This window comes from Haemaphysalis longicornis, unplaced genomic scaffold, assembly GCF_048455015.1.
Source record: "Haemaphysalis longicornis isolate Haplotype H1 unplaced genomic scaffold, Haemaphysalis longicornis Haplotype H1 scaffold_14, whole genome shotgun sequence".
Classification (NCBI taxonomy): domain Eukaryota; kingdom Metazoa; phylum Arthropoda; class Arachnida; order Ixodida; family Ixodidae; genus Haemaphysalis; species Haemaphysalis longicornis.
Genome location: NW_027526245.1, coordinates 30761959 through 30906137, shown reverse-complemented (window position 1 = coordinate 30906137; position 144179 = coordinate 30761959). Strand labels below are relative to the sequence as shown.

General features: G+C 47.5%; 2 protein-coding genes across 2 annotated transcripts in view; one reads left to right on the top strand and one right to left on the bottom strand.

Moving 5' to 3' along the window:
* The window catches only part of LOC144164828 (uncharacterized), a 59550-nt gene extending 18787 nt beyond the window's left edge, over positions 1–40763 (bottom strand). Inside the window, exons 1-4 of the mRNA XM_077695090.1 lie at positions 40643–40763; positions 28531–28640; positions 10748–10813; positions 9184–9225 (exon numbers count right to left, since the gene is read on the bottom strand). Coding sequence (XP_077551216.1) covers positions 9184–9225; positions 10748–10813; positions 28531–28640; positions 40643–40727 — 303 coding nt within the window. The 5' untranslated portion in view covers positions 40728–40763. The remainder of the gene's footprint in view (positions 1–9183; positions 9226–10747; positions 10814–28530; positions 28641–40642) is intronic.
* Positions 40764–63973: 23210 nt separating this feature from the next.
* Positions 63974–116594, top strand: LOC144164827 (carbonic anhydrase 12-like). Its single transcript, XM_077695089.1, has 6 exons — positions 63974–64154; positions 77189–77347; positions 87268–87419; positions 97838–97927; positions 100690–100911; positions 116370–116594. The coding sequence occupies exons 2-6, from the start codon at positions 77257–77259 to the stop codon at positions 116592–116594; spliced, it is 780 nt and encodes a 259-aa protein (XP_077551215.1). The 5' UTR covers positions 63974–64154; positions 77189–77256.
* The last annotated feature ends 27585 nt before the right edge of the window (positions 116595–144179 follow it).

Below are 144179 nucleotides of genomic sequence, written 5' to 3'. Positions count from 1 at the left end.
CGCATATCATTATTTTATCCGAAACTTGGCTCCACCACGACATCAGCGATGCGGAAGTAACACCCCCAGGCTACAACATTTTTCGAAGCGACAGAGGCGCTTGCGGAGGGGGTGTTGAAATATTTTTGAGAGATTCACTCCAGCTATCTAGTTTACCAAACGTGGAAGGCTTTTTACCGCCATGCAATTAGCGACGACATGTTTCTAGACAAATTTAATGAAGTTTTGTGTTGTTATCGTTCATGTAATCTTCTACTCACTGGTGATTGCAATGTACCCTCTGTAAACTGGAAGAGTGATTTTCCTGAAACTCTGACTACTGCTGCTGAGGCCTTTGTTGATCTAGTTCGACTACATGAGCTAAAGCAATTAGTAAAACTGCCAACACGCATGCAAAATGGAGTAGAGTCAATTCTAGATCTTTTTCTCGTAAGCAATAGACTTCAACAGCGAAAATTGAATATCGAAGTCGTTAAAGGTATAACAGACCATAAGAAGGTAAATTTGACCATGCAATGGAATTGCGGTCCTAAAGTCGGGCAGGTCAAACGCACTTTCCCAGTGTTATCCCGTGCCAGTGATGTAGATATACTGGACGCATTTGATAGTTTGTTTCCGTCTTTTGCGGTTCAATTTCAATCGGACAGGTACTCTGTTAAACACGTGTGGTGCTCATTAACAAACCTGGTTCGTGAGTGCATACGTAGCTTCGTTCCCACCAGGAATAAAATATTGCGGATGACTAACCCTTGGAAGAATAAAGAAATTTTGCACCTCGAACAAAAATTAAAAAAGGCAAGAAAGCAACATAAAATCCTCCACCTCGGCTAACAAGGCAAAAATAAGTGAACTACGCATCCTCCTAAGCGATAAAATAAGGAAAGTCAAAGGAATTTTATCAGACAGTGACATTACAAAACTTTATGCTTTCTTCACCAAACAAGTTTTGGCGTCAATTCTCTCCCAAAAAACTTCAAACTTTGAGGTTTGAAGTTTTCAGGTTAACAATGCTAGTATTCGTGACAAACCAGAAATTGCAGAAGCTTTAAACGAATGCCTCTGTTCTGTCTTTACAAAAAACGATGGTACCGCGCCAAGTTTTAGTTCCTATGAGAATTTATCACCCATAGGGAACGTGGGCATCACTTAGGAAGGTGTGTTTTCACTTTTACTGAAGCTGGATGTTAAAAAAATCATCCGGCGTGGATGAAATGTCTTACGCATTTTTTGTCCGCTACGCAGAATGGTCTGCTAAATATTAAAATCTTATATTTCACGAATCACTTGCTTCCGGTGAACTTCCTGAGGACTAGAAGTACTCTAAAATATCTTCCATACCGAAAGGAACTGAAAATCGCTGTATGATATCGTCATACCGACCCATTTCTTTACTCGGTGTATGTGTAAAAGCATTCAAGCACGTGATATTCAAACATATTTCCCAATTCGTCGACCAGAGCAATATTATAGACAATCGGCAACACGGGTTTCGTCAGGGGCTGTCAACTATCACGCAGTTATTAGGGACCGTTCACGATTTCAGTACAATACTAGATGAACAAGGTCAAGACGATGTATTCTTTTCAGACTTCGAAAAGGCGTTTGATCACGTGTCACACTCAAAGTTACTTGCCAAGCTCAGAGCAATACACAAAAACGAATCTTTGCTGACCTGGATTACATCGTATCTTTCCTTCGGGCGTCACACTGTAACCGGGGATGGCGTAGCGTCAAGCTCTGCCACAGCAGAGTCAGACATTCCACAAGGTTCCGTTAACGGGCCCCTTCTCTTTTTACTTTTTAATAATGATATAGCTCGCGATATCTCCGTTAAGATAAAACTGTTTGCAGAAAACTGCATTATTTATCATGCAATCCGTAGCCATAGCGATCCGGCCCTTGTTAATGAAGCTCTAGGTTAACTACAAAATTAAAACACCACGTGGTAGATGATTGTTAACGCAAATAAAATGGTATCCCTGACAATCACACGCAAGAAAACTCCGTTGTCATTCATATATAGCATAAACAACCCTGTAGTCTCGGCAGTTACAAGCTATAAATACTTAGGTATCATGATAACACCGGATCTCAAAGGGAATCAGCATATTATTTACATTCAGAAAAAGGCAATGCCGAAGCTAGGTTATTTAAGGAGAACTCTGGGAAAATCCACTTATGATATAAAACTTCTAGCTTTTAAAACTTACATCAGGCCTCTACAGGAGTACTCCTCAGTCATATAGGACCCACACAGTGTAACCAACACTTCCAAATCAGAGAACGTTCAGAGAAAGGTTGCAAGAGTTAGTTTTAATTCCTGCAGTATACTGTAGGAATTAAAACTGTACACTGTAGGAATTAAATGCAAAAGCGCTGTACTACAGTACAGCGCTTTTGCATGCGCGAATTAGAAAGCCTCGCAGCTAGACGCTACCGTGAAAGATTAAAAACATTTTGTTTGCTTTATCACCACAAATTTCGAATAGACACCAGCGCATACATCACCACGTTCATTCGCAGTCAGACTCGCTCGCACCACCAGAAAAAAGTCAGCGATTACGCATGCAGAACTAAATCTTACCAAAATTCTTTTTTTCTCCAAACGGCACGTGAATGCAGCCTGTTGCTTGCTGATGTACAATGCGCGGATGATTTACCATTTATGCGTGAGCTCCCAGAGCCCCCGAAATGTATTTGATTTGTGCTTGAATGATGTGCTTTTTTTTTGGCGTATTCATGGGAGGTTGTGGCCGTTACTACACCAGGGTGGCCAGTCCTGCTCTGGTGAGGGAGTGCATTACCGGCAATGGTCGCCGGGGTCAGGCCGCACCCCAAGCCCCTTTGTGCAATTCCATCATTACGGGGATTTTTTTTTTAATCCGGTGGGAATTGTCCGGAACCGGGATTCGAACCACGGTCCTTCTGCACGCGAGGCGGGTGTTCTACCTCTGCGCCATTGCTGCTTCCCCTTTGCTGCTTCCCTTTTGTTTTTTCTTTGTTGCGTAGCGATGGCATAGACGTAGAACACCCGCCTCGCGTGCTGAAGGACCATGATTCGAATCCCGGTGCCGGACAATTCCCACCGGATTAAAAAAAAACACATCCGCGTATTGATGGAATTGCACAAAGGGGCTTGGGGTGCGGCCTGACCCCGGCGACCTTTGCCGGTAATGCACTCCCTCACCACAGCAAGATTGGCCACCCTGGTGTAGTAACGGCCACAACCTCCCATGAATACGCCAATTAACCCTCGGCCCTCGGTCCCCAGCGGCTGCGAAGCAACTGACCACGGCGGCGGTCAGACCTGCGACGCAGCAGAGGGTGCTAAGAATCCCTGGATCCGGACAGGCCGCCAATGGAATCTGAACCTGGCAACGTTTAACGCGCGAACCTTATCTAGCGAAGCAAGTCTCGAGGTGTTGTTCGAGGAATTAGAGGGCATTAAATGGGATGTAATAGGGCTTAGCGAGGTTAGGAGGGCAGGCGAAGCCTTTACGGTGCTGAAGAATGGACACGTCCTATGTTACCGTGGTCTAGAGGACAGAAGAGAACTGGAAGTGGGATTTCTAGTCAATAAACGCATAGCTGGCAGCATAGACGAATACTATAGCATTAACGAAAGGGCAGCAGGTCTTGTAATTACGCTCAATAAGAGGTACAAGCTCAAGGTGGTGCAGGGCTACGCGCCCACATCCAGCCATGACGACCAAGTAGTGGAACGCTTCTATGAAGATGTGGAATCGGCAATGGCTAAAGTAAAAACACAGTATACCGTAGTTATGGGGGACTTCAATGCTAAAGTAGGCAAGAATCAGGCTGGAGACAAGGCAGTTGGGAACTATGGTCTGGGCTGTAGAAATAGCAGGGGGGACCTAACAGTTGAGTTTGCAGAACGGAATAACCTACGCATAATGAATCCCTTCTTCTGTAAACGGGAGAGTCGGAAGTGGACCTGGAGGAGCCCGAATGGGGAGCACAAAAATGAAATAGACTTCATATTATGCGATAACCCTGGCGTCGTGCAGGATGTGGAAGTGCTTGGAAGGGTAAGGTGTAGTGACCACCGCATGGTAAGATCTCGAATTAGGCTAGATTTGAGGAGGGACCGCAACAGGCTAGTACGAAAGAAGCAGATAAATGAGCTAAGAGTAAGACGTAAAGTAGAAGAATTAAGAATCGCGCTGCAGAACCGATATTCCACCCTTAACGAGGAAGCCGAGCTTACGACAAAGGAAGCCAGCGACAACCTTACACGCATTATCACGGAGTGTGCAGTAGAAGTTGGGGGCACTATGGCTAGACAGGATACTGGTAAACTTTCACAGGAGACGAAAGATCTAATCAGGAAACGGAAAACCATGGGAATCTATACCGCAGCTGACAGAATAGAACTAGCCGAGCTCTCGAAGTTAATCAATAAGCGTAAGACAGCTGACATACGGCAGTATAATATGGAGAGGATCGAATACGCTGTAAAGAACGGAGGTAGCCTGAAAGCAGTGAAGAGACGTCTTGGCGTGGGGAAAAATCAGATGTATGCACTTAAGGATAAGCAAGACAATGTCGTCACAAATAGGGATAAAATAGTCACAGTGGCCGAGGAGTTCTATAGGGATCTGTACAGCAGCCGGGACATACAGGATAATGCCGAACGAGACAGTAATTCATAGGAGACAGACATCCCACCAGTAACGACCGAAGAAGTAAGAAAGGTTTGAAAGAAATGAAAGGGGGAAAAGCACCTCGTAAGGATCAGATAACAGGAGACCTCTTGAAGGATGGCGGAGAAATTGTACTTGAAAAACTGGAAAACCTGTATACGCAATGCCGGATGACCGCAATGGTACCGGAATCTTGGAAGAACACGAACATCATCCTAATCCATAAGAAAGGCGACATGAAGGACTTGAAAAATTACAGGCCGATCAGCTTACTGTCAGTCGTCTACAAGGTATTTACCAAGGTAATCGCTAACCGAATCTCTGAAACCTTAGATTTCAGTCAACCTAAAGAACAAGCAGAGTTCCGTAAAGGTTATTCAACAATGGACCATATTCACACGATCAATCAGGTGATAGAGAAGTGCGCTGAGTATACTGAACCCCTATATATGGCCTTCATAGATTATGAGAAAGCATTTGACTCGGTCGGAACCCTAGCAGTCATTCAGGCATTACGGAACCAGGGGGCAGATGAGCATTATGTAAGAATACTAGAGGATATCTACAATGGGTCTACAGCTACCATCATCTTCCATAGGGAGAGCAGTAAAATACCTATAAGGAAGGGTGTCAGACAAGGAGACACAATCTCTCCAATGTTATTCACAGCATGCCTACAAGAAGTATTCAGACCGTTGGATTGGGAACAGGTGGGAGGAAGGGTTAATGGAGAATACCTCAGTAACCTCAGATTTGCTGATGACGTTGCCTTGCTAAGTAACTCGGGGGACGAATTGCACAGCATGCTTTCCGCACTAGGCGAACAGAGTAGACCCGTGGGCCTGAAAATTAATATGCAGAAAACTAAAGTAATGATCAATCACCTCGGGACAGCACAGCAGTTTGAGATAGGTGGCGAGGCAGTGGAAGTGGTAAGCCAATATATCTACTTAGGCCAAGTTGTTACCCCAGATCGCAACCATGAGGCAGAGATAATTAGAAGGATCAGAATGGGCTGGGGTGCATATGGCAGACATTCTCAGATATTGAATAGCAGCATACCATTGTCGCTGAAGAAGAAAGTGTATGACAGCTGCATCTTACCGGTGCTCACCTACGGGGCAGAACCTTGGAGGGTCACTAAGAGGGTTCAACTTAAATTGAGAACTACTCAGCGGGCAATGGAGCGGAAAATGATAGGTGTAACATTAAGGGACAAGAGGAGAGCGGAGTGGGTCAGGGAACAAACGCGTGTTAAAGACATATTAGTAGAAATTAAGAAGAAATGGACGTGGGCAGGGCATGTAATGCGAAGGCAAGATAACCACTGGTCATTAAGGGTAACAGAGTGGATCCCTAGAGAACGCAAGCGTTGTAGGGGGCGGCCGAACGTTAGGTGGGCAGATGAGATCAAGAAGTTTGCGGGGATAAATTGGTCACAGTTGGCCCAGGACCGAGATAATTGGAGAATCATGGGAGAGGCGTTTGCCCTGCAGTGGGCGTAGATAGGGTGGTGATGATGATGATGATGATGTGCTTTTTTGTTGTGCTGTTTCCTTTCGTTGTACCGCCCACTCCTGCTTAAAGCCTTGCCCAAAGGTTAGCAGTACCCCTTTAAATAAAAAAATAATAAATAAATAAATAAATAAATAAATAAATAAATAAATAAATAAATAAATAAATAAATAAATAAATAAATAAATAAATAATAAAAATATATAAATAAAAAAACATAAATAAATAAATAAATAAATAAATAAATTGAGAATGTATGACACTTTTGTTGCATTTGCATTAAACAATATAGCTTTCTTAAAATATTAGTCAAAATTTAAAACTAAAAGAAATTACCTCCAATCCACTCCACGCTGTGAAGCTGGTTAGAAGGCAAAGCTTTAAACGACACCCGCCACAATTGCCTACGCGACGTCACTTGAATTCACATACCTGGCTCTACAAAGAGCGAAACCAGAGATTCTGCTACCCGTTACCCGGAATTCGCGGGGCGAAGTCTCCCAAACGCCGGAGCGTCGGCTATGGCCGGGCTAGAGCGTAGAGCGGCGGACGACGCCGGCGCTGCAGGCCTGCCGTCAGTCGGAAGTGAGACAAAACGGAGAGGAGTGTCTTTCGAAGGGTGAGACAGCGGAAGCTGGCCATCCTGATGTGCTAGCTGGAGCTACACCACCGCGCAGAACAAGCGTAAACACCGAAGCAATTCGGCATGTTAACTTAGTGATTCCCATTTACACCGATTTAAACTAGTTTGTTCGGCAGTTTGACTATTGCGAGAAAGCTGAGGGAACTTTTATAACCGCTATTGATTTATTGATTGATTGTAGGGTTTAACGCGCCGACGCAACGCGGGCGATGAGGCGCGCCGTAGTGGAGGGCTACGGATTAATTCTGACCACCTGGGGATCTTTAACGTGCGCCGAAATCTCGTACACACGGGTGTTTTTGCTTTTCGCCTTCATCAGAAAAGCCGCCGCCGCGGCCGGGAATCTAACCCGCGACCTCGTGCTCAGCTGCGCAGCGCCTTAGCCACTGAGCCACCGCGGCGGGTTATAACCGCTATTGGTCAGAATCAGTTTCCCCTTTCACCTTTTGTTATACTTGTTAAAACACAACCAATTTAGGAAACGTGGTCCCGTTTGTGGAAAGCAGTGCGCGAAAGGTAGCGTTTCTCTAGCGGCCAAACATCTGTATATGGTTTCTACATTTCATTTTCCCGCCCTGCAAACCAATCCTCAACGTATCGCTTCTGTACGACCACTTATTTCCGTCCGGCCCGGGTTACGCAGGAAGTGCTTTCGAACAAGCCATGCGAAGGAAGCGCGCAATGCACGCGAAGCCCGCCAGAATAGGCCAAGAACAAAAGTCGCTAAAGCAGACGACAAAACCGTCCCTTCAACGCAACCGCCGGTGAGAGCCGGCATCTGCGCTTGGGGAAACCTAGATAATACCGCGCTATCGCCGCGCCATATACAGTGTGTGAGAACCGGGAGTGAGAACCGCCCTACCCCATCCCATCCGCGTTCGGAGTTTCTTGTCCCGCACGCCACAAAGGAATCGTTGGCAGGTGTAGGTAGAAAGTTTGCTTTAAAAGCTTTCGCTTTGGTGGAGTGTATGCCGTCCCCATTCATAATGAGCTTTGATGAATAAGATTTTGAAAGAATGCCGTTTGGGTAGGTTTGAGGTTTTTAAAGAAACGGGCCTAGAATAACTTAACTTAAGTAACTTAAAGAATAGTTCGGGAGATGTACCATATTTATGCCCCGTGTATCTCACGTTTTCTTCATTCTCTCTCTCTACGTCTCCCACCCTTTGTTTCACTCATGTCTTCCTTTTCCCCTCTTCTTAGCCAAATTTGTCTCTTTTCCCGTCGGCGTTCTTACCGCTAGGTCTCGTGGCCCACCACTGGACCACGCTTCAGCTATTTGTTACCGAACTGGTGTGTCACTCTGAAAGTTGTCGGCCATGGACGCGTGAGCTATCTGTGCTCCCCAAGTGCCGTGGTTGATCATGCTGGGTAATGTACTGTACCAATGATTCGCGTGTCACTAGTGCGTTACCAGTAATTTGTAAGTCACTTGTGGTTTGTGATATCCATTTATGACTACTGCCGTTTTGACCTATCCGTGACAGTCAAGTACCACATGGGGGCGTTCCAAGTAAGTACCAGGACGTTTTGGGTCACCAGTGAAATTATTCAGATATGTGACTAGGTGTCATTGGTATTTTCAGGTTACTCGTACTTTGTGCTTTACAATAACTCAAAGAACCCACCGGCGACTCACGGCGTGGCAACGCTACTTCTCAAGACAGCAGTGCATGTTACTAGAGCTTCACTGGTTGGTCATTAGTCAATGGTTGGCCACGGGTGTCTAATGACCTATAGGAATGCTGTCTGACTGGCACTATAATGGTGGCCAGTCAAAGTGAGTCAAAGTAAGCCAGTCAAAGTCAAAGTAAGTCAAAGTAAGCCAGTCAAAGTAAGTGACGATATTCAGAAGTACGTTTCTGGGTAGATAATAATTTAGGGTAATTTTGGGTGATATGTCTCATGAATTGTTCATGTGACATGACAAAAGTTCACCCGCCGTTGTATATACCCAACCTTTAGCCTGTGTCATGGCTGTGTGCTGCTCAAGAAAATATCGTTTTAGTAAACCACACTCACCGGTGGTGCATTCATATTATCTAAGTAGCTAGAATGAACTAGAAATGTTTTTATTAGGTAACGTGAGTAACTTAACGTGTCACCCTTAATGGGCGGTACAACGTGAGATATTTTCAGAGAGCACCACAAGATGAGAAGGAAACAAAAGCAACAAAAGAAAAGCAGACAGAATTGTGCTTGTAGTTATAACAAGCCTTTAGGGAGTTTGCGAACTCGGGAGGCGAGGTTGGACAATCGGACAATTTCACTGAATAGCCCGTAGGCGATGTAAGTAATTTTAGATTTCAACAATGTTTGCATCAAAAGTGAAATCAAGTAGTATTGGTCAAAACAACTCACCCACTTTGCCCTTAGTTCGTCTTCAAGGCAGGGAACATTTTCCTAAAAAACGGTAGTAAGTATTAAAGGGGATAGCCTTTCTTGCATCACATAAAAGCTCACTTTTTTGTCTCTCTCTCTGTCCGTCGTTTCCACCGCCCGAATAAAGTTGAAAGAATTGTTCATCGAAACGTTTATGTAGTAAAACGTTTCCGAACTATAAATCTGGCGGCAGTGTCAGCATTGTTCAACAAAAAAAGTCATAAGCATATTTCAGGCGAGACATAAGCACATAAGTGACAGTTACATTGACCATTTCATAAAAAACGCGTTTGGTGGACCTTTTCGATAGCAAATAAAATAAAACGCCCTGAAAGAACCGTTTTGACTTAAAAATAAAGAAATCGCTTCTGGCACCACCGGTGGCAGTACCCTAAGTTCTACGGTAACAAATGGTTCCGGTAGTAGATGGCGCGGATAGTGGAACGCGGCAAAATTGAATTGACATGAGCAAGTGGGCAGGTGATATATGAGAAGTCAGGATAGCTGTTGGTCAACAAAGTGGATACCTGGAGAAGGCAAGCGTAGCTGAGGGCGGCAGAAAGTTTTGTGGGCAGATGACATGAAGAAGTTTGCGGGTAGAAATTGGCCGCAATTAGGACAGCATTGGGAGAAATGGAGATATATGGGAGAAGCCTTTGCGCTGCAGTGGTCGTAGACAGGCCGGTGTTGATGATGAGCAAACTTCTACTGTTTTCATTGCGGCAGGAACAAAAAAGGATGAGTGTGAGAGGTTGGCGGCAAAGAGGAGAGAGGCATTAACGTGGCAGGGTGGCACAAGACTATCGTCTTGCGACGACGTTTGCAGCGAACTGAGCAGATACGCGGGCAATTAATATGCTCTGCGTGCTGGCTTTATCATGCTGCAGGAAAAATCCAAAACATTGAAATACGCTTATATCCATCGAAATTTCATTCGAATACATGTGGATGAGGCAAGCGAGTAAATGTTTCTAAAATGTTGCCGATGAAGCAGTATACCTACCCCAAAAATAAAACCACTTCTTAAATATTTTTGCCGAAGTTCCTAGAGACCAAAGAAAGTCACTTTGGGGAAGCCCTGCATTCATTGACCCATTTTTTTGGTTCTTGTACCCATGTTCTTTACATACGCTGCTCACGGCTACAGCGCTAGGCAGACCTCACGGGAAGGTTGCATCATTCGGTTCGTTATGCCAGCACTGAATGAAAACGGCCTTGGTAGGGACGAAGGTTTCATCTGCTGCATTGTTCAGGCAGCCCAGTTTGCGCTGTCATTAGGTACATTAAGCCGGGTACGTTGAAATATCTATGGAACCAAATCAAAACTAATTATTTGTGCTTGTCGTGTGAAAGAACAGCCCTGAATAATGCGAAATGAGCAATAATTGTGTGCTGATTGCTGGTGCATTTTAAAAATTGACTTCAACCGACATTGACGCCGTCACTGCAGCATTCTCAATCCGCAAAGAACCATACTTTGTATTCGCCACGTTAGCCACTCGTTTCAAAACACGTTTTAAAACACTGCAGCATTCATACTAACCTGGAAACTCCTTTCTTGGAAGCGTTCACGACAAAGGTCAATTTTCTCGCACACGCTTCGCACGAACTGAAATGTTAAAAAAAATAAAAATAGGTTCTTGGTGAACTAGAGAAGAATTTAGAAGTCAACTGGTTGACATGCATCGCCATTTCGTTGTGTCTGTAAGATGTGCAAGACAACAACAAAAACTTGTGATTGATTCCTCTTTCATAGGAATCGGTAAAACACGTAAGTGAAAGGGCCTTCACAGGACCACTTGGATCTTAAAGGAACCTTCTTCATGTGCGAAGGGTTCGCGAGCCTGAACCCGCCAGATAAAGTGACGCCGACACTCAAGAAACAAAAAATAACCTGTTTATTTCGAGAAAACAAAACAAAAAATGACATTCCCAGAAACAGCAGCTTGAAACACGTAACGGTCAAGGGAACAACGCGACAGTGGAGGGTGCCTCAATTCACGCGCTCCCCCGCGCACACGAAGGCGCTGGCATCGAGGCGCCAATGGTCGGTGTTCATTATCGTCATGACGCGCTACTTCGCTTCCCCTCCTCTAGACGGGAGCGCCACCTTAATAAGGAAGGGCATAGGGAAGGGCAGAACGCGCGTTCGTAGAGCCGCTCACGCCTCCGTTCAGAGCACGACGTACCGCCCGTTGTGGCGGGAGGTGAGCGAGTTCGTGAGCTCGAATCCGGAAGTCGCCGCGACGTCACTTCCCTAACGGATATGATGTCAGTGAGATCTTGGTGTGCCAACGTGCCTTTGCTGTAAAACGATCCTACATTAAAAACTATTAGACATTAGCTAACCCTGTCCGCCACATACAGCGTTTATGATAACATTTCTTGTGATGCAAATATTGTGTAAAACACAATCGGCAGCCTGCACGAAAGGTTTTGAAGAACTGTTGAAACTTGACCAACGGGAAATTCTGCACAGATTTAGTATAAGTTCTACGGGCTCCTGAGATGTAGGTAGAGGGACAAATACCTTAAAATTCAGGACTGGTTACCGGGAATGCGACCGCGGGAATCAGGTCACCTATAGGGAGAGACTAGGAGGTACGCCTCAGCTAGTCCCACAGCCGCATCTCCAACGCAAGGAGGGCGCGTTTTACACTCACAGCACAGCATTGCCTTTGCTCAGGAATAAATATAAAGGAAGGAACCATTTAGACATAGTTACACCCGCCCCAACTAAAGCAATGACCTTGTTTCATTCACACATACTGACTCCTCCTACTGTGGCTATGCTGACCGAATACCCGATTCGTCAAGCTGACTGCCCATGACACACCCCTTTTGTTCGCACTGCTAGTTTCTCGGTGTAGCGGGGGACAGCACATACGTAGCTACTACCAGCGCGGTGGGAGTCACGAGGTTGGAGATAGGCTCCTTTCGGGGCTTCTGAATTGGTACAACGACCAGTCAACAGTGATAGTGGCAATGCTGAGGTTGGCTCCACATTCTTCGCGTGTTCCGCCAGTCTCGTGTGTCTGGACTATAGGAGCATATCGGCTGCTGTGCCACATTCAACAAATGCATAACAAATACATACGTGAGGGTATGTTGTTAGTCTGGATCCGGCGTCACAACTTGGCATATTCTTTCACCACTTCCACTAACTCGCCCCCTATCCCAAACTGCTGTGGTGTCCGGAGGATAGTGATCATTACTTTTGTTTTCTGCATATTAATTTTCAGGCCCACGGTTCTACTCTGTTCGTCTAGTGCGGAAAGCATGCTTTGCTATTCGTCTCCCGAGTTACTTAGCAAGGCAACGTCATCAGCAAATTTGAGGTTACTGAGGTATTCTCCGTTAACCCTTACTACCACTTGTTTTTACTCCAACGTTCTGAATATTTTTTTATAAACATGCTGTGAATAACATTGCAGAGATTGTGTCTCCTTGTCTGACGCCCTTCTTCATAGGTATTTTACTGCTCTCCTTATGGAGGATGATCGTAGCTGTGGACCCATTGTAGATATTCTCTAGTATTTTTACATAATGCCAATCTCCCCCCTGGTTCCGTAATGCCTGAATAACTGCTAGGATTTCGAGCGAGTCAAATGCTTTCTCATAATCTATGAAGGCTATATATGGGGGTTCAGAATAATCAGCGCACTTTTCTATCACCTCATTGATCGTGTGAATATGGTCTATTGTTGAATAACCTTTACGGAACCCTGCTTGTTTAGGTTGACTGAAATCTAACGTTGCAGAAATTCTGTTAGAGATTACCTTGGTAAGTACCTTGTAGACGACAGACAGTAAGCTGATCGGCCTGTAATTTTTCAAGTCCTTCATGTCACCTTTCTTATAGATTAGGATGATGTTCACGTTCTTCCAAGATTTCGGTACACTTGCGGTAATTAGGCATTGCGTATACAGGTTTGCCAGTTTTTCTAGTACAAGTTCTCCGCCATCCTTCAAGAGGTCTGCTGTTATCAGATCCTCGCCAGGTGCTTTGCCCCCTTTCATTTCTTTCAAAGCCCTCCTTACTTCTTCGGTCATTACTGGTGGGATGTCTATCTCCTCTAAACTACTTTGTCGTTCCGCATTATCCTGGATGTCCCGGCTACTGTGCAGATCCCTATAGAACTCCTGGGCCACTGTGATTATTTTATCCCTATTTGTGATGACATTGCCTTGGTTATCCTTAAGTGCATACATCTGATTTTTCCCCACGCCAAGACGTCTCTTCACTGCTTTCAGGCTACCTCCGTTCTTTACAGCGTATTCGATCCTCTCCATATTATACTGCCGTATGTCAGCTGTCTTACGCTTATTGATTAACTTCGAGAGTTCGGCTAGTTCTATTCTGTCAGCTGCGGTAGAGATTCTCATGGTTTGCCGTTTCCTGATTAGATCTTTCGTCTCCTGTGAAAGTTTACCAGTATCCTGTCTAGCCATAGTGCCACCGACTTCTACTGCACACTCCGTGATAATGCGTGTAAGGTTGTCGCTGGCTTCCTGTGTCGTAACCTCGGCTTCCTCGTTAAGGGCGGAATATCGGTTCTGCAGCGCGATCCTGAATTCTTCTACTTTACGTCTTACTGTTAGCTCATTTATCGGCTTCTTTCGTACTAGCTTGTTGCGGTCCCTCCTCAAATCTAGCCTAATTCGAGAGTTTACCATACGGTGGTCACTATACCTTACCCTTCCGAGCACTTCCACATCCTGCACGAGGCCAGGGTTATCGCATAATATGAGGTCTATTTCATTTTTGTGCTCCCAATTCGGGCTTCTCCAGGTCCATTTCCGACTCTCCCGTTTACAGATGAAGGTATTCATTATGCGTAGGTTATTCCGTTCTGCAAACTCAACTAGTAGGTCCCCCCTGCTATTTCTACAACCCAGACCAGAGTTCCCAACTGCCTTTTCTCCAGCCTGATTCTTGCCTACTTTAGCATTGAAGTCCCCCATAACTACGGTATACTGTGTTTTTACTTTAGTCATTGCCGATTCCACATATTCATATAAGCGTTCCACTACCTGGTCGTCATGGCTGGATGTGGGGGTATAGCTCTGTACCGCCTTGAGCTTGTTCCTCTGGTTGAGCCTAAGTAAAATACCTGGAGCCGTTTCGATAATGCTATAGTATTCTTCTATGTTGCCAGCTATGCTTTTATTGACTAGTAATCCCACAGCCAGTACTCTTCTGTCCTGAAGGCTACGGTAACATAGAACGTGTCCATTTTTCGCAACACTGTAAAGGCTTCACCTGTTCTCCTAACCACAGTAAGCCCTATGACATCCCATTTGATGCCCTTTAATTCCTCGAACAACACCTCTAGACTCGCTTCACCAGATAAGGTTCTCGTGTTAAACGTTCCCAGGTTGAGATTCCAATGGCGGCCGGTCGGGGTCCAGGTATTCTTAGCACCCACTGCTGCGTCACAGGTCTGACCGCCGCCGTGGTCAGTTGCTTCGCAGCCACTGGAGACAGAATGCCGTGGGTTAATTGTGGCCGTTATGGGCCGTGGCCGTTACTAGACCAGGGTGGCCAATTTTGCTCTGGTGAGGGAGTGTGTTACCGGCAATGGTCGCCGGGGTCAGGCCACACCCCAAGCCCCAACTGCAATTCCATAATTGCACGGTTTTTTTTTGTGTGGGAATTGTCCGGCACCGGGATTCGGTACCACGGTCTTTCTACACGCGAGGTGGGTGCTCTACCTCTAATCTCTTCCTCTACGCCACCGCTGCACTGCACGGCGGTGCAGCGGAAACTCAAAAGTTGCCCGGTGGCACATACCGTAACATTGTTCTCTAAACACGCAGCTTATTTTCCTCCCGCGGGGGAGACTGAGCTGGGTCCCGGGAGTCTTGCAAACGAGAATGCGTTCGTGCTTTCTGAGTTGGCTTTTAAATACACGTCAGGGTATTAACGCACTCTAGAAGTTTCGGAATTAGAATTACTTCGGGGCGGGGACAGTGGCCTGCTAAGAAAGAGAAAAATAAAAAAATTCCCCCGCACCTCCCCGAAGGGAATCGTGCAGAAATGCGAATGCATTGGGTGCACCGATGAGTGTGTTGCGAGTAATGGCGTAATTAATGACGAGAGTGTGAACGTAATCATTTATTCATCAGCACCTGTTTGTGTTATCGTTGTACCTGACGGCAACAATCACTGCCTTGTGATCGCTAAAGTGCACGGTCAAAGCGTCTTTGAGAAGCATACGCGCGTCACAGTTTCGCGTAAAGACCAGATCAATGCAACTCCCGTGAATGGTAGTTGGGCACGTGGCGAAGCCGGCAGAGAGACAATGCATAGAGTGCCTGGTCTGCATGTACTCGACCAGCCACTCGCCACTCTTCTTGCGCACGTCAACGTTGAAGTCGCCAACCAAGACTATGGGGTCAGAGGGTTTGGAGCGCACGCGCACACTTTCCATAGCCGCGTCCAGCTGCGCGGCAACGGCGTCTCGAGCCCCCGACTAAGAAATGCATTCGCATTTACGACGTCGACGACGACGAATGCAGAACTACGAGGCGCGCGCTCACGTGCGCTCGCGCTGGAGGAATGCAGGCGCACGCCGGCCAACGGAGCGAGACAACCCCCGGCTAATAAATGCATTCGCATTTAAAAGTTGCCCGGAGGCACATACCCTAACGTTGTTCTCCAGACACGCAGCTTATTTTCTTCCCGCGGCGGAGACTGAGCTGGGTCCTGGGAGTCTGTGCGAACGCGAAGGCTTTCGTGCTTTCTGAGTTGGCTTTTAGTTACACGTCAGGGGATAAACGCGCTCTAGAAGCTTTGGAATTAGAATTCCTTCGCGGCGGGGCCAGTGGCCTACTAAGAAAGAGAAAAATAAAAAATTGCCCGGGGGCGCATACCCTAACGTTGTTCTCTAGGCACGCAGCTTATTTTCTTCCCGCGGCGGAGACTGAGCTGTGTCCTGGGAGTCTGTGCGAACACGAATGCCAGGCTGCATTACCATAATTTTTTTATCAAACGGCTCGTAGCAAGACAAGTACCAAATATTGTTGCCCGCTTTGTAATCCAACAACGTTGAGAGGTGACATTTACTTGATAATGACCTCAGCTATTCACTTGTGGTCTTTGGTGCAGAGAAAGGGTAGCTTTATTCTGCCAAAGCTTATTTCTGAAGGTCTCCAGCACGTCTACCAAGTGTACCTGGTATTTTCAGCCAGTTTCCACCAGTTTCGGTTTCATTTTTGCGATTCGAAATTCGTATTTCAAGCTACTACGCAGTTAGCCAACTAGAAGCCGATTTGCCATGGCACCTCCGTTGCCCGCTACTGTTCCTCGAAACAAGTACACCGCTCGTGCTTCCAGTTTACTCACACATTGGTTCTGCGATAACTGCTTCAGCTGAAAGTCTAAAGATAACATCAAGTCATCGGATATCATTTCACACAAGGAGAATGTTTCCAATTGGCCTTGAACACCGGCAACTATTCGACGGCCATTTTTGTTTCTGTACGAGGGTACTTCCAGAGGTATAGGGTTGCTTCTCACTAGAACTGCCTATTCTAACAAAGTCTCAAACAGGCTTGCTATTGTTTCTTTTCGAACTTCTTAGGTAGCGCTGCAATGTAGTAGGCCGCTGCAAAGTAGTAGGCTCGTGATGCTGAACTCACTTCATAGCATCATGGCGGCTTCGGGAAAGCTTACTAGGCACACTTCTAGCACATGGCACCTTATTCCTACTAGCAGGGCTACCTTAGCGATTCAGAACATGATAATAAACAGCAAATGAAAGTTCCGACTTATAGGTGATGATCAGCCCTTCAACCAGCATCCACCACCAAGTTTGATTTTCCACTCCAAGTGGATTTCTTGGCATCGCTTGCTCGCCTTCAATATTGTGCTGGCCATAATCATTGACAAGGTGTTTTTACATCACATGGGAACTAATTGGGGCATTTAGTAATGTCAAACCACCAGATTTCTTCCAGAGAACCATCCAAAATAGCAAAATTTGAAATACAGGTTGGGCTTCACCACAAGGCACGGGCACCACACGTGCTAACCTTTTATTATATACCCCACAAACTGCAGCGCGCAACTCATATTTAGTAGGATGGGTTTTTGACATGTTTACATACAAAACGTGTATACCAAAGTTTTCCTTATACTGAAGGTTTAGTATACATTTCTTTCCTTCATTTTCTTTTACGCCTGGACAAAAATTTCGTATTTGATAATATTTTGCGATCATTATTTCTGAAAACATTATAAAAACTGGTGTCGTTGGAAAGCACGTGGAATCATCGGCGATTTATGTCACTGCAGTGTGTGCCTAACCACTTATAAAGCACAAAAAAAATGTTTTGTTAGACCCCTCAAAATCGGTCAATTCTCCGATAATGAATAGCAGCCTACCATTGTCCCTGAAGAAGAAAGTGTATGACAGGTGCATCTCACCGGTACTCACCTACGGGGCAGAAACTTGGAGGCTCACTAAGAAGGTTCAACTTAAATTGAGAACGACTCAGAGGGCAATGGAGCAGAAAATGATAGGTGTAACATTAAGGGACAGGAAGAGAGCGGAGTGGGTCAGGGAACAAACGCGTGTTAAGGACATATTAGTAGAAATTAAGAAGAAATGGACGTGGGCAGGGCATGTAATGCGCAGGCAAGATAACAGTTGGTAATTAAGGGTAACAGAGTGGATCCCTAGAGAAGGTAATCGTAGCAGTGGGTGGCAGAAAATTAGATTGGCGGAGGAGATCAAGATGTTTGCAGGAATAAATAAATTGGTCCCAGTTGGCACAGGACCGGGGTAATTGGAGAATGATGGGAGAGACCTTTGCCCTACAGTGGGCGTAGATGGGCTGGTGATGATGATGATGATGATGATGATGATGATGATGATGATGATGAAAATTTTAGTCTGGTCATCAATGCCTGTTCTAATAGTTTTGGTGCTCGCGGTATAAAAATTGGTCGCACATTTTGCATTAAGGTTGGGTTGTTTTTCAGGGAAATTGTTGTCACTGCAGCATGCTTATATGAAGGCGAATATTTTTTATTCTGTGCAGCACTTCTCGGTCTTATTGCTTCTGTATGTATGTGTGTTTGTATGTATTGGAGCAAGTGTAACTAAGACCAAAGGGTGCCAAAACTGTATTACGTGGTGGTTCGTAGTCAGGTCTGTGCTTAAAATATGCATGAAATGAGTATGATATATCCGAAAATATTGTACATATGGGTGTAAAGGCTCGTAGACTAAAATGTGGAGATGTTCATGATGGTGGATGAAGAGAACTTTGGATGGAACGCGACTGTAGCTTGAGCCGAAGAGCATGCTACGTGAGTGGGCCCCTCGTGCACACACAGAAAACATCAGGGCCTTGCTCAATGCTCGTAGGCTCTGAGGTCACGCACTGTACCAGATGAGCTTTAAAATCTTGATGTCTGGAAGATAACTTAGATATTTGGCTGCGAACCTAGGTTCATCTCCTAAAAACAGTGAAGGGTGTACTGGAATGTTGAAGGTATATATTTTAGGGAAATGTCGTTTTCTAGCCTCATTGCAGGATGTACAATTAATTACACATGGAGGACGGAGAGCCGGCCTCACACCTGTCACAAACTAGTGGGAGTACGCCATTAAATAGATATGCGTGTTGTAGGGATTCTTCCCTGTGAGCCATCGCGTCGCGGCATTAGAGTTACCGCGCGCCACCTCTCCTGCCATCTGTGAACGCACGGAGAAAAGACTGTGCGATGGAGGGGGGCGTGGCACGTATTGAGCCCGCTGGATAAGCGCAGTGGTGCTGCTTAGCGGGAGGAGTCGCCGCCAGGGAGTGCCGCCAGCCATAAGAGACAAGCCACCGCCAGCCACCTTCAAGGAGCCCGCGCGGCAGCCTGCGGTCGCCGTCCGTCCCGTCGTGCCGTAAGCCTCCGGACATTGAAGTGTTCTGGTGATGTGCTTTGGTGATTGTATTTTCTGTGCCGTTTATAATTCGTTTTCACTGCTTCAGAAAAGCCCGTTATTCCTCTCGCAATGTTTCTGTGCCATAATGTTTTGACGAAGCTGTTGCCTGAACCCTTTCGGTGGGCAGCATTACCTACAGTGCGTAGCGTGTGACCTCTGTGTAGCCTGAAAATCGATACTTCAATGAATCTGTTTAATTTTTCTGTAGTGTATCTCCCTAGGTGCAGTTTTACTGAGTGGAGTTTGTTGTCTGTGTGTGTGTCCCATGCGTTCTGCCAGCATTTACGGATTCCCCTTCGGATTACTGGCTTCAAATCGAGGTAAGGAACCTGCGCTACGTCAACACCACTAAAGAGGGCCACTAAAGTGGCGTTCTGGTCAGCAATTCCCATTGCCCAGAATGCCACGGCGCCCAGGAATCCAGCAAACAAATATTTTTACTTTTAATTTATAGGCAGTCACAAGAGCTTGCAAAGAGTGATTGAGGACAACATTTTTTATAATTTTAAAGGAATCTAGTGCTGTAACCACACTTAGGCAGTCCGTGTAGATAACTGATTCTTGTATTGATTGATTGTTGGGTTTAACGCGCCGACGCAACGCAGGCGATGAGGCGCGCCGTAGTGGAGGGCTCCGGATTAATTTTGACCACCTGGGGATTTTTATCGTGCGCCGAAATCTCGTACCCACGGGCGTTTTTGCTTTTCGCCTCCATCAGAAAAGCGGCCGCCGCGGCCGGGAATCGAACCCGCGACCTCGTGCTCAGCAGCGCAACGCCTTAGCCACTGAGCCACCGCGGCGGGTCACTGATTCTTGTATTTTGTTCTGTGTAATGTGCTCCACTGTGATTAAAATACCATATGCTTCTGCTGTAAGGAACTGGTATATTTGTTCAAGGTCCTTGTGCTGGCGAAATCCGGGTCATGTGCAGCACGCGACACAGCGGAAGCAGACTTCGAAGCATCCGTGTAAAATTAGGTGTATGGATATTCTGTTGTAAGCGTAAAAAATGGAGTAAGGTCAATTCACGAGATGCACGGCGCTTATCAATGAGTTTAAAGGATGTGTCGCAACGAGTCATTGACATTTCCAAAGGCGGGACTAGATCGACGATGGAGGTCTTCATGCCCTCATCAAAAGGTACTCCTATTTCCTCTGCAAGGCCTTTGACACGCAAGGACATAGGGCCAGGATAGAGGGGCGTGCTAGATACAAATGGGCAGACGAGGCGTCGTTCAGAATAGAACTGCACACGTTGATTCTTCATAGACATTGTTCTGGTAGCATAGAGCAGTGCTGTATAAGCACGCTGGTGCTCTAGGCACCAGTGGACACATTCTACATACAGACTTTGAATTGGACTTGTTCTGAATGCTCCCGAAGCAAGGCGAAGGCCCAAATGTAGCACTGGGTCATACATTTTAAGGCAGTTTTAGACGCGGACCCATAAATTACGCTTCCGTAGTCCATACGTGACCTAACTAAACTGACAAATAGGCGTAGAAGACAGTCTTTATCAGCACCATAAGACTGGTGCGACAACACTTTTAAAATTTTCATAGTGTTTAAGCATTTTTATTTGAGTGTCTTTGTGTGCGGTATGAATGTAAGCTTTTGGTCAAGTATAACACCAAAATTTTATGTTCTTTCTTGACAGGAATTTGTTCTCCGTTCAGTGTGATGTCGGGTTGTGGATGCATTCCACGCGGTTTGTGAATAAAACACGCGTAATTTTCTGAGGATTCAGTTTAAAACCATTTTCTTTTGTCCATTTCGCAAGCCTGTTTACGCCTAACGTATCTGCCTTTCACATATGGACAAGTTGCATTATCTAAAGCTAATATGGACGTCGTCAACATACATAGAGTAGGAGATTGGGGGTGGCAATGATTTCCCAAGTGAATTCATTTTAACTACAAACACAGTACAGCTTAATACTCCACCTTGAGGAACACCATTTCCTTGTATGTGCGTTCTGGATACCACTGTCGCTACTCTTACCCTAAATGTTCGTCGTGACAAATAACTTTCAATAGTGTTTAACGTGTGCCCAGACACACCGAAAGCCTTGAAGTCAAGCAGTATGCCGCGGCGCCAAGTTGTGTCATATGCTTTTTCCAAGTTAAAGAAAACAGAAAGACAGTGCTGTTTGTGGATGAAAGCGTCTTGGACATAAGACTCAAAGGCTAGTTGTGCTTTGAACTGATCGATAACCCGCCGTACAACTGTCCAGGATGCCGTTCTATTTAAGAAAATGCACCAGCCTCCTATTTACCATTTTTTCAAAACGCTTCCCCAGGCAACTTGTCAAAGCTATTGGTCGGTAACTGGCAGGCAGTGAGGCATCTTTCCCCTCTTTCAATACGGCAACTACCATAGCTTCTCTCCAAAATCTCGGAAAGTGTCCTACTGACCAAATTTTATTGAATAATTGCAAAAGTGTTAGAAGAGGTTCTGTGGGCAGATGTTGTATGATATCCTACATTACATATGATATCCTATCTGCCCCTGCTGCTAAAGCCTTACACGTTCCTAGGGCAACCAAAAGCTCTGTTAGAGAAAATTCAGAGTTCTATGGTTCGTCGGATGGTTTGTTATCTCTAATCGGTGTTTTCTCCATAGATGATTTGTGTCGTGAGAAAGTTTTCGTGTAGTGTGTAGAACTTGAAACATATTGAAAGTGTTTTGCAAGTGCGTTTGCCTGATCCTCCAGGGTGTCACCCGCACTGCTAACCAAGGGTAGGCTGTGTGTTTTACGTCCATTAAGCTTTTTAATTCTATTCCATAATTTGCCTGTATCTGTGTATGAATTGACAGAAGACACAAAAGAGCGCCAGGTCTCCTTTTTCGCTTGCTAGTGAATGCGCCTGCCTTGTGCTTTCGCACGTTTGAAGGAAATGAGGTTTTGGGAAGCGGGATACCTGGCAAGGACACCCCATGCCTTATTTTAAGCCTGCCGTGCATGCCGACACTCCTCATTCCACCACGGCCTCCTAGTGTTAGGTGTGGCACCAGATGTTTGCGGAATTGAGCACTCGGCGGCATGAAATATATGGGCCGTAATCAGTTCACAGGCTTCATCAATGCCCAAATGGCTTAAAGATGTCTATGAAAGCTGAGATAACTGTTTAAATTTGAGCCAATCGGCACCACATTCATTAAACCTTTTATGACAGATGGTACTGTTAGGGCTTTTGTCGATGCCTTTTAGAATGACTGGGAAGTGGTCGCTCCCACAAGGAATATCGTCCACTCCCCATTCAACAGACGGAAATAGGAAAAAAAAGCCAATTGCAAAGTCTATGTGTGAGTATGTGTTCTGTGTAGTGTTGTAGTATGTCGGCCGTTTTTTACAGCAAAGCTGTAAATGGCTAGGATCCAGCAGATCGTCTCCGGTCCCAGAGCGATGTAGACAGGAATCGCTAGCGACACTAGCGCGACGTTGCGGAGCCCACTCAAATCCGAGGAATCGTAAAACTGCGCGCCACACCCCCGGGGCATGGAAAAAATCATACAAAATTAAAAAGGTCCTAGGGCCTTCATAGAGCATGCCCCGTGATTACCATACCTGCGCTATAATAAATTTCTACCCACGATTCCTGTGTGTTTTGTAGCGTAAGCTACACTAGCCGAGGTTGAGCAGTTTCGCGTGTGCCGTTAAGGGCCGTTCTGCGCATGCGCGAGGGGCATTGGATTGGATTGGATTCAGGACGGAAAGTAGGGCTAGTTGGTTAGACGATAAGGGGTGCCTTTTACTAGCGCAAAAGACGGACCACACGTCTGTTCGTCATGTGTTCGTCCTGGCGTTCGTCCTGTGTTTTCAAAGCAAAGCTGTAAATGGCTAGAATCCAGCAGATCGTCTCCGGTCCCAGAGGGCATAGAGTTTCTTACAATATACACTAGAGAGGAACCTGGTGCTAGCGTCTATGCGGCTCACATCAAGGCCGTCTGTGTCGTCATGGACGGCCATTATACATCGCGCTCGCCTTAGTTTCATCATTGGCTTGGATTGAAACGTTTCAGTTACCGCAAATTTGAACAAAGTGCCACAGAAACGCTAAGAATAGTGTGCAATTATGCAAGTGGAAAATAAAAACAGTCTGTTTTAAAACTAAGGAAAAAGGAAGTAAAGCGTATTTTTGCCGGAACGGTTGTGCCTGCTATTCCGCAGGCCAAGGTTGTAGTTGCGAACAAGGTTAATACTTGGAGGGGGGGGGGGGATAACTCATTAGCGACTCTGATTTTATTAATTTTACCATTACTGCAAATAATAAGTTGCTTGGAGAGTTTGGAAAGTTTTTTGAGCGTGCCTTACAACGTTGCCTTCGCGGTCCACCGGTGCACCGACCGCCAACTAGTTTAACAGGAAAAAAGAAAACGTGGCGTTCAACACTCGTGCACGATGACAAGATAGGACGCATAAAAGCGCCCGTATCTGTCGTGTACCCGTGGTCGTGTCCTGTCTTGGTCGAAGTACGTTTTGTTTTTTCTTTTCGTCGGCTACAAATTTCGCGGCAGCATATTACCCGCTCACTCATGCGTCCTTCGACTGCTGCATGAGCAACGTCAGGTGCGATCACGCACTGCCTGCTGTTTCACCGAACACGGCCACCACAGAACAGGAAGGATTTCGGCTTCCTTGTAGCTCGTAGACGTGTTAATGCATAGTGAAGAAAGCAAATCCCAAAAACCGCTTAAGAATCCGATTGTCATGCCAAGCCCAAGACAAAAAGGGGGTGTTCCCATGAACTTCCACGACGACATGGCTTACAAGGCGCAGTTTCCTCTCTAGTACACTTACTAAGAAACTCTATGCCAGAGTAATGTAGACAGGAATCGCTAGCGAGCGTAGCGCCACGTTGCGGAGCCCACTCAAATCCCAGGAGTCGTAAAACTGCGCGCCACACCCCCGGGGCATGGAAAAAATCATACAAAATTAAAAAGGTCCTATGGCCTTCATAGAGCATGCGCTGTGATCACCATACCCACGCTATAATAAATTTCTACCCACGATTCCTGTGTGTTTTGTAGCGTAAGCTACACTGGCCGAGGTTGAGCAGTTTCGCGTGTGCCGTTAAGGGCCGTTCTGCGCATGCGCGAGGGGCATTAGATTGGATTGGATTCAGGAAGGAAAGTTGGGCTAGTTGGTTAGACGATAACGGCCTTTTATTTATGGCCTTATTTAAGGCCTTTTACTAGCGCAAAAGACGGACCACATATCTGTTCGTCCTGTGTTCGTCCTGGCGTTCGTCCTGTGTTTTTCTTACTCGTGTGGTCCGCCTTTTCCGCAGTAAAATGTCCCCCTTAGGATTCGATTCGATTCGATTGGCTTGGCTTGGCTTGGCTTGGCTTGGATTGGATTGGATTAGATTTGGCTTGGATTAAAGTGGATTGTGTTGGATTGTGTTGCGTCATAGACGCACTAGCAGACGCACTGGCAGACGCACTGGCGCCGGCGCGTGCCCAGGTGTGCGCCTCAATTGCGCAGTAGCCAAGTCTGACGCTGCGTCGGAGCCGTTTGATAGCCGTTTCGCGTGGCTCGTGAAGAGCCGTGCTGAGCATGCGCGAGGAGCAGTGACTGGACAGAACTGGACTTTCAGTTGATAACCAAGAACAATGCTCGATCGCAAATTATAAACAAACGTGTTTTGCTTCATGCACCCCTTGGACTACGACCCACTCAAACCTCACGTTGAGGCTCGGCACCGCAGCTTTGCTAGCCATCCCTCTTCACGGGGTGGAAGGGCTGTGAATTTTTATTGAGTAGACAAGCTCTGGAAGAAAATAAAAAGTTTTCTAGCAAGAGGCCCTGGACATCTGTCTGTTGAGACCCCCAGAGTTTACTGTGAGCATTAAAGTCGCCCATCAATAAGAAGGGTTCCGGGAGCTCATGTATGAGGGACTCGCATTCTGGGGTCGATAGACGGTAATCCGGCGGAATGTATAGAGAGCAAACTGTTATTTACCTTCGACAGACTCTGCCACAGCTTCAAGGGCAGTGGGCAACTGAAGAGGTTTGCAGGGGACAGACTTTTGCAAGACAATCGCTACACCACCAGGGCAGTAAGTGCAGCTGCCCCTGTCTCTCCTGAACACCGAGTATCGTTTGAGAAAGTTGGTTTGTGTAGATTTTAGGTGTGTTTCTTGTATGCATAGGATATTTGGATGGTACTTATGAAGGATTTCATAGATGTCATCGAGGTTTCTAATTTGTCCCCTACAGTTCGACTGGGTGATTTGAACTGCCATAAAAGATCAGAGCAAAGAGATGTTGAGCGTAGGTTTTTCTATGATGGAGATCCGTATGTCGCTGAGCCCGAATCAGGGCCAGTGACTCGAGGAGCTTGTGGTTTTTTGTCGCGGCCAAGACTACTGCGCTCTTCTTTGGATGACTGCGATGCAGGCCGAGATGGCGTGACATCCATGTCCTCGTCTAAGTTTTCGGCCGTTGACCGGAGGGACGTTTTACGGCACCCAACCCGCAACGCGTTTGATGTGATGGCAGAAGAATCAGCCACCACCTTTTTCGATGTGCTGGACATGGCTGCAGAAGAGGGGCTCATTTACCCACATCCATTGCTTCCGGAGTTTCGGCGGCCGGAGTCTGTCGAAGAGCGAGAGAAACGCCACTCCTAGTGCAATTCTGGTCAGGTGCAACGCCTGCGGCCACTGCTGGCGATGCGCGAGTTGTTTGGCCTGCCAAGGGCAGCACCTCAAGGGGTGGGTGTGCTGCCACTGACCTCAGTGGCAGCAGAAACCAGACGCCGCCCCACCCGCCGGCGGGCCGCGCTGGCGTAGCTCCCTGAAGGAAGCAGAGCATAACGCTTACGGGCTTCTGGAAATTAAAGATTTCGCGTCACTTTTAAGTTGAAGATTTCTTTTTCTTTCTTAAACTCCTGACAAGAGCGAGAGTAGGCTCTGTGGGGTCCTCCACAGTTGCTGCACTTAAGTTGTGCGCTTTTGCAGTCGTCTGCAGAGTGGTCCTGCTCAGAGCACTTCGCATATGTTTGTTTTCCTCGGCACGAGTTGCTGCCGTCCCTGACGGCAGAGCTCTGCCCAGAGCTCTGACAGATAAAACAACGTCGTAGGTTCGGGATGTATGCTCTGGTTTTACAGTGCAGAAATTCGTCATTTACGTACTCAGGCAAAGTGCAGCCATCAAAGGTCAATATTATGTGCTTTGTCTTAATTTAGTTTCCGTCCCGTCTTATGGTGATGCGTCGCACAACGGTTACCCCCTGCTCGCGCAAACCTTCAGGTAGGTCAGAGTCTGTTTCGTCAATCAGTTCTGATTCGGAGACGACACCTTGGCAGCTATTAGGGGTACGGTAGGGAGTCACAGTAATTTCAAGATCGGCTAGCTTCGTTTGCTTCAAAAGTGTATTGGACTGCTCTCTACTCTTGACTTCGATCAGCAGGTCCCCAGAAGTGAGCTTTTTCGCTTTGTAGTTTTCGCCTATCAAACTTTCAATGAACTTTGCAACTAAAACACAGATTTGCTGGTGACGGGGGTTGCCTTATCAGCTGACTGCATCATATAGAATGCGTGGGAAGTTGTCAGGGTTCTTGAAAACGAGGTTAGAAATCGGTTTGAACAGTTCTTTGGTGCGGCCTCGTTTCAGGGGCCGATCAGTTCTTTTGGGTGGAATGGAGAAGGAAGCTATCACACATAAAAAATATTCGACGACAAGGCCAGTCGCCCACCACCGAGCCCAAAAAGGGATCGTGGCTTGGCAGCGCACGCTAACTGTACGTTGTCGCTAGCTATAACCCTATGCTGGGAATGAAGGGTGATATCTTCGTATAGAGGTAACCATCGCTGCTTGGAGAAAAAACGGAGAAATGAGGAAGAGAGAAGATGACAGGACAGCGTCTGGAAAGAGCATAGGAAAGGAAAAGTATGGAGAAGAGGACAGGAAGAGGCGACTGGCTGACTCCCCCCATATCGGGGTCAGACTGGGGGCACCGTCTACCAGAAGCGGGGGTCAAAGTGGCATGTTGCCTCTGACAGGGGGCCATGAAGGTCCAAAGAAACCCTGGCTTTGGGTCAACCACGAGGATGCTGTTTTCCCTGGACACGGCAAAGCCACGCACAGCCGAGGCCTTGGGTGGGTCCAACTTACACGGGATCGCGGTCCGCGGTGTCGCCACTACTGTCACCTTGACAAGCAAGGTGCCCCTGCGGGGTCTTATTGCTTCTCGGTCTCGGTCTTATTGCTGCGAAGTAGCGTACTGTATTCCTATTAATCTTACATTTTTCTGCGTGGGCTTTCTTGAGAGGCTGCTTCAGGCACTTTCTTTGTCTGCCACGGTAAAGGGTCTAAGTGTGCTGGAATCTGTTGGCAATCATACGTAACAGGTTTCAAGTCAACTGTGGTGACATTTTTACCATCTCGCAGTTAGTTTCGAAGGCAGCCCAACTCACAGCGGAGACTCCGGAAGTACACCCTCTGCATTTGCGCTAATGGGAGGCGCAAAGAATGTTGATGAAGACATGAGAACAGCAACGTACAACGGGAAGTTTACGAATTGATTAGCCCTTAAAGATCATTAACGTTTTAATTACCATAACACTTTATTACAAAGCAAAAATACCTACTTCGTCTTTGACAAGATCTTGCTGAATTTAGTGTCCATGGAAATATCGCTAGCGAGCGTTACAGCAGCAACATCACCGTTAAATGCCTACTTAACGTTTTAGTAATCGCGATGCAGGCGATGCTGTGACTCATTGGCCAAACTCTATTCGAGATGTCCGGGCACATCCATATTCTTCTATAAGACCTAGCCCAAAGGTACTACCATGGGTACAAAAAAAATTTTTTTTCAGAACATGGGGCATGCAATCACCCTTTATATATTTTACCGTGGAATGTACTGACAGCCAGAAATAATGAAGCTGCATATTCTCGCAAACTGAGCAGTTTAGGCTTCGAGAACATGTCATCAGGATTACGTTTCTGCTTATACGTCTGTTATAGGTTTTATTTTCAAACTTACAATTTATGTCTGAATATCTATGGTGTGGGCAACCATGCCATACCCTGGCGGGTTAGGCTCTTATACACAACCGCAAATGTGGCGGGGAAACACCTGCCTGAGCTGCTCATATAAATGCTGTCTATAAAGTAGGCTTTTACGAACAGTGCGTTGCGGGAAGTGAAAGAAATTCTTATGATTTGCGCTCTCACCAAAGCAGGGCGTCAGATATCCGAACAGTCTAGGTACTAGAAGGAATTTATTTCGGAAAGAAAAACAGTCGAATCATGTGCTCAAATTGTAAAAGTACAGTGCCTAAAATAGGGCAGATGTACGTGTATAATAAGGATGCACAAGTGTGTTATGCGTAGAGTAACTAGCAGAGTAGGCAAATCGGTACCTTGTAGACAAGCTCTATTGGTGGGTTTGGCTTCAGCTCTTTCAAGTAGTGGCTGCAGTTTTTGATAAAGAAATTTGTTGCTCGCCCCAGTTCTGATGCATAAAACATTGCTGCAAAGAGAAAAAGCCACGTTTTTAGCACACAAAGCGACGCCGAATTCGGCCGGAGTGCCAGACTGGGTAATGAAAAACAGGTGGAGTAATATTTTTCTGTGAGCGCTTTTATATCCTCTGGCATAATTCACTGAAGACGGGCGTGGTAAACATGAAAACGCTCACAAAATGGCCAGTGTGGAATAGGTTCAAACCAGTTTAGAGTTTTGAAAATTTTCTTTTGTGCAAGTACACACTTTCTAGCTTATATTTGTTTACACTGAAAGTTTTTCTTTCTCGAGCAGTTGATTCGTCTTCTGCAAAGGGATAACATACATTCCAATATTTTAATTCTTTAGTTGGCGCCCACTGCACTGCGTTAAACCTCTCACACAGCATCTCAACCCAAACATTTCTTTCCGCAAATTTTGTTGTTTACATCCGTGTAGTTACAACGCTTTGTATCCCCTCTTTCTGGCAGCTATTTCTTGACGATTGTGGTGTGCTGCTTCCGATGCCAACCTTCAATTAGATTGTTTTTTCTTTGTATTTGTTCCAATGTATGAAACAGAAATTCAGTGGGTCTCCTCTAAAGAATAAATTCCAAACCTTACGGCCTTACCCTCTTTCATGTTTTTTAGGAACCAACCTAGGTTTGCCGCCACCTTGTCATCGCGAGATCAAAAGGCTGACCCATACTTTATCCGCTCACATGTGTAAACAGTTTACGGTGTCCGCTCTAAAAAAAATCAAACTTCTTCACGGTGTCTCCAAGCCACAAATGATCTACATTCAGAATTTTTTCCAAATGCTCCCATCAGTATTGAAAATTCTGCGGCTAGCTATACTACTTCTCCCGATTTACTGTCATTGCTTCGTTGAGGAGGCTGGTTCTATGTTTTGTTTTGATATATTGTGGTGTTTAACCCGCCTAAGCTACACCCGGGCGTAAAATGCAGGTATCCAGTTTAATTTTAACCACCTAGGGATCTTTAGGTGCGCCTAAATGTCAACCCGCGGGCGCTTTTCCCTTTTCGCGTCCATCAAAAAAGCAGCCACCGCCGCCAAAATCGAACCAACGTCGTGTCCGTGTTTTCTTTAGGGATCCCTCAGAATGCATCATGATAAGCAGCGGCGGTGACGTTTCCTCAATGAACGAAAACTCATGTTTTCTAGCCAGAAAGTAGGCATTATGGAAAATAGCCATGAATAGGGCTAAGCAGGACCAAAACGGCTAATACAAAAAAGGGTTCGGTTTGTACTCGTTTCTATTCAATATTTGCAGCTTCAGCGAATAGAAAAAACACGGACAAAGAATACTAAGAATGCGGGGGGAAGCGCTAACTTCCAGCACACTTTTATTGAACTAGGGTGAAATATCTATACCTATAAAAAGAAGTGCCCGACTGACTGACTGACTGACTGACTCATCAACGCCCAGCCCAAACTGTTAGATCTAGAGACTTGAAATTTCACGAGTTTATTTGCGTCATTGAGTAGGTGATCACTAAGGCGCGTTTTTCAGAAATTGCCCCCCTAACCGAAGAAAAGGTCGAAATTGTGGTTTCGGGAATTTGCGATTTTCTCGGTCACCCATTCAAATATCGAAGCGCTTTTTGCTGATATAAGTAGCCCTTTAGAATACCTAAAAAGTAGTTTTTGGATATCGCCCTAACCTACACCAGCGAGGTGATTCCGCATTCCGGAACTAAAACGGTGTTCCTAAAGATTCTCAAATAAATCTTTCACCGATTCAGTAATCCAACTGATTTTTGCTAGAATATGTTACTCATACAAATGCACAGAACCATTTTTAAGGATTTCGCTCTGCGACGCCGCTAAAAAAGTCAAATTGTTTTTTTACAAATGACACGGCTGATGAGCCAAAAAGGCCGGACAGGTTATGTACACGTCTAGCCAAACTGCTCTTTCAAACGGCTACAGATTGCAAGGGCACATTCTAATTACGGTGTTGGAGATCAATAATTCTTAAAATTTTAAAAATTTCACCATGGAGAGAGGGAAAAGCGGCAAAATAATTTTTCACGTATTAATTTTTTTACCTCCCGCCAGCTGATATATCGAACTGGTTGTTGTTGAAATAGGCAACTTACTCACGTATCTCAACACTGTTATAGAACATTTTTCAATGACACCTCCCAATAGAGGCTAGCGGGATTTCGGGAAAACACTGTGTTTTTACACTTTCGTTAATAACCACCCAGCCAGTTGATATCTCCCATTCGTTTTTTCTTGAAAATGCCGCCCATTTAATTGCCCAAAAACCACTTTAACGATTTTGTCCTAACATGCGAATAAGAAGGCCAGCGAGATTTTTTATTCTGCATTCTTTTGGACGTAAAATACAGTTGAGTTTTCCCGCGTTCGCTAAGCGGTCGCCATCTGTTAACACCTCTGGCAACTACGCACCTCCCGTAGGAGCAGGTGTCATATATGATAAATGTAAAAGAGACGATGCACCCGTAAAAAGCGCAAATGTTAGCCCTCGGCATCTCCTGGGACTTCCTGCAACCTCGCGCCTCCCGTAGGGAGCCCATGTTAATTATGATAAAACTATACCGATGAGCATCGTTCATATCTTCTGAGATAGCACTTCCTACCAGGAAGAATACCCCTCACCCAGCCGGCCTCCATCATGTGTTCCCAGTGCAATCTCCTGCCGAATTCAATTTGTGGTTGCAACCTGGCACTCTTCCTCATATCTTATTAAGAGTGCAAGCACACCAAGCTCCTCCCTTCTTTCATCCACTTTTCCAAACCTTGAGCTGTGGGAAACCTGGTCACTAACAGCGATCTGGATGTGCAGACAATACTTCCTCCAGAGCGAAGGCTGCCCACTCATCACATGGCTTTCTGAAATTGGGAACCACTCCCACTTTGCCGGCTCAATAAAACCTTTTTCACTCACTGACTCATTCTCTCAAACGCGCCATCTTGGTGCAATTCGTTTAGCGAGAGTTGGAGTAAAACAGGAGTACCAGTCGTTTCACATTACCACGACGCGCCAGCAGTAGGAGGCTGTGTACTGACAGCAGGCAGGCGCTCCCGAGTGGGTACCACTTCCCAATGAAGTAGCCTAATATGGCGACTAACAAATGCCAATTGCTGTCCTTAATATAATGGCCCGCCCGGGCACCGCCGGGTACTACCGCTAGTATACTACAAAAGGGGAAGCAGTCAAGCAATACCCAAAGTATTTGGTTATTACAAAATATTACACGTTTAAGGCGGCACCAAGTTCGGCCGCCCTACACATGTAAGTTATTAGCACGACCAGTTCGTTTTTCAAAACGCTGCTTGTTTTTTTTGACAATGTTACCGCTGTCGCGTCGACACTCTAAACTCCCTAGTAGTATTACAGCCACCTCTGTGCGTTGATCAAATCGTGAAACAATATCGCCAAGTTTTCTCTTCCACCGGGGACAGACACACCGAAGCCCCGGCCCTGAAAAATACTCTGGGGGAAAAAGGAAGGTTTTAGAAGGCTCCCTTTATATCGAGTCCCTACTACTAATCCACCACTTTGTGCACGTTGTCATTCTCGTGAGTTCGGCGAACTCCTTTCCAGACGTTACGACTGATGCGTCCAGAACCGCACCCGAAAGTATCTAACTGTAGCTAACAGCCAGAATAGCGCTGCTAGCTTAAGCCTTACGGCATTTAATGGAACGAGAGCTTTAACGTCCGCGTTCATCCAATCACCATCGTGAGCTGGATGCACGCGTGATTCCAGTTCTTCGTTACTCCTGCTGGTGCCTTGGGGAAGAGCGGCAGCTTCCTTCCTTCAAGGAGCAGCGTCGTCATGTAGGGCGATTTAGCCAATGCGTACTTACCGCCTACAATGCACTGCTCATCGTATTGACGTAGATATTTATTCTCTAAAGATTGCTTCTTTCTCACTTTTTTCTCGATTTCAGCGTTTACACCCATTGGAAACATTTTTTGTCGCTGAGCCCACGGACGCGGGTTCAATTCAGGGCCGCGGCGGCCGCTTTTCTGATGGAGGTCAAAAGAGAAAACATCCGTGCGTACGACATTTCGGCCCACGTTAAAGATTTCCAGGGAGTCAATATTAATCCGGAGCAATCCCCTACGGCGCGCCTCATCACCTGCATTACGTTGGCGCGTGAAAACCTACAATCAATCAATCAAACACTTGGTGTCATTGCTTCAATCTAGGGACAATTGTGTGTGTAAGCAGCGTGGCTAATATGAGCGTGATCCATTTTGTCATCTTGTGCCTCTGCGTTTTCATGCTCCTCCTAATTTCTCGCAAGGGTGCACTTCTGCCTAATTCTCGCCAAGACTTCACGATACTAAAAACGGCACTCAATTGTCGACTCACTGCAACTATAACAGCAGTATCGCAGCAACTAAATATGCACTTCTTCGCTCGAAATTTCGGCATTCCGACTCATCATTTATTTATTTATTTATTTATTTATTTATTTATTTATTTATTTATTTATTTATTTATTTATTTATTTATTTATTTATTTGTTTGTTTGTTTGTTTGTTTGTTTGTTTGTTTGTTTGTTTGTTTGTTTGTTTGTTTGTTTGTTTGTTTGTTTGTTTCTTTGTTTGTTTATTTTTAATGAAATACTGCAGGCCATAAAAATGCCCCAAGCAGGTTCGACATTTCGGCAGCGCGCTCGTATCGTTTCGCTCGCTTTTTAAAAAAGCTTCGACACGCCAGCTTCGAATGTCCACGCCCGCGGAGCGGAATTTTCGTGTGCCACATTTCGGGAGATATTTACACTGGAACAACTCCTAACTGTTCACGCCGTTGCCACTGCGAAAAACAAAACGCTGAGTTTCAAATACAGCACTTATTAATTCTCACAGATCGCTCCTTCACTCACCCTGCTTCCCATCCAGTGTTTCAAATATTTGCGCAACCATAATTTAGACAAAATTGGTACTTCTGCTATACGTGTCATTGGCTTTACTAACATTTTTAATGCCCTCAAAACGAGAGAAAACGGGGTATCAATTACAGCTCTTCCAAATAAAACCTAGTTTTTTTTTTCTTATTTCTTAGCGCTCATCATATCCATCCACATGGAAACAAACCATCCTCATAAAGTATGGCGACGATGCTTCCGAGGTGTGACTTTTTAAAACTCTTTCCGTACAAACTCATTTTTCTGAATTCTCGCTAAAATGCGTGGATATTTTTATACATACTTACCAAAAATTCACAGTTAAAAATATAATTTTTAAGCGTTCTCTTCGGGGACTTGCACTTATGAAGACTTTGCAGATATGTTTTGTCAAGGAATAATTACTGATTTCTTTTTCACATCAACTTTGCGCACACAGTGTGTTTTTGTTTGTAAACTTTACTACTGCTGTTGCAATAATATTTGTCTGTTATAATTTTACTATAATGCTACAGTTATAAAATTGTCATGAAGCCAAGGACGACGCAGTTGTCTTGCAGGAGAAGCAAGTTTATTGGAGCGAACTTGTGCTCCCCTAACAACTAAAAATAATACAGAGGCGGCGAAGCAGCGGTCAACAAAGTGACTTGCGCAGGCGAGTGTCGTCTAATCGAATGCCGCGGCGTCTGCTCTGCAGGCTTTTACCTTTCGGTGCGAGTTTTCTAGAACCGTCATTTCACATCTAGAACATTGTAGATCATGGAATATTATTCTGGGCTAGCGACGTTATGGCGAAACAGTCTGCTTATCTGAATGTGATAGCCCGTGCGGCATAAAAATAAAGAATGCAAGACGCGCTGTGTTTGAAACGCAGATAACACAGCCGGGCGTGGCCCGGCAGTAAAAAGAAACAATAAATAAATAAACCCATACGTGGTTCACGGCATTATCCCCCTCTAAGAGGGCATCGACTCGATGCTAAAATAAAAGACCGTCCGAACAAACAACAAAAAAGCCCGTCATCTTGCAAAGTAAGGTTTCAAGCGAACCACGTGGACGACTTCGGGCCACGTGGGTCGTCGTGATGTACCGGAATCACCATCGGGGATCACTTTGTAAGTAAGTTGACCGACACGTCGTAGAATCTGGTAGGGTCCGAAATACCGTCGCACAAACTTCTCACTGAGTCCGCGTCGTCGGATGGGAGTCCAAACCCAAACACGGTCCCCTCGGTGGTACTCGATGTCTCGGCGTCGGAGGTTGTAGCGCCCGGCATCCACCAGCTGCTGGTCCGTTGTACGAACTCGAGCTAGCTGGCGGGCCTCCTCCGCACGCTGAAGGTATCCTTGGACGTCGGGGTTGAGGTCGTCGTCTTCTACATGCGGAAGCATGGCTTCAAGCATCGTAGTCGGCACTCTTCCGTAGACAAGCTCCTCGAACGACGTAATTTGCGTAGTTTCCTGGATAGCCGTGTTGTACGCAAACGTGACATACGGGAGCACGTCGTCCCAAGTCTTATGTTCAACGTCAACGTGCATTGACAGCACATCCGCGATCGTCTTGTTCAGGCGTTCCGTTAGTCCGTTCGTTTGGGGGTGGTATGGCGTCGTTCTTCGGTGACCCGTGTTGCTGTAGCCTAAGATTCCTTGCATAAGCTCTGCAGTGAAGGCCATTCCGCGGTCCGTGATTAGGACTTCAGGGGCTCCATAGTTATGAAGAACTTTGCGACTTCTTGTGCTGTCCCCCTCGGAAGAGCACCGGTCTCTGCGTAGCGCGTCATGTAGTCTGTAGCTACAACAATGCACTTGTCCTGTGATTGTGACGTAGGGAACGGGCCCTGAAGGTCTATACCAATCTTTTGAAAAGGCCTCGACAGGATGGCGATCGGTTGTAGAAAGCCGGCGGGTCTTGTCGGCGGCGTTTTTCGTCGCTGGCAGTCACGGCAGCTCCGGACGTAGTGGGTGACGTCGGATGCGAAGCGGGGCCAGTAGTACTTCATCTTGATTTTTCCAATAGTGCGAGCTGTGCCGAAATGTCTGGAAGACGGGTCGTCGTGGCATGCTTCCGAAATTTCGTTAGGAAGATCTGGTGGGATGACCAGAAGGTAAGTCGCTCTCGTTCCGGGGCAGAAATTCTTCTTCACGAGGATGGAGTTTTTCAGGCTTAATGCCGGCAAGTTGCGTTTAAAGGCCCTGGGCACGGCGACGTGGCATCCTTCCAGGTAGTCGGTAATGACGCGTAACTCGGGGTCGGCACGCTACTGGGCGGCTAGAATGCTCTCAGTCACGACTCTGGAGAGCGCGCTGTCTTCATCGGAGTGTTGTGGTACATGGTCGACGGGGCCGCGCGACCGGCAGTCGGCGTCGGAGTGTTTCCTCCCGGATTTATAGACTACTGTAACGTCGAATTCTTGCAGGCGCAAGCTCCACCTACCAAGACGACCAGAGGGGTCCTTCAAATATGCGAGCCAACACAGCTCATGGTGGTCTGTCAGAACCATGAACGGTCTTCCATGCACGTATGGGCGAAATTTCGAAATGGACCATATAATCGCGAGCCACTCTTTCTCAGAGGCTGAGTAATTTCTTTCTTTCTTGGACAGACCACGGCTGGCATAGGCGATTTCTTTTTCGCACCCGCTTTGCTTTTGTACGAGGATGGCACCCAAACCTATATCGCTGGCGTCGGTGTGCATTTCCGTTTCGCCGTTTTTGTCGAAATGCGCGAGCACAAGCGGGCTTTGCAGGCATTGTTGCTGATCGCAGAATGCTGTTTCTTGGGCATTTTCCAAGCTGAAATGGGTGCTATCTTTCGTCAACCGGGTGAGTGGCTCTGCAATGCCGGCGAAGTTTGCGACGAAGCGCCTGTAGTATGCGCATAGTCCGAGAAATCTCCGAACTGCATTCTTATCTTTCGGTCTTGGGATGTTCGCTATGGCGGAAGGTTTCGCCGGGTCAGGCCGGGCTCCCGCGGCGTTGACGACATGGCCCAAAATCGTGAGTTCCTCGTACGCAAAGCGGCCCTTTTCAGGCTTCAGCGTTAACCCCGACCTAAGAAAGGCGTCGAGTACAGAATGCAACCTTGCAAGGTGTTCGTCGAAAGTCCGGGAGAATACCACAACATCGTCGAGGTATACGAGGCAGGTGTGCCACTTTAGGCCAGCTAGCACCGTGTCCATGACTCGTTGAAACGTTGCTGGGACCGTGCACAACCCAAACAGCATCACCTTGACCTCTTATAGGCCGTCCGGGGTTATAAATGCAGTCTTCCATCGGTCTCTCTCGTCCACTTCAATTTGCCATCAGCCGGTCTTCAGATCCATCGATGAGAAGTACTTCGCGTAGCAGAGGTGGTCAAGGGCGTCGTCGATTCGGGGGGGGGGGGGGGGGGGTACATGTCCTTTTTGGTGATTTTGTTTAGTCGCCGGTAGTCAACACAAAACCTTAATGTGCTGTCTTTTTTCTTCACCAGTACGACCAGTGCAGCTTAGGGGTTTTTCGATGGCTGCATAATGTCGTCACTGAGCATTTCGTCGACTTGAGTCCGTATGGCTTCTGCTCCTGTGAAGACGCGCGGTACGATGACTGTCGGGTAGGTCGGGCTCCATCTTCGGTTAATATTCGGTGCTTCGCTAGAGGGGTCTGACGTAGTTTTGTGTTCGATGAAAAACACTCTCTGTTGCGACGCAGCAAATGCAATAATTTGCTCCGTTCTTCCTGCGGTAACGCCGGATTCACGTCGAAGCGATTCGGAAGCTTGAAGGTATCTTCGGGTGCGCGTTCAAAGTCGGCTACCGCAATCACGTCACTTTGCGTTTCTTCGAGGAACGCAATTGCAGCGCCCCTGTTCAAATGCTAGTATTCCTCGCTGAAATTATTGACCAAAACTTGGGATTGCCGTTGCGTAAAGCGCACAATGCCTCTTACGACGGAGACGCCGCGGTCGAGGAGCAACCTCTGGTCACTCTCTACGATAGCGTCGACGTCAGGAACAGCATCTTCGCCGTAGTCGGTGATCATCAAGCTTGCGCAAGGTGGTAGTCTGACATGATCATCGGCGATCCTTAAAGCAGCACGGTATTCGGGGTTCGGATCCGGCGTCATGAAGTGATCAGAGGAAAAAGTGATGGACTTGGTCTGTAGATAAATTATTGCACCGTTGTCCTTCAAAAAGTCCATTCGGAGAATTACGTCGCGGGAGCAGTTAGGCAAAACGACGTTCGCCGCAAAGTACATTGTGCCGTCTATGGTGACGTGCGATGTGCACGTTCGACTAGGCGTCACGACGTGGCCTCCTGCTGTGCGTACGTGCGCACCGTCCCATCTGGTCACAACTTTCTTCCGCTTAGACGGAAATTACCCGCTCAATACTGAGTAGTCGGCTCCCGTGTCAATGAGAGCGACTACATCGAAGCCGTCGATGGACAGGTGAACGTCGGACGCCGCCTTACTGGATTTATGGGTGCGCCGTGGCGTCGTATCTCTGCTTGTACGTGTTGACAGTCGGCCACTATGCGTCGTCGTCTTGGTCGTATTCTCAGCGGCAGGTTCGGTCATGTCGGGTACGCGTCGCGCCGTTTTGCTGTCGTCGTGTTCGGAAGTCACGTCAGGGTTAGATCGGGTTGTCGGGCTGAGGGCGTGTCGTAAATCATGGTCTTTAGCGAATCCTTGCATCGTTGGAGGGTTTTCATTTTTCCGCGGTCCTTCAACTTTACCTCCAGAAGTTGCTGCTTTTAGTTTCCCCCGTGTGGGCTGGGGACCTTCCACGTGAGAAGTCAGCAGTTCTGCGGCGGTTTGGCGACTGGTACGGGTAGGGCGACGGTGAACGGTTGAATCAGGCTGGTCCTCGGTTGGTGTTGGACAGGTAGTCTTTGATCTCAGTAGGGCGCTGGCCGGGTCGGGGTCGTGGTGCCTTGACTGAGAAGCCTCGGCCACCGAGCCTCTTGTAGGGGCAGCGACGATAGATGTGGTCGACCTCTCCGCAGTGATAGCACAGCGGTTGATTATCGGGCGTTCACCACACCTCGGTCTTCCTTGGGGCGGGTGGTTGCACCGCAGGAGGTCGGGCTGGCGACAGGGGGCGACGGTACGGAGTGTCGTGACGGTAGGGCGCAGTTGGGCGAGGCCGGCGAACAGCAGCCGCGTAGGACATGGCTTGCGGCTCGCGGGGTGCTTCTGACCTCGTTGAGGTTCCCAGCGCTTACTGCACTTCTTCCCTAATCACATCGGTAAGGGAAGCGACTTGCGGCTGTGGCGGCGTGGGGAGGAGTTTCCGCAGCTCCTCCCGCACTATTGCGGTGATAGTCTCTCGTAGGATGTCGGCCGGAATCCGCATGCTGCCGACGTAGTTCGCATTGGCCGCGCCAAAAAAGTTGCGGTCATACTGCTTAGTACGCATTTCAAGAGCCTTCTCAATTGTGCTCGCTTCGGTCACAAATTCGGCGACGATTTTGGGCGGGTTGCCGACAAGTCCAGCAAACAATACTTAACGTCTTTTCTTCCGCCATGCAAGGGTCAGCACGCCTGAAGAGCCTCTTCATCTCTTCCACGAACACAATAACACTTTCGTTAGGGTGTTGTGTCCGCGTCTGCAGCAAGACTTCGGCCCGCTCTTTTCCCACAACCATGGTGAACGTCGTTAAAAATTGCATTCGGAAATCGTTCAAAGACTCTAGGGAGCTCTCATGGTTTTCGAAAAAAGATCCTTGCTGAGTCCTCAAGGTAGAACAAAACTTGCCTCAGTGTCTCGTTGTCGTCCCATCGATTGAACAGCCTGACCCGTTCGACTTGCACCAACCAGTATTCGGGGTCCTCCGAAGGTGACCCATGGAATGATGGGGGCTCCCTGGGTTGCTGCAGAACGAGGGCAAGACTAGGGAGCGATGGTCATGGTGCCTGCGTTGGTCATACTGGTTTTCACGATGTCTCCTTTTTTCACTTTATCAGAAAGCCGTCTAAACTCTGGCTGAAGACCTTGCTGTCGGCGGCTGACACGAGTCGGGCTTGCTTCTCGGCTTGACGAGGGCTTAGGGTGCATGTACCCAGCACTTCCACTAGATGTCCCGAATCCAAGGACGACGCAGTTGTCTTGCAGGAGAAACAAGTTTATTGTAGCGAACTTGTGCTCACCTAACAACTCAAAAGAATACAGAGGCGGCGAAGCAGCGGTCAACAAAGTGACTTGCGCAGGCGAGTGTCGTCGAACCGTATGCCGCGGCGTCTGCACTACAGGCTTTTATCTTTCGCTGCGAGTGTTTCTAGAACCGTCGATTCACATCCAGAACATTGTAGATCACAGAAGATTATTCTCTGCTAGCGACTTTAGGGCGAAACAGTCTGCTTATCTGAATGTGATAGCCCGTGCGGCATAACAATAAAGAATGCAAGACCCGCTTTGCTTGAAACGCAGATAACTCAGCCGGGTGTGGCCCGGCAGTAAAATCAAACAATAAATAAACAAACCCATACATGGTCTCGGCAATATAAATAATAAGAAATAATAATAATACATGTACCATCCGCCGTGTTTTTTGGACAACGTAATGTGTGAAAATTACCCTTCCATTTTTCTGTCATATGAAACGGAAGATAGGAAGATATAAAATATTCCAGAGTACTGCTCGCCTAGTGAACGGGTTTTCAGAACCTGTCTCGTAAAGTTAACATGACCACGCGGACCAAGCGCCGTTGTCTTACAGCGCTTTCAGAAGACGAGGCAGCACTGTTTGAACACTCAGCAATCCCCTGATGAATTTACGTGCATGCTTTGTATACCTCTAGTAGTTCGTTAAAATAACGACGAGTAAAATATCTTTACGGCGTAAAGAACATACTATCCATTGCTGTACCAAAACAGACCTTCTAAAAATTTGTGAAGTATATACAACAAAATTGTGCTTTCGCTCTCGCAGCGGTCTGCTGTTCGTAGATTCTAAAGCAAATGGGCGGTACAAAGGAGCCATACCTCTGGAGGAAAATGTAGTTGACTACTGCGTAGCTGCTCATTTCATACACCGAAACGTCGGTAAGCGTAAAAATGAGACTGCTTTTTAAACCGGCATACTTGTATTCTAGTGTAAATAGGTTAAACAGACAGAAGGTGCTCTCAAACGCTTACCGTCGATTGGGTCGGACTCGCAAGTATTGGCTGTACGTACTGTAGTTAAAACTACAGCAACACCCGTATAGATAGGCCAAAGCATGTTCGACGTTTTGCGTACGTGGATACCGCCAGGAAACACCTCCGCAAAAGGCCTATGGCTTTAAACACGCATCAGTGAATGGAGGTCAACTGAAAAATATATTAAACTAATGGAGGCAAGAGCAGCTCTCGGACAATTAATCTCGTGCCCACCCTGTGTGCGAATCCTGCACCATTTGCACATTAGCCCCGTTGAAACACGCGTATGTGAAAAAGACTATTAATAACACTGCGAGACCTGCGCCCTTGCCAGGTGAAGCATATCGGCTAATAAATCCACCGTGGATCCGTAGCTTTCGGGCAAGGACCCTATTCGTGCAAGCAGAGGTTATATTTTCTCAAGAGCAGCTGCTACTAATGCACGCATCACGCGTTTAATGCCACTCCCCAACCACTGCAGCAGCGAAGAGATGTTATACGCATCGTGATGCTTTAGATGAAAATTTGCAGTAATGTTTCTTATCCTCATTCAGGGCATCCCATCTGGTAGACGCACCGCTAGAGTTTCGAACGCAAGCTCCGCAGTGGCGGCACGTGATCTGAGTGCCGCCAATCAGCGGCAGTCAAAAAGACAGCAGTTATTTAGGCGGCTATTTCCCACATTTACCAACAGAGAAACGACCGGCTGGCGATAGCACGGTACACACTGAAAGATTATACACTACCTGCGTACCACTTTTTATTACAAAATGCACGTTTTCTTTGGAATTTTTGCAAAACTGTTCGGCTACTGAAGGGACTGAGCTCTTAAGTAAACGAGAATGGACGAAAGCGATTGATATTTCCAGCCAAAGCTATAGGGCACTGCCGACAAAGCACTGACTGAGATAAGCAAAACCCAAGAACCCGACATCAACATCGGGGTTCCACATTTTCTGTTGTTGTAGACAGGCCACTGTATAGAACACACGTCCATGATTGCCAGCATCGCTTTGAGTCGTTACATTTAGAAGTACGTCCCCGCCGTTGGGCGCTCAGTTCGCCCGTTAAATTAAGACATTTAAATATCTCCGCCAAAAACTCCCCTAGAAAAAATAAATGAAAGCACAGGTGAAGTTGTTGAAGGCGTGAAGAACGGCCGCTGCGGACTCAATGTGCATGATGTCACCAAGTCGCCCAAGCAAGTGCTTCTGTGCTAATATCCCAAATTTATCAGTATACATCTAACGAATGCTGTTTGAGCACACAGCTCACGTCGACATACTGCCGGGGTGCACATTAAACTTCTTGTACACCCTTATCGCCCCAAAAGTATAGTGTAAATGGATTAGGGTGTTGGGAAGTCATATTACACACTTTTTTGTAGGTTCCAGCACCCTACTATGTAGCTCTAGACCCTTTCGGTGTAGTAAAAGAAGCTGTCGACCGGTTTCAACACCCTCGTTGCTTTAAAGGTACTCAAAGAGTCGGAAATGACAGATCATTTACAAAAGAAACAGCGGATCTGGGGATAAACCTGACTTCTTCCTATTTTGAAAGGTCCTGGTAGGTTTTTCTAGGCTTTGCTAAATTTTGTTAGGTTTTGCGATGTTCTTGTTAGCCGGGCTTGGTGTGGAGCGGTGCGGCCAATTTTAGCTGGATTTTGCACGGCCGTTCAGGTCTGTCCCCCTCGCTGACCGAGGGGAGACAGAGCAAAGTCGATCGCCAGCTCCGCCGCTTCTCCAGCCTTGGAGCACTCGCGGAATCTGGGCACTTTTTTGCTTTCTAGTAGCCCAGGAAACACCATCACACTTGAAATTGCATAGTGAGGGGTTCGCATAGGCATGTGCCCCTTGTACTCTCACCCGAGCAGGCGCGAAACCCGGTTTCACTGTTATAATACCCTCTTTGAGGTAGTGCACCGTTCAAAGCTGGCGCAGTTTTTTTTTAATTTCTCTTGCTGATGCCACCTGACCAAGCTCAAGCGTAAACAGCTCCGCTGTTAATATATTATGTCAATTCATATTGTTTTAAATTGCCCTAAGATACACAAAACCTCCGAGCTAGTAGGAAATGTTAAAGTCTACCCTATGTAAGGCTTCCCACACCCTAATTTGTAGCTTTACACCTATGCAGCGAAAATGGTGTTGAAATAATAAACGTCCTTCTTGGAGGGTGTTGGAAGGGCATGAAAAAGGTGTTTGGTATTTAACAGGCTTGTATAGCTTATTGACCAGAATAGGTATGGCCCTATCCCACCCCATCTCACGATTAGCATGTTTTTGCAAATCCGCATTCTTTCTGGTATGTACTGACATTAAAATGCATGTTTCCAAAGCGCTAAAATGTTTGATTTTTGTTACACGTCCGCCGACTCTGTCAGAAGATCTTCCTCTTTTGGCTATAAAACCAAGAAGAGCAGGTGCAGGTGTCAGGTTAGTAAGTATATACGCGCTCTCCCCATGCATCCCATTGGTTATCTCGCTCAGTTCATTTGCGGTCCAAGTGTGACTTATGCGCGCCTTGAGTGTGGCTGTATGTCGTGCTGCGCGCTCAGCCGATTCGCGTTTTCAGGCGCAGCTGCTCTGCTCACATCCGTATTTTAGGGTGTTACGCAGCATCGCTCCCTTATTTCAGGTTGTGCACCAGCACACCCCCTTTCTATTCTGACACCTTTTTTTTTTACTCGAAACATCTTTTCAAGATATGTGCCATGCGACAAGATTTTACACCATTTTCGCCCAAAAATGGTGTAAAAAAGGTTATTGTGTAGCATGGCATGCGACAAGACGTTGGCCTTGAAAGCAGCGAGAACTTGAAAAGGAGGGAAACATTCCTACTTTTCTGTACATACACGCAGGACCTGCTATCTTGAGGGCAGTCTGGGGGAAAGGAAGGCACAGAAATTAAATTCGGGGACGAGGACGCCGTCGGTAATTCTTCACCCGTGGGAGTGACGCCAACAAAGTTGAGACCATGTCGACAGAACCAGAAACCGTGCTGTTGTATAAACGGCGGCAATTCCCAGTCGACTAGTTTTCAACAAGAAGTAAAATAAAATTAAAAGTACAACGATAAGAGAATACTTTACCGCGGGGTCAGATTTGCATTCCATTCTTGGGATTACTACATGAACTCATTATAGGCAAAATTAAGTGCGCAAAACTTCAGAGAAACTTTGCGTTTCTAAGGAGTTGCGTGCTAAAGAATATGCACTATCGGGAAGTTGATGTCGCGCATGATGAGAAAGTTTGAATATGCCGTTCGTGTCTGTAGACATTTTTTTATCGTCACTCGCCAGCAGGGTGACCAGACGCTGCTGAGCTAACGAGCGAATAATCGGTTCAGAAGAGAAAAACGCGGCGCAGTTTTCTTGAACAAGCGCAAAACAAGCGGTCGTTTTATAAATGCTCACACTTTTCAAGCATTGTTCAGTAACTAAAAATGACAATAAACTCAGTCTCATAAGATGTGGATCTAAATAAGTAAAATTAAGCATTCTATACCGAGAAAATATTCGCAGCTGTGAAGATTATTCAATGTTGATACAGTCCATTCAGCCAATAACGAACATACCGGGAAGCGGAAATGAGTTTGTTATATCTGTTTCTCGGTATATCTGAACATAAATTATATGTATACAAATGGTAAGGGGAAACGAACATTTGTTATTTAAAGCTGAGATTTCTTTAAAACAGAGTTCACTATATACGAGGTATACTGTATAGTTACCTAATTTCCACCCTGTTACTGCACGTAAGCCAGTAATGTGAGTGGCGATCGACTTTATTTTCCACTCCCCAAGGTATGTTCCGTTTCAGACCTCCACTACACAGTCATCGTCGCATGTGTCCGATTCCCCTTAACATTCCCAGCGTCCACCTCGGCTGGATAATGCGTGTGTATTTTTTTGTGGTTGTTGTTGTTGGAAATACTGCACCATTCTTTTTGTTCGGTTAAGAGCCCAGGCATGGGACACATCTACAATGGAGGACATAAAGTAACTGTAGTACACCACTCTGCAATGAATTCACTCTGTTTCTATAACGCACTTTCATGACGTCTAAGAGCAAGCACACGCGCCAGACATCGCCATTGCTGATGGACTTTGCTACGGAGCGTGCATGACGCCCACCTCCCTGTCTGCCTAGGCACGGTCAGAAGCGACCGAGGGAATCCGTGAAATCTATCATTTCCATCAAGTATGAAGCGCCGCCTTGTTAGTTGCATTTTTAACACCTAAACTGTTCTTGGAGGGGCTTTTCATTATTGTAAACGTATTATTATTACTTCCACAACTACTTTTGTCAACTGTAAAAAAAAATTTAGAAGCTTCTCTTATATTCTTGGCGGTCTGTCTGCGTGCATTAGGATACTTTTCTCGGCTCTCAATTTGGCGCCATTTTCGACCATAGTGCCGAGCCTACAAGGTGCCTGCACAACGAGGGAAAGGTTGAAGAAACATTAGAAGGATGATGATGTTTTGAAGCAATATATTGCAAGAACGTATCGTAAAGGGGGGAATGGTTGTTAGAATAAATACTGCAGACACCATCGAGAAGAGGAGACATACACGGAGCTCAACTTGGGGATGTTACCGGTTACCTTTTCTCAAAGCTGTTTACATATACGTTAACATGATTTTCTTAAGTACGACAGCTTGATTAATGGAAGCACACCAATGTTCAGGGGTGACTGTCTGTTGGCGGTTGCGGTTGGGTCAAAGACGACGACGATGGTGATCGTGATGGTCATTGTTTAATTTTGCATCGGCATTCCTCCGAGAAGTGCAAACCCATTTCTCACTGGCAGGATGGCGATCCGTCCGGGTAAGCAGATCTTGTAACAACGACCCTTTATTTACATATATAATAGGATTACATGCTGCCGTATAAATGTGGACGATATTTTGGAAGTGGGTGGTTTGAAAGTATGTATTGGGCAAGGCTGGTTCGCGGCCAGTTTACAGAAGCTACCTTGTGTGCGGACGGCGGTCATTTTAATAACTTGGTGGTACACCTTCAGGTCTACTGCGTGAGTAAACCAGACGAGTAGTGGTGTTGTTTAGTCAATACCACGTCGGTCTCCGCGCATTTCATCGGATCTGGGCTACGTACGTTTTCTTTCAAGTGCCCCATAGGGGACTACTCAGCACCCGTCTATGTCGTTGTTTTGGTCATGCTACCAACGCGCAGCGCTAAGAAACTCTCGTAGCAGAAAAGCCAGTGTCGCTAACGGAGTCGAGGTTGAGGGATAACTTGGCCTGGGCAAACGATCCCCTTGCGCCACATTGGTGCGCCCACTGCAACCGCTCGGGTCGCACGGCGCTGCCGCAACAGGTGGCGTCCGAGCAGGAGCGGGAAGCTTCTCACTGTCCAGAAAATGTTCTCTTCCTGCGAACGCGGCCCGATTGCGGTCTCGCCTTCCACACCTATAGGGAAAAATTGAAGGTTGCGTCTAATCTCACGGCAAGCCGGACAATTAGCTCGGGGAAATTTTCACGGCACTTTCCATAAAATGATAAAATAAAGCTAGCCTAAAATTCCCTGAAAAATATCCGCTCCCAACGTAACCATACATAACCTGTCCTCACCCAACCCCTGAAATAATGCCCGTTAGGGCGATGTATGTACCAGTAAAAATAAATAAATAGCATACGCAACCTGACCTGGCGTGTGCTACAGAAAGTATTCTACTCTACCGAAGGTATCATAACGTGCCCTAATCCAGCCTAACTGCCATGATCCTAAACTAACCCACTCAAACGACACAACACAACCGATATTAAACTTAATCCACCCCATTCTAGAGGTCCTGTGCGCCGACCGCTTGATGTATTAATAACCAGAATGAAAAAAAAAGCTTTGACGATGTGACGATGCGCGACAATTTCGAAAATTCCGAAAGATATAGAAGAAAACACTTCCCCCTCGTAGACACGAACCCAGGCCTTCACGTTTCAAAGCAGTTGTTATAACACAGCACTACGGCAGCTGCTGGAGGAGCGAGTTTTGGGGGAATATTTGTCCCAGAGACCCTCCGTAGGGGCGGAGCGGGAGGGGCTTAGCGACTGCCTGTGAAGTTTGTGACGGTAATTGTCACGCTTGCTGCGGTATTAAACAATATCAACATTAAAGGAGAATTTTTACCCTCAGTCACAGAATATAATATTTGTCTTTCTAGAAAAGACGCATAGCCACTGCGCAAAACATATATGCTGGACACAATCCTTGGAGCCGCTCCTCTATGCGCTGAATTTGCATTGATAATTGGCATTCTTTGTCCACACGGCCTTTCACAATGTGTAAATGTAGTGTGTGCCCGAGATATGACTTGCAAACTAGGGGTATTCACTGGATATATCTAATGCACCGACTGTATAACCGACATCTGGCGTCGGAGAAGCGTTTAGATTGGTGGCAGACCCCTATACTCCGATACCGAGCACGCGAGTCTGCAACAGACGTTACGATGACGCAGGACTTTCGCAGAGTCAATAGATGACGTCCAGAAAAACTTGCAAAATTAACGTCGCATCTCCTCTATTTAATGCTTTAATTAAACCTCCCAGCAGGGGCACAAATGCACATCTGACTTCATCACGAAAATATGTCATAAATTTTCGTTTGGAATTTCTTAATCTCATTTCCTGTCCACGTTTCGCGTTTATCGATATTGTGGTGAATGTTGTGGTAGCCTAGCCGTGTTTTCTCACTTTGTTACTATGCCCAAATTATCCGGCACACATCCTGCACTCTTATTCATTCTGGCATACACCTTTTTAGTCACACAGAGAGGCTTCTGTTTTTCATAACAAGGGACCGCTGTCTTCGCTCGGATGTGGCCTCCCGCACTTGTTTCAGATGTGAAAGTTCGGCTGGGGGCGGCAGCGGCGACGACATTCAACACCTCATGCGCGTGGTCATGTTAAATCTCTTAGGCTTGGCTGGGATCACCTTCAGTCCCACGCAGCACTGATGAGGGTTAGGGCACAGCCGATAGAATTTACGGCGCCGCATGCGAGGTATGCAACTGGTGCCTCGATTCAAGACCCGCCGTACAGAGCGAAGACACCCTATCGCAGGTCCAACGCAGCCGATCTTTCCAAACGGCGTCAATTTGCGTCAAAGTGCTCAGACGTGGTTGGAGGCATCTTGGTGAGGGAAACCGCTATGGGACAGCATCGTGTAGGCTGTCCTTTCAAGATATACAAATACTTTTCTACGCGGAAGCGGCTGAGTGGGATCAAATAGCAGTGCTCTCTCGCAAAGCCTATGGTGCACTATACTGGCCAGAACGCAGTCCAAAGAACCGGGTAGATACGGGCTTGCAAGTGTTTGGCAGCTGCGCTATGCGGGCTAGTCTGTCGTTGCAGCCGGAACGCTAGCGTGGGCCGCGTAAGCCTTCATTCTCACAGCCGTCACCTTCTCCGTCACGGCACCGTCACGTCAACAAAAAGCGACGTTGACGGAACGGAGAAGTGTTCAGACTGGATCTACACGGGAGCTTTCCGTCAGATTACAGGGTCGTCTGCCTAGCCTAGAATTGATCGTTTTTAATCTGGAAAGTAAAGAAAATGGTTTGTGCTCACTTTTCGCTAAATTTAGCCGTAAACATGTGTTTTCTGATTAGCTTGTTTAGCGCGGGGCATGGTCCCATGACGTTGACGTGACGGAAACGTAGAGCTCGACCTCCCGTCACCGTCGCACCGTTTTCAGCGAGAAATCGGCCGGAAAACGGCGCCCATGACGGAAGACGGTGACATGACGGTGACGTGTCGGGGTGAAAAACGGCTGTGGGAATGAGGGCTTAGTGTCGCCGTCAGCGGCGTGTTTTTTCTAAGGCTATGAAGCTGATTTTATTGATAATCGTGGTGGCTTCGTCAAGTGGCTGGTCCTATGACCGATGAAAGTGAGCCAAGCACGTAGACAGGTGGTCAAATGTCAGCAGGATTCGACGCTAGGGTTGTCGCCGGTTATGTCGAAAAATGTTACCTCTGGTCAGCTTCAGAAGCCAGCAGTGCCTTCACTCGTCGATGCGGGACGACGACTGTCGCGATGCGCACGACCTCTGTGTCTTCGCTAGCAGCAGCGACGGCTCGGGGCTGTAGATGTCGCGTGTTTTAGCGAAGCGGGAGCCAATAGTGGGGGCAAATAGCTCGGGGTACGTTTCCGGTCATAAATATTCCGACTCACTCTTTGGCGGGTGAGCTTTGTGCGCGGACGACCGGAGGACGCCAGCCTTTGTACTATTAGAGTTTACAAAGCCACTGATTTTTTTGTTGGCGAGCATGTCAGGCGGAGAACAATTGTGTCGGCAGCGTTCTAGCTGTCGAAGTGGCCAGAACGATGAGGGTGCTGGTTTGGCTTCACCAAGAGGGGAGGCGAGCTTTCATGTCAGCAAATGTTAGTTGTGGCGTGAATCCTGCAGCAAAGACTAGCATTAAAGCGGTAGTGCATTGAAGCGCTGTGCAAGGCAGATGCTGGGGCAGAGAGAGCGTCTTCGATGAGGCCGGTAACAAGAGTTGTCGGTGGTCTCGCGGCTGCCGCAGTACCGCCCACGGCCAGCGGCCGTCTGCGGTACTGGGGCCACATATTTGTGGCTATGGACGATGCCATTCCGGATGGCACGGAAGGCTTACTGTGGGGCGGTGAAGCTTGTGTGGGCCGAATGGGTGCCTCTTGTAGTGCATGCGGAGAGGCGTGCTGCTCCTGAAGCAGGGGTGCGGATTATGGCATCGCATAGGTCGGCGTAGGGAGTCGCGCTGGGCGGTGGTGGAGCGAGGATGTAGCGGAGTTCGACTGCGACGATTTTCCCGAGTAAAGAGCTCTTGATGAGGGGCTCTATTGTGACATCATGGAGCCCGAAGATAGTCTGAAGCCGGAAAAGCCGTGCTCTGAGATAGCCAGCCTGTAGCTCTCGGATTGTTGGATCCTACTACACCGCAATGATGGGATTTTGGCCGCGTCTCAAGCGCCAAACGTCGGTGTCACCAACGGACGGGCCACGGAATGCTCAGTGTAGCCTCCCCTGCGTATTTTGCATATCAAGCATGGCCGGAGCTGAGAGCAGCGACGACGCGCAAACACCCTGGAGTGCGGTGATGACTGCGGTGACTGCGCGCGCCTCGCCTCACCCCCGTGGCCACGAACCACTGACGACGATTAGGCTGCCGATGAGGAGGAAGACGATTATGGATGATGATGTTGGGGGCGCTGCGCTTCAGAAATATGACCGCTGGAAATTCTTCACTTTCAGTTGAGATTACTCTCCGTTTATTCCATAAACAATAGGGCGCACTCGGTGGTTCCGCCGAAATGTTTGGTAGGTACAACTAGTTGTGAAGTATACAGCTACAGCTGGTTGACCAGGACGACAACTGGCGGAATCCTACTTGTCCCTATCTCCTTTCTACGCTCTCCTATCCTGCCCTCCCCACAATATACTTGCCAGTTCCACTCTAACATCCCTCGCGATGCACTCCTTGCTTCCCCAGTTAGATTTCGCCTCTCTATCTTTTTGGTGACTGATGAAGACGAAATAATGAGGTTCTTGAAGAAGCTCAAGCCGAGAGGACGATCTCGACTTGCTCCGATGACCGACGTCCGATGCTTGAAGCAGGTGAGGGATGAGGACTGCCTTTCTTTCGGATATTAGGTTTATTTAGACTATTTACATTACTCCAAGTATTAAAATCAGGACAGAATGATGGTTACATTGTCACTCTGCCCGCAGCAACCTGTTCGGCCAAGATCTATCCTTAACTAGAGCACTCTCGACCGACCCAACACTGCGGTTTTGATCCCAAAAATCACGCCTCCAAAGGGGGCGTTCCAGAAAGAGCGAAAACCCCTTTCAAAATATTTAATATGAACCATTCGTTGGCCACAATAACAAACCAATCCTACACATGTCCCCACCTGCGGTCACGTGACCCAACGCTTGCTCTCTCTCTCTCATGCACTCATCGTACGTTTCCCGCGCAGGTCATTGCAACCGACACGCAAATACAAGACATCTGCCACCTAAAGTCACTGACCGCGCGGAGTGGTCGAACCATTATGTTGAGCGGGCGGCATCTGCTCAAAAGCTAAAACCGAACGCTTAGAGCGGTTTTCGTGCGGCTAACATCTTACAGTGTCCACGCCTTTCCGCCCTGCCATGTGTCGCCGCGCGCGCCGGCACAATGAGAAAGTCGTGGCTAATCCCTTCCCAGACTAAGGGACGCCGCTGCCCGCCGCGCGACTGGTGGGAAGAGCTGCTTCAACACCTGGCGAGTATTCCCGAGGCGAATGACCCATCAACGAACAGAACCGACGCCGGCTTCGAAAATCCTCAAAAAGTACGCCGCGCGCGTTTTCGACACTAAGGGACGGCATCCTTTCGCTTCCCGTCAGCTCGCCCACCTGAGGCACTTCCCAATATCGGCGAGCTATAAAGCGCGAGACACATGGACGATTGGGGCACCCGAATCGCATGCGACTGATCTTTACTACTGTCGTCATGACTAGTCGTACGCGTGAATTTGAGACACATGGCCCAATGCGCGCGTGCGACGCGTCGTCGACGCCGCTCCGCCCACTGTTTTTGCTCCATCGTCAACTACGATAATAGCTGAGCAGAATTTATAGATTCCGCGTGTCGTTCGCAAGAAATGGATAAAGCAGGCAATCGTGAAACGTTTTCTGCCTTCGAAAACTGTCCGCGCACAGACCTGCCGCGCCTGCCAGCTCGGCACACTCAGCGGCTCGAACCGGCGCAGACCATGGTAGCGACCGCTTGTCCCTGCTCGTCCGATTCAATCTGATCGCTAAAAAGAAGTTCTACATGCGAGAAAGTAAGTGTTAGTGTGCTGAAAAAATGTGCTAGTGATTGTTGTCAGGGCTTATTTTAAAAGCGGCGATGAGATACCTGCCGCGACGCAAGCCTACACTGGCCGGCCGTGGAGGTTCGCCAATCCGACCGGTTGCCGCGGCGCGCGGTGCGCCGAGAGGGTGAGAGATTACGATACCTGCGCGGGACCATCGAAACAGGATACGCAGACGTCTTGGTCAGCGATCGCTCGAACGGCAGTTATAGCTTAAATAAAGTTCCACATCGGAGAAAGGGGATAAGAGTGTGGTGAAAAGTTATGTTACGGATTATCATTCGTAGTTCCACAGAAAGCGGTGATCAAATATACGCCAGGATGCTAAGCCTGAAGTTTCCATCACCCCGGCCGACCCGAGCAACGCAAGCCGGTTGCGCGGTCAGCGGGCTCTCAGTGGCTGTGGCCTCACGATGATGGCAACGTTGCCACGACTGCATCTGCTTGCCCGTCGCACGTTGGGAGCCTCCTCCGACCATCCAACGACGCCATAACCGGTCGTAACGATCAGTCGCATGCGATTCGCATGCCATTCGCGCGCACCAGTCGTCCATCTGTCTCGCGCCTAATAGTGACATGCGCGCTGTCCGAAAGGGAACCCCGCGCCTGAACTGTTTTCACTGCTGTGCACCCATCCGCTGTTCACTGAGACTACCCGGTCGAGCTGACCGCATACCAATGCAACAAAGGAACTCGGGCTAAGCACCCCCGTCTTCTACCACACAAAAGGAAGAAACACAAAGCATGCACTCAGCGGCCCCCAAGTTTGCGTCCCCGCGGTTGCATGAAAGGAACGCAGCATGAAAGCTACAAGCGGAGGCGACTCCGATATATGAGCCACCGGCGGCTTTCATTACTTAAATGAGGAGCCCAAAAGTAACATTCCCTCCTCACCTTCTCTTTGTCTCTGATCTCTCCCCATATGCTCGAGCTATCTCGGATCCTCCAGCCAAATCTGCCTTTCCCTCTGACCTTTATTTACTTCACCTTATTTCACCTGTACAATCATCCTGATCTTCCTTCCCCTCATCTTTCCCCTCGTAACCTACTTTTCTGCTTCTCCTGTGCTTCTCCTCGTCTCTCTCTTCCCTGATAGCCACTCCTTCCTCTGAATACCTCGCCACTTTTCATCATTCTCCGGCTTTTCCCTAATTCATTTCGCCCCCATATTTTGCGCTCCCACATTTCCAAGCGTCCGTCAACTCCCACTAGTCCCCAACTATTGCTGCTGCACCTTTTTTGTCCTTAGCTTCTCTTCTGCAGTCTCGGTGCACTGTTGCTTCTACCCTTCACCTTCCACTACACTCTTAATGCCCCCTCTGTTTACTTCCCGTAATCCAACCGCCATACACAATTCTCTAGCGAGCTTCTTCCCCTTCCCTCATTCTCATACACCCTGCTCCAGCCTTACTACACCCCTCCCTTTCACAAATCTGCCGACGTCCTACCAATGCCACCTATAGTATTGGTCCTACCCTTCATTCCCCCTTCTGGCTACCTCATCCTTTTCTCGCCTGTCTTCTCTTTTCCCATACCTCTATATTGCTTAACCTCTGTTTTTTTCCGCAACCTCAAATTTCCTTCCTTTTACTAATCACGCACGCGCGAAACCCTCCTGGCACCATTTTCTGAGGGGGCTCTGGCGAGAGGATGGGGAAGGCCACTCTGGAGAGCAGACAAACCCATCGACTCTGTGGAGCACCGGGGACTAGAGGGTGGCTGTCCGATGCGCGGCTTGCGCCGACAAGCGAGGAACTAATGAGACAATGCCTCGAATCGAAAAAGAAAGAGAGGTCCATATTTAAAACGCGAAGTATGGTGTAGGCTCGACAATATGAACATTGACGAGACGTAACAAAAAAGTGCAAATTCTGTACAATTAAACGTTACTGCAGTGATACCAACACCGAGAATGAAAAAAAAACGAACGTTACAGAGCAGAGAAGTTAACAAGAAACAGTTCGATAGCTATGTAATACACGAAGCCTCACGATATTCAGCCACCGGACCGAATGATGCACCCGCGTCCCGAGGCGAAATGCCTCCCTGTAAGCATTGCTTCGGTGTGGGCCAGGCCGTGCGATCTCAAAGACGGAGATTCAAGAACCCGGGAACATCTTGTAGTCTTCAAAGGCGCTGGTCGCCAATGGTGTTGCACATCCGGACAAAAGCTACCGTGTCACCACGGCATTCCAACGATACTGTTTTGCTTCCGTATGGGCTCTTCTTTTACAGCCACGCTAACGTGGAGTAGACAAAACGACGTACTGAACATCCACCCAGTCAGCTGCCTATTTTCCCTCTTTCCCCCTTTTGAGTGATCGTCGCGATTTGACACTGGCAACGCTACGCCGCCTCCGGTAACGCTACGCTACACCGGTAACGCTACGTGGCCTATGTTCACGCATGCGGTACATTGGTAAAGCTACACGGCCTATGTTCACGCATGCACGAAGTGGTGGCCGTTTATTTTGGCATTTACGTTGCGCGCTATCCTGTTTCAACGTGCTGCTTCTCTTATCTTGTGCACGATGGTGGCTGAGTGGTGAGTCATAGACGCACGGATAGATAACTTTCTGGGGCCTCTTGGAGGGAATAGCGAGTTTTAGCTGACTGTTTTTCTCTGATAGCAAGCGGGAGCGTCATTGGGCATGCGTGGCGCGCTTGGCCGCGAACGGCATTGGCTCCGGCTGCGCTGAGTGTGCCGCCGATACCGGAGCGGACCGTCGAACACGGTTAGCTAAAACTCTCTAATGTAAAGAAAACATGCAATGGTTCCAGCGGCTGTGCACCGTCAATAAAACGGTGTACAATAACATCAGACGCTGTATAGAAATATTAAAAAGTTTTGTAATAATATTAGACGTTGTAATCGGGAGTTTGTGACACTCAGGGACCTGGTAGCCAGCTGATGCGCATGTATGAGCCAGTAAGAATGGTGCCCGATTCGAGTGACACACAGAGTTTTCGCATCGAAGTAGACCAAGAAAAGCTATAGCCTTGAAAATGGCCTTGTAGTTAAGCATTCAACTCACGCATGCGCAGGACTCTTCTTGGCTTGTGTGATCTGTGCCTGCGGGTTCCGTGGAGCGGCGGCCAGGATGCGTGCTGAGCAGAAATTTGTTCTCAGCCGACACCTCAGCGATACAAAGCCTCTAGGATGTAAGTTTCCATAGAAATAACGGGTATATCATCGATACCGAAGTAGTAATAAGCGTCTGTTGCAGCTAGCATTACTTCACAAACCCCGTGCCTTTCCCACAAAATACCTTATTTCTCCTGCACATGCGCTTCCTTTTACGAGAACACGTAAGCATCACTCTTCGCTGACGTATGCCGCTAAATTGTGTCGCTAAGTTTTGTGCTGCCGAGCTTAGTGTATCTCCTTGTATGACATTGCGAAATAAGCAAAAGCGCAGTTTTTATTTCAGTCGTCTTGTAAAGCCAGCTTTAGAGCCTTCTACGTTTACTTCATCTCCCCCCGCACGGGGCACCTTGAGCACTCTTCGTGACGGTACTGGCGAAACCACGGACCCCGAGCCCACAAACATAAGCTGGAACCAACCGTGGCGATGGGTCGTAAGGTGAAGGGTAGAAACCACAAAAGGTGGCCGTCGGAGCCCAGGTCAAGCTCCGGCGGATGCGCTCCCTATCTGTTTACCAGGCAGGGAGTTCCGGGTCCTCTCTCGGTATCACGTAACCAGAGCGAAGGAAGTACCCCCGTATCCTGCTTCTAGGAAATAACATATGGTATTTTCTAGAACCCCCCTCCAATGATCGGCCTCCCAAAAGAGGCCTCACCGAAGTACTTGCTAAAGAGAAGGCACAACATTTCCATAAATATCTTGCAGTTCATTCCACAGGGGACACCACTGTTGCCAAGAAGTCAGTAATTTGTTTGGCCAAATCCATTGAGTCTGTTGTCGGCCGACAATGATGCTAAAAAGCTTTCATCCGGTGACCTACTTGTTCAAGTAAAAACCAAAAATAAAAGCGAAAACGTCCTGAAACAGACCACGTCCTGAAACAGACCACGTTGGCTGATGACCTGTCTGTTACTGTAACTCCACACAGAACCCTGGACTCTTCTCAAGGCGTCATCGCAGAAAAGGAATTACAGTCTGAGACGGAGGTGGAACTTTTTCAGGCGCTTGAACCTCAAGGAGTAACTTCTGTCAAACGAATTGTAACCCAGAGAGCAAATGAAGAAATCCCAACAAAGCATCTTGTCTTAACATTTGATTTCACAATCCCACCCGAAAAGGCAAAAGTGAGCTTCCTAAGCTGCAGTGTACCACCATATGTCCCTAATCCCAGGCGTTGCTTTAAGTGCCAACGATACGGCCATGGAACTGTATCGTGCCGAGGAAAGCTGACTTCTCCTAAATGTCCAGAGAATGACCATTCACCGGATGACTGCCCAAAAAGCGCAGTGAAATGCCCCAGTTGCAGTGGCCCACACGTTGCCTATTCGCAAACCTGCCCGAAATTGAAAGCAGAAAAAAATTCTACAGATGAAAGTAACAGAAAACATCACCTTTGCTGAGGCACGCCAAAAGCACGGGCTGCTTTCGGCCACATCCTATGCAGACGCTGCCCGCGGGGGGCTGGAGCGGCGTTTGGTCAGCACGGCGACACACTGCAGCCTTGTTGCTGATGTGTTGCTGCCCCATCCCTCGACTGAGCTGCCACCTGCTGCCTCTACAACACCTGTAGAGGCTGTGGAGGCCGCATCTCTTACCGGACTGCCTTCGGTAGTCCTGAGTTGTCAGGAATCGCCCAGTGTGGCGACTCCAGCAAATGTGCCGATTGCAATCGCCGCTGGGAGCTTTGCCGCTCTCACTGTTTCCTCTCCACCGACCCGAGGAACACCTGACGGCACGGAGGAGATGGAGACGGGAGGGCCCACAGCAGCGGCCATCCAAGCCCCACCGCCTGCCCCGTCCGCGGCACTGGTGGCTGGAACCAAAGGCACCCGAAAGGGTGGTAAGTTCATGGCGCGCGGTCCGCCGGACACCCCCCGAACATCTAAGGAGGAAATGGACGTCGGACCATTCCTGCCTCAATCGCAGCGCAAGGAACGGGCTGCGGCGTCCAAACCAACAGAAAAGCCAAAGAAACCCGCTCTAAGAATAGAAGCCCCGATAGACAAAACATAAACCCACACCCCCATTCGAGTAGCTCTTAAATGTACATAATGGGAAGAGAAAATATCAGCCAGTGGAACTGTAGAGACATCCTTAAAAATCTAGATGCTGTCTTCGAAATATTGCACTCCAATCAGGCAAGTGTGATATGTCTACAAGAAGCACAGTTAAACTCCAAATACACAAATCTCTTGAATAGTTACATGGTATTTAGGAAGGACAGGGATGGTGGGGGTACATCTTCAGGTGGCGTGGCCATCATTGCCCAAAAATAATTAGCATGTCACCCTATCCACTTACACACTGTCCTTGAGGCTATTGCCGTTAGAACCATAATTTTCAATAAGCTAATAACAGTGTGCGCAATCTACATCCCTCCTGATTTCCAGTTTTCAAGCTCCGATTTCGAGGGCCTTGTAGATCAGCTACCAGAACCTTTCATTCTTATAGGCGACCTCAATGCACACAACCCTCTTTGGGGCTCTCTTCGCACGGACGTCCAAGGTCGCCTAATCGAAAAATTTCTAATATATTCAGGAGCATGCCCATTTAACAAAAACAAGCCTACAAAGCATAATATAGGACACAACACTTATTCAAATCTTGACTTGGCTATTCGTTCTTCAATACTCTTTCCATCGCTTGACTGGGTTGTTGGTAATAAGAGCAAACTGGAACACATTCACAGAGACATCTCAACTACACTACACATACAAAACACACTTACCTGTAGAGAAGGCAACCCCGCTCGTCACGGCGCACATTCTCGCCGCCGCCAAGAAGTCAATTCCCCAGGCCTCTGGGGCCCTGCGCAAACCGAGAAGGCCTTGGTGAAATGACGACTGCAGGAGTGCATGGGAGGCCTAGAACAGGGCGAGGGGCATCCTCCGTAGATATCCCACAAGTTTTAACATTATTTCTTTCTAAAAAGCAAAGGAATTAGGTACGCGTGTGCGCCGTGAGGCAAAAACGGAGTGCTGGTGCCCCTTTCTCACATCCATAAATTCATACACACACACCCACAAGGTATGGACCCGAATACGTAAACTGAAAGGACAACACACACATAGCCTGCACCTGTTGGCACGACAGGGGACTTACTGGAAGATCAGGCTAACACACTTGTACAAGACTTCCAACACGTGTCTAGTTCTGCACACTACACACTTTCATGCAGCACAAAACATCTGCCGAAAACAAGCCTATACAACAAGTCACATTCTGCATACAACTCTGAATTCACACTCCCTGAGCTGAAGATTGCTCTCGCCACTTGTAAGGCTTTAGCTCCAGGTGCAGACAACATTACATACACTATGCAACACCTACTCGCAGATACTCGTGAGACACTCCTACACCTATACAACCAAATATGGCTATCGGGGCACCTTCCAAGGCCTTGGAGGGAGGCAATAGTTCTGGCTTTTCTGAAAGAAGGGAAGGACTTTTCTACTCCGTCAAGCTATAGTCCCATTGCCCTGACAGCTGCCTATGCAAGCTCTTCGATAAGATGATTAACCGGAGTCTCATGTACTTTCTTGGGTACAATGGCTTTCTCGAGAGCTGCAAGGCAGGCTTCCGGTCAGGGCGATCCACAAATTATCGGCTTGTTGCATTAGTATCATACAATAAAGATGCCTTTATACACATACATTACTGTATGACCGTATTTTTTACTTCAAAAAAAGCGTATGATACGGCATGGCGTTACAGCATTCTTGCAGACTTAAAATCCTATGATGTAACAGGTAATATGTTGAACACCCTTGATAGTTACTTGTCCAAACGAACATTTCATGTCAGAGTCGGGTCGGCACTGTCAAGAGTTCACATTCAAGAAAATGGCGTGCCTCAAGGCGGAGTTTTGATCTGCACGCTGTTTATCGTCAAGATGAATTCGCTTCGGAAAGCAATGCCTCCATAAATCTCCTGTTTAGTGCATGTGGATGATGTACAAATATCTTTTAAATCTTGTAACATATCCATATGTGAACGTCAAGTCCAGCTTGGAGCAAAGAAACTTTCTTGTTGGGCAGACGAAAATGGTTTCCAACTTAATGCCATTAAAAGTACCTGTGTCGTATTCTCAAGGAGACGCGGAGTAATGCCCCATCCTGAAATAAATCTCAATGGTGGCCCAATTGCTTTTACAAACGAACACACGTTTTTTGATGTGGTGATGGATGAAAAACTCATTCATATCTCACATCAAACAACTAAAAAAAATGTCTAAAACAATGAATATCTTGAAAGTCCTCTCTCACCAATCATACGGTGCAGATAAACAACTCCTGATGCACCTTTATACCGTTTTGGTAGGGTCTCGTTTGGATTACGGAAGTGTTGTTTACGGGTCGGCCACAAAAACAGCTCTAAAAATGCTCGACCCAGTGCGGCACCTGGGGCTTCGCTTCTCGTGTGGTGCTTTCCGTACGAGCCTGTATGCGGAATGTGACAAATTGTGCCTGGAGTACCAGCAAATATATGTTGATTTTTTATATGTTTGCAAAATATCATCAATCAACAACCATCCTTTTAAACCTGTTTTTATGGATACATCCACGTCACAGCTCTTCTTAAATCGCCCATCAGTTTCTGTTCCCTTCTCACAAAGAGGGAGACAGGAGGCGGCTTTACTTAATGTCTCCTTTTTAAACATCTTGAAATCATCTTGCATTGATTTTATAGCACCCTGGCATCTTCGCACTGTGTCGTGTGACTTATTTTTCATTCAACTCGATAAAAATAGGCTACCGAGAAATGCGATTCTACAACTCTTTCTTGCAGTGCAGAAGTACCAGTGTACAGAATTTTACAACGACGCCTCCAAAACTGCCACCGCCGTGTTATGAGCTGCGCACGGACCCAATTTTAGTTTTTGAGACCATGAATGTAACTTGTAGCATCTTCCCAGCAGAGGCTTGTGGAATCTTTCTTGCTGTGAATCACATTGTCAAATGTCATATTCCAAAATCTGTCAGTTACATTGATTCCCTAAGCGTTGTACAGGCATTGTCATCCCGAAAGAAATCCAGAAATTACGTCATCAATCTTGCTCCTAGGATAATTATGTCGGCATATGATGGACACCTTGAGGTGACTGTTTGTTGGATCTCGGGCCACTCGGAGATCGCTGGAAATGAGACAGCAGATGAAATGGCCGCTGCTGCACTCACACGCATGGTGCACATAAAAAGAGTACCCTATACTGACTTGAAACCACACACAAAATAACAACTACGTAAAACATGGCAAAGACATTGGAGTGAACAGAGACAACCAGCTCCACATTGTAAAATCACACTTGGGACGATACACAACCGATCAACACCACAGACACGCAGAATTTGCCTTGGCAAGGTTACGGATAGGCCACACACATGTAACACACTCCCACTAGCTCACGGGATCCCCAAGACCCATGTGCAGCGGGTGTGGATAGGGCCTATCCGTAATCCACATACTCATTCAATGCAAGGCACTTGACATAACACGACGCAGACACTGCCCACTACTATACACATGACTTATTCCACAACACCCGTCATACTTCTTAGGAGACGAGCCCATGTATTCAGTCAAACTGTTTTTTGAGTTTCTTACGGGCGTAAAGTTTTTCCATCTCATTTCTTATCATGCATCTTGACAACCTGGCCCTTTACGCCAGTCATCTTCATTACATTGTGTTTTACACTGTTTATTTTTACTTTTCGTGTCGCTCTCATTAAATGACTTTTGTTTGGCCCTATTTGTCTTAAGTTGGCGTTGCGCCAATATATCCAAACATCATCATCATCTTTACTTCATCTCCTTTCAAGCCGTCTTAAGAAGTGTACACAAAGACGTTGCCGTGGAGACCTTTCTTTGGGCAATACAACAGTCATGCCAAACCACGGGGAAAGATAAGTTTAATTTAGCTTAACACTGCCTCTCCTGGCAGGGCTGCTTTGGGAGTTCTGCGTTTCTATATTTATTCTTTTATCTTTGTTTTTCTGGGCGATTTTTTTTTTGCAATAGCTGTATGTTATGTTGTCACTTAGTAGTACTTTCTCCTTTGGTGTTTGTGTTAGCCAGCTAGTTTGATCTCCCGTCGTTGGTACCAGTGTTGTTGCCTTCCTTTATTTCTTCGTGACATGTTTTTTCTCGGCTCGAGAACTCCCATTGTTTTTCCATGGCGCCTGTCTAACTGGGGACTTCGACTGCGACCCGCTTCTGTTGCGCCCCTCCAGCCTTGGACAGTAGCAGCTGAACCGTGGCCGTACATAGTGTTTCGTTGTCACTGTCGTGCCTCGTACTCCGTTGGCTCCATTTGCCGGTGGCACGACAGCCTTCCCGAGTTTCTTTGTGCATTCTGCATACCGGGGATGTGCGCCTCAATGCACAGGGCGGAACGCTTCACTCGGCCATGTCCCTCGGTCGGGGTCTCTATACGGCACTCTGTACGGGCCGTGGGGAAAACCTAAGAGTGACGTCCCGGTTTCAGGCAGACGTGACACACCTGTCTCGTTGGTCGATAACCGATTTATGGCGTTTCCCCTCCGCCTGACCTTCGAAGGTGATCAACGCCGCTTTCGACTTCCCGAGGATTTTGGCTCAGATTATTTCTTATTGGGCTCTGATTCGCCGGCCGTCCAGTTGTTATTGCGATGTGATATCGCCTGGAAACCCATGAACGACTCGCCGTACTTCACATTCCAATTACAAAACGCCACATAGGCGATAACTTTGTTGGTAATACCCGTGAGGGTCATCCAAGAGAATTTTCTCAAAGCGTCAGCTGTGTCTATGTCTGACACTTGAGGTGCTGACGATTGAGGTATACTTAGCGTTTCTCATTCTTGCGACGTATGTGTGCAGTACTTGGCTGACGATGTCCTACTCCCTTCTCTTGAGTCCCCCGCTTGGTGCGATTATAATTTTGATTTTGCCTTTGCGTAGCAAGGGCGGGCGTCCGTGTGGCTTTGTAACTGAAAATACGCGTCGCATCCCGCCAAAAGGAATGCTAGCAACAATGACAGAGAGCTGTGCAGCAACGTACTTTTAACTGCACCTGAGATGAAAAGAAATGTTTAAAAACTTGTTCCCGGCCAAAGCAGCAGTAATGTGCAACCTTTCGCATTCCTTTACGCTGTTTTTGAATCACTTATTGAAATCGACGGAATTGTGTTGAGACGTAAGGTAGTGTCACATTTACATACCCAACGGCGCCACCATTCAGCTTAAAATTGTCATTGCAAAATTAAAAGTATTTCCGCTGCTTAAGAAATTTTTTGTGAACTTCGAAATTTCACTGCAAAATTAGTTATTTCCGCCTGCTTTAGAAATTCCTTGGAGTTAAAGCAGTACATGAAGTTATGGGGCTCATATAAACTATGGTTGATGACAGGGTAAGAGCGTAGCAAAAGCTCTGCCCACGAGCGTTCTGTGGCCACTACCTGACTCTCTATAATTAAAAGAAATAGTTCCTTGTATTGCAGCTGTTAATACCTATGATTACTAATATTAGTGGACGACAGTATAACTATTTGATTATGAAGTCGTATATATGTATATATATATATGTTTCATTCCTAATAATGAATGATTTTCAACCGAAAAAGAAACAGTCGTCCTCATTGAAAACATGCTCAGGAGAAAAAGTTATTCTTGATACAAACAGCTTGTAGACTATTTTATACTTAACTCAAGGCTATCTGAGATTGTTTTACTGTTAGACAACAGAAAGATGACACATAAACAACGCGCGTGCGATCTTTGGGTCTGAATGGTTCAAATTTCGATCGCAGCACGTTGCTTAGGCGTCGCGTTCTTGGAGAAAGATAATAGTCGTCCGTTATATTTGCACGGGCTCGTCGCAGTGCGATTTTTTCTTCTCTTTGCGTTTGCACTAATTATCAAGAAATGTAGTCGGTACAGCATCTTCCACAGCCATCATGAAATTCGAATCAAGCGTCGTAAATGCAAGGTGGAAGAAAGGAGCTGTTCATCACCGCAATCAGGGATTTGACATTCGCCTAATAACCCTCCGCCAGAAGTATTTGGACACACCCCAGAGGATTTCACCACTATGGGCACCCTGCCGAGGGATTTATAGACACCCCCAGGATGATACTGACAACCCCCCAAAATCGAAATTCTGGATAAACCCCTGGACCTAAGGACTCATTTATGTATCACGGGACCAGTAGTATTGGCTCATCCGGTTTGGAAGCTGGAGTTATCTTCGAGACCATGATCGCGACCGAGGCCCCAGCGCCACTTCTGCCGCCTTGTATTCTGGATACCGTGAAAAGCGGAGCAAGCTTATCAACTCGAAGCAACCACTTTGAAGCGTGAGCTGGCAGTTATGGTGAGACGAAAGATCACTCCGAATGCGAGCACAGAATAAATACAGTGATGCGTAACGCATAGCGCATTACTGAGGCCACTGTACGCTGCCGACTGCGTCTATAACAGTGTTCAAGGACGAAAACAGCCTCCGGAATGAAGCAGACCGCCTCACGGGTCAAGCTCACAAGCATGGTTCAATAACCCCGGTTATTAATGTTTCTTACATCGTCCGGCCCCGCCTGTGGTGGCTGTTAGCATCCTTGACTCGTCACGAGTACGATCGTTATCTGAAAGGCTGAGTAAGAGGCCCCGTTTCCTAACCCTCTACCGCGAAGTGGAAGAACTGGAGTCATTTCCGCCCCCGTTACCTCCGTAGCCTACTCCCCTGCTAGCGACCCTCACGTATGGAACCAGTTTAAAAAAAAAACCCGCCTGCATCTTCCCACGGGGGGAACTCGGGTAAATGCGTCGCAGAGTGGTGGGGGTATCGCGTGAATGTTGCGTAATTTGGTATGGTTTGGGAATGCTTAATTGTTATTTCGTCTTTATTATTCTTATTTATTGAATGAAGGAGAAGCGAAGGCAAGGAGTGTAAAGTTAAAGTCTGTCTTTTTTGCTTGGTGCCGTCAAGCATAGCGTCAAGTCAAGGGAAAGCCAAGCAAAGACGCCCTTGACTGAATTCCGAACGCGCGCTCCGCCGCTTATATACACACCGCCCGCGTTGGAGGGAGAGGAGTACGGGGGAGAGACGCGCATGCGCACACTTCCGTACACAAGCGCGCGAAGTTTCCACGCACCCACCACGCCGTTATCACGTGTACACGCCCTGCCGCCGTTACTGTTGAGCGCGATGCAGCGCACGGGTAGCTACGACGCCTGCGCGCACAGACGCGCTCCCCCCACACCGCCGCAGCTGTTGTTGAGAGCGAGGATGGTACGGGGGAGAGACGCGCACCTGCGCCTCGGCGCCGACAACATCGACGACTGACATCGCGAGCCTAAGAAATGCTCCGCATTTAAAAACAGGAACCCGTCAACGCCCATGTTCTCAGCCCACCCTGAACGCGGCTGCTTGCAGGGCGCGAGTACTGCGACGGAGGCAACTGGGTCTACTGGGAGGCCACGTGCCCCAATGCGACCAAGACGGACTCCAGCGGAGTTTCGGGTAAGCAGAGTTTTGAAAGGCGATAGTCATTCTTGGGCTAGTTCAACCAAGAAATTTGGGTCTGTCTGTATGTCCGTGACCCGATTCAGTCACCCGACCAAAGTAAAACAAAGTCTGCGCAATAGTTTTATATACTCACAGCGAAATCTAAACGTCTAAGTTCGCTCTATATGTTCATACTTATCAAAATTGTTGAACGAAAACAAGACATTACGCAAACACAAGGCAGGAATTCAATACATAAAGGATATTTGCAGTACTTCATTATTTAAAAAATTATAGATGCTTGGTTTTTCGAAGTGAAATACTACACTAAATGCAGAACGAAATTCACACTGTCGCCTGCTGTCGCTCGCACCAATATAGCTTCTGGTTGTATTTTAAGCATTCAAGCGGCAACAATTACGAAAGGTTCCAGTAGATAGGTTTTAAGTTCTGCTTGGAACGCATCTGGATTAAGGCAACGCAGTTCTATAAACGTTTAGGTAGGCCGCCTCGATTCATGCGCGTCTCCTGCGTACGGCAGCGCTGGCATTGAGTTACCCGGCCTGGAGCAGTGGAACGCGGTAAATTTTAATTGACCTCAGCAAACCTTTAGCGTGTTTACCTTAGGAAGGGTGAAACGCAGGAGAAACAGCATGAAAGGTGAGCGGAAAAGCGAAGGGAAGCATTCACTTGGCAAATGTCGAAAAATAATTCTTCGACATTTGCCTAGACTATCGTCTTTTGTCGATAATATGCAGACAACTGTCGCCTGCCGTGGCCCGCGCTCCTGGCGGCACTTGAGAAATCATACGACAACAGCAACGAAAGGTAGCACTAGATAAATTCCACGTTCCGTTCGGAACGCTCGTGGAGTCGGGCAACGTGACTCTACAAATGTTATAGTAGGGTGCCTCGACTAACGCGCGTATCCGTGGTACGGCAGCGCGGGCATCGGAGTAATCCACTTGGAGCAGTGGAACGCGGTAAAGCGGTAAATTTAAATTGATTTGAGCAGACCTCTAGCGTGTTATCTTGGCAGGAACGAGACGGGAGAGGAACGCCATGAGAGGTGAGCGGGAAAGAGAAGGAGGCACTTACTTGGCAGGGGCGCCAGTCGACTGTCGTGTTTTGTCGACATTTGCAACGACTGGAGCGGATGTGCGGACATTTTTGTTACGTATGCTTTGCGTATGTTGCGTATGCCCATGCTTTTCTGTTACATATTTTCCTGCCAAAACGGGACAACGTATAACCCGCAGCAGCGACGACCTTCCTGTAGATTCACGAAGTGGGAACCATCAAGGCGCTCAATCCTAGCGTGCGCGTCCTCACGGAGGCAGTGGATTCTACGCTATTTGAGGTAGAATAGTGCGAATGGCAATAACCGCAATAGTATTATAAAGGCCATTACCAACTCACACACACACATCGTGTGCAAAGTAAAACACGCAGAAATCTTTAATACAAAATTATCCGTAAGGCTAACTTGCATTTTTATTAAATCCTATTGACTGCATGAAAAAATCAATTTGTTCGTTGAACGGGATGCAATGAATGTTTGTTAAGTACCGCTTTCAAGTGACAAGGGTTACGGCCTGTTCTAGGGAACCACTAGCTAATTCAATGTAAGATTTGTAACATTCCACTATTTAAAAGACGTAGTGTAGCGTAGGGAATTGTGAACAAGCATAAAAATAAATATTCTGATTATATTCCCAAACCAAACATCAATCTGTATGCAAAATAGCCCTAAAGACTTTACATTTGCTTCGAACATATATGATCGAATGGGGTGTGGTTATTTCAAATTAGATTCAGAACTTGAACATAAAGCGGCGTAGTGCATGTTGACGGTAGGTAGGAGTACCAGGTGTTTGTTTTTTCGAAATGCCTGACTCAATGTGAAGTGGTTCGAAGTAATAAGCTGCCTTTGTATGACCAAAGGTACTTTAAGGCAGATTTTTGAAAGGGGAAAGTAATTCCGGACATAAAAGCATAAAGATGCAGCGCGAGTTGGAGTCACATTGGCAATTTTCATTCTTCCATCGCCTGTGTTGGTGAGAGCCCTTGAACATTCAAATATACTGCTTCAATACTCACGCAGCCGCCTTCGTTTCCAAACGCGAGTTGGTAAGGAGGGTTTTAAACGGTACGGGAGCTACATCAGGACTATATGAAGCGCAGCGTACTGAAGCGCTCCCCATTAGTTTCGACCATGGAGGAAAGAATACTCAGGAGAGGCCCTTAGCATCCTAGTGTGGAGGAAGCGACGTCATTTTTCGTGACCTCATAGACAGTGTTGCCTAGTTTCTTATGGCTGCGGCGGCTAAACCTGGCAAAATGCCACAGAAATTTTTTTATGGCGCTTTGACTGTGGCTTCCTCGCTACGTTGGCAACAAAGCGCGGCAGCCGCTGGGGCGTCGTCGTCGTCGTCTGCAATATAGTGTGCACTACAGCTGATTTCGCAGCGTTTCTTCTACTGCCAGTTTTTTGTCGCCTAATGTTCGATCGAAAACAGCACCCGATGGTTATTAATTGGACTGATCGATGAGCATAGTTGCCGTTATCTTGTGGCGATATCTCGTCGATTCGCGCAGTGGTTTTCCATCCTGATCGGTCTGCCGGTGAAAAGATGCGCGTTTGCAGCTTCGGCAGCGTCGACCCACTTTCTGCGGCGATTTGCTTCAGTTGGGAATCTATTCTCAACTAACACAAAACAAAGTGAGGCAGACACGTAGTGCCCTTTTGCTCGACAAATAGCGCATGGGCAAATATACGTACCTGTGAATCGCGAGTGCGACCTACAACCCGGTACGCAACAGTGAGCCATCTTGCAAACCATTGCAGCAACTTATTCAGGTGAAATAGAGATTACGACAGTTTTAGTTTCATGAGTGTACAGAGTTCATGTGCGGAAACGTGAAAAGCGTACGTAGTCTACGCGCGATGTAGTTTGCAATTCGTGCGCGACGCTCGCCTCGCGTAGGGTGCCTGGATTCTCAGCGCCATCTACGAACAGACACTGCAGTAGCCACTCGTGATCCCGCTAGCCTGTTGCTATGACGACGACAAAGGCTACTTTGCCAGGTTTAAGAGCTGAAAAATCGTCCTTCTATTTCAAAAACGAAGGCCGTTTTTCGATTGAACCTTTAGGTGAGGGTTAGAATGGGCAAATTGACGGCGAAATCTGCAGCTTATAACATGACATCGCACGGTGGAATTAGCGACGAAGCTGTTTCCGCTGCGAAGCGGGAGAGCAGGGCGATGCCATGTTAGTCAAATCAAACCGGAAGGAGCAGAGGATAGTGAGAACAAGGGCGGGGCTCAATGGGCTCCTGTCATGGCGGCTGTGGCTTCACAAACGTAACGTCAGGGCCTCTCCTAACCTTTTCTTTCCTTCATGGATTCGACCAACCGGGGTCAAGCTTTCCGAACCCGGATGGGGAGCGATCCGCGGCCGGCGGCTCGCGTCGGTGGGTCCCGTTGTTTGTATCTTCCTCCAGGTTGGCCTGAATGAATTACCGTGCCACTTGACCGCCTCAGTTAGTACATGTATGGCACATCGTGCATGCAGACAGCTTCGTGCGACCGTATAAACAGTGCGTACTGGCGTTAAAGGGGCCCTAAATGGGCTTCCTAAGATTTCGATTTCATGCGCGAAATACTTAGATTACGTGTTCATGATGACACATACCAAATACGTACCAGGGGCCTAGAAACGACCAAAAAAGGTCGTTCTTTCTTTTCTTGCTTACATGTGAGTCTTTGCCGCCCTTCAAGGAAGCACTGACGCAGCTTTTGCGAGGATGACGTAGCCTATATGACGCTGAAGACTACGGCTTCGCTGTAAGCGGGTTGCCTTTAATGCTGCAGCCAATCAGGGTTCCCGGCTGTGGAGGAAGCCGCTGGCGCACGTTTCGGCGGTTCGGGCGACCCCTTACGCGAGTGGCACTCAGGCCCGGCTTATATTTCTAGAGGCGAATGTCGATCACCGCCATCCGTCACATCAGCTTAGCTGAGTTGGTAGATATAGCGCGTTGTTTACATGATATGAAAACGACTGTGGCTTAGCTCCGCTAACCTTGGATAAGCAAAACAAAAGCTTCGCTTAGTCTGATTGAGTCTTGGTTTCGCTTGGTTAACCTTGCTTGGTTAACCTTGCTTTCGCTTGGTTAAATTTGCTCCCCCGAACTACGGTGTTATCCCAAAAGACAGACCATCTCGAGGCGGAGGCGTGGCATTGCTAATTCGACGTTCAATTTCTCATAGTTCAATGCCCCACGTTCCGGAAACTGAAGCGGTGTTCTGTAAAATATTGTGTAATGGTTCAAGCTTGGTGACAGGTTGCGTTTATCGGAGCCCATCTTGCGGTGGCGAGTGTTTAGTGGCCGTTCATGATTTTCTTCAGCAACTTGTTCGTAGATCTGGAGTCATGCTGATGGGTGATTTTACCTTCCAGACATAAACTGGACAAACATGCGTCACACCTCACCCAGTTCAGAGGCTTTAATCAATCTCATGCAAAACTTCAACCTCCGCCAAGTGCCCGACGCGTTGTCAAGTAACAGGTACCAGTAAACTGGATCTAGTACTTATAAGTTACCACCAAAACCCTGACCACGCTCACGTTGAAGTCGTCGAGGGTATATCTGACCACAGAGTACCAATCTGCCGAATAACACTTGGTCATGGCTTACGGTTCGAATCGACATTAACTCCTGTCGCAGACTTCAACAAAGCCGACGAAGCTAGTGTGTCAACTTTCTTGGCTCATGAATTTTATAACTTCATTGATTTGGCCCATAATCCCTCCACCACTGTGGACGTGCTTTGGCTACGATGCAAACACATTGTTTCTCATCGCACGAATAACTTCATTCCATTACGACTTACGCGCCCAAAGAAAAAGAATCACTGGATTACAAGAGAAGTTTTACGCGCAAAGCGAACGGTTAAACGTCTACAGAAGGCAGTAAAGCAAGACGGGGGGCAGACGAAAAACAAAATTACGATCTGCAATTGGAAGCTTCAAGAACACAACCAAAAAAGCAAAAAACATTAATGTCACGCACCGTCATTCATTACTGGTCACTCTCAAAATATTCCGGACACATGTCCGCCCTAGGAAGGTAGGCCATGGCTAGGTCAGCTCGTATACCCCCGGGTAACCGATAATTGCGCCACTAGCGCCAATTTGTCCCTGGTGTTTGGTAGGCCAAACTGTCGAAAAAAAAAACAACAAAAATATCACTGATGCTGCTATGGCAACGGTTTCATTGATGCGTGAGGAGAAAACGCCGTGCCACTTATCGTCTGCTATGGTCTGAACAAGCGTGACTGTCTTTGTGTGCCGCAAGCGTGCACAAACACCGCTTGCATTCTTCTTTTCAGATTGTGTTGCTGTTGCAAATCTTGCTTTCGACAGTTTGAAGTTGCTAATTTGCTTGGACTCTCAGCACGTGCACAAAACATTTGTTCAGTTATCTTGCTTAGTTTATTACGTGCGAGCGAGCACGCCTTGAAGCGTCACAATTTTGTTTGGGGCAAAAATAGTAGTAGGCGGATATGTGGTTTATTCACTGATTTTATTAGCAATGTATCGCAAGCAAAGTTCAATACATGGCACAATAGCACATAGCTGTGTATCTCGTATAGTAAGTACAAATGTCCGCATTCTGTGTCGGTTACACAAACATAAAAGACATCTTCGTACAATTCATCGTACACAGAAAATTGCTGCAGACGTCACCACGTTCATTTGCTGTACACAATACAATTCTACAGAAAAGATGTTTCATAAAAACCCGCGTTTGTGAATAAAATGATTATGAAGTGAGATGAGCAGCACTTTTCGCCACCATTACAACCACTGGATATTCTTATTTTCGTAAACTTGCTCGCCCAAAAAACCTTTTATAGCTAGTGAATTTTCTGCGTAATTTCACCATACGTCACACCTAGTAAACGAAAGAAATTCCACAATGGATATCAATAAACAACACGTAAAAGCGAAACAAATTTTGAGAGGGCGAACAAGGTACAAAAAAAATGTGTCCTAAGCGAAGCGCAGCTCGGCCGTCGCTCAGGTAACTCGATGTTATCGTAACACGGAATACAAGCGGTGAACTACCACGTAACTAATTTTGGGGGCTTCTTTCGTGTTAAGAAGCATTGAAAGGTGGTAATGTTGCGATTAGAAAGTGATGGTCGGAACGCACTAAAGACCCGCCGCGGTGGCTCAGTGGCTAAGGCGTTGCGCTGCTGAGCACGAGGTCGCGGGTTCGATTCCCGGCCGCGGCGGCCGCTTTTCTGATGGAGGCGAAAAGCAAAAACGCCCGTGTGTACGAGATTTCGGCGCACGTTAAAGATCCCCAGGTGGTCAAAATTAATCCGGAGCCCTCCACTACGGCGCGCCTCATCGCCTGCGTTGCGTCGGCGCGTTAAACCCCACAATCAATCAATCAACGCACTAAAGCCAAACCAGTTCATAGAAGAAGCACATTAGGCGAACATAAATTCTAACCTTTTCTATGGCAGAAAGAAAATGAAGAACAGCCGCTTACCAAACCGATACCGAAGCGACATTTTCGTCTGTGTGTCCGCTGGCATCACTCGGCTCATGAGATACTGTCGACAAGTATCTTCACATGCTTACAACAATACTGACAAATGCGTTGTACCAAAAAAAAAAAAGAAATTGACTGTAAAGCAACACCAGCCGATTTTTCGGTTCGCCTTGCTGCCCTTTTGATAAGGATACCGCTTGCGTCTTCATAACTTTGACTGAATAAAAATTGTGCTGACCTGCCGTCCGCTGGGAAGCGGAAAAACTTTGCTGTGCTATTCCTTCCCGAGTTGTCACACCGCACAGCATCGAAGCACGCGTAATGTCCTTTTCTCAGTTTCTCTGACATTTTGAGCCCGTTCGCACTCCAAGACACCAAAATTTTCACCTTCAAGGCATACTACAAATCTTCTACACGTGCATACAGTGAAACGTGGCAGGAGCAGACGGACAGGATTACACCAGAAGGGATAAGAGCGATAGTGCCGCCCGTCGGCGCAACAAATCAAGCGAATAAATAAATAAATAGGGTGGCAAGAAAGCAAACAGCCAAGGACACATTTTATTTCTACCCATAATAGAATAACTTTCCTTTATTGCTGCGTATGGTGAAAAGATAAAGCCAGATATGCAAAAGTTGCTGAATTTTCCCTTGCCTACCAGCGTCATGGCGGCACTTTATTTCGCGATACCGAAACTAGCCGAAATGTCCGACTCCTGAGCAGGCCGTCCCACACTATCATTAGGACAGAAAATAGATAAATCTAATGCTTACAACAACTTTTCCCACTGAGTACTCACAAAAGATAACGGGCAAATGCCTCAGCTTTCATTGCCTGAGAATGATCCAATCAACCCAATAAGTATAACTAACGAAGGAACCTGAAGCCTTTTGCTTGGGCTAGACCTAAAAAAAGCTTCGGTGCCCGATAACATTCAAAACGCATTTCTTTGGCGATATGCAGATTCTGTAGTAAATATCTTGGCTTGGTCTTCCGCCAATCTTTTTCGCTGTCACAGCTTCCACACGACTGGAAAAAGGCCAAAGTTATGCCAATTCCGAAGTCGGGAGATTGCGTTGACCCTTGTAACTTTAGACCAATTTCGTTAACCAGCACACCGTGTAAACTAGTTGAGCATATTATCCTAAAACACTCTACAGTTTTCTTGGAAACAAAAGGCACCCTGTCACCTTGCCAACATGGATTTCGCAGCAGATTATCAAGAATTACGCAACTAACAGAAGTTGTTCATGACCTAGCATTATCTATTAACAACTGTTTCCCCACTGATGTAATATTAATAGACTTTTAAAAGGTGTTTGATTGGTTATGCCATAATAAATAATTGCGAAGCTCCGACACACAATCGGGGACGGACCACTAACACGATGAATAAGAGAATTCATTACTGACCGTTCACATTTTGTCATGTTCGACCAAGTGGAATCTGAAACCGTTCCTGTTACATCTTGGGCACCACAATGCTCCATTCTTGGAGCACTGTTATTTCTCATTTTCATAAATGATATCACGAAGAACGTTTCCTGTAACATAAAGCTATCGGCCGACGACTGCATTGTTTATAAAGAAATTACCACTCATTCGGATCACCTAGAGCTTGCTGATTCATTAAACCATCTTGCCCAGTGGTGCGCAGATTGGCAAATGTCAATTAACCTTAATAAAACTGCGTGCATGAGTCTAACAAGAAAGAAAAATCCTATTAACTATGTTTGCAGTATTAACGGTGTGAGACTTGAAAGAGTATATCAACAAAAATACTTAGGTGTAACAATTACTTCACAACTTAGACGGGATGCAAACATTGACAAAATAATTTCAATTGGGCTGCGAAAGCTACCTAATTTTCGCAGATGTCTTCGAATGGCTCCACAATCTACCAAGCTTTTAGCCTACACTACCAGCGTGAGACCGGTACTAGAATATGCCAGTACAATACGGTTTCCCCAAACAGTCACTAGCGTAAATAAACTTGAAAAAGTACAAAGGAAGGCAGCGCGATTCATTTGCGATTGATATTGGCGTACTATTTTCCCGACAAATATATTATTCAAGCTGTGGCCTGTGGCCTTCTAACACACGCGGCTAGAGCGAAACAGGCGTGCCTCAAATTTCCTTTTCAGCAATTCACAAACATAACAAAATCGAGACATCCAGGTACATTCTCCTATCAAAATCCCGCACAACCCGGCTACACACCCCCATACTCTAAAAGAATATTCTTTCCAGAACGACACCTTCAAGAATTCTTTTCCCCCTAGCTATACGAAAATGGAATAGTTACCCCTCCGTTACTAACACAAATTCGCTAAAAGACTTTGCCTCAAAAATAGAAAATGCAACATGTTAGCCCACCGTGCCTCCGTGGGTAGATGCATTACAGCCTCCGGTTGAACCGCTTGGGCGGCCGAGGACTATACATGTGTGCTGTTATTTGTAGTGTTTTATGCCTTTTCATATAACACTCCTGATCTGGTAGCGTTACTCAGGTTTGAAATGTATTTTTATGTATTTCCGGCTACATATATGTGTTTTGAAATTATTAGTTCTTTTTGTGTTTATCGTTTGTTCTGTAAATATATTTATGTATAACTATACTGGAACATCTTTCGTACTCTGCTTTGTATACTTTGAGGACCATCGGCGTTAAGATTGCAGTTCTTTCTTTTTCTTACCGCATGTTTCTGCTGTTTGTGTAGACTACGTGTATGTAAAATCTGCAAGCCCACCTGCTATGGTCTCGGGAAAAGACTGGCACTATTGAATATAAACAAATAAATAAAATCGGAAGCTTTGGAAACATGTTTAAAGCCCCTTTCAGCAATGGGCATGCTGTATTACCAAAACAGTGGCAGTACGGTATTTTCAAGCATGAAGCAACACTGCAGATATGCAGAGTACACTTTGCGTGGTCCCCGAGCAGTGATATTTCGTACTCAGAAGAAAAAAAATACCATTTCTAGGTTCGAAAAGTCCCTATTTTACAGCACTTTTCCCCACATGTTTCTTTAAATACCCTGCAAATTTCATTGCATTCTCTTTTTCTAGCTGATCTTTACGTGATTTCTGTTCTGTTTTAGGCGTTAGCCAGCGCCACTTCGGTCGACTTTACGAAGCCTTGGAGACGCAGACGCCGTTCGGAGAATCAGAGTTTCAGTGTGAACCTAATTCGATTGATTTATTTTAAAGCGCCGATGCAACGCAGGCGATGAGGCGCGCCATAGTGGTGGGCTCTGGATAAAGTTTGACCACCTGGGAATCTTTAACGTGCGCCAAAATCTCGTACACACAAGCTTTTTTTTTCGCCTCCATCAATGAGTTAAATTCCACAACATAGGCCACTGAGCAGTGTTTGACTATGCATTGTAGGTTTTGTACCTATGCATTCCACGTTTTGAAACTTCCTTTGCATGCTCTAAGTTAAAACTCTTCATATGAAGAAAAATAAACATGGCGTTGCTGGGTAATTGAGGTAATTTCAGCTGAGTGCCGGGAATGCTGGTGCCGCCTCTCCTTGACAGCACGTGGACTTAAGTGCATTCGAAACAATATTTTTGTATACAGTTCAACATGGATGTATATAATTGACAAAAGCTTGCAATTTTTCGTTAAATCCAGGTTTTTGTTACATGCAAGTTTCAAGTTATGACTCGCGAAAATGAAGCAGAGGCGAAGCCAAAATGCTAGAAATGGGTGAAGGTGAACTCACCGCTCATAGAATTCACAGCGAAAAACTGCGTGAGTTGCGCGTCCTGCTTTCGCACGAGCTGAGGCACTACACGGCGCTGCACAGAAGCTAGGTCACTTACCCCCGTATTAACAAACGTTAATAAAGTGTCTCTTTGCCTTTTGACGCTTTCCGGCGCCTCAACGAGTTACCAGAAGCACACTTATACTTAAAGGGCGCCTTTTTGCGAACTGCTCTTTACCGCACTCAAGATCGTTGACACGGGGGCCAGCTGGGGTGCTATATCGCGCGGCAACATTCTTTTTTCTGGCCGGTGGGTGGAGAATGCATTTAAAATCGTGCGCTTCTCTTCAAAAGGCACAACTTTTCGTTTTCCAGCAGCAGCACTCATCACGGACGAACCGATATCACAGATAGAAGTGGAGACGCGCGACTACACGCCGACAGGACGGCCTCAGCTCAAAACCTCACTCTCCAACCGATGCCGCACTCACACGTGGAAACGCTTGGTAGATTGTGGTGCGGGCGAAAAAAAAAACGTGATGGGTAGGTTTTCTTGCTATAGCTGGTGTGGCGTCACGCTACAGAGGCAAAACCAGAACTGACTGCCACGTTAGCCATGGGATAGCGCTGGCCCCTCCATCGATCACCATCATCGACATGACGAATTTTGTTCTTAGGCGATTCCACACGTTTTGATTAATGCGGGCTTCTTGCGGTGGTTCTAGTATTCGCTAAATTGGTTTATTCCTCGGGTCGATTTTGAGAAAACTTTAAAAAATAACTGATCAGCTCGCCGACTTTGTTACATCAAGGTTAAACGCCGCGACATTTCGTTAAATAGAGGTCGCAAACACACGGGCTTCAATGGGGGTGGTAATGGGGAATTTAAAAACTTCGTTAAATCCAGGAATTTCTTACTTAGAGGTTCGTTACATCCAGGTTTAACTGTATTGGAGAAAAATACATGCGAACAGGCCTTCAGCCGCCGTCACTTCACTCTTTAGTAGCTTTTTCGCATAAGTATTCTTTTCTCTACGCTCTCTCTTTTTTTATAAACCGCATTAGAAGCTGTATACGATGTTTTGGCTGGCGCTAATACGACTGCGGATAGTTGATCCTGTATCTGGCGAAGTGTTAAGAGTACTTTTTAAATTAAATGCAAAGTAATAAATGAGACGAGGTACGCTTTACTGGAATAATTTTCCTTTTTACTCCACGACAAGCAAATTTCCTGCATCTACTAAAGGTTCCCTTTTTCCCTTATGAACAAAATTACAGCCGCCAATTCCTCCGCAAAGTAAAAAATTCCCCGCATGGAAGATCACTATCATCGAGGCGGAAAACTGGAGTGCCTCGTTACAAAGCCGCGGACCCGCTACGCAATTCTGTTTCCTTTCGTTGCCTGTTGTTGGCTGTTCTCAGTGGCGTGGGGTTTAGAGGAGGCTTCTCAACTTTTTTCGAAAGCTTGCGAGGCCGGGGGGGAAAAATGCAGAACGAATTCAGCTGAACTCCTTTACGGAGCTTTTGCGATGGACCTTGGGACGCAGGCAACGCTGGTCTGCTACGACCATGAATGGCAATGCAACCAATCGAGTAGCCCCACTCGAGGGCCAGTACCGTGCAGTGCAGGATTATATCAGAGGAAACTCGCCAAATATCGCGCCAGCTGCTAATGACAAACACTACTCAATAACAATCATACATATACAGCGCGCAACAGATCGAGCAGCCCGTAGAAACTAACGCGAGCCTGTAAGGTAGCGTCATACACAGGGCGGCCAGTAGCCGTGCTTTCGACTGTAGGCCCAGCGAGTCGCATTGGATAGAAAGGCGCCCGTCTTTTTTGGCAAAAAGGAGAAAAAATTGCCGGTAAGGATGCAGTGCGTAATTTATTTCCGGGAATAGATATTTTAAAGAGCATGTTTGATATCCTCAATTTTTGTTTCAAGTAAACCGTGATGCTTGTGGCGCGTCTTCCATTAGCACAAACTCAACTTTTTTCTCGTAACTCGCTCTGCTCCGTTTCTGCTTCCAAAGTCGTTTTTTAACCGCAAATTACCGAGGAATATTGAAAAAAAAATGTAATTTTCGGTACAGGGACGCAACAAGGAGGAGCAACGCAATGATGGCCAGCACTGAAACATAGTTATCAGGGTGTGTACTGCAAGTTAGCTTTGAAGTGACACGATCAAACTAAACTAGGCCCCACGACATTTTGTAAGTTGTCTTTAGTTCCGCTGGCTCTGGTCTACAGCCGCACACCTCACAAGCAAGATTCTGCAACCTCGTAGTGCCGTCCTCAGAAACTGTGTTGGCGTACGGCACTGTTTTAATGGTTTTCTTTATTATCTCCACTTTTCGTTTTTAGTTTGCTATCAGATGGGCATGATTGTTATCACGACAAATCAATCGTTTTAACTAGCCAATGTTGTGTTATGTCTCCATGACTGCTTGGAGGTCACATGCGTTTATAGCGGTGTTGTTGTCGTTCTAGATGGCTGCCAAGTTTAGGCTGGATTGTTTGCCATGAGCCCGAGGAAGGCCGCATTGTAGTAGTCCTATGCCGCAGGACAACCTTGCCACATGTGTAAGGATCTCAATAGCGAGAGTAACCTCCGAACATCGTAGATTTCGTTGCCCATGGAGCCACTTTCGCTACTCGCCTCTTTTCCAAAACCAGGGAGAGCCTTTGGTGCGCTAAACTTTTGTAAATATCTTGAGCGTGCTCTCAAGACACAAAATTAGAGACTGCATGTTTCGTTCCCGCAGACCAGAACAGCTGGACTAACAAAGAGAAGTGCGGCAAGAGCGGCCAGTCGCCAATCAACATCAACTTCATGCACACCAGCTTCAGGAGCTTCCGCCCCATCTACTTCCTCGGCTACAACGCACGCTCCCGCTTCGAAATCGAGAACGGAGGACACTTCTGTGAGTGATTCCTGCTGCTCGTCTTTGCGGGCTGCCGGCTCGCTCGTTACGGAATAATCTCCCGCACGCCATAAATCAACCCCGGCTTGAGATGAGAAGACGGGATGAGATCATTTATTTCATAATTGAAAGATACAATAAGTCCGCCCTGCCAAAACCACGTAGGGCTTGAGTGGCAGGGCCTGGCAATCATAAAAACCAGGGACACTAGGAAAGAACATACAAAACAAAGACACATAATAGACCAAATTTAGGCATGCGAAGTGTAAATGATGATAGAAGGCAAAATAAAAACAAAACAAAACAAAAAAACCCGGGCCATCTACACAAACGTGAAACCTGGGGAGGGGCGACGCGTGCAATGTCTTGGCGCCTTCGCGTTTTCGCCCACTGAGATGAAACCATTTGGGGGTCGAGATATACAGCTTTGCTGTAAAAGTCTCGTGCCTGTGAAGCACGAACCGTTCTAGCGCGAAGCGTTGGAATACGAGTATCCCTGTGTGTTCTTTTAGTATGTATTTTTACGCTTAATGCACCCGATACACGCTCTAGAGGAAGCTGGCCGCGCATTTAATATGTATTTCTGAAATCCTTCTCTCGTTAATATCTTGAATTTGTGCTAGAAATACCAGGGTTGGTTGGCTGCAGTCGGAACATCGTACAGTCTTGTCCTACGTCCATACGCTGTATTGCAACAGGTCGGAGATTACGCGTAGGGATTTAGAACGGTTTAGAATTATTTGACCAGAAATGTTTGAATATTTGCGGCGATCAACAAGACATCCGTGTTCGGTAAACGTAATGTTTTGAACACATCAATTTTACATTCAATATTCGCTTCGTAACTTATGTTCGTTAACAGAGAACCGAGAATTGAATCGACTCTATTTCCTCAGCGCACGGCACAAAATCCATACATGTGATCCCACATCGAAGTAAGCCGTAGACCAAAGCATGTACTACAGTTTTACGAACAGACAAGGGCATAAATTATAAATCCCCATCAGCCGCAAGGGGCTCAGGAGCGAGCGTAACGCCGAAGGCAGCGCTCTTTCCACGATGATTGCAGAAAAATTCCGAAATGTTCTGCAATGCATTTCTTATAACCCTATATTGGGATTAAGTACTACCCGTGTAAAATATGTCTTGAATACTGTGGGTTCACTATGTTCCGGAAATGTTTGAAGCGTGAGCATGGCGTGGAAGTTTCAAACGTTGCAGGAAAGCTCCTTTGATATATGGATCAATTGATTGCTTGCGTGACAGATTGATTGATTGATTGATTGATTGATTGATTGATTGATTGATTGATTGATTGATTGATTGATTGATTGATTGATTGATTGATTGATTGATTGATTGATTGATTGATTGATTGATTGATTGATTGATTGATTGATTGATTGATTGATTGTGGCTGTTTAACGCGGCGACGCTACACAGGCGATGAGGTGGGCCGTTGTGGAGGGCGCCAGATTAATTTTGACCACCTGGGGATTTTTAATGTGCGCCGAAATCTCGAACGGGCGGGCGTCCTCGCTTTTCGCCTCCATGACAAAAGCGGCAGTCGCAGGGCCGGCAATCGAACCCGCGTCGGAAAAGCTCCTGTCGGCCCGAGAACAGGCTACATGTTGCTTAATGGGGGAGACCATTGCCTCGTCATTGAATCAGCTCGGGTTTCAAATGAGACGCATTTTTTAAAAACGATCGTCTTTCTTGGGCTGCTCAAATGTGAAAATTGTCTGTATGTCTTACTGTCCCTCGATTCGGAAGCCCGGCCAAAATAAAAGTATATTCTTGAACGAGACGATTGTATAGCGAAAACATGTTCAATCTGATAAATCTAGAAAAGAAGTTCCATATTTGTTGGGACTGTTCAACAAAAAGACAATATAAGGCTCATTTCAGAAAGATCATTAAATAAATGGTGTTCGTAGTGTTCATTTCATTAAAGCTACATGTTCTCTTGATTTTGCGAGGGCGAATGCAAAGAAAAACGCATTGAAAAAGGGAGTTTTAACCACGATATACAAACAAAGCTGCCGCCCGGACCTCGCAGTACTGGCTCGAGCGCGAAGTACAAGGAGTTCCAACAGACATCGCGTCATTGCGAACGCGGCAAATTGGACTCAGTAAACGTCCAATTGGGGGAGCGAGACAGGATGATGATGGGAGAGAGGGGGATGGTTGAAGAACGGATTGTGCGTGCCACGGCTTCTCGATGAAGCGCACGTACCTTGCGTGCACTTCATCGAGGGGCTGTGCGTGCGCTTTCGTTATTTTGACGTTTCACGAGGTTCGCTAACCCCACTTTTAAAATTTACCTTATTTCTCTCTACTGAAAGCGCATAATTGTTGGTGTGAAATGAAAAACTAGACGAAATGGGCGGACATGAGAACGACGACCTGAATTTCCTATTTAACAATAATACGGCTTGTATGGCAAGCCCTCTCTGTGAAGACGTTACATTATTTAAATGGTTGGCTTGACCGCTTACTCTCACACATTGGCAACTTCAGCCGGCGTTAAAGTGACGTAATGTTACGTAACAGCTTGCAAATGGGAGCTCCTGTCGCCGTGAAATAGGGCAAGAAATTTCACCGACCTTACGGCGCCGCTAAATCCCCGTAAAATTGCAGCAGGCGCCATTTTGCATAATGCGCAGTTTAAAGCTGTTCTCTACCGAAAGAGGTAATATTTTTTACTGTTTCCGAGAGAGCAATAGGTGCCGTATTTTGTTTTTATGTTTGGCAGTAAACAAAAACTTATTTGTTCGGCGTAACAGCAACGTAAGAGGACAGTGCAAGCCTCTCCATGAGAAAGAGAACCCAACGCATTGCCTTTGTCCACACTCCTAGTAATCTTACGGTCCATGGATTAAACTGAAGAGAAAAATACAAAGAAGACAGTTTTATTCATTACTTCGCTGATCGAGTTCGAGAGTGACGAATGAGTGAATCGGTACTCTCTGTCGTTATCAAACGTAGCGTTTTGATGTCCTTACCGCGTCGTACAACCGACGGTTAGCGCCGTCTTTTTCTGTGATCACGCCACAAACGTGTAACTAGCAGCCGACGATAGCGTGGAGGCGGTATCGGCCAAGCAGGTGATAACGCAACCAAGAAATTATTTAAGACCGGGCAGTTGATAACGCAACCAATTGAAGCAGAGAGCTCAACTATGTTACTAAAAGCGATTGAAAGAAGCAAATAGATACGGTAAAAAAAGATCGTGTGATCTCATTTAGCTCAGCACTCGCGTTTCGCTCGCTTTTGGATCAATGTCACTTAATCGCCTTATGCTGTTGATGCCAATTTTAACCTGAGGAAATCTGTTTCTCTTGCCAATCTAACCTGCCGTTTTAATGTTTACAATACAGGCCAAGTTTTTTCATATCTCTTATGAGGAATATTTGATAGCATGGTTATGATTTTTATAAGCTAAGCGTCAAATTACACTGCATGTCGTCATAGCTATACGTTGTTGTGCCAGAGCGGCCAGCCCAAATGCGTTGCACGGGGCGACGCACCGACAGCGGGGCTGATTCACGCCTCGTCCAATCCAGAATAAACCGCCCGCGGTGGACAAGGTGAAACACGCACCGCCGCAGAGGCGCCTTTTCTTTTGCGTCGCGGCGGCTTGGCCAGATCCTGCATCTGGTGAATGACCCGTAACGGGATTGTCGCTACTCGCCTGGAGGCGAGGTCACGGAGACGGTGCTGGCGTCGCACTCCCTTCCCCATCGAGGCAGTGCGGCTGACTCACCGCTTCGCTACCATTGGTCGGATTTCAAACTTCAGCCAGCGTGAGCCCTGATTGGAGCGATTCAAACTTCTCGAGGCTCCAACGACCTACCGGGAGTATAAAAACTCGCCCGGATCGAGTATCGTCAGCATTCTCGGGCGGCATTCTTCGGCACCACTCTTCGGAGGCACCGAGTGGAGGGGTGCTGTCGCCTTTGTGTGAGCCATGTAACGTTTGCTTACCCTTGCACATACTGTATATAAATGTTGCTTCAACTTTTCGTCGGCGCGGGAACTTCATCGCTCCGCTCTGCGCCGCGTCGATACCGGATGGAGCAAGGCAACGTTGCTACACCGGTGACTGCGCTCGGATGGCCAGTCACAACAACGTGCATCACGTCACAGATTGCTTCCGTTTTGCTTACGCAAGAACATGGCGAGTTCACTGTGACTTTATGCAGTCCAGAATAAGGCCCCAAGGCGCTCTTTTTAAAGCGAAGGTTTTGCGTCCTCACTGATGCCGTCGTACGCTAATACGCCATGCAGGGCAGCCAACTTTCCCTGAGGATGATGAGGAGTGATAGTTGGTAAAGTGAAAGAAAAAAATGCTTCCCGTGGCTCGACTTTTATATCGCAAAATCAAGCAGCCATGTAAACTTAGTTAAAATAATATTGCAAATTTCACTAATCAATTGCTTCTTTGCCTGAAATTTGCCTGGTGTCTTTTTTAATCGACAACTTATTTTTTATTTATTTACATATCTACTTCGCCCGTTGGGCATTACAGTAGGGAGGACGAATAATCGATATAAAATACAAGATTGCACACTCTTTAAAGGGTTGAAGGGAAAAAAATCAAATTGTAAGAAAACATACAAGGTTTGAATTACTAAGCCACACACTTCAGACCGTGAGTACAATACTAATCATACATGTGGTACTTTCTGAGGGAGTGCATGAGACAGCACTAAAGAACAAGTTTCGCCCAGGTAACACAATACATTCATTAACACAGCACGCTGGCTAACCTTGCAAAGCATAAACATCAAAGAAAGTTTCAAATGGCGAGTTCATTTTTATCTACAAACATATTCTTGCAGAGCAGCGGGGAACCTTACAACAAAAGCAACTTTAATTAGTTCAGGAGGCAGCAGGTTCCATTCGCGTATTGTACGGGGAAAAAAGAGTTTGGTATGTGGTTGTGCGCGAGCATATTTATTTTATCTTAAGTAGAGGTTACCACCGGATTTAGTAGTTCGGAAAGTGTTTGCCTATATAAAATTTTCCCTTAAGAATTCTTGTAACTTTCGTTCAGATGGCTGAATCGAGGAACAGACAGACAGACATAGCGACAGACATACAGACTGAACACAATTTCCGAGCTTAAGTAGCCAATGAAAGACCCTTGTCTTTAAAAGAAGTGGACGCACTCCCGCCCTGAGAAAATGGGTGTCCAGCTCAGCTATTGTAAACCATAACACACGCTGATGGGGTAGGGTATAGAATTTTCCTCGTAGTCTCGGCGGGCCTGTCGCTTGCACTCGGCATCTCTGGCGGCAAATGCTGGGTCCTAACACATGCGCTCGTCGTCTTGGGCGAGAGCTGCTGGGTCCTGCTAGAAGTACGAAAAATGCTGGGTCGTGCCTACCATGACGCATGCGCGAGCCCTCGAATGACGTCAACCTTCCCTTTCGACAGCAGCTGCAAACCTAATCTTTGCCAGAACACATGTTCTGGAACATTGTTCACCGACGCCTTATCATCCATCATGCCGTTTCAATGGCTGTTTTGCGGTTTTCTTTACACGAACAGAGAGCTGTATGCTGTACACCTGATCAGCCAGACGCACGCGCTCGGCGTCTTGTGCGAGCAACGTGAGTCTAAGAGCTTTGCTGTAAAACAGGGCAAAAGACGCGACCAACCACCAAAGCGTTGTGGAACTGGTCGTAGCCGATACAATCTGTGCTTTGGATCAAAACTCAGGATGATGGTGACTGCATCTCTAATTTGGAGCGGAACTGCCTTGTGGAACTGCCACACATGGACACACTCGGGGTAGACACGGGCAACACGTAGAATATTGCCATAAAGAGGCCTGGTTGTCCCGTTATAGGTTTTCGCGATGACCAAGCAAACAGAAGATGTTCATTTATCTCTACCCAGAGATTATTCTCTACCCAGCGATTGTAGCAGCGATTGTGTGCCAGTTGTGTGCTTGAACTACCTTGTCATCATTCGCAGGTGGGGGACGAAGGCTCGACGGTCATTGAGGCCCCGGCGAGGTCCGCTTCCTTCCTTTTTGCGTTCATGCTTAATAAAAGTCGCCGAAATTGAATCCGGAACTTCCAAAGTCTAGTAGTCATCGGCACGCGCTGCTCACAGGCCGCACTACTCGCCATGAGTCGGCAAACTGTACCTGTGCAGCTGAAACGAGCACCGTAGCTGCACAAACTTGTTTCACTTTCGCGTGACGCTGCAGCGAAACTATATATACGCAATAGGGTGTGCATGTCCGGCACGCTAGTTGGCACAGACCATCGCAGGTGTTTTTATCAGTCTTTTCTGATGGAGGCGAAAAGCAAAAACGCCCGTATGTACGTGATTTCGACGCCCATTAAAGATCCACAGGTGGTCAAAATAAATGCGGAGCCCTACACGACGGCACGCCTCATCGCCTGCGTTGCGTCGGCGAGTTAAACCCTACTATCAATGGATGTTTTTATGAAGCTTTGTACCACTGAGACGCCTTCTAAGATGATAGGCATAGTACTCTCGACAAGCTGAAGAGAGGTAAGAATGGTGCAGTTAACTACCACGGGGCCGGGACGTATGTATTGTGCATATGCCCGGCATTGTAAGGCGCGTGCCACGATGACGTCGAAAAGAAGGACCAAACCGTGGTGACCAATGAGGAGTTATCCCCCGCGCACTGGGGTCCTACTTGTTTTGTTCCAGTGTCCCACGAGCCTCCTTAAGAACGCTCGTTACTCTGTCACACGCCGCCGCTGCTGCTGCTGCTGTCAGTGTAGGTTGCCGCTGCATGACTCCATGAAAGAAAGGAGCCGCTTCCACGCTTTCATGATCAGCTGCCCTACCAGCGTAAAGATTGCGCTGCTGTTGCGACGAAGGTGGAACGAATCGTCATGTGGCAATCGGCGAGGTGTATAGCGTAAGCACGCGTGGGGTCCTTTATGGCTAGGGCGTTGGGAGTTATGTATGTCGACGACGTACAAAGTGGAAAACTTAGCAATAACGCATGACCGCGTGGCCCTCGGTACATTCAACGCAGCGTTCTGACTGCCACCACCGTGAGCAGCGAGATTAGTGATACCGCTGCGGCATCTAGGCCTGTCAGGTGTAGTGCGAATGCCCCCGTATATTAAGGCGGCCAATGCCGTTCATTTTTTTAAATCGCCGTCTGCTGATAGCGTGATGTTTTGATTTCACCTTTGACACGGTTCTTTCGCCAAGAGGCGCACTATCACTGCAGTGAAGGTTTAAAACACATGCGCAAGCATGCGAACTACCGGGAACGCGCTTGTGTCCCGACGCTTTGTGCGCCACTTTTAGGAGGGTAATCTCCAGCAGCTGTTACTTCAGCGTGAGCTTTTTTATTCTTACATACAGAACCACGAACAACACAGGAGCTTCGCGTTCCAAGGTCATCAGCACGCTCTGGTGGAAATACCCAAAGCCACGCATTCGGGCAATTTTGTTTAAAGTTTTGATCTGTACTACGGGGGTGCGTCTCGGAGTGAAATGAGCCATTTTACAGCGGCTACCGTGGGTGGCGAACGGGTTTGTACCGCACAGACACGCAGATTTTAGGTGACGTCCTGAAGATTACCAGGAGGTTGTTTTGTTTTTGTCAGTGTCCAGGCGGCACCAATGATAGCAGAGGGTAAAGCATTGTGACTTCACGTATTACGCGGCGCAAGTTTTCTGGACTGGCACGTCGAAGCCGCAGGCTTTCATGGGAAGCCGGCTGTTGTAATCAAGTTCAACTGCCAGACAGTTGAGGTCACTCTTGAATTCGGAGCGTGTGTCATAAATAGCGAGAGGAAAACGCTAGACACACTGTGCTGGGAAATCGTAAGCTGCGAGCGCTGTCTTGAGTTGCTTGTGCAAGTGTTCAAAGATCGATTAACGTAGAACCAGTTCCCTATTGCACGCGAAAGGAGTAATTCGGACAAATTGAAGAACGTCGCTGAAAAAGATCGGTCAGAACTGCCGTCGGTAGTCAAATAGAGGCGACTATCAATGGACATCCGAAACACGCTTCAACATCTCTACAGCCCACAGCCGTGAGTAGATACTGATGGTCTTGCTCGGGAGGCAGAACACTGACAGACAGACAAACAAAATAAAGGGCTATAAAATAAAATAAAAGCCCAACCCGTACCACATACGTATCACGGGTGACGCCAATTAAAAATAAACAAACTGGACCGAAGTCAAAGAGTGTTTTTACGAGAGGAAAAGAAGAAAGAAAGAAGAAAGAAGAGAGATCTATCACGCGAAACCAAGTCAAGCGAGGGGACGGGAGGCAATCAGTGGTATTTTTTAAACTATTATGTGGAAGCTCGGTTATGAGTCAACATGTCGGTCTTCATACATGTGATCTTGATATGCAAACACAAATGCAGTTTAAGTGCTTCCTCGATGGTGAAATTTCATGCTCAACGTTGACTCTTCTTCATCTTCTGTCTTGATCTGCCGTCTTCGTTCTCTGCCGTGATCCGATCTTCATCTTCCCCTGTCCTGCTGTCCCTTGTGTCCTGGTAGCCCTTCTGTAAAACTGAGAAACTGATTACTTGCCCCGACCCCCCTTCCCCGTATTTTTCCTCCCCTTTACATCATATTGAATCATGCTGTTAGCAGAACACTGACAATGACAATGCCGATGTGCACGAGGGCGAATCGCTCATCTGGCTGTAAAGATATCTTTGTCGGGGGAAGGGGGTAACAGTGAATTCTTGCTCGCTGACATAGTGTGCCGGTGTGGACGCAGCCGCAAGCGTCGATGTTCATTCCAGGGCACACAAAAACCAGTCACTATGTGGTCGTGCGTGAGAAGAATTTGAGAACGGCCATGTTGTCCAGGGCGTAGAAAAGCTCGCGGCGGCACACTTTGGGCAGCAATAGTTGGGATGCCCCAGTCATTAAGTAGCGACCGATCTGCCATCCGTCGAGTCTAACGTATCCGACGTTGAGACCAGTGGGCTTTGCCTGAAGGCTCCGGAGCTCAGTGCCGTGTGTTCGCGCGGCAGCTGGTCGGCAGATGTAATATGAGATTGAAGGCGATAAAGAAGGCTCCATGGCACCCACACGCCCACTGGCTTGTGGGCAATGCCACAGAGGTGCGCGATGGCATTGATGAATTCTGACGTGCAAGCGGGATGCTGGTTTCTGCTGACGTGGAACGTTTCTCAGTCCGTTTAGCGTATGTTAGAGCTTTGGTACCGGTGAGATGGTGAATTGAAGACCCACGAGGGTCGTCGCGTCACAAGTGTGAATGATGTGGTGGGTTGTCTAGCATAGTGGCCGCGACGATGAGTCATTCCAATCTGTCGCACAGGTAGGTGATCGCCATTGCCCGGCGGCGCAGACGTATTTTGTCAGCAGGTGCTGAAATCCTGGAAGGGGTGGGTGATGTAGGCGTCGCGGTAAAGGAAGAAGACGTGGAGCCACGCTCGCAACTTCCGTGATGTTGTTTGCCAGGGATGCAGCCTCGTGTTTTCCGTGCGTCTGCCGCCACGCGACATCACGCGGTCGCAGGACACAAGGCGCGCACCGTGCAAGATATTAATGATGCGCACATTATAGCTAGATTCACGTAGCATTAACTGTTTTGTCGTCGGCTGTGGTCGAGCCATCTTGTGCTACGTACCACCATACAATTGTTTTTGTCTCCAGGAAATATACTTACATACATAACTGTACGCCATGACAAGTAGGCAGCCCCTCCGGTGTTGAGTAAATGGAATAGTTCAAATTTATTAGCATATTTTGCAAATAAGATCATTTTCATAACAATTAGGTTGGAATTCTTATTTATTATTGTGAACAACGTCGGCATTTTCAGGAATTGAGAAATGTCGCAGTTATGAGCTTTTCAAGAGCGACTGTCGCTGCCCCTCAGTTATTCGGTGGTTGTTGCGTGTGTGCCGCCGCAGTGTACATCACGCCCCAGAAGGCGAGCCTGGAGACGTACGGCGGCCCGCTGCCTGCGCGCTACAATCTGTCCAAGGCCATCTTCCGCTTCGGCAACGAGACGAGCGAGCGCGGCTCGGAGCACACCATCGACGGCCGTAACTTCGCCGCTGAGGTACGGCCGCGTGTCGACCACCTTGATGGAAAGTGGTCCTAAACTCTGCCTTGCAAATCACTGACTCATGTGCTTTTCTCGTGCTGTCTGTTACACCCTCTTTATTCTCTCCGAGATGCTTTTGCTACGCTATTTCGAGAAAAGTGACCGCAATCATAGAAAATGAGTCCACAGTCCTCGTTTTGTCTGCCCCTATGGGAACATGACTGATTGTAACGAGCAAAAAGGTGTACTGTAAAGTCAGGTGCTTCGGACTACGAAACAACGACTTGGTACCACTTAGAGAAAACCACAGAAAATATCACGCCACCTAATTTAAGAATTCTGCTCCGCAGCAAAATTCACCTTAATTCGCCTTCATATTTGCACCGGGGACGCCTAAGGATGGAGAAGTAGCACCTCCTGATGCTGAGGTGCTATACCGGATTGTTAAATCCAAGTTTATTTTATTTATTTATTTATTTATTTATTTTAGGCATACTGTTGGCCCGGAGGCCGTTACAGGGGTCGGGCTATAGCACAGATTGAATAACTACAAGAAACGACAAGGAACGACAATTGTTGTCAGAATTTATATCCGTGCAAGCGAACACGACCTAGATTTGCGCTTTGCTAACGCTAGAGACTATGGCTCAGTTCGACTCCCATTACAGCCTCACAACCATAGTTTATTCTCGTAAAGCCGTATCAGCTCGTCGCCTAGTTGAGGCGGCTGGCTGGTCCATCGGAGGACGATTTTGGTTCTGCCCAAATTAGCGCAAACTAAGTGAATTTTTATTGTACGGTGCACATGTTAAAGGGACACTCAAGTGAACTTGTCAAGCTCCCGCTTTTGCTTGCACTGCGCAAACTGGCCCAAATAACGCACTTTTCATCGTTTATCCGGTTGATAAGTAGGTAATTATTATATAAAGCTCGAAAGAAGAAAAACGGCCTTGTGCGGTCTGCGGTGGCTGCCCTAGCTGTGACGTTAGGAGGAGGTGCACGGGGATTGGACGATGTCCAAGATTAGCATTCAAATAAGTTTAGGTTTTGGTTCTGTAAAACAACATGCTTGACATCCGACGTTATCGTTGGATAGGCATTCTCGATATCTCAATAATGACCATACCGTGCTTCTGCCATGTTTTAGGCTGTAAAATTTCCAAGATAAGCCTCCTACGATGGCTTGAAATCGTAGCAATCACTATAGCCGAGGCCAACGCAGTGGATGAACGCCCTCCACGTCACCGAAGAGGCTCAAATGCCATGCGCTTTCCCCCATATTTGGAGCTTGCCTCACTCATGCCTGTATTGTGAAAACCGTGTTCGCACCAGGCAATGGGCCTGCTTATTCTGGCCCGTGCCCACTGCCAGGAAGCAGTCGGTGCTTATGGCAACAGCACGCCAACGAGAACTCGCTAGCGCGTCAGTGTCAGTCTGTGCGCGTTCTGCGTTCTCACTTGTGGAGCAGTGAACGTTACGGTCCAAAAATGGGGAACTCAGTATAAAAAACATTAGCCGAAAACGAGACAATGAACTTGCACAAAACACAAATGTACCCTCGGGGATTCAACCGTGCGACTTGCGAAATAACTTCCGTCCGCTCCAGATCAAAAAAAAAAAAAAACTCGGCCACGGGCAGGCGCTACCAGCGATAGAAAATAAGGTGTATAATGTGTAACCGGTTTACACGTTCATGTAGTTTTAGCATTTCAAGCAGCGTCGGTGACTATTTGTTGTATTGCGCTCGTGCAGAAAGCGTCCCCCAAATTTCACAATACCTCACGTGTAGCAATTGCATTTCTTAGACGGAAAAGCGTTCGCAGATGTGTGGTCGTGCTGCTGACCGCTGTGCTTGTTCACACAGCGCTAAAAAGTGCCCCCTGCTCCCTAGTTTTACGCTGTACGGCAACATTTTCAGCTAATTTTATTTCCTTAGTACCTATATTGACTTAGCTGACTCTTCTCCCGCCTTCAAGTGGCCTTATATTTTCCTACTAGCGTACCAGTCAGCGAAGCGTCGCATGTGTGCGGCGCTTGTGTAGAGTGACCTGGACTTGTAGCTTGATACAGTGCACAAACTAACAAAGTAAAGAAAGGAACTTTTTTCCATTCATAAACGTGTCGCGGCTTAGTTTCAACTAAGCGAACGAATTGCGACGATTCTTCGGCGGCCGGCGGACTAAACGCTGGGCCGGCTGACTCTGTCGGAAGGTCGACAAGCCCTGGAGTAGCGCAGTCAAGCCAAGTCATCTCCTCCTGGCGTCACACGAGAACGCCACAGAGAATAGGCAAGGGTGCAGAGGACATGCAAGGGACTACAATTTCCGCTAGTAATCCCCGAATGTTAACATATCACTTCAGTGTCCCTTTAAGTGCTCTAGGCATCGTACGTGAAAGCCGTCGTCTGTGTGAGTGGCAGAATAGGGAAACAGACCCTATTTTCCCGCATCAGCGAAAGCAAATGCGGGGATGCTTATCCTGTTTCTAGACGCTCTAGGTAGCGTTTCTCGTAATTAGCGTTTCTAGACAATGGGACTGGTAAATGAAGCCGGGTTTCATAGCAGCGTCAGCGTTATCATAGCTTTGTGCGCAAGGCAATTATGTACCGAGCGTAAACGATACCTTAAAGACGCTTGTTTGAAGCCAGCATTTCTAATTTGCAGTTGTTGTCATCAGCAGCTAATGCGCTTTTCTCGCGTGTTAAACATGTACATATTCAGTACGGTTGCGGATCCACGTTTGCTATTGTGGCTAATTGTCCCTAATTTGCTATTTTCACAATTTGTCAGTAATAAGTTCTTATTATTAGATCGGCTTAAATATGCCTAAATAGGCCAAGGAAGACAAACACTTGAAAAGAACGTTGTAGTGACGTTTCGGTTGAGGTAACCGCCCAACGCATTTATTTTAATGTTCACGTAGCATGGTTTCCCAAAATGTTATGCATCTCGCAGCTGTATTAAACCAGAATCCGACCTTGTGAAAAATAGAGAGCGCATCGGGTAAAAAGACGCAAGTGTAAAACCAAATTGGCCTATATCGGTAGATTAGAGTCAGCAAATACGAACATACAACTCGCAGGCGCGGCAGTTGCTTATTAACACCGAAAATACCAAAACCGCAGAAACAGGTGTCCATACCCCCTACACTTTCCAGCACTACAATTTGGAATATCACGTATTGCGAACGAATGGTCAAATGGGATTGGTGGAGCTTGCCAACCGTTATTCTTAAACATTTAGGCTGAGGGAATCGGCACATCTAAAAGAAATGTATGTGGGAACTTTTGCAGGCTATCTGCTACCTAAAAGACACGAAACTTGCTGGCCAACACAAAAAAATGCCTCACCCGGCTCTGCTTCACTTTGGATTTCGTTGAAATGTTTCGCTTCGCATTCAGGCGCAGTCAAATATGCCCTGAAAGACAGCTAACCTTCTCTGACGATGATGATGAATTGTCGCGGGTGAAGTCAACAAAAAAACTTAAAGCTGTTCCACTCAACGTGAAAGCTGCCGGAAGTGCAGAGAAGGGATTCGCCATCGCGGCTATAGCGCCATTATAGGCTCATTGCAACCACCCCTCACTGGGGCTTTTCGATTTAGACTCTTGGACTCACCGCGGATAGTCCGCGGTTAGTCCGAGGATTCCCCGAAGCCATAGGGATACATGGGAAAATCGAATGTTGGACTGCTTCTCGAAGAGTCTGTGGTGAGTCCGAGACTGTAAATCGAAGAGCCCCACTGTCTCCGCCTCCCTGTCTCACGCCTGTCTTGTTCAATAGAACAGAGGTTTGTGAACTGCAATTCAATTTTCCCGCATTCGCAGTGCTCGCGCGCCCTCTGTCTCGAGCAGCACGAGCGGGAGTTTCTGCTCTTTTTGTTCAGCACAGTATTGGTTTGGGCGAGTCAGTACATAGCGATGTACCGAAGCGCAGCAGCAGACGAGGGACAGAAGAAGACGACACACATAGCGCTATGTGTGTCGTCTTCGGTGCTTCTGTCCCTCGTCTGCTTCTGCGCTTCAGTACTTCGTCCTTTTTGTGCTTGCTTTCATCTCGCACGTCCGAGCTACTAGGCCAACCTGAACGGGTCGATATTTTTTTCTGCCGCGGCCACTCTTTTGTGAAAACCCACCCGACCAGCATTCCTAACTAAATTAATTCCGGGACTGCCGGTTAAGTACACGTGTTGGCTCAAATGTATCTGCAGTTTGTTTTTTCGTTAACGGGGATATGGATGGCCAGTTCCAGCGCTTCCAGTAGTTTCGAACGGTTCTGCTTATATAAACCTCTGGTTCAACTCAGCTCTCAACTTTTGGCCGGAAGGCTGACACTAGGGACAAGCGGGTAGCTTTTGGAAGGATCTTTTTGGGTGCGTGACGCCGCGGGGCTCTATTTTGTTCCGTTACGCTGCGCGATTGCGGTGGCTGCGTAGCGCGCCAGCGTACGAGCTACGACAAGTCGGGCGCCTAGAGGGCTCTGCACTCAAAACGACGCGTACATGCGGGTGAACGCAAGATTCTACTTTACCCACTGACCACAAGCGCATATACCTTGTGTTCAAAATTGATCTTTGTGGTTTTCTTAAAATTAGGAACTGCGAGAAAAGCGACGACCTCCTGTGCAAATAAGTTATGTGGCCAGGGGGACACAAAGTAAGATGAGAATTATTGCTGTCAGCAGCCCAATTTGCTAAAATTGAGAGAGAGAGTGAGAAATAACTTTATTGCGAGAGGCTGGTGATCCTAGGCGTCGGCCAAGAGCACTTGGGCTCTAGCAGCGCCTTCGGCCAGCTGGACGGCCCAGACTTGATCCGTTGAGTCGTGGCTGAGCAACACGGTCTCCCATTGCTCCGCCCGAGTGATTCTGCGCGCGGGTACAGCCGCCTGCGGGCAGGCCCATAGCATATGTGCTACATCTGCCCTTTCTTTACATTTATGGCATTTATCCGAATGTTGCCCTGGATAGCAGTAGCTATACATAACCGGGTTTGGATATGAGTTTGTTTGAAGTAGCCGCCATACGACGGATTGCCTCTTGTTGAGTGACGGGTGAGCGGGGGGAAAACGGGCCCGTTCCAGACGATAGTGATTTTTAATGTCCCTGTAGGACACGAGCCGATCCCTACCCGACCATCGGAGCGAATGGGCGAATGGGGTGTTAGGGTCGATGTCAGCTCGGTCGGTGAATCCTCGAACAGCATCGTGCGCGCACTCGTTCCCGGCCAGGCCGGAGTGGGCAGGTGCCCATATCAGGTAGATTTTGCCGGTCCGCGCATCGCGACGGAAGCCAGATGTGAGAATTGCAGACGCTTCTGGGGAGATCCGCCCTCTCGAAAAATTTATAATGGCAGATTTAGAATTACTGATGACATATTTGATATTTGCGGAGGCCGTCATTGCCAGTGCTATGGCCGCCTCTTCTCCCACTTCCGGTTCCTTCGTGCGAATCGAGCCGGAAGCTATGGAATTTCCCTGCCGATCGACTACCACTAATGCCATGGCGTCGCGGCCTTCGTAATCGGCTGCGCCCACGTATGCCACGTTCTCTGATTTTTCGTACTGTTTGTGGAGGGCTTTGGCCCGCGCGTGTCTTCGTTCCAGATTGTTCACGGGATCCATGTTTTTTGGAATGGGTGGTATGGATATGCCTTCTGTTATGGCTGGTTGAAGTGGGACCTTGGTTGGGGCAGTACTCGGGTAAGTGATGCCAATGGAGTCGACGATGTGCCGTCCAGTCGCGCTGTACGTAAGTCGTTCTCGTTGCGCTAAGCGTTGAGCTTCGATGAGTTCGCTTAGCGTATTGTGTAGCCCAAGTGGCTCGAAGCGTTCGGTCGATGCGGTAAGCGGTATCCCGATAGCTTGCTTGTAAGCTCGCCTAATGAGAGCGTCGATTTTGTGTTCTTCGTTCTTTTTAAGGTCTAAGAACGGAGTGACATACGTTATCCTGTTTACAACAAAAGTTTCAACTAATCTTACTAGATTGAGTTCCTTCATGCCGTGATGGCGGTTTGCAATACGGGAGATGAGTCGGGTGATTTGAGAGACCTTCTTTTGGAGAGCGAGGATGGTTTCGGAATTGTGTCCGTTCGCCTGTATGCGAAGGCCAAGAACCCGTATGCTTGTGACTATGGGGATGCGTTGGGTTCCACCACCAGCGAAGAGATGGACTTCCGGAGGGGTCTTATCTGTGCGCCGCCCTCGACTGGTTGGTCGATATAGGGACCGGGCAGCTGGACGGGTGGCGCCACCACTCGGCGCTGCCCTCGTCAGTGGAATGAGCCGGTGCATTGGACTACACAGCCTCCCGTTGTTTTTGTCGTGTTTGTTTCGGTGCTTTGTGTGTTTTGGCGGCGTTGTGAGCAGACGTGTGAGATGAAACGAAGTCTAAACATATGTGTTGGGTTCTTAGATGCAGTAATGACTACGTAAACTTGTCGGGCGCGTCTAAAGTTGGGTATCGGCTGCAATGGCATGAGCGCTTTTTGCACCGATCTGCGCTTGGCTCCACCCGTTCGGAGTACGAATAAAACTACTATTATTAGTATTATTTTCTTCTTAAATGCACTCACGGCTACGGATGCTTGTAAGGTTGGGGAAGGGCTACATTGACACGAGCGCTTTTTGCAGCGCTCTGCGCCTGTCTCCGCGCGATCTGAGTAGGAATAAAACTACTAGCAATATTAGAATTAATTTCTACCACTTTAAATTATCTTCACTGGTTTCAATGACTACGGTTTCCACGCCAGCCTTAGCGCTGGGGTACCTCGATACGTGTGCTTGAAATAGAAAGGCACCTGCATACGAGATGGATTACCGTGTAGCCGTAGAAATGTTGCGGTAGTTTACACTTTCTGTAATCGTGAGCTTTGTACCTCCGGTTTTGGTGAGCGACACTGTGACAGCATGGGTGCCTGAAAGCTGAAGTGGAAATCTCACGTTTGTGGTGGTCATTTTATCAAATGCCAAAGTTATTCACCAACTCAACAGCGCGAGCTACAAACCATCCCTCCTCCCCTTCCCGTTTTACCACCTGCGTAGAATAAAGGCTGGCACCGATAGTTAAAAAATGTGGCAGTGTTAACGTCAGCCGGTGTTTTTTAATGCTGAAGTGTTCTTTATAGAGTACCTAAAAAAATCGTGTAATCCCTGGTGAAGACACCAAAAACGTGCAATTAGTTGCCTCAAATAAGGGTGCATGAGCCCGAGCCCTCCACAAGAGACACATTTCCGACACGCTGGAAAAGGTTTAGATTTGGAGAGGGGGCATGGAAGTTCAAAATTAAAGAGCAAAATCATCTAGCCCTCTGTCTAATGATTATGATGGTTGAACACAAAGCTTTCTTCGTGCGAAATCGAATGGGAAATGGTCAAAATCAAAGACGCTGCGTTCAAAAGACCAAACTGCGTGCTGGTCAAATTCGACGCTTATCTAGTCAAAGTTTAAATCCAGAAGGCAAACAAGGAAACCCATACGATAGAGCTTTGCGATAAACCATCATCGTCGTTAGACGGAGGTGTGCATGATTTTTCAAGCGTAGGTGGCAGCTTGTAAACCGACCGCAGCATTCAGTTGTGAAGCTTAGTACAGGTTTCGGGCACCCTCCTGTCTTGCGTCCTTCAGCCACGCAGGAATTGGTTTTTGAAAAACCACTTACCGGCTAGCCAGCAACCATTGCAATTCTTGTAAAGCAATGCTTCTCCACGGTAAGCAATAACATTCTACTATCATGCGGTATTTATTCTATCAGCGATTCCCGATGACTGTAGTAAGAGCATTTCTGTGAAATTAAACACGTTTCAGCCGTAGGTAATGAAGATACGGAAGCGTCGTCCGTCACAATTTCTGTTTTGAGGTAAATCTTCGAAGACACACTCCAACTTTGCCTTTCGCTTGTGCACGACGTCGGCGCCGTTTCGTCATCAGCGCCGCAGCATACCTAGATCGGTTGCACACACCGGCTTTGTGGGAGCATTTAGCGGCAATATACTCCTCGATTCGCGAAACTGCATGCAGGCATGAAAAAATTTCATGAAGCAACGAACTTCCACTTCCAGCTTGACTTCCAGCTTGGCGCATTGAGCGTCGTCTGCTATTTGTAAATACTGAGTATGGGCGTAAATAACACACATGGCATGCCTCGTAAACGTCACATCCACGCTCAAGATTTACCGATCTGAAAAATGCACGTCGGGTTACGTTCGCTTCGCAAGCCGCACCGCAGAAAAACGACAGAAAGCCATGTACAACTACGCTGCGCTGACCGCCACCGGCATTCCACTGACGAGCGGTTCGCCACGGGCGGCGCTGTTCGCTGAAACGACGGTGGCGCCATACAACGGCCGCCCGGTCCCTATAGTAAAAGCTCCGATTTTTGCGGAGAGCAGCTGAGACCGCGAGGGCCGACGTAATCTTCGACTGCTTCGATTGCCTGTTGTAGCGTGTCCTGAATGTGGCCGTCGCTGCCTCCGGAGACCCAGAGCGTAACATCATCTGCGTAAAGGCTATGTTGAAGGCTGTAAATTCGGTTTAAAATTTCAGGAAGACCAATCATGGCGACTAATGTGAAACTTTTAGTTGACCTCAGAAAGTGGGTATGCTTGTATTAAAAGTGGGAAACAGTCATGTTTTACGCAACAGTAGTTGAAAGAATTCTAGCGTGTCTGTGCTCCAAGATATCCGACTACAAAATTATTGTCGGTCCCATGATTACGCACAAGCAGAATTAGGACCGGCGCCAAGCTCCTCCCTGATGTGACGCGCCTGTTACGTGCGGCGTGCCTGGCAATGCAGCCGAGGCATTGTCAAAAATTATAACCGTCCCCCTTCCCCGCTCGGCTCGCGAAATCAAGGTTTGACAGCCTCGCCGTTGTCCGGGTTTGCGCCGGGGGACGGCGACCCGTCCAATCACCCTAGGTACGCTGCATAGGGTTGGAGTCGTCGACCATGTTTCCTTGACGGGCTGCCGTGTAGCAACAGCAACGCGTACCGCAGGACCACTGCATTGCAAGGAAATTCCAGGTTCAGAAATAAAATGGCATCTTCGAACTGCCCTTGAGGAAAAGTTGAATTTTTAAGGGTCAAAAAGTTGACACCAAATAATATTATACAGTATTTCGCATTCGTTAGATTCGGTTCAGAGCAAAAAATGATTTCGACTCTTCAAGTCAAACGAAGAGCAATATATGATTAAAAGAAAACGTTTGGGTATATTGTCATTATTTTGTGCAAATTTGTCGTTGCCGAAATATGTACAATCGCAATACGTAGGTGCAGTTCAGAGATCGTGCGTAGATTGCACGGTAATAAATACAGTCAGCGAGAAAACCGCCGAGCTTCTTGAGGGCTCTACTCTTGTAGTGTGCTCTTGTCTCGCCGGGCTGTTTTGTCGCTATGCTCTTTTGTTGCATGCTGGTTTAACGTTTCGCTGTATTGACGCTGTCGTCTTTTGTCGCTGTGCTCTTTTATTAAGTGTTCGTTATTAAGGCAATCTTCACAAGCAGAAGCTCCCAAGCAATCTACTTTCACTAGGCGTTAAGGCCAATTAAGGCTCCATTTGAGATTGTTTGCGTGTGTTCGTCAATGGGGTCTACTGCTGTGTACTACTGCTTGGCTACAAGGCGCTGACTACCCCCAAAATAACGTAATCCGTTCCTTCTGGCGTCCTTCAAATGGACTATTGCGAAACTGCCGCACGTCGCGATGAACACGTGACTGTGTCTCTTACGATTGCGCGGAGGAGGACACGTAGGGAGGCACATCATCCGTATCATCAATAAACGTGCATGTAACATCATCATTCAGGTCATGGTACGCTGCTGGCTTTGCTTCTATGTTAGGTTTATCTACACACCTGGTTTTGCGAAGAGCGTTTCGGGCGCGTGTCACACCAACAGCGAAACCAATGTCACTTTCGATACACAAACGTTAAGGCAACCAAGCAGAGCGTAAGCAAATTTCCAGACGCAGGTTTGGTGAAATGTTAACAGGCGAGACTCTAAACAGCAATTCTCCCGCTCCTTAAAGTAGAAAGTTATGCGGTTCTACGGATGTCTAGCCACCATCCAGGTTTCATTTCCGCCATAACGGCGAAGGAGAGCGTCAATTGGCAGTATAAATAATTTATCCGCCTTGTGATAAGCTAGGAGACTTCTGTGGAGGTGAATCACAAACTAACGCTGAGGTGTTGTAAGGCTTCTGGGTAGCACTTATTTTGGAACTTTGGCTTATTGTGTAATGATAGAGGGGTTGTTATACTGTGTCTTGAACACACACAAATTAGTGTTGCAAAGAAATTGGTTAAAAATATTTTTTGTTTCATTTCCTGACGAAACATACTTTCGCTTTAAATTGCCGACGCGTTCTTACCAGTGTGAGAGCTCTCACTTTGCCGGGCCATAAGCACATTATGAAATATAATGTATTTTTTTTTAGCTCCAGCTGCTGTTGTCCTCCGAGAAGCCAACGCCCGCCGACTGTCTACGGTCCGGCAAGGGATTGGCCATCTTGGTCATTCTCTTCGAGGTAAGAACTCTTGTCATGAATTTTGGGCCGGACCGCGTGCATAGCAATGAGCCGGACTACTGTCTACACAAACACACGCGTTATAGTCAACAGGCAATCCAAACGGGTAGGTATCCAAAGGGGGCAGACAATATTCACACGACTCGCAGAGGACTGGCGAGGAACCGGTGCACTAAGTCCGCTGGGTCTGGCGCAATGGATGGAGCGGGGACGGGCCGGTGACTTCGGTGAGTCGAGTCGAGGTAGCAGGCTGTCCGCAGAGGTGACGAGACGTGTGAGCCGAGATGCTTCAACCCGGCGAAGAACGTGGCGGTGCCGATAATTAGCGGCGGGAAGAGTTATCTTGGGCTCGAAACGAGGCCTCGCTGCCCGCGCTCTGCGTCGCCGGCACACCGCGACGGACGGAAAATTGGAAGGAAGCGCCGGCGACGGACCTCGGGCCTACACCGCGAGGGCGCTGTCCTGCTGTCGTCTTCCCCGACCGCTTCCGAGCTCCTTCCTTTTCTTCTTCTCTTCTTCGATGCCGCTTCCTCTTGCGCAAACGTTACGCCTCCGGTACCAGCGGATTGGCCGCCACTCTGCACCGGCCCTTCACTACAACTCTACTCTTTAACGCAATCGAGAAAGCGCGTTGCTTCTAATTTGTATATGGCCGTTTCCAATCTAAAAACGGTTCCTTATGATTCACTAGTTCTTCATCAACTTGAGCTCCCTGTTGGATATGAGACCCAGCAAATGATTGCGGTGTAAAAGCATTACAGCCCGCAGAGAACCGCAGCTCATGCTATATTCCAAGTACTTCCGCATAACTATTGTAACGTGAATGAAACAAACACTAAACCTACCAGTTCTTTTCGTGCTGAGAAACCTGTCTTGGAGAAGACTCTTCCACAAAAATTGTCCCTTCAATTCACAACTGAAAAATAAACTGCTTGCTAGCCGGTCGTGACATATTCTCGCAAGAATCACCTTTTCAAAGTAAGAAGCACCCCACTGTAGAAGTTATATGGCTCTCATTTCTCCATACCTAAAACATTAGATGAATAGAACCACATCCCCACCTCCATTCCTGCTGTAACAGAAGTGCGCTTTACGTTTCGTAACTCAGCGACACTTGTGCGCAGTGTAATCCGACTTCCCTGTTTCTTTAGTCCTGACATATTTTTCACCAGTGATGGATATTTTGTACGCTACTTGTACGGCACGACAAGTCCAGTTTTGTGTGTCCTCCCAGCTTCTGGAATATCTTCTGCGTCCGCATGTAATGTTTTTTTTTCTGGTAATTTACGTTTTTTAAGACTTTTAGTGAATTATAGACTTTCCTGTCCTTGCCTATAGCGCAGGGCATTTATATCTCGCGTTCTTGTAATAGAACATTATTATATATTTTTGTGTCGATACTTCTAGAGAATCGTCCTACCAACTGTAGCGTCCCCTGGCATTGAAGGTACACAGATAAATGAATAAATAATTAAATAGGTAAATTATAGTAAATACAGAAATAAATAAACTGTATCGGCCGGAGGTACCCCTCGAAGGAAGTTTTAGATCAGGACCAATTAAAGACGACAGAAGGGTTCTACATAAATTTTATGGTACCGAATAACATAATTGGCTGTACCTAACACTGGGGAAACATACCACGAAGCTTGTACATAACACTATGGTTTAACGATATACTAGTAATGACAGTACTCTACGAAACGAATAATTCCCAAGGAGCATTGTGACTAGCTCAACATTCAACAGGGGGCAGCTAAATTCTATCATACAGTGACACCTGGCTAACGAGCACGTATTACATGAACGCTGTAGTACGCACACTTGAAGCGGGAACGCCGCTACCTCATTTCTAGCTGAGAATCGAAGGAACGACGGTGGGCGTCAAGAAAGCCTCACATCAGCACTGCGAGCCATCCCCAGTGTGTAGCATACTGAACAGCACTGGAAACTAAGCAGCACCTGTGAAATCGTCTTACTCCTTCAAGTGGCCAGTTAGCGCGCACATGGGAAAAAGAGCAAAATAAACACTGTCATCGTTCGTTTGTTGCTTTGCCCCGTCCGTATAGGCACTCCTTTCGCACCGCGACAGGTAACAGGTTGTAATCGGGGTCTGTTCCTGTACATTTATATTCTAAAGCCGCTTAAATTACAGCAATTATAAAATGTGTAGAATCATTGATGGCTTCTGCCTTGGGACCTTTTTCATTACGAAAATCCCGTTGTAAATATGTATGCTGTACTGCAATCAAATTGAAATGAACTTAGAGTAAAGAAACAACAAGGTACATCATTCGCTCACACGTTTCCCGGGACAATAAGGTGCTGGTGGGAACATATGAGAACATGAGAACACATTTCAACAACAACGAAGAAAATTATCTTGCTCAGAAACGTTTAGAGCTTGCTAAAACATGGTGTCATACTGCTGAGTAAGAGCACACTCGATCCTCATCCCACCTTACTTCCGGAGTGGCATGTAAACCGGTCAGTCGAGAACACACTGAACGTGATCACTAAGCCAAAAACAGTTAAGGGAGACTTCAGTATTTTGGAATGCACCTGGATGTGGAAGTTGGCAGGGAAGGGTAATGCCTCGACCCGTTTGTAACCCGACACCCTGCGTTGATATCGTGTGTTCTTTGTTCTGAGTAATGCACTTGGTGGAAGGAACTAAACCCAGAGCGTCGCACAAAGAGGAAAACGAGAACGTTGTCTTTCGCTGTCTTAGAGGGTGCGGTCGTTCGTCCGCTGCGCTGCAGAAACAAGAAGCACCCAACGTGCTGCTGGACGACCTTGTGAGATCGACGGAGCAGATGACCTTCCGGGGTAACAAGACTGTGATCAGGATGCCGCTGTCCTACTTGCTTCCCAACACGACGCTACACTACTACGTCTACCTCGGCTCCCTCACCTTCCCGCCATGCACCAACCACGCGTACGTGGTCGTCTTCAGCAACACGGTTGGCATCGGCCAGCAGCAGGCAAGTGCGAGTGGTCCTAGTTTAATTGACATTCTGCGTCTGTGGGGTGAGTGTAAAACCCTCCCTTGGTGGTCTAGACTGGCACGCGGAGTCTTTTAGATGCGACGCTGAGAGCATCTCTTGGCGGCCCTGTCCTTCCTGCGTGCGTCCGTTGTTGTCCGCGTGCGTCCGTTGTCCGCAGCCACTCTCCCCCTCTCCTCTCCGATAGCGAACACTCTCTCACGAGGTGCATTGGATTGGATTCGATTCGATTGGCTTGGCTTGGCTTGGCGTGGCTTGGTTTGCTTTGGCTTCGCTTGGTTTGGCTTGGCTTGGCTTGGCTTGGCTTGGCTTGGATTGGATTTGGATTGGATTGGATTAAAGTGGATTGTGTTGGATTGTGTTGCGTCATAGCCGCGGCACTGTCTCCGCGGTCTCCTCTCCTTAGAGCGCTGCGCATATAACCGGTGTGCCGCTCTCCGGTGGGCTTTCGGTCGACGGTTGCTCTCCGCTTGCGCTTGAACTTCCCTAAGCGTCGCATCACACCAGGATTCCCGCGAGGGGAGGTGGGCGTAATTTTTTAAGTGCGAATGCACTTTATAAGCGACCCTGAATTCCGTCGACCGCCGTCCGTGAATTCCGTCGACCGCCGGCGCGGAGCGGAGGGGAGCGTGTGCGTTAGATTTTTGCTTTACGAATTTCACTCACAACCTCCTGCGTGTAATAAAGCATAATGGCTAGTTATGAATGGCTATTTTGTTCGAATCCCGAGAAAAACAGCGCAGAATCACTACGAAACGGATAGCATAAGATTGCACAGAAACTTCTAATGTCCCTAGTAATGATTGGGTATTTTGAGGACGCTACTTCGTATCACCAACGCTGCTTTTCAGTGGGTTCCGTTGAACGATCACGACTTGCCGCGTTGAACAGTTTCATATCGGTCGTGTCAACCAGCCCGTACACCCACCGTTCGAGGGCTCTAGGTTCGCCTTCATACTCCAAGATAACCTAGTCCACCCCCTATCTGCAGCTGACTCACCTGGAAATGAAAAAAAAAAAACTCATTATAATTCTACAGCTGTTTGTAGGCATTCCCGGAACGGCACCTAACCAGCGCCTCCTGGAGCTCGGCATCCATAATACATCTGCTGAACTCTTGCAGGCTCAGCCTACTTCTCACAATCATCGCCGCGCACGCACGCTTACGGGCAGAAATATCCTACAACGGCTACGCCGCACGGTCGCATTTCAACACCCTTCTTCGCAACCCGTGCATTCCTTTTCTCAAGCCGTGATACAAGCACCCCTATTCCCAACAACATGCAAGCGGGCTCACAAGACGGTCGGCGCTGAGCACGAACGAGGTACCGCACCAGAATCCTCACGACCCATCCGCACGTCTGGTATACGGACGCCTCCCCATATAAAAGACGGTCCGCCCTCTGCGCTGCCATATCTAACTGTCCCTATAACCAGTAAATCGCATGCACCTTGCCCAATGGCGATATCAGGGACGCAGAAGAGGCAGCCATCGCTCTTGCGGTTGTACAGATCGCTCATGGTGCCTCGCCTGGAATCATCGTCAGTGACTCTCAGACCACCCTGCGAATCATTGCCAACAGCAAGTGCAGCCCTCAGGCTGCTCGCATTCTACGCACCATCCCCGAGGCCCCGCACTTACCTCCCATACATCTACTTTGGACCCCCGCCCACTCTGTCCTGGAGGGGAATGGGGCGGCTCATTACCTAGCCTGCGAGCTCATCAACCAGGCATCAGATCACCCTGCCACTACTCCTCTCTCAGCGCCCTGCTTAGTTTCAAGATATCCTAACTCACTACAAGGACACTTTCTGTATATGTATTTTTACACACTGTATTTTCACAAGGAGAATAAACTGAAACTGAAACTGAAAACTAGACACACTTATGCACACCCGCACGCCTAACTCACTCGACACGAAGCGACCGTATTACGGCAAATCAAGATGAACACCCTAACGAAGGAACACCCTCCCCAAGCTTTCATGCTGGCCTGACGGACATTTTTTCTTTGGTCGAGTTATTTCCAGTGCTAAACCAATGACTTCTTGAGAAGAAAAGCAGCCGCTCGGTGTCGGCGTCTGTGGGAGCGAAACGGTTGTAAACTTGCCGAGGTGGGTAAAAAACAGACAAAGTTAGTCAGTTGAAAAGAACTTTGGGAACATTTGCAAGTGGATTGGAACGAAACGCATGGCCCCGCATTTAGAGTGCAGCACGCGTTTACATACGCCTTGGAACTGCGATTGTGGGGACCTACCCCGCCAGTCAGGGTACTACTAGCTCGACAGGCAACCAGTTTGGCGTTGTTTGGTTCGTCTTTAATGTACCTGTAATGTAACTTTAATGTCTTAATGTACCTTTTATGTAACGTACCTCTAATGCAGCGACACAAGGCGACTAACACAGTACCACTAAGGCGCTCCCATTCGTGTTAAATAGCGCCTGCATGGCACGGCGTTCTCAAGTCACGGCAGGAGCTCATAATCCCCTTTAAAGGACGATGCAGCTGTGCGGAAGCTTGCCGAAATTCAATGAACCCCTTCCGCCTGGCTCGCTTTCAGCCGAAGTCCGTGAGCCCGTGAGTAGCTCTCGGCGGACCTGGGGCGCTATTCCGAAATTCCTGAGATACCTCGCTTACGAGTTTTCAGCGGCTCGAGTTAACAAAGTATTCATAGTAGAGCATCCGATAAACCTCAAGCGAAACCAGCGTAATCGCACGGAGTACGCTTGGCGTTATCAGCGCTCCCATTTGACGTCGCTCACGTTCAAAAAGCACGGCTTGTGCAAACATCCGCGTGCAGCGCCGTCTAGAATTGAGTTTCAATATGCACTCCGTTGCGTAAAGTAGATAACCCCGTTATTTCTTTCAAAACTACGGCCTGGCGCCAGCCCTCGGCCTTGAAAAGCGACGCGGGACGGCCCCGATTTTCATGATGTTCTGTTCTTCCACTTAACCCTTTTTGCTACGTGGTTTGAGTGTGGCTCCGTGCAGATCACCGCAAGACAAAACTAAGTTAGCGGAGGAGTTCTCTGTAGCAAAGGGAACGCGCCCTTCCCCCAACTATGTCAAACAGGCAGCGTTTTTTTACGTGCGGACCGCGGGCGTGTACCACATATGATCCCCATTAAGCATGTCATCAACATGTTTGAACATTTAAGGGTGCGTTTTGGACGTTTGAAGTCATGTCATCTATTATCGATTGTGCTTTCACTGTGTACGAAGACGGCTGCAGTATGAAAATCTTGTCTTCTTGGCCGTTCCTATCGTTCGGACCGAACCCCCCCGCGACTGTGGCGGCACAGCCTGACGGTAGCCTCAAGACTTCGTTCGTTTAGTGTTTGTTGCTAAGATGTGTCACTTGAGCATAAAATACAGGATTTGTGTAGCACTGACACTATTTCACCGACGATGTCGGCGCCATGGTTGTGTTGGGCTTCGGTTGCTAAGCCACACCCACGAATGGGGTGGGTGTGTTAGATTGACACGAGAAATCCAATGAAACTGGGTATTGATATTGTCACGTGACAACGAAGAGATCAGAACTCTTCGACGTTAGGCAGTTGCGAAACTCCGCCTCATAAAACGGCCCGCACCTGGACCCCCCCTGCTTTGGATCGTGCGTACCATGGCGCCACAGCGTCCGCCGCATGCACTATCCAAAAGACAAAATAATTAGTCAAAGTGAAAATTTAACGTTAAATTTTGTTTCAAAGTGCATATTTTTTTTTATTTTTGTGCTTTCGTAATTTATTCATTGCTATCTTAACTCCGGTTTTTAGGTTACGATTGTTTCTGCGTCCGCGCATCTGCCTCACACCCGTTGTCGGGTGTGTTGTCGGGTTGTTGTCGGGCACTTGTGCCGCACTCCGGCACAACATAGGTCCGAACTGAAGTACTAAATTTGCAGTTATCGTTTGGCCTACAGCTCAATATATACCAAAACTAATCTAGTAGCCGCTAAAGCGGATCTAACTAATCATTTTCAGCTTGCATAAAGTCGTCGCAGCGGCTCGTTTATTTATGTGCCGCCTGAAGACCGAAGAGGATGCGCAGCAGACGACAGTGCGCAAGCGACGGTTGACACCCCTCTGGAGGTCATTGGGCGCATTACTTTTTACATGGGCGCATTACATGGGCGCATTACTTTTTACTACTTTTGCTTGGTATGTATATAAAACACTTGCACAGTTGAACACATTGGGTTCCTTCGGCATAACAAATTTACTTACACAATCAAATGCCATTTTTCGCCCAGGTCGTTGAGCGGCGAAGCAAGTTGTATAGTTTTTTTTGTCACCAAAAGATGTCACCACTGTAAAACAAGGTCCAAAGCAGTGGACCAATCATAGAGCCACTTTTTGAAGCATGGGGCCTATGGGGAGTTTCGCAACTACTATATCAAGTAACTATGCGAAGAGATACAATGTCGGAAGGGGTGTATTTACAAAGCAGATACCGTAGTGACTGACACAAAGGCAGGTTGATGGCAAGCAGCCTGTCCAGCAGGAAGGCGTACTTCGTCTGCCTTCTCTTCTTTCCGTTGGTCATGAACCAGCGTCTTTCAACCGGAGCACAAACCTAGATAGGGGAAGTTGGCTACAAAGATATGCGGCTATGCTTCATGTAAATATCTAGGGAAGCTGGCCAAAGTTTGTGACGCGACTCTGTCGCGAAATTCATGTCCCTCCTTGACGGGTTTTCTTGCCGCTCGCAATTTCTTGCCGTTCGCCGAGAGGAGCCGTACCGCAAAGCGAAGGAATGTTCTCGCCGCCATTGTCGCACCCGGGTCGGCTGGCCATGTGTTTCGGGGAGAGAGGTGGGCGAGAGTGCCGCGGCCTACTGAAGGCTGCGCCCCGCGAATTCTCGGAAGACGCGCGGCCCGGTGGACGGTGTGCGTGGTGCAGCGCGGGGTTTCCGAGGAGAATGGGCTGAGAACTGGTGGCGGCCGGACGTACGGCTGGGACGCGGCGTCGGCCTTGAGGGCTGTGCTGGGGAGGCCGAGCGACGACGGCGGTGAACTTCGGGCCCCCGAAGATTCCTCAAGGAGGCGACAGTGCGCGGCCGGAGTTCACCCAAATTGCGTCGCTGATCAGCGGCGCCCCACCACAGACGACCGACAGCCTCCGTCACCCCGGCGAGACCATCAGCCGGACCGCAGCTAAGATGTTCTCCCGTTCTCCACCTTTCCTCGGACTCTTTCTATTCATCTTCTGTGTTGTATTTCCCTAAGCGGACTGCACGGGCTTATCCGCCTCCTTCAGTGCACCACGCGGTATGTGTTTCTAGCGGGCCTATTGTTAGTAGTTGGGGGAAGCCTCCAACCCCGCCTATTGTATACTCTACTGCCCCCTTCATTTACTGTCGTCTTCTCCTCGGGCTCGTAACGGCGTGTACCTTTTCTTTCATTGTGATTAATGTAATTCGTGTCGGTGTCTTGGCAGCTCTGACCCCAACGGGGTGTCAACTGCACTGTGTATTAACTCGTCAACCCTCCTGTCTGTCTGTTTCGAATTTCCTGTGAATGTGAAGTAAATGCCCGTTGTTTTGAAACTGTTTTCCCGTGCCCCGTCTCGTGCGTCACGCCAGCGGCCAATCAGGCGTGGACCTATCGCCGGTTAGCAGGTCCGAACCACATTCTGGAATTCGCACGTAAGGGGGAGTTGTTTGTCGCTCCTCCCGTCCGAGCCATCGGCCACTAAATTATTACCTCGCTCAATTCTGTGACAAACTGGCGTCCACGGCAGGACCGCTAACCACGATTGGCCCAGGGCGTGAGGCATAGGTTAGCACGAAATAAGTGTTCTTTCTGCGGCAGGCAGAATGAGAGATTTGGAGCGTCTAGTCGCTCTTCTAAAGATGCGCATCGAAGAGAGCGCTCTTCAGGATTTTTTTTTAGAGAAGAGAGAGAAAAGAGCGCGAGGGCGCCAACGGGAAGACGAGAGAGAGAGGGAGCGCGAGTCGTTTGAGTGGGAGATCGTGGTACACGATAAGGATCGGCCGGCACGAAATATGGTAGAGAAAGAGAGAAGAGATGGAATTCCTGCGCTCGAGGAGCGAGACTGGTGGTAACAGGAGCGCTCTTTCGATGGATTGAAGCGGCTTCTTTCCGGGGCACCTGTTTTATGGAATTCCTGAGCTCGAGGAGCGAGACTGGTGGTATCGGGGGTAACGGAAGCGCTCTTTCAATGAACTGAGGCGGCTTCTTTCCAGGGCACCTGTTTTGCAGGTTGCCAGCTCCGACCAATCCTTGGTGCTTTGCACAGATGCCTCCAACAAGTGGAGGCGGGGTGATGTTACTGCAGTGAAAGGGCACCGTGCTCCACCCGGGAGAATCTACGAATCGGAAGTTGTTTCCGAGGGAACGGGCGTAATCGGCAATAGAGGAGTGTCGCCTCCGGGCACTGAAATTCTTCAGCTCTTACATGCACGGGAGAACCTATTGAAATATGAGACGTGTTTGGCTGTATCACCGTGAAGCTATATGTGGGTGCATCGTTCAGCGCGCCCCGTGCCACCCTTATGTGGTCTAGTTTTTGTCAGGTTTCTGGTAGTACTTTGGGGGTCTTTTTGTTATGTCTTCAGCACGCATACTTATGGGTAGGTATTGATGTATGAATAGTGTGTGTTTTTTTCTCAACTTAATGTAGTTATGTAGGTGTGTGCGAATATTTGTATTTTTTTGGTGCACAGTTTCTTTGTATTGTATGCGTGTGTTGTACTTCTGAGGGTCGCGCCTTTTTGTCTAGGCCGGGTAATTGGGGTGATGGATTTTTTTTTGTGTGTGTATACCTGAATTTCGCTTTGAATATTTGGAATGTTAATAGGGATAACATTCTTGATGGGGGGGCGGTGTCGCGAAATTCATGTCCCTCCTTGACGGGTTTTCTTGCCGCTCGCCATTTCTTGTCGTTCGCCGAGAGGGGCCGTACCGCAAAGCGAAGGAATGTTCTCGCCGCCATTGTCGCACCCGGGTCGGCTGGCCATGTGTTTCGGGGAGAGAGGTGGGCGAGAGTGCCGCGGCCTACTGAAGGCTGCGCCCCGCGAATTCTCGGAAGACGCGCGGCCCGGTGGACAGTGTGCGTGGTGCAGTGCGGGGTTTCCGAGGAGAATGGGCTGAGAACTGGTGGCGGCCGGACGTACGGCCGGGACGCGGCGTCGGCCTTGAGGGCTGTGCTGGGGAGGCCGAGCGACGACGGCGGTGAACTTCGGGCCCCCGAAGATTCCTCAAGGAGGCGACAGTGCGCGGCCGGAGTTCACCCTAATTGCGTCGCTGATCAGCGGCGCCCCACCACAGACGACCGACAGCCTCCGTCACCCCGGCGAGACCATCAGCCGGACCGCAGCTAAGATGTTCTCCCCTTCTCCACCTTTCCTCTTACTCTTCCTATTCATCTTCTGTGTTGTATTTCCCTAAGCGGACTGCACGGGCTTATCCGCCTCCTTCAGTGCACCACGCGGTATGTGTTTCTAGCGGGCCTATTGTTAGTAGTTGGGGGAAGCCTCCAACCCCGCCTATTGTATACTCTACTGTCCCCTTCATTTACTGTCGTCTCCTCCTCGGGCTCGTAACGGCTTGTACCTTTTCTTTCATTGTGATTAATGTTATTCGTGTCGGTGTCTTGGCAGCTCTGACCCCAACGGGGTGTCAACTGCACTGTGTATTAACTCGTCAACCCTCCTGTCTGTCTGTTTCGAATTTCCTGTGAATGTGAAGTAAATGCCCGTTGTTTTGAAACTGTTTTCCCGTGCCCCGTCTCGTGCCTCACGCCAGCGGCCAATCAGGCGTGGACCTATCGCCGGTTAGCAGGTCCGAACCACATTCTCGAATTCGCACGTAAGGAGGAGTTGTTTGTCGCTCCTCCCGTCCGAGCCATCGGCCACTAAATTATTACCTCGCTCAATTCTGTGACAGACTCCCCCGCCGCAAATGCACCGTCCAGGTGCCTGTTATAAAGGAGAAGTAGTAGGTGAGTAGGTGGATCCCGTCGGTGCTACGGCTTCAGGCGACTCATGTGAACGAGCTGAGGTGCTGAGTGCCCAGACGATGTCAGAGGCAACAGGGGCACAATTTCGTAGGTCGCGGGGTGACGGAACGCTCGACGCGGTAGTGGGCCAGTGAACGGGGACATAAGCTTCTCAGACAGTCCAACACGCTGAGAAGAGGTCCACAAAAGAACCAAGCAACCAGGAGTTAAGTGTGAAGGGCCGTGGCGCTCGTCGTATCGAGACTTCTGAGATGATTGTGGTGCCAAAAGCCGTTGTCGGGCAACCTGGCGCTCCTTTTCAGCGGGGGCGATGAAGCTACAAGCATATGCAGTGGTCGGCTCACTTGAAGCCGGCAACGTGATGTCGAACGGCAAAGTAGGCTCACGGCCAAAGAGTAGGAGGAAAGGAGAATAACCAGCCGTGTCGTACCGATAGGAATTATACGCAAAAGGGACATAAGCTAGTGTTACGTCCCAATCCCGATAGTCTCTGGAAACATATATTGCAAGCATGTCAGTCAGTGGTTTGTTGAGCCGCTCAGTAAGGCCATTAGTTTGACGATGCTATGTAGTCGTCACTTGGTGCTTTGTTTCTCAAGAGGGAAGAAGGTCCTCGACAACCTGCGACAAAAAGTACCAGCCACAGTCCTTGACCAACTGGCGCGGAGCACCATGACGATGGATGACGTCCTGCAGAAGGAAATCGGTGGCATCTGTAGCAAAGCTCATGAGGAGCGCACGGGTGATAGCGTAGCGGGTAGCAATATTGCATGGCCGAGTTGAACTTTTGATGGCGGCTCGTGCACCGTGGTTCAATTTCACGGTCGCCGTATCAGGCATATTTCTAGCCCGACAGATCTTCTTCTTCAGCGGAGGAAGAATTTAGAGCTTGCTTTTGTCTCTGGAAAGGTGGTGTGCTTTTGCTGTGAAGTCATTTGGCGACTGAGACCCTTTGCGATGGTTTCGATGCAGCTTTTGCTCCGTCGACTGTTGGCTGGTGGTGCCCGTACCAGCGCCCGTCAACAGTCGACAGGTTGCCGTATGTGCGCAACAAGACCACTACAGGCATGGTTCTTGCTTCTTTTAGGTGGTTCACCGTACACGGGTTCCGCAGGTCCTACCATGCGTCTATCCGTCTGCAGCAGTAAAGTGCGCTTGTGTTATCGTGTGCTCGCAAAACTGTTTCGAACGAGGCGTTGCATGACCGTGCATTTAATTTATCGTCAGCGCGGCAAACTTTTCGCACCATTATTGAGAAAACGTTACTGGTACGAAGGTATACAATCAGCGGAACATCTCTTTTATTGGGGCGATCTGTACACATTTCAACGGGTTTTGTCCAGCGTCGTCATCTCCTGTAAGGTAGCAGAGCATGCAAGTGTTGTGAAGAGCTGAGTCGTGACCGATAGTAACAGTGGGAAGTCAGGACGGTCAGCGAGAGTGGAAAGAGGGCGAAGGAAGAGAGAAGAGTGAGGGGATATGACTCTATAAAAAAACAACTGTAAAGAGCTTCATCGAACAATAGCGGTGAAGAGCGAAGGAAAATAACAGAAGCAAAATTGAAAAGTTGTGCAATTCGGGACATTGTTTAGCTGCCAAGTTTTGGTTATTCTGTGCTGTTTAAAGAATTGCTCAGTTGAATGAAGATACGGCAAGTTATTTACATATCTGATAGCTTTCTGTTCTAACAGCAGTTATTAACACGTGAGGCTATGTTCAGACTACAGACGCACAAGCCGTATCGTGATTTATCAACTTAGAAAAACGGCTTGTCATGCAGTTCAGTTGGCTGAGACGTAAAATGACGTCATTTGGCAGCAGTCTAAACCCGGCCTTATTGCTGTTAGTCAAGAAAGCTCTGAGATCTGTAAGTAACGTCCCGCATCTTCATCCAAATAAGCAGTTGTTTGAGGATGAAGTCGAGGGTTTGACGGAAACCCGTCTGGTCGGGAAACATGTTGGAGTAAAAACGGGGACACCGACCAAAAGAAACTTAAAAACTTTAAAACAACAACAAGACGTTTCGGCTTCGTTACTGAAGCCTTGTTCACAATGAGGCGAATAAAAGTTCATGCACGCTTATGTTCTCTTGAGCACGTGACGTAGGCAGCGCGTGTACGACGGGGGGAGGGTTCCTTCATTTCGATTAAGTGTATGACGTGTCGTCTGTATTTCCAGAGACTCGAGATAGAGCCGCGATCTGAAGTTCCTTTCTTGGCCGATGATTGTGGAATTATCCCAATCAATCCCATGGCCCGTTGCACCCACGTGCTCGGCAAGAGCATTCGACGCCACACGCTTGTTTTATACATCGTTCTGGTGCTGCCGTAATCTTTGCTTGAAGTTACCCGATTCACCTATGTAAGCGAAATCGCAATCTGCGCATGAAATCTTGTAGACTACGCCAGGAAACGATTCTCTTGGAAGCCTATCCTTACCGCCCACGAGTGCGTTCCGCAGCTTACACGCAGGCACGTGTGCCACCTCAACGTCAGAACTACGCAGCACGCGGGACAAGGCTTCGCTTACACCAGGGATGTAGCGAATGGCACCACGCTTTTTTGGTCGCGGATCAACCTGAACGGCAGGATTGGACAGGCGGCGTTCCACCCCATTCAAGAACGCCCGGGGATAGCCGTTTGCCGAGAGATCGTTTCGTACCCTGTCGAGGTCGGCGAAACGGTCTTCTGCTTTCGTACAAAGGCGGTTCGCACGGATGAAGAGCGAGGCAGAAACAGACCTTTTGTGAGCGTCAGGGTGAACGGACCGAAAGTTTAGGTATCGGCCAGTGTGCGTATCCTTTCTGTACACATTAAACGAGAGCGTACCATCGCATCGGCTGACAAGCACGTCCAAAAATGGGAGTCTATGGTCGACCTCAGTCTCTACTGTGAATTGGATGGCCATTTCTTGAACGATGGAATGGCTGGAAAATCGCGCACTCGCTTCCTTCAGTCCACGCCCAAGAATTTTTCTGCGCTACGTGGACGACTGTTTCTGTGTGGTTCGACGCAGCGCCTTGGCTTCGTTCACTGCGTATTTGAACAGTCAAGAAAAGGCCATCCAATTCACAGTAGAGACTGAGGTCGACCATAGACTCCCATTTTTGGACGTGCTTGTCAGCCGATGCGATGGTACGCTCTCGTTTAATGTGTACAGAAAGGATACGCACACTGGCCGATACCTAAACTTTCGGTCCGTTCACCCTGACGCTCACAAAAGGTCTGTTGCTGCCTCGCTCTTCAGCCATGCGAACCGCCTTTGTACGAAAGCAGAAGACCGTTTCGCCGACCTCGACAGGGTACGAAACGATCTCTCGGCAAACGGCTATCCCCGAGCGTTCTTGAATGGGGTGGAACGCCGCCTGTCCAATCCTGCCGTTCCGGTTGATCCGCGACCAAAAAAGCGTGGTGCCATTCGCTACATCCCTGGTGTAAGCGAAGCCTTGTCCCGCGTGCTGCGTAGTTATGACGTTGAGGTGGCACACGTGCCTGCGTGTAAGCTGCGGAACGCACTCGTGGGCGGTAAGGATAGGGTTCCAAGAGAATCGTTTCCTGGCGTAGTCTACAAGATTTCATGCGCAGATTGCGATTTCGCTTACATAGGTGAATCGGGTAACTTCAAGCAAAGATTACGGCAGCACCAGAACGATGTAAAAAACAAGCGTGTTGCGTCGAATGCTCTTGCCGAGCACGTGGGTGCAACGGCCCATGGGATTGATTGGGATAATTCCACAATCATCGGCCAAGAAAGGAACTTCTGATCTCGGCTCTATCTCTAGTCTCTGGAAATACAGACGACACGTCATACACTTAATCGAAATGAAGGAACCCTCCCCCCGTCGTACACGCGCTGCCTACGTCACGTGCTCAAGAGAACATAAGCGTGCATGAACTTTTATTCGCCTCATTGTGAACAAGGCTTCAGTAACGAAGCCGAAACGGCGTGTTGTTGTTTTAAAGTTTTTAAGTTTCTTTTGGTCGGTGTCTCCGTTTTTACTCCAGTTGTTTGAAGAACATAGAATAATCAATATTGGGCAGCTTCATTCCTACCGCCTGCTATATCAGTTACACAAATATTTGAAATGATAAATTTAAGCAATTCTTAACGCAAATGTCACGACTAGATCTACGAACTAGCAGTTATGCAACTCGTGGCACGGGATAATGGCTCGTTCCACGCCCACGCACAAATTATTTTGGTAGTCATTGGCATAAAACATTTTAAAGATGTTAAATAAACTACTTGGAATTAGGGACAAATATGGAACCCTAGTACGTAATTTCTAACGTAATGTGTTTCCTTACATAATGTGCTTCCTTTCATAATGTAATAAAATAAAAGCGCGATAGAGTAAAGTAGCTGCATTTTCTTACCCCGAGTAACCACCCGTGCAACCGTGGAGCAAGCGGACGCACTGGAAAATGCGCCATGCCCTATTCGCGCCTTCTTAGAACATGCTGCCCTGGACCGGTTACGTCACCTTAATATTCAGCACATAGAACGAGTCGCATTTTAAAGTGCTTGAATGCCGCCTCGAAATACTATCATTTCGTTGCGTGGGCGTCACTAGAGCTCGTGTCTCCCGAGTTTCGCTGAATCTCGGGCCTTCGCTAATAGCAGACGTGGACGTCATATGAATAAAGGCTTCACACGTGTTGTGCTTGAGTCATGCCTTACAGTATCCTCTTGGTGCTATTTCTTTTAAAGCGAAGCTTGCTATGCATTCCTGGTGGGAAATGTCTCGTTAAAACGACACTGCAGGAAAGCCATGCTTCTCTGACGATGATGCTGATCGTAGTGAAGTGAAGGAAAAAACTGGGGAGGCTGGCACTAAGTCACGCAAGGCTTCAACCGTGGCGAATCTGCAGGATTTCTCGCTATGTCCGCGGCTACACCTGCTATATCGGATCGCCGTCGACGCTGTCGGTCTCTATTAGCAGCATACTACTAATTTTACTGCTCTATTAGCAGCACGGCGCGCCTCTTGGTACGCGCCTTCTTCCTGGGGCGTGCGTACGTTCCGCGGCCGCCCCATGTCGATAACTGACGCAACCTTACGAGCGCGCGGGATCAATAGAAAAACGGCGCCGATGTGCGGTGGCGCTTGAGGACATCTAGGGCGCCGCAATGGCGCGTACCTGCACAACGCATGCGCGTCGTTCGTGGAGTCGCGTGGACCTTCTGCGGAGCAGGTGTTGCGCCAGCTGTGGCGTTGTTGATTAACAAAGGCAACCCGCCGCGGTGGCTCAGTGGCTAAGGCGTTGCGCTGCTGATCACGAGGTCGCGGGTTCGATTCCCGGCCGCGGCGGCCGCTTTTCTGATGGAGGCGAAAAGCAAAAACGCCCGTGTGTACGAGATGTCGGCGCACGTTAAAGATCCCCAGGTGGTCAAAATTAATCCGGAGCCCTCCACTACGGCGCGCCTCATCGCCTTCGTTGCGTCGGCGCGTTAAACCCTACAATCAAATCAAATCAAAAATCAAAATCGATTAACAAAGGCACTCCTTGGGGTTTTTGTGCTACGTGCCAAACATTACAATCAGCTGCAAATCTCCACGGTTAGGAAACACTTCCCGTAGTCCGAATCGAACCTAGGTCCCTCGCGTTATGAAAGCGACGTCTATCCCATTGCAGCATTCTAGCTCCTTCTTTGTTGTCTATCTTTGGCATGCAAGTCACAAAACGAAAAAGCGATAAGAAATGGCAAAAACACAAGCACGTCACTTACTAGTGTGCCATTGTTAAAAAGACCGGAGCCCTTCCATACTTTTCAATTCGTTCATCCAGTCAGGTGGGCGAGGTTGTGCTTTGCTCACTTCTAATATGTCCCGTACACTTTGACAGAACAACTCTCTGCACGGCCTCACATCACTATCATTATGGTGAACTTCCATTCCAGATTGGCATGTTCTATGCCCCCTTCATTTTCAATGGCCGAGCACCTGATTGCATGGCTCTTCAGCGGGAAATCCTTTTTTAGTGTAACTTCAAAACTTCTCAAATAAACACCCCATCCCAACAGTGTATATACGCGTACTCTACTGTCTCTGGCTTCTTACAAAGCAAACAATCGGGGCCCCATAGACCAGACAAGTTTTAACGGGTGTAACGTAGTCTCGCGTGTAATGTAAAGAAAAAGAATTTCACATACGGCCGCGTGGCCATTATTCTTACGCTGACATACATTTTGCCTTGGCACTTCACTACATATGCATCTGTGCCACGGAATCAGCAAAGCCGCATCAAGAAGGTCTCTCTACTGCTTTTCTTGGTAAATCATCACCAAATACTGGACGGAAAAACGTGAAACCAAGTCTAGCCGCAAGAACAACCTCACGTAGGTAGCCATAAAAGCTGCCGTCATGAGCGCGCGAGGTAAAAAGAAATTTCAGTAAAACTGTATCCAAGCGCACTTGACATACGGTTCGCGAAAAAGGGTCACGCAGATAACCCACACAAAGAAAACGATTCACTATTTGACGAAGTAAAAGGGCCGCGCTCGGCGCAAAAGGTAAATTCGACACACACGCTTCCATGTGGGGCACGAAACGAAAACAGCAAAAACCTGGTGCAGTCTGCACGTTGATACACGAGCAATGCGAAACCTGCATGACGTACCAGAGTTTTGTCACAGCGCAAAATAGCACACAGTCGCACGGTCGAAGCAGTCTAGATATAAAGACGGGTACATGGACGTACGAAATTAGAAAAATTATGCACCCCGCCGTTTATCGACAGTGGTTGAACCTGAATCTTTCTGTGTGCGAATCAAATGGCGAAGGGTCAAAGTCAAAGCCACAGCGATCGAGAGTCGAAAATGTTTAGCAGTCAAAGTCATAGCTCAATGAGTCAAAGTCCAAACCGCCTAAAAGCCAACGTCCAAACTCAGACGACAACCAAAGAATCCCTAACGAGAAAGCTTCGTGCTCCACCATTGTCATCGTTGGGTTATGAACATATTTTCGTGTTTTTAGTGAAAACCCCACTTTTTTTGTGTTCTTGTCAGTTTCTTTCGCGCTTCGTTTCATCAGGCAACCTTAACAGCTCGCACACCTGTCCTCACTGTGTTGCCTTGCTCGTTACTCAAGAGGATCGCGGTACCTAAAATGGCCATTCACAGTTCTCAAAGCATTTATAAAACACTATCGTGCCACGCTTTATTGCTCTGCAATATGAAAAAAAGATGGCTGATGTTTTTGTTTGTAGATCACAGGTGAATCAAGCGCGCCTTTTGCCGAATGGCTTGTTCTCGCGTTTCTCAGCGTCATTGTTCGGGGAAACACCAGTGAAAACACGCTACACAAGAGGGGAGGCAACACAAGGACAGTCACAAGTACAGCCTCCTCTTGTGTAGCGTGTTTTCAGTGGTTTTGCCCTGAAAATGATGAACCAACATTCCCAGACTTCCACTTTAGTCATTGTTCGCTCTCTCTCTCCGATGCACGCAGCTCACGAAGCTGAGGAACAACCTGTACACCATGGTGAACAACTGCAAGTACCGGATGGCGGGAAACTTGCGCCACCAACAGCCACTGGGCAACAGGGTCGTCTACCGATCCTTCAAGTTCTCCAGCTCCGCGACCACAGCGGCAGCCAACATGGCACTTCTCATGATCGCAGCCGCAGCGAGCGCGGCAGGATTGAGCCTCCATGGTGGCTTCTTTTCAGCCTAGTTGCGCTTGCCGAAGGATCCGTAAACTGTGTTGCTAGTGCGACGAATTCGCGAAAAAGAAATAAAATATTAACAGGAATATTGATTTCAAATAAACGAGTACCTGATTACGAAAAGTTCGAGAAGTTAACTTACTTAAAACGTCTTGCGTTGTCGTTCTGTATTTCATGTTCTGTGAATATTCTTTGAGATTTGCCCTTCCTCTCTGGAATAATACAAAAAGACTTCATGCAATATCTTCCTACAAACATTAATTCAAGCATCAGTGAAATCAGCATCAGTGGTTCGAGGCCTTGAACATCGTAGACACCAACATCCCTAGACTCTGCCACTCTGTGGTGTATTTATCCAGCATGCGAAATATCTCGGTCGGCAACAAAACATTTTTGACTTCTAGGCCAGTTCACTTCTTTAAATAGGCAATTTTAAGCTATAACTCACCGAGATGAAGACCCGAGAGAAGGAACAACTCCGGGGATATGCAACCATATCGTTACAAAGTCCCCTGTTTTATAGATCGCGTTATGGGCTGCGCTCCTTGCCATCGAAAGCGCACCCACAAAGCAAACGTATTAACGAACGAATACACTACGCGAGTTCGAAATAGCGTTTATGTTGGACGCGCAGTCCCAGCGCTTTTCGCAGTGTGACGAAAACGTGCTTCCGGGTGCAGTAACAAGAAAGTCTGGGCGCGCTTTCCTGGTGGGATGGACTGAGAGTCCCGTAGCGGCGCTACGCATCGTTCCCCCCAGTGAAGCTTCAGCTTGGGTCTTTGGTGTGCATTGTGATTAGGCGCGCCCAGCAAGTGCGACGACTCTGGGCAACGCACTGGACCTTGGTGCGGTTACTGGCTTCACGTCAGCTTCACGTCAGGTTCTCTGACAAATATTCCCACTGAAGACAAGAAACGTAAGCTCTTCCATTACTCCATTTTGTCGAATAGGAGCAGCAAGCGTCCAAGTGTTAAGGGGTAATGACATGGAACGATTTTAGTGAGCGACCCGAACGACGTAACTCAATGGGTGCTGCCGACAGATAATGTGGGCGACACTGACACTAATACCCTGCCGCCGGGGGCCTCCGTCGCTGTCGTCGCCCGGGCGACTGTGTGCTAATATTTTCGCGCTGTCCCTCATTCTGCCTGTTTGCAGAACCCATAGAGCTACGTTTATCGCGTCGCTCACCATTATCGCTACGTGGTTACCATTTTATTACAGCAAGCGAGGCGTTATGCAAAAGTGCCGCCATCTACCAGGAAAAAACCGAAACAGACAAACGACGCCATTTTGGGGGATTCCGTTGACGAAAATGTGTGGTGAGCTCTTTTTTTAGCTTGGCGATCGCTTTTTTAGGAAGAGTTTAGGGCAAAATAATGAGCAAAGAGCCGTCTGTGTTGCTCATGTTTCCGAGCGACTGCGGATATTCCTATTGTGCGTCAAAAACACAGACTGATGATGATGATGATGGTTGGATGTTAATTGCGCAAGGCCAACTGGGGCAAAGAGCGCCAAAACAGTGGTTATATATGAGAGGTGAAAACGTAAACACTAAAATCAGTCAGCAAGGACAAAAGTAAAAACACAAAGCGACAATGAGGAGGGCTGGTGTATAAGGCCAGGGAGTTATCGTGCATGGTATCAAATTAGGTCTAAAAAAATCCCTCCACCTCCCCGAAGGGGATCGTGCGGAAATGCGAATGCATTGGGTGCACCGATGAGTCCGCTGCGAGTAATTATTATTAATGGCGTACTTAATGAAGAGAGTGTGAACGTAACCATTTATTCATTCATCAGCACCTGTTTGTGTTATCGTTGTACCTGACGGCCGCAATCACCGCCTTGTGGTCGCTGAAGTGCAGGGTCAAAGGGTCTTTGAGAGGCATACGCGCTGATGGTCGCTGAAGTGCAGGGTCAAAGGGTCTTTGAGAGGCATACGCGCGGCACAGTTTCAGCGCGTATGCCTCTCAAAGACCCTTTGACCCTGCACTTCAGCGACCACAAGGCGGTGATTGTGGCCGTCAGGTACAACGAGAGGAGAGAGAGACCCGCGCAACACGCCCGCCCCGCGCGCGAGCTCTCTCCGCCGAGCTCCGCGATGCGAGCGCCCTCACACGCCCGAGCGCGCTCCTCCTCTCCACTCACTCTCCGCTACTCCGCCCGAGCTCCGCAATGCGAGCGCCCTCATACGCCGAGCGCGCTCCTCCTCTCCCCTTGCCCTCCGCTACTCCCGCCCGAGCTACGACGTGCTCCGGTTGCTAGGCGTCACTGCTGTTGCTAGGCGCACGCCGGCCAACGCATGACAACCTCCGACTAAGAAATGCATTCGCATTTAAAATTTAACTCATTCAGACATCTCGCCAGGGTCGGGCACTTTTACAGACGATGACCTACCTTACTGCGTCGCTTCCTCCAATCCCCCTCCTTGGGCCCCGTTCCCACGTATCCGCATAAAACCCCTACCTTAGAATATGAACCCGTCCAGGCATGCCACCCGTCGTGTTCTACACTGTAAAGCCCTCACCAAACGTGTCTCCTTCCTAGAAAAGCAGGGATCGGTGGTATATTTTACACACGCCAGTCATTTTTTCCTCCGCGCAAACAGGAACCGCAGCCTTTTTACGCCACTCGTGGCTGGTTCCCCCACAAACGCCTTTTTTCTGTCCGCCAGATGCTACCTCCCTAAAAGAGCACTCCATCCCTCTTGCCTAAGAGCATGCTGCTCTCAGAACCTCCTCCGTTACATCTTCACAGATTCGCAATCCGCCACCCGAAATTATTTACTCTATACCGTCAACCCCTTTCCTTCTAACCTAATGACTGACACTCTTAACAGACATCCTTCTCACCTCTTTGTCCTGGCCACGCTAACATGGACGGCAACGTAAGAGTAAACGCGCTTTCCCGAGATCTATTCCCGGGTCCGTCTATGCTCTGGCTAATCTCATACCATCCTCCTTCCACTTTTCTTCATAATCGCGCGGCCCGTAAATTTACTTTACTCTCCTTTAGCCTCGCCCGCCAAGTCTACCCTTCTCCACACCCGCGCCTCACCCGCGCCCAAACCTTTCTTCTCCGCCAGGCTCATACCCGCTCCCTCTCATTTCATCACATTCGGCATAGCATACGAAAGTGCTCTGGTCCCGCAACCTGCCCTTTTGGTGGTGCGCACCCCTCTATACCACACTCCTACTGCAAATGCCTCCGCCCCCCCCCCCCCCCCCCCCCGAAGCTTCCCCCTCGCTCTCCCGCATCACCTCATGGGACACTTGGCTGGCTCCCCCGCCCGGAACAGACGTTAGGGCTGCCCAGGAGGCTCTCTGCCGTCATATCCAGAAGATCTCCAAGGACATTCTGGACTACTATGAATACAGTGATTGATTGATTGTGGGGTTTAACGCGCCGAGGCAACGCAGGCGATGAGGCGCGCCGTAGTGGAGGGCTCCGGATTAATTTTGACCACCTGGGGATCTTTATCGTGCGCCGAAATCTCGTACACACGGGCGTTTTTGCTTTTCGCCTCCATCAGAAAAGCGGCCGCCGCGGCCGGGAATCGAACCCGCGACCTCGTTCTCAGCAGCGCAACGCCTTAGCCACTGAGCCACCGCGGCGGGTACTATGAATACAGTGACGCCTCAGGATCCATCATTAGCTGACCTGGACATAGGTCGGTGACTGGGCAATACACGTTTCCTCTCTCTCTCCGCTAATTATTTAAAAACGCGCTTGACAGAAAACATGGGATCGGCAGATAGGGAAAACGTTGGGTGTAGTGGGATGCGTAGTCTGTATAGTTGTGCTAAGGGTTTGCGTCGTGTCGGGTCAAGTGCCTTGCATTGAATAAGTATGTGAACTACGGATAGGGCATCTCCACACCTGCTACACAGAGGTCTTGAAGACCCCATGAGTAGATACGAGTGATGTGACATGTGTGTGCCCCATCCGTAGCCTAGCAAGGGCAACTTCTGTTATCTGTTGCGTGCGTCAGTGGTGTATGGTTTCAAGAGTGGTTTTATCCAGCGACTTGCTATCTGTCTGTTCCCTCTAGTGTGCTTGCCATGTGTTGCGAAGTTGGTCTCTGATGTGTGTCCTTGTGTCAGTGTACTGCACTGTTGCTATGTCCACTGTGTTCTATTGCGTCGCCGCAGTGGGCATTTGATCTGTGGTTTCGTTCCCGGCTATCCCACAATGGTCAGGAACCCAACATATTGTTATTTCGAACCTTGAGGCTTCTGTCGGCATTAGGGCCTTACAAACAAGACTGATTACATAATTTGTTTGAAAGTCATCTTGACAAAAGTGCACGTACAAAGCTAAGAAAATATATATACACTATGGACTTTGTTGAACAATGTAACAATGTAATGTAAAACGTGTAAAATGCCGTGTACTTCAGTCGTAAAAATGCTGTTGTGTGAGTTCATTCTTTTAGCCAACTTAAAGTCTGTCACGTTAGCCACGTTTAAGTCTGTCAGCTGTCTTTAATTCGTCACAGTAAAACTCTGCACACTGGTGCGTCTCCTGCAGGAAGAGGAAGCTCTGTAGAGGAAGCACAACGGAGCTGCATAATAACTTCTCTTGGCGCCATGTTTTTGTCGAATCGCAAAAAGGACAGGTCACAAGAAACAGCCCGGAGTTGCCATGGTGCAATAAAGTCAATGAGGGGTGTCTTGCGGATGTGTGAAAATTACATTGCTAGCTCAGAAGCTTCTGCTCTCACTCTGATAGGGAACGGAGTCGACGTTGCCTCTCACTCTGAGAGGGAACGGATGGGCGGTTTAAAAATAGCTGCTGTGAGGATGCATCATGAATGGTAGAAGCACAGACTGGTACCGCCAGTGGAGCTACAAATTCACAACGGAGTCCTATGTCAGCCTGCCGAAGTTGAAGTGCAAGAAATGCACTGGGCAAGTATGTTATTTTCTTTCTTTTCAAAGCAAAGCTTTTTACCTCTACCAGCCAATGGTTCCTTCGTGACTTGTGGGACAAAAAACTCCTAACGCGGCTGAAGAGGGGAAGGACGGTTTTGACTAACGGAGCACAGGGTAGATGGCGCGGCGAACGCGTGCTACGTAAGGTCCCTAAAAAAATACCTTAGTGCTACGTTCTCGCGCGCTGGTGGGCGCGACCGCGGGAACCATTCCGTCGGTTTTGCCGCGTGCTTTAGCGACGGTTCTTTTGGGCCTGTTTTTGCCCAGCTTCGCGTCCATTGCGCTCTTTCTTTGCACGGCTTCAATAACTTGTTCGACAGCACCTCCTGCGTGACCCATACCCGGCGGAATTACGCGGCCGGACGGCCAAAATACGCAAAGTATTGGTTTGCAGGGCAGGAAAATAAAATGTGGAGACCACGTACAGACGTCTGGCCCCAACCGAAACGCTATGTTTCGCACACCGTTTGCCAAGTATGGCACTCCGTTTTCTAAATTGGTGAATACCAATTCGGTTGTGTTTTACAAGGTATTGCAAAAGGTGAAAGGAGCAACTGGTGCTGACAAGTAGCAATTACAAGAGTTCCCTCAGTTTTCGCGCAATTCTGAAACTTGCTAAACTAGTGATCAAATGTAGCGCAGCAGAAACACACGGGAACGAAAGAATACACACAGATGAGCCCTCACTTCCAACTGAATCTTTATTCACATGAAGCCAAATATATATGCTTAGCCTTGGCAGGAACAATAAAAAAAGAGAAAGAAACAAAACAAAACAACAACAACAAAAATACTGACAAAGAAAGAGCGAGTACACCCAACACGCCCCAAACATTTTGACAATAACAGTGGCCTGTCGCGTATGGCATCGCATTGCAGGAAATGTAGTTCACGGTCTGATAACGCAACCGACGGTTTGGTAACACAGTCGTTCCTTTCACGCGCCATCTGAACTGCCTCACCGATTAAGCGCGCTTGTTTGTCGTTGATTATCTTGACTACTGTAGCGTGAGCCTGGAAACTGCGAAGTGCAACCCCTACACGTGCTGACATGCTGTGCCAAAAAACTTGCCTGGCCATTACGCACATTACTGGCATGCTCGGTAGACGCTCATTGAGGCATCTGTCCGTCTGTCCCACCGGCTGGCAGATGCCCCAATGAGCGTCTACGCGAGCATGCCAATAATGTGCATACTGGCCAGGAAGGATTTTTGGCACAGCATGTCAGCACGTGTAGGGGTTGCACTGCGCAGTTCCCAGGCACACACTACAGTAGTCGAGATAATCAACGACAATCAAGCGCGCTTAATCGGTGAGGCAGCTCAGATGGCGCGTGAAAGGAACGACTGTGTTACCAAACCGTCGGTTGCGTTATCTGACCGGGAACTACATTTCCTGCAATATGGTGCCATACGCGACAGGCCACAGTGATTGTCAAAATGTTTGGCGCGTGTTGGGTGGACTCGCTCTTTTTTTGTCAGTATTGTTGTTTTTAATGCAGAGCATTTCTTTAACTCACGATGTCACCCGGCGTTGTCGGCGTTGGCGTGCCTCGGCGTCCGCAACAGCCGTTCCAGGTGCGCCCTCTCCCCACTCCTCCTCGCCTGCTCTGCGCTGCTCCTCGCGTTTTAAATGCAGAGCATTTCTTTAACTCACATGTAGCGTCCGCCGTGCGTCCGCAACAGCTCAGCGCGCAGGCGCGCCCTCTCCCCCGCTCCTCCTCTCCCGCATCACGCTACCCTCCTCGCTCTCAACAACTGGTCCGCACCCCTCCACGTACACTATATAAAAAGATAATAATTACCGGCGCCTGGTTTCGATCCCATGACCCTGCGAGCGGAACGCAAGGGTCGTGGGATCGAAGTGCTCTACCCACTGAGCCACAAAGCCGACACAGAATGGAAGGCTACGAACGCGCCTTATATCCTTGACTCATTCAAACTACGTCAAGAAGCTGCTGATACAACGCATTCACTACCAGTGGGCGGAACGCGAGGTACATGGTGCTCTTCCCACTGCGCCACAAAACCGACACAGAATGAAAGGCTACGAACGCGCCTTATATCCTTGACTCATTCAAACTACGTCAAGAAGCTGCTGATACAACGCATTCACTACCACCAACTCCCCTCACACTAAACTTTACTCGAGTCCCCCTCGCGGGGAGATGGGCCCATTTTTTTTACCTCTTTATATTGTTCTTGGTAAGGCTAAGCATATATATGTGCCGTCATCTGAATAAAGAATGAGTTGGAAGTGAGCGCTAGTGTATTCTCTCTGTCCCGTGTGTTTCTGCTGCACTACGTTTGATCACTATGAATTACCAACTAGCCGATTCTACAGCTTTAGTTTGCTAAACTAACTAGATTAAATTGTTATAAATGGGAACCACAAAGCTCCCGAGGCGAATTGTTTCGGTGGCTGCGTTTGTGTCGCGCGAAGGTGTAGCCCCCCCCCCCCCCCCCCGCCCATGGCCGAAGCTGCTTCGTTCGGGAACAGCGGCACTTCGGCACAGATACACCTCCCAGTTTTCTACTGATGAAAGTGCAGTTAAGGGCGACAAGTCCCATTCTTCAATGGCGCGACGAAACAATGAAAACTTCAAAGTGTTATTCCTGGCGAAAAATGGGGTGAAAGAAAGGTCATGGGTGTGACGGGTTTTTCTTGTTGTAAGGGGTCTAAGGTATGGAGTACGGCCTAATTCAAGCTTATTTGTGAACAATAGGACAAGGAACTTCAAGCGAAGGAATTTCCGCCTTAACAACAGAGCGGGGATGTTATTACTGAACATGAGATTAGTTCAGTAATAACTATTGATGTCAGATTTGGTGTAGGGATCCCAGACCATTCAATCATATCCTGGTATTGGTCTAATAAAGTGGTATAGGCCAGATATTTTACATGAGAGGGAGCATCTTTAAGCTTATGCCTCAGCTGACAAAGCTTACGGAACGCTGAGGCGCAAACGTTACTGATTTGAGTGTTCAAACCTAAATTGCTATTAATTGTGAAAACACGATATTTATATTCGCTTAGGCCTGTCTGGGCATCAACACAGTGTACGTTATTAAAGGATATACAGTCACCTGCAAAAAGACGTATTTTCCCAGGATCTTCCAATACACCAACAATATTATTGCAATAAACAAGAGTAGAGGCCCAAGTACGCTCCCCAGGGGAACGCCGGATACAACCGGAAGAATATCAGAATTTTGGCCGTTAAAGTTCACATACTCTTTGCGGTTAATTAGATGGGAGGAAACCCAAGACGCAAAAAAAGCAAGACTATATCGAAAGCACGTACTTTATGAATTAGTTTGTCATGTGGAACACAGTCAAATGCTTCGCTGAAATCAAGACATATGACATATACCTGGCCACTTTTAGCTAGACAGGATGCAAAAGAGTGAATTGCTGTTGATAACTGGGTAACTGTAGACATGCCTTGAAGAAATCCACGTTGCAAGGAGATCACGATTTTGTGTTGATCCAAAAATTCAGAAATACAAGTAGCAACAATATGTTCCAGAAGTTTACAGGCAGAACAGACTATTGAAATAGGATGGCAGGCGGGAACGAGAAGAAGATAACTATTTTTAGTGAACGGCAACAAGGCGAGCTATCTTGAAGTCGGGGGGCTAGGTAGATGATTTTAGGGGGGCTTGGAAGATAAGAACTAGGAAGCTGGTGAGGGTTTCTGCATAATGTCGAAGAAAAGCGTTTACATTGCCTCGAGGCCAGCGGATGACTTGGGTTTTAACCTAAGAAGCATTTTCAAAACACCTGAATACAAGATAACATTAGCATCAGTAGGAAGAGATACGCTGTTATTTTGGAGCGACAGAGAAGAGTTTGAAAAAAAAAACGCTGTGAAACTGGTTACTAAAGTGATCAGCTATCACTTTGGGAGCACCAATTAGCAGGCCATCATGCGAGATGTGGCTAATCTTTTCTTTTACATACAGCAATAAAATTCCAGAATTTCTCGGTATTCTCGGGAATACCATAAAATACCCCGTTAGAGCGCCTGCGTTTGTCTTCTAGGTCGGTAAGTTTTCTTGTTTAAATTCCATGACTTTTTGTCATAACAAACAGGTTACCAAGTTAATATAACTTCATAGTCTTCAAATTAAGTTCAGAAATATCCAACCTCAGCTACAAGGGTTTCGGTTTTTGCTAACAGGTCAGTCACATCCCTTCGGGAAACAGTTTGCCCGTCCAAGAGCTTTAGACGCATCTCGTGGCCCTGGATGATGCTCAATATCTGGAGACAATAATAACTTCAGTGCAGAAAAGCAGTTTCCCAAATTGAGACCACTGTTGTGGGCACGGCAGGAGTAACAAAAAACGGCCATCACTTTTTACAGAACCGTAGGTGGGACTGACCTGCATGAAGCAGACGAAGTAGTTGGTTAAGGCCATGTTCGTGCCAGACCCGCCGTGGCCACTGAAGCCAACGTTGTGCAGGAAGTATTTTATAGGCTAAACAGTCGACGCCGTCACAGTCCCTGTGGCGGCAGATGGCAGCAGCGCCACGACGACGTCAGAAGGCGAAGCGGCGTGTCGCAGGGACTCGCTGAAGGACGAAAGTTGATACAAGACAAATTTGAGCAAACATGGCTCAAAGAATGGCTCCAGTTGAGGCGGGCTTTGAAATTAGTTCACAATGGTGTTAGCTTAAAGAAATAAAACTGAAATAGCAAACAAATTAATTCATTGCCCTTCTACTCTGTAAGATGGATGACCAGAGAAGCTATGCTGCGTAATGTTAGATTTGTATTAGCGGCTAAATGTAATATAATTTGTTTCAGGATAGTTCCGGCAGTAGTATTAGTAGAAAAAACTTTGTTTTGCTTTGCCCAGGACGGGGTCTATGGAAGAAAAAGAGTAGTAAAATCCTCTTCTATCTTCTTTCCCCTTTACTCGGCGAGAAGGAGTCGTTGGACCATGTCGGCGACTTCGTACATCCGGACAAGTTGGACTTGCACGCCCTGGTCCGAACTGAGCAGTGCGGTCTTCCACTCCTCAGTGGCTCTCTCTTCATGTCTTCACTCCTAAGCGACCGCGAGCAAACCGTGTGTTGTAGATCCGCCCTGCCAAAAGTTAAGAAAGCGGGACAAGGAAGAAATCAAGGTCACCATAAGTAAAACAATGAAATGGGGACTGGACCTTCCGCTTACCACCTCGAATACCCGCCTTCAGGTACTGGAATAACAAACCCTTTCAGGGAACTCAGGGAGACGCACTTCGTCAATCAGTACGCCCGGCTATAGCACAAACAGGTTCAGAGAGACGGCTTCTAAACATAATGCATATTAATCATATATAACACACTTAAAGGATGACCATGGTTCCGGATCCTTAAATTCTGACCTTTACCAAGGAACATGGGAATGGAGGAGCATGAAGGCACGAGCGAATTATTAGCGAGAGATACAAAACCAATACTTAGCCACAAGCCAGGGCTCTCCTACGCAGACGCAGCCGGCCCGGTAAAATGGGGTGGCCTGGCACATGGCAGCAGTTGCTCACGCAGGAGAACAAGTTGACGGACTCATCATCCAAGCGCTAAGCGCAACACAGGCAGGAGAAGCAGCTACCACTGGCGGCGACTCATGCAAACTCGAAATACACTCTCACAGGCTTCAAAGGAACGTGTTAAAACTACCGATTAGGTTGTTTCACACCTATAGCGTGCAATCTTCTTTGGAGTGTTAGTCACGTTCAGCACACGCCCTGCGCACTCTTGCGACGAGTCCAAGTCATCAGGACATCGCAGTTAACGAGACGGCGAACGCGCCGGCCCACCCTTTCACCTAACAGGCACCCGGCGTATAAGCCACCGAGCTCGACACCCAAACTCCCCCTCCTAATTTTTTCCAACATCACCTCTCATTACCAAAACAGCCATCGGTGATATCCACCCAATGTAAAGGTCCTGGGGAGGCCGCACGAGCGAATACTTCTTGGACCTTTCACCAATTCGGTACTGTGCCAGGCAGTACTTTAGCATTTTAGCCCTCATTTCCCTGGCTTCTGCTTGAATTGCTCAGTCGCAGATACATTTCATACGGTGTGGACATGTCAGGCGAAGGCATCCCTCACCTCTTCCTCAACCCCACGAGCGAGGACTGGGAGGTGGCACTGCTCGGATTCCACGACCACAAAGGAGCGTACACTCAGGGCAATAGCGCCCGACTAGCGACCTGGACTAATGGATCCCGAAATAGAGATCCACCCTTTATTATAAGGGGTAAGCACTAGGTGCTCACCTCAGACACCTCTCTGCAACCTCTACGCCATAAATGTTTTCCACCACCACATTCCACAGCTGTCGTATCCGTCCCTATAGAGGGCTGGGTAGCGACGGCTGTAGGCCACGGGGTCGAGGAAGTATTAGCCTGGGGCAGCCGCACGCCACTGACTGCCACTTGGTTAGGTTACGCTTCTGTGTGCTGCGAGGTACTTGGCCCTTCATAACCTGGAATGATCTAATAAGTCCCTATAGACACCGGACACTGCAGTTTGCGCGCGACTCCAGCGCCTCCTCTCGCCGCCGCTTAGCAACTCTGGGTCGGTGGATGTCGCGACCGGCCGTTGAGCGCACGTAAAAACACACGCGATGCGTGCGGTTCGACGTTGTGTGGCGGAAGTTTTTTAAGAAACATAGTTATAATTGCAAGTTGCAGGGTCCGAAAGGATCAAAAGGCTGCAGGAAATAATTAGTGGAAACGCCGCTACTGCAGCGCGAAGGACAGCCACAATTGCGAAAGGCAGCCTGCCATCGTTCTGTACAGGTTTCTCGCTCGGGCAGCCGTGGGAGAATAAGCGCCGCAAGAAATGATTTTAGCAGTAAGAAAAGTCAAGGAAGTAAGAAAGTCATGACATTTTTTGTCAGTGGAAGGTGTAAACTTATGAGTTCGATTACCGTTTATGCGCAGCGCAGACACCAAGATCCGTAAAACTAAAACGTTTGCTTTCAGCGTTCATACACATCACGCGCTCCGATGAATTGCATGTCGTCGTACAGTCAAACCCGGCTATAACGAACCCGGATAGAGCTAATTATGCTATATATCGAACAAAAATAATTCAGTAACGGAAATACATGGGAAACATATTCCTTATAACGAAGTTCACATCCGATATATCGAACTCTGCGCGCCTAGAATGGCCGCTGAAATGCATAGTCTCGGAGCGGTGATTGAGGTGTGGATTGGCCGCGACCACGGAGCAAGAGTTGCGACTTAGACATTGCGCCTCGCACGGAGCGACATAACGCCCGACACTTTCCGTAACTGTTTCCGACGCGAGGGACTCACGACGGAACCCGCGCAGTCAGCGAGTCCGGACCAAGACAGCAGCATCGGTGAACTGTGGGAAGAGCTCCCACATATTATTATTATTTCATTTAATACATACTGCGGACCACAGTTAGGTCCAAGCAGGAGGGCATGGTACAATGCAAAGAGCAATACAACAAAACACACACAAAAATAATGCACAGTTACCCAGTATCGCAAGTACTTCATTCGGTTATCTGGTTCCAGTCTGAAATGATGCGTGGAAAAAACGAAAATTTGAGCGTGTCCGTTCTCGCGAAGTACGGAGTTAGTGCATTTGGTTGGTGATGTCTTGTCGGTCTTGTGTTTAATGAGGAAAGAAAAGGGGTTGGATCAAGGGCAAGTTTGCGATTATATAAAAGAGACAGAAAATCAAGGCGGCACTTCATTCTACGATCCTGAAGGGAAGGAATATTATTAGCTAGCATTAGGTCTGTGGGGGAGTCCGTTCGCGAAAACCTAGAATAAACAAACCGAATGGTTTTCCGCTGAATCCTTTCAAGTTTCTTAATGTTTTGTTTAGTATGGGGGTTCCACACGATACTCGCATACTCCAGCTTCGGCCTAACGGAAGAAAAATAACTAAGAAGCTTAACGTTTGGAGGGGAATTTCTGAGCTTATATCTTAGGAAGCATAATTTCCGGAAGGCAGACGAGCAAATATTATCTATGTGCAAGTTCCATGATAAGTTGCTTGTTAATGTAACGCCGAGGTACTTATAGCTGTCAACCTGTGTGAGTGAAGACGATCCTAATTTATACACGTGTTCACTGGGGTTTTTCTTTCTTGTTGCACAAAGATGTACACTTTTTTCCAAATTTAATTCCATTCCCAATTCTACACACCACTTACGCACGTTTTCAATGTTTTTGTCGAGTTCGTTCTGATCATTAGTACTTGTGACTTCCCGAAACAAAACACAGTCGTCAGCGAACAATCGAATTTGAACAGTAGGGTCAACAACAGTTACTAAATCGTTAATATACAACAGAAAAAGCAATGGTCCCAAAACACTACCTTGTGGAACCCCAGAGGTGACAGGAAGACACCGAGATTGTTCTTCGTTAATTTTTACAAGCTGTTGGCGGTTGGATATGTAGGCTGCAATCCAAGAAACAAAAATATCCGGAATGTGAATGTTTTTAAGTTTTGCTATTAATTTGTCATGTGGTACCTTGTCGAAAGCTTTTTTGAAATCTAAAAATGTAGCGTCAATTTGGCCATTGTTGTCAAGACACGCTGCAAACCAATGAATTATTGTCACCAATTGTGTCACCGTGGAATAACCTTTTCTATTTTATGTCCTACAAGTGAACAGGAAGTTATATCTACAATTATGAACTTGAAAAACAGCAGCGCGTGTGACATAGACGACATGCAAATTAAACCGGTGAAGCATGTTGCGGACGTCGTTGCATCTTGTCTAACCCAAATTTTTAACATGATTTTTTCATCAGGCTTGTTTCCGAAAAAAATGCAGATGGCGAAGGTGGTCCTTTTATTTAAAGGTGGGGATAAAAATTTACCTAAGAACTATCGTCCAATATCTATCTTACCGGTATTCTCTAAAGTAATTGAAAAGCTTATACACGCCAGTTTATCCGATTTCCTTAGTAAAAACCTATCGCTACATTGTTTCCAACATGGATTTCGCAAGCACTGCTCCACAGAAACGGCTTTACTGAAGCAGAAAGAAATAATCCTGCACAACTTTTCGCAAAACAAACTGACATTAGGTATATACACAGATTTTTCAAAGGCTTTTGATTCCTTAAATCGACAAACATTGCTGGATAAACTTCAGTCGTATGGCGTACGGGGGGTTGCTCACACTCTTATGTCCTCCTACTTGAAATATCGAAAACAATATGTCTGTCTGGGAGAATTTTCGTCCGAACTTAAACGCATCGGCTCAGGGGTTCCCCAGGGGAGCATTCTAGGACCACTTCTTTTCTGCATATACGTCAACGACCTTCCGAACGCTTTGTGTCACCCAAAAGCTTCGCTTGTCTGCTATGCAGATGACACAACCTTGTTAATAACTGGCACGACAACTGAGGATGTACAGGAAACTAGTAATGATATTCTTCCCCATCTTGCAACCTGGGCCAGGCAAAATTCTCTACTAATAAATACAGACAAAACAAAGGGTATTCTTTTTAGGCAAAAAAAAAACAAAAATGTTTCACCACTAACACTTACTATCGATACAAACAACATAGAATTGGTAACAACAATGAAGGTGTTGGGAGTCCACTTCCATTGCAACTTAACCTGGGATCAACATATCAACGAAGTGCATCGGAAATTGTGCAGAACTGTGGGCGTAATTAATAGAAATCGATATACACTTCCGGAACGCATTAAACTTTTGTTGTATAATTCCCTTATCTTGCCGCACTTCTCCTACTCCCATTTAGTATGGGGTACCACAACACAAACAAATATGACCAGGTTATTGATCCTACAGAAAAAGGCCTTAAGAATTATTGCAAATGTCCCCTATCACTACCACACAAAAGCGCTTTTCACTCAATTCCGTGTCGTTAATGTACTAAGTCTTTACAACTTCAGATTGCTAAACTCCTTTCGTGTAGCTGTTAAAAGCCGCAACTCATTCTTTAGTGACATATCTAACCTAACAAAAAACGCTGTGACGTACCAAACGCGTTTTCCGTCCTTATGGTACACGCCGACACCTCGCAACAATTACAGTCTCCAGTCATTAACGTATAACCTCCCGGTGTTGCTAAATAGATACGACACGATTTCCATTGATATATACCGCCTTTCTCCGAAAAAACTAAAAACACTCTTTGTTTCCTGAAAAAGCCTTGTGTGTCAGTTTTTCTCTTTTTTTTTGAGAAATTAACAATTGTATAAAGTACCTATTGGTCACTGTTTTCCGATGTTTTATGTATACAGCCTTTGTTCAGAAAAAAAAATGATTCCACTTGTTAAAAAAAAAAGTTATTCTATATAGTGCTTCTTATACCCATATTATAGCAATTGTATACTTATTACCATTCCCGTTTCCGCTAAGTATATGGCCATGACTGTGATTTGATTTGATTATTATGTCTTCCTTTTATTTCTCGTGTGTGTGTGTGTGTGTGTGTGTGTGTGTGTGTGTGTGTGTGTGTGTGTGTGTGTGTGTGTGTGTGTGTGTGTGTGTGTGTGTTTGTGTGTGTGCGTGTGTGTGTGTGTCTTTTTTTTTCTTAATCTACAAGATGTGTAATGAAATAATATCGCATACGTTCGTGATATCTGCTGTTGCCGGAAACCGGGGCAGCCGCCTCGTCAAGCCGCTTGTAACAGTGGCTTTTTGCGGTTGTGCCCTCCTTTTGTAAAAGAAAGGAAAATAAACGATTTGATTTGATTTGATTTGATATTCAAGCCCAGATTTGTCGTTAGCTCGTGGGTAATCTTTGAAACACCGCGTCGTGGACTTATCTTGGGAGCCTAACTTGAAGAGGGGTACAGTAACGCATACTAAGTGGTCATATATTCCTGGTTCTATTGCAACAGAATATTTTTTCAAAATCGCTGGGAATAACTACAAGATCCAAAAGAGAACTACAGGGGCCCTGTACACGAATTGGTTCGTTTACAACTTGTATTAGGTTATGTGTAAGCATGATATCAAACACTATGTTTGTGTGCTTCAAAAATTCTGAACCAGCCATCAATCGTTTCCAGTCAATCCCCGGGAGTTTAAATTCCCCAATCAGAAAAATGTTGCTGTTCATATATTTTGACATGTGCTCTCGAAGTTTAATTAGATATTCCGACGAGGAATCAGGAGGCCTGTAAAGCGCATAAAGAACGTAAGAGTACCCCCAACACCAAACCTTTATGCACAAGCATTCAAGTTCGTCGATATCAGGCAACAAAACGGCCTGTATGTTGTTCTTTAAAGAACGGCCACGCCACCGCCTCTGGAAGCCCTTTCTTTACGTATTGTGCGATACGACGCGGGGAAGACGCTATCATCTGTTATTTCGCTTCGGAGCCAAGTTTCTGTCACTACGACTATGTGCGGGTCATTTTGAAGCAAGATAATTTCAAACTGGTAAGCTTTATTTTTTAGACTACGAGCATTCAGGTTCAGCAGGCGCAGTGGCTTTTCTTTGGTTGTGTTCGCATTACTGTTAGGGGTGCTCCTCGTTTTTTGGTTGATTGGCCGTGTGGGAATGTTTTCGTTCACGATGCATGGATTAGTGCCTGTGCTTGTTGCCTCGTCACTGGACGATTTGGCTTTCGTTCGTCGTTTTTTCGTAGAAGTATGCGTTCATCTTTTTCGGTATCCCAAGTGTAAACGTTGCTATTGATGAATAGTTTGTCGAAAACTAACGACACTTTTTCTTTTTTTGTCGCGGTTCGGTTTCGAACTTGCCCACAGTTTACGTCTGACGTCTCGCACTCTACGGGAGAAATCTTCACCAATGGAGAAATCTGAATCTTTCAGCTTAGATTCTTGCTTAAGAATTGAGATCTTGTCGTTTGCGTCTTTTGGCTTAAAAATAACTGGTCTAATTTTGTTTGGTGCTGGCCTACCTATTCCATGGATGCGTTCAATCTTAATTGGTTCAAGCTCCAGTATGTCTTGAATTACTTCTTTGTTGACAACATGTTCAAGTGTGTCACTGGTCCCGTTTTCATTTTCCGGTAAGCCGTACACTATCAGGTTTGATATTCTACTATGGTTTTCGAGCTGATCAACTTACTTTTCAAGTTGCTGAATTAGGGTACTCATAGAAGCCATTTGAGTTTGGCACGCAGCAACTTTGTCCTCCAGAATCGCCAAGGTGTCCAATTTTTTTTCTATATCGGTTAGTCGCTTTCTTTTATGTCCTTTATGTCAGCAGCTATGCTTTCTAGCTGTTTAGCAATTTTAGCCAAGTCAGGACCAGGATTGGCCTCAATGTCTCCGCCCAGGAGGAGCAATTGTCACAACAAGCCAGAAACATCATAAGACACACCAGAAGACCATGGGCACGGCAGCACAAGTAAGAACGGGTCGCTTGAGCGAAAGAATTTTCCATAACGTTTGCTCACCTGTAGAAGGAAGACAAACGGGTTTTCAGACCGCAGCATACTGGCTGTGCCGCCGTGCCCAGTGGCCGAGGAGTGAACAGGACGCTCATATATAGCCGGAATCAGCAACGGCGCCGCCTGGACGACTTCTGGTATCAGTGATGCACGCGTGGCTGATAGCTGCAAAGGCAGGTGGTCCGGGTGTGCAGTTGACGACCGGCGAGGCAAGATGAGGCTGGTCGCGGGGTGCAGCGCATGCGCATCTCCCACTTGCAGATCGGAACGTTCGGCAAGAAGGGGGCCCAGCAATCCAAGGAACTGTAGAAGGAAGACAAACGGGTTTTCAGATCACCGCATACTGGCTGTGCCGCCGTGCCCAGCCCGATTATTCCCGATGATTCCCGATGATGTCGGCAGTGAAAGCCGTCCGACGCTTATAATGAAGCGCTTTCGGCAGTCAATGTGCTAAGCCAATGCTTCTTAGATTTTGGAAGACTCGGACTCGAACTGGTGCAAATAATGTTTCGTGTAGAGAATGTTATGCTAGTTGAAGACGCCAAAGCGAAAGTGAAAACAAAAATCACCGCTTTTTCTTTGCAAAGTAGGCAGTTCAGGCGGAAAGTAAGCTTTAATACTTGCAATAAATGGATTATTTTAGGTATGGTAACGGCTACTTTACTGTGTTCGTTTTTGCATGTGGGGATGGTGGAGTTGAGGAGAGGGAGGGGGGCTCCCGCGGATTGCGAACTTGTAACGATAAGTTCGTTATAGGCGGGTTCGGATATATCGAACTATTGGATATATTGAACTAATCGCGGTTCATATTGCAATTCGCTATAAACGGGTTTGAGTGTAGTAGTTGCATAACACAAGGTATTACCGCTTCCACCACTATTGTTTTATTAGCAGTAACCTTTTTTTAGGCGACATTCACGGCACCGAATGGATACCAAAAGGCGGCACAAGAATATCCATTCACAGCACTTCGCGGGTGATGCCAAAAGCAATGTCAAGACAGTCAATACGCATTCCGCTTACTGCCCTACTTTGTTCCCCGAAATGTACATAGTTCGGCCACGCATTCCAAGCGAGAGCGTGGAAAGCTATCAAAGGCAAGGTTGCATTCACTCGCGCTGACTTCTTTAATGAGTTTTGCGTACGCTGAAAGTTGAGGTTATTATTGTTTAAGCAGAGGATGGGGAGGAAAATTCTTTAGTGCGTTTTGGGTACTCTGAAAAAGTTGAGGTTATTATTGTTTAAGCAGATGATCGGGAGGAGGAAATACTTTTTTTAAGAATTTCGAACGGCCTGAACAAACTGTATCACAATTAGCCGCTAAGACGACTGTAACATGACTCACAAGATAGAAGCCGAAACTAAACGGAATCTTCGTAAAGACAACAGCCGCTCCGCAGCAGATTTCGAACCGTGTGGAACTGCGTTAACTTTGTCAACAGCTAATAACGCTGGAATGCGTTGTGAATTAGTGAGAACACCAACCGAGCTGAAGAAGGGCAACCGAAAAAGTGCGTGGAACGCTATCAAATTCAAGGTTGCATTCACTCGCGCTGACTTCTTTAATGCATTTTGCGTACTCTGAAAGTTGAGGTTATTATTGTTTATGCACAGTATGGGGAGGAGAATTCTTTAATCGTGTTGCGTACTCTGAAAGTTGAGGTTATTATTGTTTAAGCAAAGGATGAGGAGGAGGAGGAAACACTTTTTTGGAGAATTTCGAACGGCCTGAACAAACTGTATCACAATCAGCCGCTAAGACGACTCCAACATTACTCACAAGATAGACGCCGAAACTAAACGGAATCTTCGTGAAGACAACCGCCGCTCCGCAGCAGATGTCGAACGTGTGGAACTGCGTTTACTTTGTAAACAGTTAATAACGTTTGGAATGCGTCGTTAATTAGTGACAACACCAACCGAGCTGAAGAAGGGCAACCGAAAAAGTAACTGTAAACTGTAGTGTGGTTGCGCGAACAGAGGAAACAATAAGACAAACACGCTTCTGTCATGGAGCGCCGTTGTATACGCTGGCTACTGACCTGAATCGGCGCTGTAAATAACCTTCCCTTGCTGAGAATGGGACTTCGCGACGATGTCTGTCCCGTCAATTTCTTTCACGGCGCACACGCGCGCGGGAACGTACAATCTCTGTAACTTCTCGCGCACGCCAGGCCGACCGTAGTATTTCAGCCCCGTAATTGTCCGGAAATCGCACAGAAGCACTTGAGACACGAAGAAACTATTTGCCAGAACAGTTTTCAAGGTCGAGACACCTTTCAAAAACAACTGCATAATCGCAAAAACAAACCGAGAGGTGCCGAATATATGAACGCGCGGCCGCTGTCTAGTTGGTTCACTGTCTTGTTGTCTTGTTGTATTGTTGGAATTGTCTTGTTGGTTTACTATTGCTACAAAAATGGGGCACAATCGTCGTATACTCGGCAGCGTCCGCGTAGATGATATCTTCGGAGATTCTGAAACGTTTTGGCAGAGATAGTTTCGGTAAAACAACTGTTCTGCCGTCTTCTGTAACCATACGCCTTGCATAGATGCCAATGCATTGAGAGCAGACAGTAATTCTGTGAAGTTTACAACTTCAGTCTGAAATAAATATCACAAGTAATAACGGTGATGTCGTCATAGCTGGTAATTCTCAAGTAATTTCTTTTGGGATACTTCCGATAACATTAAAAGATTTGGAGCCGTGTTTACTAATCAATGATTAGTAAACACGGCTCCAAATGCTCCCAAAAGGAAGCATGATTAGTAATCATGCTTCCTCCGCGGATGGCCATGCTTCGTTGTGCAACACGCAAGGTAGAAAAGCGCGCTTACAAAGACTTAGCGAACCGTGATACCCTTAAAGTCGCTTCAGCACTACCACAAATTTATGGACAGGAAGAGATATTTCCTGTGCCAATTAGAGCTTGTTATATCAAAATAGGAAGGCCTGTGGCATTTCTTTATATTTCGTTTATACCAAGAACCTGGTCTTGCGCGGCAGAAAAACCTCCCCCTGAAAGAGTATGACCGGGTACCATCAGAGACCGTCGTCCGGGCCATCCCTAGAACAGCCCTGTCGTTAAAAAATCGGTCATCCCGGGAATGGTACCCAAATTTGCTTTGGACATTCATGGATGTTTCGACAAAGCTTGTTGAAGGGCATCACCGGGCGATAACGTGCCCACAAAATTATCTTTCCGAAGCACATTTTAAACAGCACCATATAAGTTTTCAATTTCAAGTAGGTGACACATAAAACCAGTGGAATGTATCGTTACCTGCAATGCGTACACCACCACCAGTTCTTTCCTCGTGGTCATTTCAAAAGGCGGTGAATTTTTGTTACAGTAAACAATGTATAAGTGGGTATTTTCTCAGCGACACAGGTCTGAGTGAAAACAATTATTTCATTTTCGCAATCATTAACTAGGGCATTTAGGGCAGTTACAGGATATACGCACTATTTTTGCTTGAGCACTAGGTTTGTTAGCGAATAGTAATGGTACTTCTGGTGCCAGGCCGCCACCTCTAAGACTTTCCTATTCGTTTGCTGAGAAAATAAGAGCAAGGCCGGAGCGCCTTTCTCTTACGACCGAAGTATCATCATTTCGGGATTCCGGATCACCACTGGTTGGAGGCATTGCATCATCTTTTGGGTCGTATACGTAATATTGGCTACCATTACAAAGTTTTTTGTGCCGGAAGTTAAAAGAAGCTTTCTGGCTTGTAGCACGTTCCACAACTTTCTTGGAAAAATCGTGTAGCAGTTCCAAAATCTTAACTAAGACTGTTATTCAACTGCACGACAAACCACTGTTGTGAACATTGAAATTCCTTAATTTTGTTACTAGAACATTGATTATTGATTGTCGGGTTTAACGCGCCGACGCAACGCAGGCGATGAGGCACGCCGTAGTGGAGGGCTCCGGGTTAATTTTGACAACCTGGGGATCTTTAACGTGCGCCGAAATCACGTACACACGGGTGTTTTTGCTTTTCGCCTCCATCAGAAAAGCGGCCGCCGGCGCCGGGAATCGAACCCGCAACCTCGTGCTCAGCAGCGCAACGCCTTAGCCACTGAGCCACCTCGGCGGGTAAAACTCAGCCTTAATAGGCCAATTCCTAGAAGGTGCAATGTTGACAATTCCATGTGCGCAGGTGATGCTACCAATTGCGATATCAAACTAGATCTTGTTGGCAGGAAGTGCAATAACCTTCTCTGATTCTTGCCATGTTTCTGATTCGCTGTGAGCAATTGCGTAAAAGAGAAGGTTGTCTCAACAAGGTCGATCCTCAGCGTCGTTCAAGCGAGGTCTGAGGGTTTAGTTTTCTTGTGATGTGCTGTAAAACTTGACGTGAGTCATTGGCATTAAGCGTCGAGCTGCGGCAGGCGGACGAAGTGCTTTCAGCTGCTTTTGCTTTCCTGTTAATATCAACAACTGTTTTAAAAGTAAATTCTTGCCGATCATTCAGTTGAGCGATATCCTACGACATGATAGTTTGGTTTGCGTCAGTGCAGATTGAACGCTCGCTTGTTTTTTTTTATATATATATATAAGCTTTAAAATTTCACTTATGGCTTAGTCTCCCCGCCCCGGATTTTTATCGCCGTTACCGCGCATTGGCAACAACCGGCAACAAAATGTGTCAAACAGCGTTCCGGGGCATACAAGCACAACCGTTGGCCGGCTGCCTCAATTGAACAAGCCATTAATAACTAAAGGATGACTAACATGCGCAAATAAGACGAGGTGTCAGATGGTCATTGAAGTCGTCCTTCTGTGCCCACTTACGATGAGCACGTGGACCCGGCTTTTAAATGCTCGGCTGGAAGGTGTTCTGATATTGCTGCGCCTGCGCGGGCAAAGTTGACGAACCTGCGAAAATGCTGGGAGAGTTCAGTGACGCTCCCCAAATAGGCAGGGTTAGTAGGTCACGCGCTGCAAAGCTTGATTGATTAATTGTAGAGCTTAACGCGCCGAAGCAACGCAGGCGATGACGCGCGCCGTAGTGGTGTGTAGAGCACGCCACCTGTTGATTCGAGTAACTGGGAGGTGGCTCCCCCACCCTGTATAAAGGCATTGGTGGGGATTAAACCAGGGGGATGAAACTCCGCCGTTTTTCTGTCCCGTGACTGCAGCGATCCTAACGTTTGGGGGCTGTACTACATACGAGCATAAATGAATGTTGTTGCATTTTATATTTATTACCGGGTTACTTAATAATTACGGAGTTCTTAATATGCAAGTGAACTTAAAAGTTGTGGTTCAAGATTACGAAAATACGAGCGCCACCCCCAGTGGAAAACGGGAACCGCGCCTTTCTACTTCGTACCGCAGAAAAGGGGCGTTTCTTGTCGCGCCAAGAGGTATGCTACGATCCACGGTGTTCCGAGGGCCGTTTTTGCTACCGTAAAGTTCGTTTCGTCGAAACAGACGCATGAATGGATTCGCGCCGTCATCACAGATAGTGCTGTACTGAGTGGTGTCACATTTCTTCAAGCCAGGCCGCATAACATTCTTTTGGATCCCGGCGGACAAAAAGTACGATCTGCATGCCGCTCGTTTTGTTTTTCTACGCTTGCACAAGATAGAAGGATGCGGTTGCAGCAGTAGCTTTGTAATTTAGGTGAGCTACACGCGCACTATTTGTTTATTACACTCTGATTGTCTTCTGTGACTCTTGAATTACACATGAAACGCGCGGCAGAGCATCTGGTAATTCATCCAATGTCTACATTAGCTACACATGTTTGTTTATACGTGTATTGATTTAATGCGTTTCGATCGAGTGTTTTGCATTTTAACGCAAGTGAATGCACGGTATGCAGGAAAATGTATATGAGGCAACATATACAATAACTAATGGAACAGTGTAAGCCTATCCGCACTTTTTTTATTAGCTTTTGATTGCCTGCGTTGTTGGTGTTAGTATAATAATAATGTTATTTTGAATATTATAATTATTATAAGTATTATTGTTATCGTTAATATTGTCAGCCTATTTATGTCTACAGCTGGAGGAAGGAATCTCCCATACAATTTTTGCTCAAAGGGTGGGTCCATAGGTTCATATCGGGTTGTTAGCACTATGTTAACTAAGTAGTGACCACATAAATTATTTTATTGCGTTTCAGTTGCGTATTTTGCATTTTCTGTTCACGTGAATCAACGGAATATAGCAGAATGAAGTTGTAGCAATAAATATACAAACTAAGCAATTACTGTATGCGTATATAATACAATCATAACTATAATTCCGCTACTTAGAATTTATACTTTACGCTTCAGTTCCGTGCTTCGAGTTTCAGCTTTAAGTACAAAAACGATATATTCACCGAAACGCAGTTACAGCTATAAGCCGATAAATATTTAGACAATGCAGGCTTAACCTTTGCTGGTAATTTATTAGAATTTCCTAAATAAGGTTTTTATGACCGGTTTACTGCAGGGCCCGAGAAATACCCGAGGAATACATAGTGCGCAAAAGTATATATGCATGAATAATTGCTTAGCGATTGTGGTGTGAGATGGCTGCTTTTGTCTGCAGAAATGTATTTTGGGTTATGAAGGTAGGTCGCAGCCACCGAACATTATGAGCGCACAAATAGAAAAACGTATCCGGGTCTCCTAATAATAAAGGGTGATTTTAATTTAAAATTTGCCTTTACGATTGGTGTTGTCACAAGTCGTCTTTGTAGCCAAAATCAATTTAAGATAGAAAGATTTGAAATATATCAGATCACCTTTGTTTCGAATACAGATGCCGGTTTTCACTCAAAATATGTGCGTCGGAAAGCAGCATTAAAGCTAGTATTCATTCTAACCCAAATATACAAACGTGCTTGTTGATGTTCCAGATCTCGCGTTTGGCTCAAGTCAGCGAGAAGGCAAGACCTGGATCATTTACCACCTCAACAGATCTACAGCAGCTACCGGCTGTGTCCTGCCCATTTCACCAGGAGAGACTACGCTGACTTTAGACAGACAAGGCACTGGACACAAATGCGCTGGCTGGATACCTAGTTATTAGCATGCGGCCATGTGCCGTAAACTTTTCTTTGCGACTAAAAGCGCAAAATATCCAATTTGTGTTTTTACTGTATGAATGATATATTTAGGCAATAAAAATTAAAATAACTGGACTCTTTATTCTTGTCTACATCGTGTGTACTAATAAACCGAAACAACGTCGTACTTACAATAAGTGGGGCAAAAAGAAGTGGACGCGCAAAACTTCATCAATCAAGACAAAAATTTCCCCGCATTTCCCCGAGGGGAAGAATGTGAAAGTGCGAATGCACGAGTTGAATTTGCGCGGTTCGGTAATGTTCGCGAAAGAGAGATCACACACACACACACAACTACAAAGAAAGAAAGATGCATTTATTCACAGACACCTATTTGTGTTGTCGTTGTACTTGATTGCTAGAGCGGATCTCAGCTTTGAAATTTCGTGTCAGTACTCCTTTAAGCGGGTGCATTAGCCCTTCTCACGCCCGATTCCTGGCCAATCCCCCACGTGGGTATGTGCCATGTCAGCGGCCAGGCAGCGCGCGCCCATCTCCCCCCGTTGCCAAGGAAGATGAGGAGCGCGCGCACCCGCAGCTGTTGCTATGTGGACGGACGGCGGTCAACGGAATTCAGGGTCGCTTATAAAGTGCATTCGCACTTAAAACAATTGCTCTTTTGGTAATGTGGCGGGTTGCACAACAGGAACAAGGTCGTGCGCTGGCCATCTGAATATAGTCCACTAGCTCAATTTACCTTGCATGTGCGTCCCAAATGAATTTGGCACTAAATGCCCCCCCCCCCTCCTGGCTCGGCTTTTCAGTCCTCATTCAGATGGCGTCTCCCAGTGCATGTCTGCAACGCACCGCCATGTTTTTAGTACCGCCACCAAACACCAGGGGTTTGTCCGGCGCTGCGAGCGAATATCGTGTCCAATGCAATGTATAGGAAGTTTCACTCCCCTGATTAAACGGGGCTTTTTGCTGTTCGTGAACTGCGCGTTGTTGGGTCATTCTTCGCGGGCGTCACGCCCACATTCCTCCCGGCTAGCGGCGTCTGCGTCACCCGGGCGCGTCTCTACATGGTGTCAGAAGTGGGATCTTGCAACAACCGTGCAACATACAGGATAACCCAACCGCCGCCTCCACCGTGACCGCCAACTTCACGTTGCGAACTCCGCCGCAGTTCACTTTCGACAACTCAGCCCAATGGACCACGTGGCTTCAACAATTCGAGGAAGAGCTGGGGATACGACAAAGAATCACAGAGGGGGCGCCGACTTTACGAAGAGGCCGAAGCGGCAGGACTTACCTTGGCCAACGACACAGACTACACTACTCGTCATGCACTTCGCTCCAGGCAGCGCGACACTATACCAGATCTGACTTGGACAACGTCCAGGCTTGTAAAGGACTGGAGGTGCGGTCCCGACGGAATGGGTAGCGACCATTATCCGATCTGGATTGAACTTGAAGTAAGAGCCACAGGGAGGAAAAAACGGATGACCGCAGCTGTCGACTGGGACAGGTTTCGATCCGGCTTTGACGCTTACGACGAAAACGTCCCGTTTCTTCAGAAGCTTTCCAGAGCTGCCCGGGAAGCCACTAGAGAGATTGAAGTGGATGAACACCTTCCTACACCCGACAAGCACCTTCTCAACCTGTGGGACACCCGTAGCCAGCTGCATCGAGTTTACCTTGACAGGGGGAAACGGCATGTCGACCTTGTCAAGGTGCGCAATAAGACCGCACAAGCGCGCCGTTACGCCAAAATGCTCTCTCGGGAGCGATGGCACAACCACTGCGCCTCGTTCAATGAACGGACTGGCGGGCGGAAGCTCTGGCAAACTTACAAGGCCATGTGAGGCAACCGCAAGACTGGAAACACCGTCAAAAACGTCAGGCTGGCGACCGGCGACTCGGCGTCCGACTTCGAAAAAAAAGGAAGCAGAGACGCTCTTCCCGCAGCCATCTGTGCCACCAGACCCCAGAATTTATCAACGCACAGCACCTAGTTCCGACAAAGATGTTGAGTCGCCTTTCACAATGCAAGAATTAGTGATGGCTCTCGAATCCGTCAACGCCAAGAGCGCACCAGGAAAGGATGGCATCACCTGGCAGATGCTGCGCAACCTTAACGAACACGGGAAAATGCAGCTACTTGAAGAAATTAACAAGGCTTGGTTGTCAGATGAAATTCCCGCTGAATGGAAGCACTCCGTGGTGAGACCCATTCCCAAACTAGGGAAGCCAGCCGTCAGCATCAGTAACTTGAGGCCCATCTCGCTTACCTCAACACTCAGCAAGCTCTTGGAGCGGATGGTTCTCACCCGGCTTAACTACCACCTTGAAGAGGCACAGAAAGAACCCTACTTCGACCCGGGCCAGACAGGATTCCGTCCAGGCCTCTGCACACAAGACAGCATTTTCTTGCTCCGCCGTTGTCTTCAAAAGCGGAGAGGAAGAAAAAGGGTTCCTGGCATACTGGTAGCCGTCGACCTGCGGAAGGCGTTCGATACCGTAGCGCACGAGGCAGTAATCTCCGCACTCGAAGACACGAAGCCAGGAGCCCGCATCCTCAACATCGTCAGGTCATTCCTGGAGGGACGCACCTTTGAGATTCGGAGTGACATTAGGAACCCTAGGATTTACAGCAGCAGCATTGGCGTTCCCCAGGGGGCCAAACTGTCGCCCATGCTATTTAACCTGGTGATGCGAGGGCTAGCTACACGCCTGCGGCGAATTCATGGTGTGCGCCTCACCATGTACGCCGACGATGTGACGCTGTGGACGGAGCGTGGTGACCCTCTCAGAACAACGGAAGACGCAGCCAACGCTATACAAGACGCCCTCAATACTTTAGCCGACTACTTGAAGACTACGGGAATGGAAGTGTCTCCGGAAAAAACAAAATATATTCTCCTGGGCGGCTCCACGGTTGAAAACGAAAAGGTCAAGCTCTGCCTCGCCGGCCAGACACTCGAGAGAGCTCCAGACCGGCACATCAAGATTCTTGGCATCCCGATACATGAAAGCGGAGGTGCGGCAACGTGGCTACGGCAGCTAGAGCCTAAGTGGAAACAGCTTCTGCATCTTGTAAGACGCATAGCCCACAAATCCGGAGGAGCCAGCACACGCACAGCTCGTACCCTCACAATGGCAATACTAACGTCCAAAGCTTGCTACGGAGCTGTGTGTTTTGACCTGACAAAATCGCAATACGACAAGCTGGAAATACTACACCGGGA

What these genes read in the sequence shown, in the direction of transcription:
- LOC144164827 (XM_077695089.1), top strand. Translation starts at nt 77,257, where the DNA reads ATGCACACCAGCTTCAGGAGCTTCCGCCCCATCTACTTCCTCGGCTAC. An exon ending in CGAGAACGGAGGACACTTCT is followed by an intron (nt 77,348 to 87,267) that starts GTGAGTGATTCC and finishes GTGCCGCCGCAG; the next exon opens with TGTACATCACGCCCCAGAAG. An exon ending in TTGGCATCGGCCAGCAGCAG is followed by an intron (nt 100,912 to 116,369) that starts GCAAGTGCGAGT and finishes CGATGCACGCAG; the next exon opens with CTCACGAAGCTGAGGAACAA.